Source organism: Durio zibethinus, chromosome 14, assembly GCF_047325235.1.
Source record: "Durio zibethinus cultivar Kanyao isolate XHJ-2024 chromosome 14, ASM4732523v1, whole genome shotgun sequence".
Classification (NCBI taxonomy): Eukaryota; Viridiplantae; Streptophyta; class Magnoliopsida; order Malvales; family Malvaceae; genus Durio; species Durio zibethinus.
Window position 1 is genome coordinate 19751662 of NC_143175.1, and position 122653 is coordinate 19874314.

General features: G+C 32.1%; 8 protein-coding genes, 1 long non-coding RNA gene and 1 pseudogene across 13 annotated transcripts; 8 read left to right on the forward strand and 2 right to left on the reverse strand.

Annotated features, from left to right (window-relative positions):
* The first annotated feature begins 28550 nt into the window (after window positions 1-28550).
* LOC111293967 (phenylalanine ammonia-lyase-like) lies at window positions 28551-33020 on the forward strand. Its single transcript, XM_089743701.1, has 2 exons — window positions 28551-29166; window positions 31047-33020. The coding sequence occupies exons 1-2, from the start codon at window positions 28772-28774 to the stop codon at window positions 32794-32796; spliced, it is 2145 nt and encodes a 714-aa protein (XP_089599827.1). The 5' UTR covers window positions 28551-28771; the 3' UTR covers window positions 32797-33020.
* Window positions 33021-35824: 2804 nt separating this feature from the next.
* Window positions 35825-41378, forward strand: LOC111294857 (adenosine kinase 1-like; annotated as a pseudogene). Its single transcript, XR_016327659.1, has 7 exons — window positions 35825-36323; window positions 39016-39092; window positions 39205-39305; window positions 39428-39498; window positions 39572-39638; window positions 39745-39927; window positions 40885-41378. The product of XR_016327659.1 is annotated as an adenosine kinase 1-like (transcript).
* A 3360-nt stretch (window positions 41379-44738) lies between these two features.
* LOC111293693 (lysine-specific demethylase ELF6-like) lies at window positions 44739-58306 on the forward strand. 2 transcript variants are annotated; one of them, XM_022886568.2, is made up of 8 exons: window positions 44739-44793; window positions 44880-46221; window positions 46543-46621; window positions 46926-46993; window positions 47916-48066; window positions 48690-49264; window positions 54909-55106; window positions 55484-58306. In XM_022886568.2, the coding sequence occupies exons 2-8, from the start codon at window positions 45078-45080 to the stop codon at window positions 57979-57981; spliced, it is 4713 nt and encodes a 1570-aa protein (XP_022742303.2). In that variant the 5' UTR covers window positions 44739-44793; window positions 44880-45077; the 3' UTR covers window positions 57982-58306. The 2 variants fall into 2 exon arrangements, with proteins under 2 accessions (XP_022742303.2, XP_022742302.2); XM_022886567.2 differs by having other exon boundaries at window positions 44739-46221.
* A 2574-nt stretch (window positions 58307-60880) lies between these two features.
* LOC111295485 (ATPase GET3B-like) lies at window positions 60881-65845 on the reverse strand. The gene is made up of 12 exons (XM_022888986.2): window positions 65609-65845; window positions 64552-64763; window positions 64396-64458; window positions 64102-64212; window positions 63482-63556; window positions 63325-63393; window positions 63176-63241; window positions 62349-62423; window positions 62150-62248; window positions 61832-61966; window positions 61498-61646; window positions 60881-61192 (listed from the first exon to the last, which is right to left on the reverse strand). The coding sequence occupies exons 1-11, from the start codon at window positions 65796-65798 to the stop codon at window positions 61509-61511; spliced, it is 1233 nt and encodes a 410-aa protein (XP_022744721.2). The 5' UTR covers window positions 65799-65845; the 3' UTR covers window positions 60881-61192; window positions 61498-61508.
* A 21180-nt stretch (window positions 65846-87025) lies between these two features.
* LOC149515105 (uncharacterized) lies at window positions 87026-89797 on the forward strand. The gene is made up of 3 exons (XR_016327245.1): window positions 87026-88169; window positions 88825-88975; window positions 89092-89797. It is a non-coding gene; the product is annotated as an uncharacterized LOC149515105 (long non-coding RNA).
* A 611-nt stretch (window positions 89798-90408) lies between these two features.
* LOC111294053 (serine/threonine-protein kinase PCRK1-like) lies at window positions 90409-94442 on the forward strand. Of its 2 annotated transcripts, XM_022887215.2 has the most exons (5): window positions 90409-90754; window positions 91406-91817; window positions 92587-92847; window positions 93133-93255; window positions 93784-94442. In XM_022887215.2, the coding sequence occupies exons 2-5, from the start codon at window positions 91431-91433 to the stop codon at window positions 94300-94302; spliced, it is 1290 nt and encodes a 429-aa protein (XP_022742950.2). In that variant the 5' UTR covers window positions 90409-90754; window positions 91406-91430; the 3' UTR covers window positions 94303-94442. The 2 variants fall into 2 exon arrangements, with proteins under 2 accessions (XP_022742950.2, XP_089599828.1); XM_089743702.1 differs by lacking the exon at window positions 93133-93255 and having other exon boundaries at window positions 90614-90754.
* Window positions 94443-95667: 1225 nt separating this feature from the next.
* LOC111295443 (uncharacterized) lies at window positions 95668-100441 on the forward strand. The gene is made up of 4 exons (XM_022888938.2): window positions 95668-95913; window positions 98499-98631; window positions 98713-98827; window positions 100101-100441. The coding sequence occupies exons 1-4, from the start codon at window positions 95762-95764 to the stop codon at window positions 100154-100156; spliced, it is 456 nt and encodes a 151-aa protein (XP_022744673.1). The 5' UTR covers window positions 95668-95761; the 3' UTR covers window positions 100157-100441.
* A 1445-nt stretch (window positions 100442-101886) lies between these two features.
* Window positions 101887-103297, forward strand: LOC149515106 (uncharacterized). Its single transcript, XM_089742904.1, has one exon. The coding sequence runs from the start codon at window positions 102171-102173 to the stop codon at window positions 103077-103079; it is 909 nt and encodes a 302-aa protein (XP_089599030.1). The 5' UTR covers window positions 101887-102170; the 3' UTR covers window positions 103080-103297.
* Window positions 103298-103446: 149 nt separating this feature from the next.
* LOC149515107 (OVARIAN TUMOR DOMAIN-containing deubiquitinating enzyme 11-like) lies at window positions 103447-109807 on the forward strand. The gene is made up of 7 exons (XM_089743706.1): window positions 103447-104672; window positions 105456-105529; window positions 106900-106951; window positions 107812-107886; window positions 108006-108079; window positions 108171-108219; window positions 109421-109807. The coding sequence occupies exons 1-7, from the start codon at window positions 104379-104381 to the stop codon at window positions 109649-109651; spliced, it is 849 nt and encodes a 282-aa protein (XP_089599832.1). The 5' UTR covers window positions 103447-104378; the 3' UTR covers window positions 109652-109807.
* An 8-nt stretch (window positions 109808-109815) lies between these two features.
* LOC111295748 (pumilio homolog 4-like) lies at window positions 109816-117514 on the reverse strand. Of its 2 annotated transcripts, XR_016327660.1 has the most exons (12): window positions 117460-117514; window positions 115790-116479; window positions 113915-114779; window positions 113258-113816; window positions 113030-113171; window positions 112829-112936; window positions 112114-112326; window positions 111918-112028; window positions 111580-111678; window positions 111224-111418; window positions 110342-110516; window positions 109816-110236 (listed from the first exon to the last, which is right to left on the reverse strand). XR_016327660.1 is itself a non-coding variant. In XM_022889447.2 (11 exons), exons 2-11 carry the CDS (start codon window positions 116468-116470, stop codon window positions 110199-110201), a joined length of 3087 nt encoding a protein of 1028 aa, XP_022745182.2. In that variant the 5' UTR covers window positions 116471-116479; window positions 117460-117514; the 3' UTR covers window positions 109816-110198. The 2 variants fall into 2 exon arrangements, 1 of the variants encoding a protein (XP_022745182.2); XM_022889447.2 differs by lacking the exon at window positions 111580-111678.
* Between the last annotated feature and the right edge of the window lie 5139 nt (window positions 117515-122653).

A 122653-nucleotide genomic window follows, 5' to 3' on the forward strand; every position in this document is an offset into this window, starting at 1 on the left:
TGAACTTTCCAAGGTTCCTTGCCCACCAAAAAATACATATAGAACTTTTCCACCTAAAATCATGTGTTCAACTTATTATAATTACTCTTGAAAAGCATGATTTTCATTTCTTTGAACCTTTTTTGGAACCCAATGATATCTATCCTCTCGCTTTCCTATTTGAAAATATTTTTTAAGTTCTTGTTGTTATTGTTCCTTACAAAGCCTTGGTCCATGAACCCTAATCTCCTCCAAAATTGGTATTCAATGGTCAAAATTTTTGGCACATATAGGAAATTTTCAAAATTGCCTTAATTTGAAATTTATAATATATATATATATATATATAACAACCATTAGCTTTGACAAATCCTCAATATTTTAATTTGGATTTTGTTTCTTAAAGCAATATTATTCATCAATATAGCAGTGAAATTTTGAATTTTTCATGAATAATTTTCCTTTTAGATCTATTGACTTGACTAAATCATTGGTGGTCATATTTGTATAACTACCACTAATCTTCATGCATGACTATTGAAAAGTATAAACAAGGAAATTTTCAAAATCTTGTGCTCAAATTTAACAATGAGAATTTTATGCATGAATTTTAAAACAACTTGATTTCAGACTCAAGATTATTCTTTGTTTATATATGAAAATTATTTCAACCAGAAAACGAATATTATGATTTTATAATATACTATATTATGGAATTTCATTGGAAAACACCACAAATAAAACCAAGTAATGAATGACAAGTTAAATTGCCATGTTGGTGGTAGGAGAAGATTGAAGAAGAAAAGCATTCTAGAGTATATGTCTCCAAAATTGGACCATTAAAATCATTCTTAGGTCACCAATAGAAGTCACTATGAGTTGAAGTTGGGTCCAATCCCACCCTTTTATAGTTTTCAGAATATTATTATAAGCATAAAAATATGGGTACTTGTTCTATCTATCCTCGGTGAAAATCTAATAGTAAGAGAAACCCCTACTATTGTACCATCTCTCATGCTTTATCTTTTGAAATTTAAGAGATGATAAATTTAATAGATGAAATTTCTTTTTGTGTTAATTATATATTCAATAAATAAAAAAATTTCGATTAGGTTGTAAATAATTTAATTTAATATATCTAAGGTGTATTTCTATCTGACTTTTTCAATTTAAAGGATGAAGATCACCACCAAACATGATAAATTGATTGATATATTACATGATTTTCATTTTCATTTTCTTATTATATACTAGTATGAAGGTATATTTATCTTAGTAGTAATTTCTCCACTCAACCACATAAACTATACATGAGATTTTAAAAAGAAGAGTATGATGATAAATGATAAGGGCTTTTGAGTGGAGTTCCCTATTCCCACTTACTTTTACTCCCTTCAAAAGACGACCTTTTAAAAGGAAAAATGCCCTATCTTTTTTTTTTTTTTTTTTATAAAAAATGCCCCATCTTTTTAGATTAGAAAAAGTTATTCCTCCCCGCCACTAAAGAACATCAACAAGCAACAAAGACAGTGACTTCTTTTAATTTCACCCCTCTTTTGAGAGCACACATGCCTCACACAACTAGTAATTAGGGAAAAAAACCCCCAAGAAAAGAAAGAAATTGATGTATCGAGAGGCTCCTTGCAATGAGTGGAGATCCATTAACAAAAGAATCCTTCATAAAAAGACCTTTGTGGAGGGGATAGGATTCCCCCTTCCTTTTATCACCCTCTAAATTTTCCTAACTTTCTAGGGCAAGTCAACTAAAAAGCTGTATCCTCTTTTTTCAAAATAAATAAATAAATAAATATAAAGGAATTTTCTCCTCTCATGGTGCCCCCCACTAGGGTATTGTGATTTAAGAACTATGGAATATGGACCGTCTTGCACTTAAAAAAATTGATACTCTATAATTACACTTAATTAACATAAAACCATTCCATTATTGATTATACTACTAATATAATAATCCACAAGGGTTGTCCATTATTGGTAATCTCTTTTCGGATTTAGCAAATCAAACATAATTAAGTTCCCCATATAGTGTTTATTGAATCAAACTTTATTCTTAAAACTTTAATGAAGGTATGGATTGCGTTTATGTGACTAAAGCATTAATCAAAGAAGGAGCATTATTTTTGCAAGGATTTTTATTATAAAGATTAATTTTTCTTACATAAAAAAAAAAAAAAAACTGGCCTGAGGCTTTCCTTAATCATGATGTCACATGCATTTGATCATCAATAAGTCAAAACCTAACCCATGCATTTAGTGGGGTCCAATTTTTCCTATAAAATCATATTCTCTAAAATTTGCCCTGTCTTTTTCATTACATTGTCAGCTTATGCTTTATTGTGAATGCATGTAAACGTCTAATCTTTTTTTTTTTCTTTTTAATGTATGACAGCCCATGGGAGAGGAAGCTCTATCTTATTATGTGAAAGTTAGCACAAATAACTCCTTCAATTAGGGTTTTTTTTTTTATTTGATTTCTTTTAATAAATTAGGTATTGTAAAAGGGAGATTGATTTTGTGAAGATAACAAGTGATTGGTAAAAGGCTGAATAGCTTTTGAATGATGACTGATGAGATAATTAGACAACAAAAAAGGAGAGAGCTGTGATTGAGAGAGAGAGAGAGTTCTTAAAATAAACTATATAGATGGAGTAGTTATTATGGATTTCATTGTCCATGTTTATTCATATATAAAACAAAAGCCATAAAGATTAGGGCATGCTATTTAGATTTGACTCCTTTTTGTTTTGATTCATCCATCTTGAAATTAATCGAATAAGAAAAAGCGGTAAATTAATAATGCAAGTATATATATACCACCATCCATGCGATCAGAATTTGAGATTTTAAAATAGAGGATTCAAGTTTAAATCTTTGAATGAGGTTACTTGTGATGATAATCCTTTCATTTTGACCAAGGCAAAGTGTCAATTACAGTTTACCATAAAAAAAGTGTCAATTGCATTTAGTTTAGGTATAAAAATGAAGGCAAGGTTTAAGAAAAACTCTTAAATGTCAATTCTAGAGCTACTTTCCCATATTTTAGGTTAAAAATTAGATCACTTTTTAAAATAATGATCTTATCATTCTAATAATTTAAGATTATTGGCATGTAAAATTTTTAAATTGCTATTAAACAAAGTGATATAATTAGTGAGTACAGCTTATGTAATTTTTACATGGATCACCTTATACCAAATATCCTCTAAAAGTAATGAAAAATAACGTAAACAAAAGTGCAAATCCTTTATGAGTTTTAATGTTTTAAGCTATGCGAAGATGTAGAAAGTTTTTATGGCAATGAAAAAAGTCAACAGAAAGTTTTGGACGTGATAACCCAAAAGTTTGATGTAATTGTTATTAGCATTTTTTATTATTTTTTTAATGAAATTATTAATATAAGTAAAAATTATAATTATAATCAAGTATTATATTTTATATAAAAAAAATCAATGAATTAAATCAAAAGATAAATTAATTAACTAATCCGCATACGTATAGACAAATCTTACAAAAGGATTAGATCCACAACCGATGAGATTTCAATTTAAAATCTCGAAATTTCAGAATCTTTTCTTTATCACACTTCACCACAAGGTCTCATTAATTTGTAAATAAGGAAAGTTCAAAAATTTTAAATTATAAGTAGAAAGGTTCAACAAATTGAATTTTTTTTCAAGAATGTTAAGGGATCAAGACCATACAAGCTTGAAGTTTTCTATTGATATCAAATTTTATTTTATTTTTCCTTGTACAAGGTCAAATTTTAATTTATTGGATAATTTTGTACTCTTTTCATTAAAGGCATATAAAAGGCCACATCTGTAATCGGGCTTTGGGCAGTATGACATGCAAATGGTTCCATGAATTAAAAAAGATCAAAATCCAATTGAGAATGATAGAGATGATGGCAATTTTTATTGATTGATTGATTCTTTTTTCAATTAAAGAAAAGGCAAGTTTCAAATCCAATTCCTCGAGTATAGAATATATGCATTAATCATTGTGCAAAATGTTAAACTGCTAAAACAGAAAAGAAAAAGTGGGTATTGTGTGAAGAATTGGAGTTGAGCAAGCTCAAGGTATGAACAACTCGAAGCAGGCCTTGTTTACGGGTGCCCAATCGAGTAATTATCCATTAGATTGTCCACTTGGATTATTGAATTCCGTTCCTTATGAGTTTCGACTTTCGAAATTTCTAACCTCAAAATCAGTAGCGTTGTAAGAGCTAACGGTTCCTTTGGCTGGCCGGATGACACCTTAAATTTTTTACTTGATTTTGAATATTAATATTATATTATTTTTAAATACATATTTAAATTAAAATTAAATAGAACTATTTATTTTTTAATAAACTATTTTCATGAATTTGGGCTTGAAATTTTTTGTCAAAAGCTTGATTTTGACGAAATGAAGCTTGTGTACTTGATGAACAACCCGATCAGTGAACAAATCTAGTTTACATGCATATATACTGCATTGTATTTGTTCTCCCACAAAAATACCGCATTAATTCGAGAGAAATGAAATGTGAGGCAAAATGAAACAATAAAAAATTGATTTAAAAATATTCAAAGAAAGATATTGAGGTTAAGATTATAGCTCGTCATGCGCTGTTTAAGAAAAATAGTTTTAGATTCTTATTTGTTCACAAATTTATTTTCTCCTTGTTTTGACATTTTCCTCCAGTTTAGAAGTTTCTTAATTTGACTGAGCCAAAACTCACGTTGTTTAAGTTTGGCTGACGTGGTTTAAGGAGGATCAATTCTTGAATGGCATGTTAGCATAGCCAGATACAGTGTACGTGGGATGAGGTGCTAATCTACATCAACAGCCGTAAGAGGTGTACATGTCAGATTGGTCAAAAGTCGAAAATGTCTAAATCGATGAAAAGATAAAAATGTCCCTTAATGCCAAAAGTATTATAAATTGATGAAAAGATTATTTTACCCTAAAATTCTGTTTACATTATTTTGTTCTTCCACTAATTAGTATGATAGTTTAGATTAGGTGATCTAATTTCTGAATAGGTCAAGGTCTGTTTGGGCAAAATAGGCTCAGGTTATTCTTTAACAAATATTATTTAGGTCGAATTGTCATGTTGGAATACCTAGCTTATGCTAGAAGAATAGCTTACTTATCGTATTCTATGATGAACTTTCATGATTTATGATGTTGATGTCAGTTTTTCTAATAATAGCTTTAGTAAAGTATTTTAGCTAGGTATTTTGTTTAGTGTCGTAACGATTAGATTCATAGACTTATCGTCAGACATGATTTTAAAAAGTCATTATCAATATTTTTTATTTAAGTGTGATTGATCACTTAACTGAATTTATTTTATTTTAAAGAGAAGTCTCAAGCTTGATTCAAATATCTTTAAAAGATAAATTCATATCTATGAAACTAAGATTAGGTCCGAAAGTACGTTACGTGTAGAAAACGTTATAGTACCTCTACAACGCCCATCAAAAAGATGATTCAGTTTGATTTCGTGTTAGCTAAAAGCCTTAAAATCTTATCAAATAATTTAATATTAGAAATTATCTTAAAATTACTACAATATGTTGATAATAATTTTAGAAAATTTTCTCAACTTAAGAGTATTCAAGGAGATTATTTGTTATGTTTAAGGAGGTTCTGTCATCGATTGCCCATTTTTTTTCACATCACACACAAAATTACAAATCTATTTTTATTTGTTTCTCTCATTTCCCATTTCTTTCCTTAATCTTTTTTGTTCATTCTTTTTTTTTTTTTTTTTTTGCTTCTTCTTTTTTGGTTCTTTTTCTTTGGTTAAGAATGAAAAACCTTAATATGAGTATTCCTTTTTATCCTTGAAAGAGTTTGGGTTTGTCTCTTCTTATTGATTTTAGGGTAATGTTTTAGGTGCGTTAGGCATAATGGTATTGAATGAGTATGGGTTTATTGTGTATTTTGTATCTGGTGTTAGTGAATGATGGTAGCCATTAGATTGGTTTTAGAATATCTTTGTATCAAGTGATTATTTTTGTATCAAGTGACAACTATACTATGTAATGGATTAGATTATGTAATAAACTCAGATTATTTGACTGCTTTAGCATGCTATTGTAGTAAATGAATTCAGTGCTATTATAGTGTATCTCTATTGCTTTACCCTAAACTTGATTTTAATAAACTTGTAACTTCAACAAATAAGGTATTGATAATTATAATCGATCCAGAAACATATCTTGTTTTGATAATAAATAAACCAATAAATCAGAAACTAATAAACTAGTAACAGATCCAAAAATATGATTGTATTGATAATTATAGGACATTTACACCATTTAGGTCAAATGTAGTTCCAATAAGTATGTTGGACTTGAAATAAACTCTTAAATATCAATACATTTGTATTCTCTTTACATGTATATCTTTTTTACATATATACCCTTACCAATAAAAAGAAACTCTTTATTTACAAAACGAACTCTTGCATTTATACTCTTATAAAAAAAAACTTGTTGCTAATCTAATATACCAAAAATAAGACATTTCTATTATATCAATATCCTAAATAAGTCATGTCCACAAATACCCTAACCCAGTCATATACACAAAATAAAAACTCCTTTGCAAGTTATTATTGGTTTTTCATTTCATGGTTTTTGCTTTGCTAGTCCTTTAATATCTTTCTTGTTGTGTTGAATATTGGTTGAAAGTAGCTTTCTCTTAGCAACATGCTTAATCAAGTACTTTCACTGTACTTGTATTCTTTTTTTGTTGGCTTCAGTAGTTGTAAGAGTTTCAACAGGTTCAGAAACTCCACTTGGTCCAGTAACAGAATTCTGTTACGATTGAAAATTTTGACTAGAGCCTTACATATCAATATAGTAAATGATTCAATATTTATGATTAAGGATTTTATTAGGGTGGGTTTATACTAGACAAAATAATTACTTACATTAAGTATCCATCTAATAATGGTTGGAGGTGGCTGAACATGCCATCTAGATTTTTCAGTTGTTGTGGTTTGAAGTGGCTGAAGTGATTTTCTAGATCTTTCAGTTGTATTTTAATCTTCTAGTTATGGTTTGAGGTGGTTGAGGTCGCTTCTAAATCTTTCGATTGTGGTTGAAGGTAGTTGAACACCTTAAAAAATACATTAGAAGTGTAAGGATTTAGATTAAATTATCCCAAACATTTCCATTGTATATTACCTTTTCAATGGTAGGATCCTTAGCCTTTTGGTTAATAGTTCCAGAAACTCTCATCACCTGTAAAGTGGAAATAATAAAAATAAGTTATTATATTTTATCTAGTATTATCATTAATGAATATAAATAAATAAACCAAAATATTTATAGGTAACTTTGACACATTTTTCTTACTAGTCTAACAAATCCCTATTTACATTCAACATGCTATTATCACTAATCTCTTCTCTGCATGTCCTTAGCATTATGCCCTGGTTGTTCATATTTGCTACAACTAAGTTTCCCCCATCTCTTGCAAATTTTAAATTGACTTCCACCTGTTTCATCAGTTTTCTTCTTTGTATTCTTATGTGGTATTCAATGTGGTCTTTTTAGAATAGGTGGTAGCATTGGTTCTAGGGTTTTATCACTTATCCATTGATTTACACCTCTAATAGGGCAAATGAAGTTGGAATAGATATTAACTTGTGTGGTCTTACTATTGCATACATGAACATAATTTTTAAGCTTTCTTTAGATAATAACATAACTGAAATAGCATGCATGCTTCGAATCCTAGTGAGATCCCATTTGTTGCATGAATAGGTATGCAAGTGAAGGTCCACCACGTATTGGTTGATGGCCCACATACTACTTGGTATCTTGGACCACCAGCATGTTTTGGCTAGCACTTACTTGACTATAAAATAATTTGATTCATTTTTTTTTTTGTATTTTGGGATAAAGTGGTCTCAAATACTGTTCAGTAGTTGCACTCTTCAAGACAATTCTTTGCATTAATTTTGTCCTAACAATCTCAATTATTGTTAGAATAGGTTTATCCTTTGCATCCAAAATAAACTTGTTAAAATACTCATTTAGATTATTTAAAAGCATGTCACACTTAACCATTGTTGAGGAGTGAGATTTAAACCACTAAGTTGATCTTTTCCCTCAAGTCATTTGTATGCATCAATTGACATGGCTTTTATTTCCTTCAGTGCATTTTTACACTTTTTCAAGTAGGTAGCTCTAGCAACTTTCCACAAATAGTCATTCAATACTTTTCCTTTGTTTACAAGTGTCGTAACGATTTTGGGGATTGCTAAACGAATTTGAAAATAAAAAAGAGAAGTCATCACTAATCTTTTTTGGCTAGGTGTGATTGGCCACATATTAAAACTTACATTTTTAATAAAAATTTTAAAATTAATTAAAACTTTATCAAAAAAATAATTTTTTGGGTCTACAAAAACGGTTTAGGTTCGAGAGTCAGTTATATGTAGGGAAATATTAGCACCCCACAGTGCCATTTTAAAACAGTACCAATTAAATATGTGTTATCGTTTAATTATGACTAAAATGATCTTAATTTCGATATTTAAATTTAAATTTTCTTAATTTTCTTTATTGTAAAAAAAATTGTAAAAAAAACATATTTATTTATTTTTTTAGTATTTTTTTTATTTTTGAAAAATAAATAAGAACCTTGTATATTGAAAATTTTTTGAAAATATTCCAATACTTTGACAATATTAAGATAAGTTTTTTTACCTAAGAAAATTTTAAGAATCACTACTCGAAATTCTTGAAAATCTTATTCTTGGTGGCTCATATTTATTTTCAATATTTATAAAAAAATAAAGTATAATATTTATAATTTGAAATCAAATAATATTTTCTAAAATTTATTTTTATATTAAAGTGAGAAATCATTGTCGAAAATTATTTTAAACTCTCTAATACATTGGTAGCATTTTAGATAAATTTTTTTACTTACAGATTCCTAAAGAATCACTACTCAAATTTTTTTAGGATCTTATCCTCGGAGATTTCATTTTTTCATTTTTATTTTTTTATGATTATTTTAATTATTAAAATTTTAAAATCATGTAATAATATAATTATTTATAAATAAGTTTCTTTCCTAAAAAAATGCATACTCTTATAAATATTTTGTATATATTTTATCTTTGTTTTTTCAAAAAAAAATATTCAAATTAAAAAAAATAAAAATCTTTGTATTGAAAAAAGTTTATAAAAATACTTTGATAATTTTTAGAAGTTTTTTTTTACCTAAAGAATTCTCGAGAATAACTACTTGGATTTTTCAAAATCCCTTATCGAAGATTTTGTTTACTTTTATTATTTATTATTATTTTATAACAATAGATTTATTCATAAATATTTATCCTTGTAATCTTTATTTATCATAAAATATGTGACTTTTTTTACACAAAAAATATGTATATATATTTTTGACATGGGTTAATAATATTAAACACATATACGAATAAGAAACAAAGAAATATACCGGATCTTGGATGAAGATGACCCAAAGTGGATTGGGCTAAACACTGGACTAGGTTGTAAACTTAGGCTGGTTTGAGGCTGAATAAGCTAGGTCAACTATTTCTAAGTGAACGGGTTAAAGCACAGGTTAGATTGAGTCACCGAGTCAGTGAGCTGGATTGGGTCACGGGTTGATTACAATCGAGTTGGGTTGACCTAGTCCTCTTTTACTAATTTTTTTTAACTTTAACTATAAAACCTAAAGTTTTTTCAATTTCATCTCCTTTATTCTCTTGAAAAAAAATTCTTAGGAAACAAAAAAACCTCTCTTCTTAACCCAGAGAGCCATTGCACCATCAACCACAACATCACCAGTTACCACCATCAGCTGGTACTTTTTTTTTTCTTTCTTCTTCTCTTTTTCCTCATTGTTACAACTTATTTTCCCTAGCCAACATTGATTGCACCTCAAGCTTTCCCTTACTTCTTTTTCACCAACTCTCTTTTTTTTTAAATTATTTTTTTTCCAAATTTAATCAATTTTTTACAAGGTTGCTTGGCACTTTTGGATTCCTCCATTTGGGAAGGACTATGTATTTTTTTTATTTTTTTAAAAGGTTGAAGGTGGTTTTTTTATAATATTTTTTGTGTTAATGGTGGCTACGGCGGGGATTGCCAGTTCGAAAAAAGTTGTTTGGTCGGCAGTGAGGTTGGTGTAGGTGGAACTAAGTGTCGGTGAGGGTGGCAAAGAGGGGTTAAGGGACTTGGTGCGAGGCTGGGAATGATGCAAGGCTAGGAACGGGTCTGGTACCCACTATAGGTTTTTTTAGATCATTTTTTGGTAAAGACTGGAGGTCTAGGTTAAGGTTGTTGATAGTGTTAGTGTTGATCAGGATCGGGTAAGCTAAGGACGAAGGTAGGTTGTTACACAGGTGAATGGTGCATGCAAGGTTGGGGTTTTTGCCAAGGATTGGTTATTGGTGCTGGTTTTGGGAAATACTAATGAGAGTTTGGCACCTAGGGCTTGGGTATAGTGAATGGAGGGATCGGGACATGCAAAGGCTTGAAGCTATGATTGGAGATTGTGTTGAGACTCTAAAAGGTGTAGAAAAGGGGTTGGTAAAGTCTTGGCAAGGTTTTCTCTTTGTGTATCTTTTTCTTTTTTCAAGATTAACCCTTCCCCCATTTTTTGTATGAATTGTCTTGAATTTATTAATAAATTTTGCTATCTATTCTTGTGGCCTGTGGTAATCTACAAGAGCTTTGAGGGCATTGTTGTAGGGTTTGGTTGTAGGGCAATGGTCTGTGCAATTGCTTGTTAGCCATTACTTATTGACTGTTTTTTTTATTCTATTTTTTTTGTTTTTTTGCTTTTTATTTATTTGTTATTTTTTATTTTTAATTAATAAAAATAAAAGTGAAATTAGGTTTAAATTTGAAAATTGAGTTCTATTGGACTTCGGGCCTTTTTTAAAAAATAAACTTTGAACATGGACTGTAATTAGCCCATTAATAAAAAATTTAGGCTTTTTTGAATTGGGTCTCTAAAAATAACAATAATAATAATTAATCAAAAACAAAATCTAATGAGCTTAATCTAATTGAAGCGTGTAATTTGTCCAAATTGAAACATTTAAGCCAAACGCTAAAATCCAATAAAACTTGAATCATTTCGGATAAAATTTGATGTTTACAACTATCCCTTTTTGCACATATTGAGAATAAAAAATAGGAAAAAGACATAGACAACAATTTTGTTCGGAAGACGATTTGAAGATTTTTTCCAAAAGTTTTTTTTTGTTTTTTTATTTATTTTTGTTTTGTTTTTGATTTTTTTTTGTTTTTCTTGTTTTGATTTATTTTTTTTGGATTAAAAAATTTTGACCATTCAAAAACAAATTTGAAAACTCTTTTAAATAAAAACTAAACAACTTTTGAAAATAAAATAAAAGATCATGTCCGAAGGTTTTACAAATCTCGAAACTAAAATAGAATTAGCTTGAAAGACTTACGAATCATGTCTGGAGAACGTAGAGATTATGCCCGAAGGTATTATAAATCTTAAAATCTTTGAATGCTCATCGTATTATAGGCATTGAAACTTTGAAATTTTAAAATGTTTTGTCTAGAAGTCATAAAGATTATGTCCGAAGGTCTTATAAATCTCAACATCTTTGAATGCTCCTCGTATCGGAGGCATTGAAATTTTAAATTTTAAAATATTTTACCTAGAGGTCTTACAGATTATGCCTGAAGATCTTAAAGATTATGCTTGGAGGTCTTAGAGATTATGTCTAGAGATCTTACAAATCCTAACATATTTGAATGCTCTTTCTATCAGAGGCATTGAAACTTTGAAATTTTAAAATATTTTACTGGAGGTTTTACAGATTATATCAAAGGTCATAAAGATTATGTTAGGAGGTCTTAGAGATTATGAGCGAATATCTTACAAATCTTGATATCTTTGAATGCTCATCGTATCAGAGGCATTAAAACTTTAAAAATTTAAAATGTTTTGCCCAGAGACCTTAAAAATTATGCTTGAAGGTCTTAGAGATTATGCTAAGAGGTCTTAAAGATTATGCCCAAAGGTCTTACAAATTTTAACATTTTTTAACGCTCTTCATATCAGAGGCATTGAAACTTTGAAAATTTAAAATACTTTGCCTAGAGGTATTAGAAATTACACCTAAATGTCTTGAAAATTATGCCTAGTGGTTTTATAAATTATGCCCCAAGATCTTATAAATCTCAACATCTTTGAATACTTTGAATTTCTAAGTTACCTATTCCTCATATCATATTTTTTGGTTCTTCATTGCTCATATTTCGATACTTTAAAAACATAAATTTTTCTATGTCTAAGTATTTCATATTCCACATCTCTTATTTTGATGTCTTAAAGGACTTAGAAGTTTTCCTGAGTTCAATTTCTTTAACATTGTTTACCTTTTATTCCTTTTACGAGAATGTGTGTTAAATCTTACATGATTGTTTTCCTTTATATAGTGTTGAGATAAATCTATATTGAGGTGATTTATACTGAGATGAATCTTTATCAAGCTGAACTTTTTTGAAGGAAGCTTTATTGAAATGAGCTTTTTTTTAGACAACTTTTACGGAGCTAAGCTTCTATGTCGAATGGAGCCTTTAAGAAGGCAATTTTATTGTGATAAGGTCTTTTAAAAGTAATTTTACCAAGATAAGCTTTTTTGCTAAGTTAAGCATTTAAAAAGGCAATTTTTAAGCTAATCTATTTTGTTAAGCTAAACCTTCAAAAATATAATTTTGTTGTATTGAGCCCTTTTGAAGGCAATTTTGTTGAGTTAGGTATAAAGCAATTTATTGAACTTAGCTTTTTTGTTGAGGTGATTGAGCTAAGCTATTGTGAATGTAACTTATCGAGATTAGCTCTTTAACTTAGCTGAGCCTTTATAAATGCAACTTAATAAAACCGAGCTCTTTGACCGAGTTTATCCATTTTTGTAGCTTCACATATTATCATAGTAGAGCTCATTCATTTTTGTTGCTTCAGTATTGAATCTCATCATATTTATTACTCCATGTATCAACATATAAACACAACACAAATCTAATTGATTAAAAGAATTAGAAATACCATCGTAAGTTGATCTTTTCTTTTTTTCCTTCCATAGGTCAACCATTACCTCGATCACAATTAGCTTGTTCACAGCCAGCTTAGTCGTTTTTTCCTTTTCTCTTTCTTCAGGTTGGCCATCACCTTGATCATAACTAGCTTAGTCATAACCAGCTTAGTATAGGAGATTTACTTTATTGAAGAATACTATGAATGATTTTTTTTTTACACGAGGAACCAGCGTTATTATCATGATTTATGATAGTTTTTCAAGTTTATGAAAGGTGTAGGAATAAGGTCTTTCAGTTGTAGATGTGGTGCTAAGTTATTCTAAAGTAGCTATGTTTGGTCTAGAAGCTTGCGAATTAGAGAGTCAAACCTCTCCATCGTTGGCAGAGGTTGTAGTTGATTTTGGCTAGCATTGGTTTGTGAGGTATTTGGTTACAGTAGTCGGATCTCCTTCCTCTACAATTTTCATTTTTAGTGCCATTTTGGAATAAGTAGTAACCCCTACCTAGTGCGTCAAATGTTTGTGTCAAAATTCAAAATAATTCAAATCCGTAAAAACAATAACAATGGTCAAGAGCAAACGTTGAAGGTGAGTCTAGCATTTGTGTTTTAATGCTAAAATTAATGGAACAATGAGAAAAGGAGAAAAGATAATGTAAAAAATGAAAGCAAATAAGGATAATGAGCGAACTAGAGTTACTTGTGAAAAGAGAAGCATATTTATACCTAAGCTAACATAATTGGTGAAATCTAATGTGGAATAGGTCTGGTTGACATGGTCTAAAATGGACCAATTCTTGAATAATATGTCAACATAGTCAAATAGGATGATGTGGGATAAGGTGGTCATCTTTGTTAGTAGTTGTAAGAGGTGCTCACATCAAGCCGGCCAAAAATTGAAAATGCCTTGATTGTTCAAAAGATAAAAATGCCCTTAAATGTTATAAATATTATAAATATTATAACTTAATAAAAAGATTATTTTACCCTTAAAATTTATAACATCTACATCAATAGTGAAATTTATTATATGATTGTAGTAAATTACATAATTTAATTAGATCTAAAAATTTAAGGAGATTTCAGTCTCTTTTCCATGTGGTTTTATGGTAAATCTCCAAAAATTAAGATAGATCTCATGAGAAATTGGATATGACAATGGATAGTAAATAAACGGATAGCAGTCACTATCTGATACGAATTATATTGATTCAGATAATTATAAGCAAATAATTAATGAATTCGGATAAGAGATTTATTGTGATGGATTTAGATAGAATACAAATGATATCCTTTGGATATCTAATATTCGAAACCATTTAAGTTTTATTGAATAGTAACAGATATTCGAATTTATATATGAATCTGTTGCTTGTTTATTCATATAAAATATCTAAAATTTTGTACTTGTAAAAAATTTTGAATTTAAGCAAATAACCTTTATTTGTTATTTAGTGAACCTAAAATTTAAATTTAATTCTTATTTATGTTATATTTTAACAAAAAATTTAAATAAACAAATATTTTCACAAATTCGAATATTTAAACATATATTGCTTATCTATATAAATTTGAATTTATATAATAATAATAATAATAATAAACTTAAACATTGCTTATCTAAATAAATTTGAATTTACATAATAATATTAAACTTAATCGAATATTTAAATAAATTCAAGTTACCGTGAAGAAATGTCAAACTTTGAAATTTGATTTTCAATTTCTTAAGATGTTTAAGTCACTTATCCTAATAATATTCTTGAAACCAGTGTTGCAGGCCTAAAAACAATGTAAACATGTCATCGAACCGCTGGAAAATAAACTTTTAGGTAGGCCTAAATCTCACCACCTGATCAGTCACAACAAAACATATGTTGATGCTAAGAGAAAACCATCCCATGTTACTTCAAAACCTTCCTGACCGTCGAGTTCGGTGACGCGGGCTTGTCGCCCAAGTGAGTGATAGAAGAGTAGGCTTTTACCATCATTGAGCCGGATTCCAAGGTGGCTCTGGCCAGCCCCCACCTTAAGCATGGGGTTTAACTATAATGCCCTTTTACCCTGACATGGAGTTGAACAATATGCCAACGAGTGGCTCTGGTGCCACCGAGCGCGGCGATTTCCCTCCCACCCTTGGTGTTGGCGATGGCTTGGTGGGTGATCACTTCGAATGCGCGCTACCAATAAATTAAAAATTTTTTTTTTGATAATATGTGGTCGTCCCTGCAATCTCTTAATGAGTTACGGATTTTACACTATGAATGACAGACATACTTAGCTTTTCGAAATTTTTTAATTAATCCTAATTAAATCTGTCGTGAAACAGAAAACTATGGCCTTGAAATCAGAAACTACAGCCTCTCCCATTACATGTATCGAGCTGTTGTCTGGATATACACCTATGAGCGATACAGTAAAGTTTTCTTGATCCTCGTATTATTCTAATCTTTTATAAGTTTTGCAATTATTTGGCAGTACTTTTCATATGCGGCAATTACTCAAATTGAATTAATATATTTTTTTAAACATTTGCATATTGCCCACTGCGAATATAGCGAAGAAAAATGCTAAAACATTCAAAAGAAAATATGTATAAGTTCCAATAATCTCGATGTGAAAACTCAAATTGGGTGAATCAATTATTTTAAAATTTTAAGTAAATAAAAAAATTCAATTATTATATTTAAGTAAATAAAAATTCTAACATGCCTTTTCATATATAAACCATATGAATAATTAATAGGCCTTCAAACGATCACAAATATATAAAAAAAAATTACAAACTGAAAAAAGATTAAAGTATTGTACAACCCAATAGGGAATAGATTGATTGAAGAAATATTAATTTGAAGGAAAAAAAAAAACGTTTTCTAAAATTAAAATTTGAAAGCTCTAATACCATGAAAAATTAAATGATCGATGATATAATAAAAAATTAAACTATTATACTTAAGTTCTAACAAAGGCATTATCATTTGTTTTTGTAAGGCCTTATAACACTTGTAAGTTGCAAAGAAATCCAAATAGGAGGGTTAGTGTCGTAACGGTTTTGAGACCGTTAGACGTAAATAAGTTTTAAAATCGAAGTAAATGGAAGAGTTACCATCAATCTTTGTTAGGGTATGATTGACCACCTAAAAGTTTATTTTTTTTAATAAAACTATAAAAACGAGTTTAAAGTTTATCAAAAAGATAAATTTCGGTCTATGAAAAATTAAGTTAGGCTTGGGAGTCGATTACGTGTGGAGAAGAATTAGCACATTCACAACGCCCATAAATTGGTACCACTTAATTATGCACTATTTTCGGTGTTGAATAAAAATGGTTTTGACTTGAAATTTAATAGTAATTCCCTTCATTTGAAAAAATAAAATTTTGCTAAAGCTTTTTATTTAGGAATATCGAGAAAATCTTGAAGTTAAAGAATTATTTTACAATTCTCCAACATCTAGGTAAAATTTAAAATAATTCTTTTCGCTTAAAATTTAACACGATAATCCTTAAAATGAAATAATAATCTTTATAGAAGATAAATATTAGTGACTCTCCAACATCTAAGTAGAGTACTAAGAATTATTTCCTTCGGAATGTTATTTTTATTTTATTTTATAATATCATAAAATTTTTTAAAAGTATTATTCTATTTTTATTATAAAATATTTTATCATCAAATAGTAAATGAAAATTAAAGACAAAATAATACAAATAATTACCAACGATAACATGCTGACGGATGTATGCCAATGAATGTTATGTGGAATGAGATGTAATTTTAAAGTTGGGTTCTTAAGTATAATGAGACCACCCCGACTCTTCAACATCTAGGCAGAGCTTAGGTGTGACTGTTTATATTTAGGATCCCAATTTACTATTATACTTTTTATTTATTAAAGTTATTATTAATGCGAATTAAGAGCTTGTATGAAAAACTTAATGAAATAAAGTTTCCTAAATACCTCATCATCTAGGTAGCATTCGGGAACAAATTGCTTCAAATGAAATTTTCACATGTATCCTTAAGATTTTCAGGATGTTTTGAGTAGGGACTTGAGTAGAGGTTTTAAATGTTAGGGTTTCAAGATTTTGAAGATTCGAATTTTTGGGGTTCAAAATTTTTGGATTTCAATTCTATGGTTCAGAGGGTTTAGGATTTAATTTTAAGGTTTAGAAGTTTGGGATTTCGATTTTAGGGTTTGGAAGGTTTAAGAATTAGTCTTAGGGTTTTTAAAAGGTTGAAGTTTTTATTTTAAGGTTTGAAAGGGTTTTAATTTTAGGATCTGGATATCATGAGATTTTGGATTTTAGGGGTTTTAGAAATCTAGGATTTTAAAAATTAAGAATTAGTATTTAAGGTTTCATTTTTTAAAAAATACGAACATTTCTAAAAATCTCAACATCTAGGCGGATTTTCGAAGCAAGTTCGATTTTAATGATTTTTGAAAATTAATTAAAAATTTTTTATATTTTTTTTTATGAAAATTTATTAATAATAATTCTCCAACAGCTAGACGAAAATATTTCTTTAGGAAAATATTTTTTATTCCCTCCAACATCTAGGCAGAAAAAATAATAATTATTATTCTATTATTATTATTATTATCTTAAGTATTTTTAATATATATTTTTAATTATTATCTTACTTACTTTCATTTTTATTATTATTAAAACAATTAAAAATTTATCCTAACAAATTTAAGAACTTATCATGCATAAATATATATAAAAATAACTAAAATAACAAAAATAATAATATATATAAAAAAATTAGAAAATTCAAAAAAAAAAATTTTTTTACCTGAACCGGATTGGTCAACGGTCCGGTCAACGTTGATCTAGATCGGTCTGATCGGTTCGACGATTCGGGCGATCCAGTGATTCGGATCGGTTTGACCAATTCACTGGCGGTTCGTCCAAACCGGCTGGAGGGTGGCTGAGGCGGGTTTGCGAGTCGATTTGCGTGAATCTCGGGTCGGATTTGGTCCACGTGCAGATCCTCTTATGCTTGAAACGGCGTCGTTTTGGTATTATGCTCAAAACGACGTCGTTTTGCTTTTATGTTTTCTTTCTAAAAGTCAGCCCTTTTTTTCAGCTAATTTTTCTGTTTTTAAGAAAAAAATGGAGAGAGAGAGCTATGGGAAAAGGTCCGGCGCTCTCGCCGTTCGACCACCGGAGCACCGTGCCGATCGCCGCTTGGTCCACCGTCGATTGTGGTCGTCGGTGATCGAAAAATTTAAAACTGACCAAGAGGTTCCGTTCAACCTCCTAAGCTCAGATCTGGTGCTCTTTTCACCAAAAAAGGCCTTGATTCGCATAGATCAGGTTTTAAATTTTTCGATATTTTTTTCTTTCTTTTTTTTCTTCGAAACTAATTGATACCTTTTTTTCTTGGTGCAAGTGACTCGGCGCTGGGTTCCTTCCTGCAGGGAGGACTGTGTTTTATTTTTTTAATTTTTTTTTGTATTTTCGTAGATTTTTTTGGGTATTTGAGGGGTGTTTGATTTTTTTTTTTTTTGTCTGAGAGGTTGTTGGTAAGGGTGCATTTTTTTTTTTGGTATTTTGGTAAGGGGATCTCCTAGAGTTCCAGCCAACTCTAAAATGAGGGAGATCGAGTGTTTTATATGGTTGAAAATGGTGGTAACGTGTGTTGATGGAGTGAATGGATCGGACGAGGGGGTGGTATGATGGCTGGGGTAGCTTGACAGGACGTAGGTGGCTTGGCAAGGCGCGGGTGGTCAGTGGTGTCGTTTACGGCACCCGCTGGCACCAACCATTTTCATTTTGTTTGGACTTTTTTATTTGTCTTTTTTTTTTAAATTATGATTAAACCAATATTATTATTATTATTATTATTTTAAAAAATTATTATTATTAAAAAATATATAGACCAAGACAAAATCCAACATCACTACAATAAAACTATTACTAAATGCTAATAAATTGTTATAAATATATATAATTTTTTTCTACATTGTTCCTTTTGTTTCCAATTATTTTAACCAAAACCTTCTACAATTGGAAAGTGTGGTTCAACTATTAGAACACATGCTTTCTCATATTAGAATGTTATTAATTAACGTCATGTTTTGCACACCAACACATATTCATTGGACACAACAAATGTGTATGTGCTTTTATATTTGGTAACGGCATGAGTGCACTTGAATGAAAATAATAAATAGCATTGATTAGTTATTAATTGCATAAGACAAAAGCAAAATCTTTGTTCTTTGCTTATTTAAAACAAAAGGGGGTCGGCTCATTTGAATGAATGGATCAGTCATAATTTTAGTCAATTTAAAAATGGATGTGGTTACATGTTCCAAAAAAAATGGAAGTGGTTACATTGCAGTCCGAATATTTAATTTAATAATTGATGTATGATTTTTTTATTTAAAAAGTAAATTTTAATTTTTTTAAAAAATTATAAAAAAGACTTATTTCATAACTAAGAATTTGTTTGAATAAAGGAAAAAAAACAAAAGGTTAAAAAAAAAAAACGAAACATGGATGTAGCATCTGCAATGAAAATTTGCATAAAAAAAGATAAGAAACATAGAGTGGCACAACTATCACATGTAAATGTTAAAAAAAAAAATTATAAATTTATCATTCATTTTGCATAAGACAAATTAAAATTTTTTTCTTTTTTTTATTCAAAAGCATATATATAATTAGGTCCGCTTATTTGAATAGTTAGATTTGTTTAATAATTACTTAAATAAACAAATCTAACCATTCAAATAAGCGACCTAGTTATTATATATTTTTGAATAAAAAAAATTTTTTAATTTGTTTTATGCAAATGAACGATAAATTTATAATTTTTTTTTTAACATTTACATGGGATAGTTTGTCTAATTTAATTCATTTGAGTCTTAAACCCAAATAAATGATTTTTAATTAATTAATTAATTTAGTTTATTAAGTTATTTTATTTATTTTTGAAAAAATTAATAAAAAATAAAGGAAAAAGGAAAAGAAAGTTTGAGAAAACTGAATTTATTCGAAATTAAGTTCTTTAGGATTAAAAGGCTTTTAATTAGAATAAAAGACTGAGATTAATTTAAAATGGAATTGAAACTCTAGTTCTGTTGAATTTGATACAAAATCCATATAAAGAAACATCATTGAACATAGAAAGGAAAATAATTGGCAATAAAAAATAGTTCAAGCGAATCTTGAAAGCAGAAGGAAATTGCGATAGCCAAAAGGGTTCGGCAGAAGAAAAAATTTTGGCAGTGAAGAGTTTTTGGGATTAGTTTTTTGAAGTATACTTTTGGCATTGGACATTTGTTGTTTGGATCTGGATTCGAAATAGGTGGATGAGGGGATTTTTTTTTTTTAAGCTGCACACAGTGGAAGAACGGCTGTACTTTTTTTTATTCTGGGCAAGGCTGATAACTGGTGTCCTGATGAAGCCACAAATGAGAAAGGACGGGTACTAGCAGACTTAAAGAGAGAAACAAGGTTAAGGTCAGGGTGCTTGTTCCAAAGCACAACAAATTCACGTGACAAACCCCAGCTTTTTGAATTTTGACCCAAGTAATAAACACCTTGGATTGATTTGGCATCAGGTTACTTTTATTTATTTATTTAATTTCATTCATTTATTATTTTTAATTTGAGTAAATTTAATTTTAGTATATGATTTTAATTATTTAGACAAAGATAAATATTATAACATATAGATCAATAATCTATTACTAAATATTGACTTAAAGAGTCATCATTAATTTTTTTAAGTGTAATTTGTCAGAATCTATGTCGTTTCAAAGAAAAATCTTAAATTTAACTTAAATATTTTTAAAAAGGTAGATTTAATTTTTACGATATCAAAATTAATTCTGAAAATACGGTTACATATGAAAAAAATTATAATATCCCCACAAGATCGATCAAAAGATGGTACCAATTTGATTTAGTGTTACCTATTAAACCTTCAAAAATCTTATCAAATAATTAATTATTAAAAATTATTCTTAATTGATTCAAATACTTTTAATAAAAAATTAAAAAAATTCTTTCACATCAAAAGTATATAAGAAAACTATTATTTTTCTTGTATGAGTTCTCTGGTCGAATTATTTAACAGAAAAAATTTCAAAAAAAAAAAACTTAATATTTCAACTTTTTTCTAAGATTTCTTTCCTTAAAAAAATTAATGCTTTTATTTAAGAAAAAATTAATGTTTTTAACTTTTTTTTTCAAATGCATTTTTTGAAATTAAGAAAATTTTATTTAAAGAAAATCGAGAATTTCAACTTTTCATTAAAAAATATTTCCTTTGACATATATTTTTGAAAAATTTTATTTTTTCAGAAAAATTAATACATTCAACTTCCCTTTAAAACTTTTTTTTTTAAAAAAAAATTGATACTTTCAACTTTTTCATAAAAATATTTTTTAAAATATATTTTTGAAATCTTTTTTTTAAAATTTATATTTTTAACTTTTCCTTAAAATCCTTTTTATTTTTTTTTATTTAAGGAAAATTGGTAATTTCCACTTTTCCTTAAAAATGTTTCTTTTAAGATACATTTTTTGAAAAATTTTTATTTTTTAAGAAAAATTAATACTTTCAACTTTTTTTCGAAAAAATATTTTTTTTATTTTTTTTCATTTTTAAAAAAAATTAATACTTTCAACTTTTCTTTAAAAAGATTTTTTTTGAAGTTTTTATCTTTTAAGAAAAATTTATACTTTTAAATTTTTCTTAAAAAAATACTTTTTTTAATTTTTTCATTTCTAAGAAAAATTGATAATTTCAATTTTTCTCAAAAAATATATTTTAAAATTTTTATTTTTAAGAAATATTGATACTTCAAATTTTTCTTAAATCTCTCTTTTGAAATATTCATTTCCAAAGAAAATTGATAATCTCAAGTTTTCCTCAAAAAATATATTTTTAAAAATTTTTTCTCCAAAAAAATTTGATACTTTCAACATTTCCTTAAAAAGAAAATTTTGTTTTTAATTTTTATTTTCAAGAAAAATTAAAACTTTTAACTTTTTCTCAAAAAAATATTTTTTTTGAAATTTTTATTTTTTAAGAAAAATTTATGCTTTTAACTTTTTCTCAAGACAAAAACATTTTTTAAAATTTTTTACTTTTCAGAAAAATTGATATTTCAATCCCTCCTAAGAAAATACTTTTTTTGAATTTTTATTTCCTTCATAAAGTATTATTTTTGAAATATTTTTATTATTTTTAATTTTAAAAAAATGAATACTTCATTTTTCCTCACATTTTAATTCTCTTAAAAATACTTATAGAGAAACAAAAAACTTACACATAATTGAATAAATGCTATTGATTTATGAAAAATAAAACATAAATAAATAAATAGGTAAAAGAAAAAAAAAACTTTAGCTTACCTTGGCTCAGCTCGGTTGAACTTAGGCTTGGCTTGGCTGTAGACTCAAACCACCAACTAGAGGGATATGGCTTAAACTCGACTTAATGGCTCAATCAACCTAGCACTTGTGTGGGTCGCTAGGTCAAGCGAAATGGGTCAGACTAGCAAAATGGGAAATACACAGATCTTGGTTTATTTTTAACCTAAAACGATATTGTTTTTGTGTAGTATAAAATCTCAAATTTTTAATTTTTTCTTCAGATTGCTTTTTCTTTCTTTTTCTCAACTCTTACTGCTTTTCTCTCTAGGTGATTTTTGGCAGTTGATTTTCATTAAGAACTACCAAAAAACTCATCAGTATCTGGGCTGGTCGCCAGGAACTAGTATTTGCCTTCGAATTTTGGAAATAGCTTGCTGAAAACTGAGAATTCGACCAAAAAACTCATAGAAAAATTCAAATTATATAAAAAAACTCACCAGATTCTGAAATTTCTAGAATTTTTCAAAAAAATACGCCAAAAATATCTCTAAAAAGAACTCAAAATCTATTTTCTATTTCCTTAAGATCTTTCAAAAGGAATCCAAAATATTTTTCCTAAGAAAACTAATTCAAAAACTAACCTAATTTCTTTGAAAGTAGTTTTCTTTATATTTTCTTACTACCGTCTTTTTTCTCCCTCTTATTTTATGATCATTGAAAGGTTTATATAGGGCTTGGGCACAAGATCAAATGAGGATTCAAAAATTAAAATCCCCTTTTGTTTTAAAAAACCTATCCTCTCATTTGTTTATCCTAGTTTTTTTTTTTTTTTAAATCCTTTTTATCGCAGTTTTGGAATTTAACCTCCTAATCATAGAGTTTTATTAGGACTAAAACACTATTTTTATTTATTTTTTATCCAATCTTTATTTGAAACCATAATAAGAAATGGGTTAGATGATTTATCAGATCAAAATCCAACCTGAAAAAAATGGATGTCTATAATAAAAAAAAGTTTGATTTGATAAGGGAAAATCATAAAAATATTTTATAATGTATTTTTAGGAATAAATGAAATTTCATTCAATGATAAAATTTTAAGAAAGTTATGAACGTATAATTTTCTTAAAATTTTTTAAGTAAGAGAATTTTTTAAAATTCAATGATTATCAAAACGTTGAAAAATTTAGAAATTGATCTCAATATAAGAATTTTTATTTATTTTTAATTTGCAAAAATTAAAATTAAGAATAAATTGTAGTGATTTAATTTCCTTACATGATTAATTATTAGAATATTTGTGATTATATGTATTAAATTTTGTATTTGATCATGTACATTTTCATGAATTTTTATGTATTAAATTTTATAAAATATTAAATAAACCGATAACAGAATTTTTTCAAGGAAACAAGCGTGCTACTTGGTGAGGAATATTATTTAGGGGTAAGTCTTGGAGAAAACTTAAAAATATTTTTAATATTTAAATATAAAAAATTATAATTAATTAATAAAAATAATAAAATAATAATAATAAGTTAGAACCATACTAATAAAGGCTAAAACAATCTAAGATTAGTTGGTACCAATTTATGAGTATTGTGGATATTATAACAATTGAATTTCTGAATCTAATTTTGTTTAAAAGATCAGAATTTATTTTTTTTTAAGGATCTTTATTTAAGCTTAAATTTAAGTTAACCTTAAAAAGTTTTTTTTAAAAGACCTTTATTTAAGCTTAAATTTAAGCTAACCTTAGAAAGTATAGATCCATATAGGTGACCAATCACAGTTAATTAAAAATTTTAAAATTGATGACAACTGCATATATTGTGTCTAATGATTAAGTTCTAGGATTTATACATGTTATTACACATACCAATAAAAAAATTATCAAAAATTCACAATTAAAAAAAAAAAAAAAACCTATTTCCTTGTAAACTCTAAATAGGTATCCATCCTTCAATGTTTGTCTGGATTGTTTCCTTTCCTTATTTGACTCAAAGAAAATATTTAAAGATGAAAGTACTACAATTATTCTACATTATGCTCTTCAATCGAGTATCTTTGTTTTGATAAAGTTCTATAATGTATAACCTTGTTTTTTCTTTTTGTTATTAACATTGTTTACTGTAAATTTTGTAGTAATAGATGTATAAGATGATACAAGAGAAAGCTATGTTTCCTTTTTTATTCTTGATTCTTTAGAATCTACATGAAAGGAAGATAAGCTTTTTGCTGAGGATTTAGCTTGAGTTGATTCTTGTCTAATACAATCACTAAACTTTTATAAAGTAAATGGACTTGTTTCAAAGATGTTTTGATATAAATTATACCCTTAGTAACGAGGGTGTTGCTAGAACGAGTAGAAGAGAATATCACAATCCACGCATAAGTCCTAAGCCAAGTGAGTTGAAATATGCAACTTGTTCGAGTTAGTATGGGTAAAGGACTGAAAGGATCGAGACTAATGTCCTAAAGGCACATAAAAAGCTCGAGTGTGTAGACCAGGGCCTAGGCTAAGGTGCAAAAGCATGGCGAGGTGAATAACCTAATGCTGAGAATGGGAACTGCTTGTTGGAAGGATCTAGAACCCTCCAGAAAAGTAGCACGGACAGATAGGCAAAACGCAAGTGTTTGGCATAGAGTTGAAAAAGAGGCTAACTCAAGCATATGGATGGTAGTTTTTAGCCTAAGGTTGCACGGGTGCTAGGTTTAAGCTCTTAGCCCATGATAGTTGGTATTATAGCAGATTTCGATTGAGGGGGATTAAAACTTTCATTATGACCTGTGTTGATGTCAGTTTGGGTTGCACGGGTAGCTTGCGTGCTAGTGTGCCAATTGTGCTATCAACATGCAATGAGGTTGCAGTGCGGTCATTGCTAGTTGTCGGTAACAAGAGTAGGACACAAAGATGCTTACGTGCTTCTAAAAATGTGCAGAAATCCTTAGTTCAAGCTTCGCATTTGTGGTTAAGTGCATAGGTGATGTGCATAAGGGTCACCCACCCACATGCAAGGGAAAAAAGGCTAGTTTGAAGTAGAGGGTTCGATCCTGCAATAGGAAGTGATGGTTTTGCTGAAGTAACTATAATTCAGATAATTCCTTTAACTAAATAAGCACAAGCTACCAATTATTATTTTAAAAAAATTTGACATGGCATTGAATACATTCTTTAAAGAAATTTATTTAAAATTATCCCTATTTAAAAAATACAAAATTTAAAATACCATCTTATTTATGAAAAAAAACTCTAAAAATCTCATCATGAAACATGCTTACAAATCATACTAGAAGTGGCTCAAAAAAATAGTTAGTACAATTCTAATGGAAGATTTCCATCTAAAAAGAGCAATCAAGATCAAATAGAAAAGTAACTTTATTAGGAAATAAAAAAATTTATTTTCCTTTAGTAAAGGAAAAAGCTCAATCTTTATTGATTAGTGTCTTTGTCTAACTTATTTTATTCTAAATAATGTAATCCAAATAAATTTTAGAAAAGACTTCATTTCTTTGTTTGGAGTTTGCTTGCAACATGCGTGGCATTTGTTATAGAGTTGGTTGGTGAAAAGAGTCGTCCACTCAAATAATATCTATAGAAAATAATAGTGACAATCAACTATAAAAATATATAAATAAAGAAATAAAAATAAATGATGGGTTTGCTTTAAATTTTTTATTTTGATCTCCCGGTTCTGAGATCCTTCTATGTTTTGTTTATTAAAGATCCTTCTATGTTTATTTTATTTTATTTTATTGTTTGTGTTTGCTCTTCTTCAACCCCCCTCACCTCATCTCTCTCGTGAGATCTAGTTTGATAATTTGAGTTTTTCGAATTATATATAAATGTATTCAATTCAAACAAAAGAAATGGTTGGGAACAACATTTTTTTTATTACTATAAATTTTTTATTATATATACCATTTTTATTATGATATAATATATAAACTCAAAATAAATCAAACAAAAAGAGATCAAAGCCATGTTTTTCGAATGCTATTAATTAATAGATTAAATGTTATATGTACATACATAATATATATGACATTAGTTGGCAGTATATTCAAAAAATATATTATTATTCATTTTCCTATAAATTATTACATAACAAAAAGCACAGACAAATTTGCTAAATAAGTATTTAAAAAGTTAAAAGCAAAGACAGAAATAAAGAATTTAAAAAATATTCCTTAATTTCAAGATAACGAGTATACATTAAAATTTTCCATTCAATCTTATTAACTTAATTTTAATTTGTATAGTGTAAATCAATCTTTTTCTTCGATTTGATTAATCACCTAAAATTATATATGTATACTATAACTATCATCAATTAAGTTATGAGTAATCCTTATTGTCCCTAATCCTTTAAATTTTATAGTGCCTCAAAAAGGCAATGAAATGTTAGAATTTTTCAATATTTATGATGGTATTTCTTTTTTCTTTTACAAGTAACGCCCAAACAAAACTAAAGTAATTCATTTTTAACTTAGATATACTCCTTTTTAGCAAAATATTTTAACTATACTTAATTGAATTGGATCAAGTGACCTTACGTGATGAGATTTTGCACATGCCCAAAGTGTCAATTCTCAAAAAATTTCTCATTGGTTTCACCTACCCCTTTGGGGAGAAAATTAGTGTTGGTTGGTGATGACCATAAGTTGCAAGCTTAATAACAGCTCTTAATATCATAATTATCAGAATTAGATTAGATATTAAATCATTCAAGGTTTGGGTCATCGGGTCAATAGGTCAATTGTCGGTTCAATAAAAAATATTATAAAAAATATAAATATGCTAAAAATTCAAATTTTTAATTAAAATTATAGTTTAATAATTCAACCATAAAACTATAAATTTCAAGATATATCATAAATTACATTTAAAATATAAAATTTATAAAACAATTAATTATTAAATTATTTAACATTTTATTAAAATCATATTTTATATTTTAATAGTTACAAATAATATTTATATTTTAATAAATATAATAAATAATAAGTAATAAATAACTATAAATAATTATTATTTATATTTATTAAAATATAAATATTATTTAGTAATATATAATAATTAATCTTTATGCAATAAAAAATATCTATATATAAAATTAATAAAAAAATATTTATATTTATATGAAAATTAGAGGAAGGTGGGTGAAGGCAATATAGAGGACTTCTTGACAATACCAAACCAACTACAAACCAACTAATTAACTGAAATGGGGTTGGTAGATTTTCCATTAATGCATATGATTAAGTGTATAATAAAGGGGTGGAAATTTCTTAATTGCCAAATGAAATGCAACAAACTAAGAAATTGCTGCTGCTATATATGAGATGTGTCATGTAACCCTTTTTATAGTGAAACATGTAAACTAAGAATATGTCTGGTAGATTAAATATCATTATAATATCATCATTTCTATGGTTTTATTTATTTGTTTAATTTTGTCCTGAGGAGAGATCTTGTCATTTCCATGGAAAAAGTGATTATAGGAAATTGTGTGTAATTAGATTTTAGAAAAAAAAAAATACACTCAGAATTCAAACAAACTTCTAAAAATACATTAACAAAATAAAAAAAAAAATTTAAACCTCAAATGTAAAAATATATATTTGTTTGTATTAAATAGTTATAAAAAAAAGTTTTAAACCTCGAATGTAAATATATATATATATGTTTGTATTAAATAGTTATGACAGACACAAATGTGATCCCAATTTTATTTTCTAAAATTAACTTGCGCTTCAAAAACAAAATAATTTTAATAAAAAAACAGTACTCAATTCTCACTTAATCACGAAATTGACTAATTGGTAATTTTCTTTATTCGAGAAAATTGGGGTGACGTCGCTGCTTTCGTGCCATCCGGCGTTCCCCGGTGCTCACCAACCCTCCATTCCTTTTCAATTTCGTGCGCTAGTTTTATTTTGACAAGTTCTTTTTCTTGAGAAACCTGATTGGACCTTTGGGTTTTTTTGGTTGTCACTAATAACATGATAGCCAAGTGTCATCATCCCAACCATCCAAAATCATGAAGGTCCGGCAGCCATGCGAAGTCTTCAACTAACCCATCCAACTAACACTCTATGTGCAAACCCATCACTCTATTTAATGCCTCCAAATCTTGTTGAGCGGACTCAGGAATTTCACTTGGTCCGAAAATTTCCTTTTTTTTTTTTTTTTCCATCCATTTTGTAGCGTCCGAAGGCCAATATTAAGCCAATGACCGTGTCTTTTTTCATTTTATCCTGAAATCCAAATTTATGTTGTTGGGCCACCAAGGTACTGATCAAATTTCACTGTAACATTTTTTTTTGTCTTTGCTTTCTGTTGAGTCAGAGTCACCTTGTAAAGAGCTCAATGGAACCAATGGAAATATTGACTCATTGCATTGGCAATGGTTCACCGGGATTTTGCACAAGTGACCCATTGAACTGGGGTGCAACAGCTGAGTCCTTAAAAGGCAGCCATCTTGATGAAGTGAAGCGTATGGTTGACGAGTACCGGAAGCCGGTAGTACGTCTCGGCGGCCAAACCTTAACCATAGCTCAAGTGACGGCGGTTGCTAACCGCGATGCTGCAGACGTCATGGTCGAGCTTTCGGAGGCGGCTCAGCCTGCTGTTAAGGCCAGCAGTGATTGGGTCATTGAAGGGTTGAATAAAGGTACAGATAGTTATGGGATCACCACTGGTTTTGGTTCAACCTCTCATAGGAGGACCAAACAAGGAGCTGCCCTTCAAACGGAACTCATAAGGTAACTTACTCAGGTTGTTTTTTTTTTTTTTTTTTCTTTTTAATTTACATATAAAAAGTAGAGTAAAAAACGAAATAATAACAATCATAACAGGTCCAAGTTGTTCTTGCTTAAACGTTCTTTGAAGTTAAAACATAGTTCAGACCAAGATAGACATCACAATTTATGTATTTTTATAAAATATAAAATATTAATTATCGTATCATAATTTATATTTATACATTAAAATTAAAATATAATTTTTTATTTTTTTAATTTTATATATAGTTTTTATTAAAATTTTAAATTATATTATTTTTATATTTTTATAAAATTTTATATTATATTTAAAATTATCAAATATAATCGTATTATATTTAGTTTTTCTTCCCACTATGTTTGCTAGGTGGATTCTCAGCTTTGCAATAATTGGTAAAAGGCATGCATTTAATTTTTTTTTTTTTAATATTATTTCACCTGTCCAAACCTTTTCTTCAATTTTTATGTAGTAACTTATTTAAAAATAAATTTTAATACAAAATTGTCATGAAAAGGAAATAAATATAATTCTACCGCTTTATAGGGCCGCGTTACTTTAGGAAGGGCACAAAATTTGATGGTCACTAGAAGAAATATGGCCATTTAAAACGGTGCATGAGTTAATGCTCCTCAACTAAATCAAATAATTGGAGTAGACTAAAAAATTTTTTTTTCATTATTACAATTTTTTTGAAAAAAGTTTAAATGGGGATCTCAGGATTAACAAAATATAATAAAATTGATTTGGTTGCAGACTTTTAGATTCCTAAAATGAAATAATTCTTGAAGAACGATTGAGTTGATTCTGGTCATATATAAAAACCAAAACACTCCAAATAAACACATAAACTATTAAGACATGAAAGCTTTTGATGAAATTACAAATACAAAAAAAAAATTATAATTATAGTAAAGTATTATATTTGTATATAAAAAATTGTTGAATAATTAATAAATTAATTAAAATATGATTAAATAAATTTAATATAAAATTAAATCAAATTCATTCAATGAGATTTCAATTTAAATAAAATTTTAATAAATTAAGCCTTAATTAAATTATTTGTCTTCATGTGATGGGGCCAACTGAAAGACACAAATATTTATATGGATTAAAAATTAAAAATGAGAAAAGAAATAATGAAAACAATATTTTAATTTGTTTCGTGGTGAAGTAAAATTTAAGAAACAATAGAAAAAAATTTCCAATATCCAACACTTCCATTTTGCTAGGCCAAAAATGGGAAGTTTTTTACCTGAGAAAGAAAATGGGAATTTAATTTCTCTCAATTGATTTCTTCAAATAAATATCTGATTGTCAGAGCTGAATCATTATTACGTCTCTCAGTCTTTGGATCATATACTGAATGTTTTCAGATTTTTGCAATAAATACATCCAAAAATAATAAATTTATATTTCAGATAAGTAGTTGGGAATAACCTACAAAAATGGTATAAAAAGATTTAAAATAATTGAAAAGTAATTTTGACTAAAAATAGCCAAACACCACTTAACATAAGGTAATTGCTGTAAAAATCCATATTTTCGAGTCAATTGATAGGAAAAAAAAAAGCCAAAAAAAAAATCTAGTCTTACCTGGTAAAATTCTTGTTGAAAAACGAAAGTACTACATGGGTCTGAAATCTGATGATACTATTTTCTAAGTAAAAAATCAATAACAAAACTTGTAACTTTTGGACCTATTAAACATAATTTGTTAATTACAATAGGTTAATAACTTAACTTTAATTTTCTCTCCCATTTTTTGAATGTGGACTCGGATCCTATCAGAAAGGCTATGCAGGCCTAGCTGTACCTTAGCCCATGGCTGCTTGGACTAAATATAATTTTGTTGCAACAGGTTCTTGAATGCTGGAATTTTCGGCCAAGGTACCGAGTCGTGCCATGCTTTGCCACGCACCGCTACGAGGGCAGCTATGCTTGTGAGGATCAACACTCTTTTGCAAGGATATTCTGGCATTAGATTTGAGATCCTAGAAGCCATCAGTAAACTCCTCAATGTGAACATTACTCCATGTGTGCCACTCAGGGGATCGATTTCTGCATCTGGTGACCTGGTGCCACTTTCCTACATTGCTGGGCTTTTGACTGGCAGGCCTAATTCTAAGGCTGTTGGGCCTAATGGTGATGTTTTGAACCCCACAGAAGCCTTCAGCCAAGCTGGGATCAATGGCGGATTTTTTGAGTTGCAACCTAAAGAGGGTTTTGCTCTAGTGAATAGCACAGCTGTTGGGTCTGGCTTAGCTTCCTTGGTCCTTTTTGAGGCCAACGTATTGGCAGTCCTCTCAGAAGTTTTATCAGCAATTTTTGCTGAAGTTATGCAAGGGAAACCTGAATTTACTGACCACTTGACCCACAAGCTGAAGCATCATCCAGGCCAAATTGAAGCTGCAGCAATTATGGAACACATTTTGGATGGTAGCTCTTACATTAAAGCAGCACAAAAATTGCATGAAATGGATCCTCTTCAGAAGCCAAAACAAGACAGATATGCTCTTAGAACTTCCCCTCAATGGCTTGGCCCTCAGATTGAAGTAATCAGGGCAGCAACCAAAATGATTGAAAGAGAGATCAATTCTGTGAATGATAACCCCTTGATTGATGTATCAAGAGATAAGGCTTTACATGGAGGGAATTTCCAAGGAACCCCAGTTGGTGTGTCAATGGACAACACTCGTCTGGCAGTTGCTGCAATTGGCAAACTCATGTTTGCTCAATTTTCTGAGCTTGTTAATGACTACTACAACAATGGTTTGCCTTCAAATCTGTCTGCAAGCCGCAATCCGAGCTTGGATTATGGTTTCAAGGGAGCAGAAGTTGCAATGGCTTCTTACTGCTCAGAGCTTCAATATCTTGGTAACCCTGTCACCAATCATGTCCAAAGTGCTGAGCAACACAACCAAGATGTGAACTCTTTAGGCTTAATCTCTGCTAGGAAAACAGCTGAAGCTGTTGACATATTGAAGCTCATGTCTTCAACTTTCTTGATCGCCCTATGCCAAGCCATTGACTTGAGGCATTTGGAAGAGAATTTGAAGAACGCTGTGACGAACACAGTTAGTCAAGTGGCTAAGAGAGTCCTAACCATGGGATCCAGTGGTGAACTTCATCCATCAAGATTCTGTGAAAAGGACTTGCTCAGAGTTGTCGATCGCGAATTTCTCTATGCCTACATTGATGATCCCTGCAGTGCAACTTACCCATTAATGCAGAAGCTGAGACAAGTACTAGTAGACCATGCCTTGATGAATGGTGACGGAGAAAAGAATTCAACCACTTCAATTTTCCAAAAGATTGGAGCCTTTGAAGAAGAAATAAAAACCCTTTTGCCTAAAGAAGTAGAAAGTGCTAGAATCGAATTCGAAAATGGGAATCCAGCTATTCCTAACAAGATCAAAGAATGCAGGTCCTATCCATTGTACAAGTTTGTGAGAGAAGTTCTTGGGGCTAATTTATTAACAGGTGAGAAGGAAATTTCTCCAGGAGAAGAATGTGACAAGGTTTTCTCAGCAATGTGTGCAGGGAAGTTGATTGATCCTTTGCTGGACTGCTTGAAGGAGTGGAATGGTGCGCCTTTGCCTATATGCTAAGGTGTTTTTCAAGTTTCAAACTGCAACAAGTGCCACACTGTTTTATAATTAGTTCTTTTATATGTGCCAACAAGAGATATAGTTTTTCTACGAAAATTTGTCAAAAACAAAAACTCCTGCTGTTTTAAGTTATTGGTTTTTTTTTTATTGCTTTTATTAAATGTTTCTTTTGTACCAAGAACTTCATTATACTGCAATTTAATATAGATAAGAGTGTTTTTGCACCTCTATAATTGTTGGGAATATTGATTCAAATCTCATAAGAGATTTGTTTGGGATTTGTTAGAGATTTGTTTGAGATTTGTCAGATATTGCTTGATGGACAAGAAAACTTGCAAAAGAAAAATTCTAAGAGAAAGAGGATTCTTAATAAGTAAGTTTGACTTGCAAGAAAAGAATTCTAAAAGGAAAGAGATTCTTAATAGGAAAGTTTGACTTATAGGAGAAGAATTCTAAGAGAAGAGGGATTTTTAATGGGCAAGTTTGTATGGTTATAAATAGGTGAAGTCTCTACAGGGTTAGGTATGAGAAAAAGATGTAAGAGAGTTGTAGGGTTTTGTGGGATAGACATCCTATAAGAGTATTGGGACTCTACGTCTTATGGGTGTGTATGTTTGTTTGTGAGTAGACTAGAAGAGACTGAAAGGGTCCACATAGGTGTGTATGTTTGTTTGTGAGTGGACTAGAAGAGACTGAAAGGGTCCACATAGGTATGATGTATGGGAGCATATGGATATGTGTTTGGTTATGTTGAAAGGTGCACAAGGGTTTGGGTTTGTGTTTGTTTGGGTTGAGAATACTCTATAGGACTAGAGGAGATTGAGAGTGTCTTATGAGTATTGATTGTTGAGTGAGGTTGATGATTTGATGTATGTTTGTAATTCTCTACAACTAGTGGATCTTGTTTCTCATCCATGGATGTATGTCAGTTGGACCGAACCACGTTAAATTATTGTCTCTTGTGTGTTTGATTTATTGTTTGATTTCGCTTCTACTAGTGTGATTGGATTGGAAGCTTTTAGCCCAACAATAGTATCAGAGTTGTGGTGATCCCTAACAAATAGTATCAGAGCTGTGGTGTTTCCCAACAAGTGGTATCAGAGCTGAAGGTTCGAAACGTGAGAAGAGTTAAAGATTCAAGATGTGGAAAGAATCGATGGTTCGAGACATAAGAATAGTTGACAGTTCGAGATATGAGAAGAGCTTGGTTTGAGATATGAGAAGAAGTAAGCTTAGAGGAGCTCGATTCAAGAGAAGAGTTCGAGTTTAAGATTGAAGATTGGTTTGTATGAAGCGTGAAGACACAAGAGAAGATGATTGTGAGACTTTCATTGCAGGATGTGGAAAGAACCGATGGTTCGAGACATAAGAATAGTTGACAGTTCGAGATATGAGAAGAGCTTGGTTTGAGATATGAGAAGAAGTAAGCTTAGATGAGCTCGATTCAAGAGAAGAGTTTGAGTTTAAGATTGAAGATTGGTTTGTATGAAGCATGAAGACACAAGAGAAGATGATTGTGAGACTTTCATTGCAGGATGTGGAAAGAACCGATGGTTCGAGACATAAGAATAGTTGACAGTTCGAGATATGAGAAGAGCTTGGTTTGAGATATGGGAAGAAGTAAGCTTAGAGGAGCTCGATTCAAGAGAAGAGTTCGAGTTTAAGATTGAAGATTGGTTTGTATGAAGCGTGAAAACACAAGAGAAGATGATTGTGAGACTTTCATTGCAGGTGGAGCCAAGCATGTCTAGCATGAAGACAGATGATTAATGAATGTTGGTATCAGAGCTGAAGGTTCGAAACATGAGAAGAGTTAAAGATTCAAGATGTGGAAAGAACCGATGGTTCGAGACATAAGAATAGTTGACAGTTCGAGATATGAGAAGAGCTTGGTTTGAGATATGGGAAGAAGTAAGCTTAGAGGAGCTCGATTCAAGAGAAGGGTTCGAGTTTAAGATTGAAGATTGGTTTGTATGAAGCGTGAAGACACAAGAGAAAATGATTGTGAGACTTTCATTGCAGGTGGAACCAAGCATGTCTAGCATGAAGACATATGATTAATGAAATTTGAGTCAAGGTGGAAATTGTTGGGAATATTGACTCAAATCTCATAAGAGATTTATTTGGGATTTGTTAGAGATTTGTTTGAGATTTATCAGATATTGCTTGATGGACAAGAAGACTTGCAAAAGAAAAATTCTAAGAGAAAGAGGATTCTTAATAGGTAAGTTTGACTTGCAAGAAAAGAATTCTAAAAGGAAATAAATTCTTAACAGGCAAGTTTAACTTACAAGAGAAGAATTCTAAGAGGAGAAGAATTCTTAATGGGCAAGTTTGTATGGTTATAAATAGGTGAAGTCTATACAGGGTTAGGTATGAGAAAAAGATGTAAGAAAATTATAGGGTTTTGTGGGATAGACATCCCATAGGTGCATTGGGACTCTACGTCTTATGAGTGTGTATGTTTGTTGGTGAGTGGACTAGAAGAGACTGAAAGGGTCCACATAGGTATGATGTATGAGAGCATATGTGTATGTGTTTGGTTATGTTGAAAGGATGCACAAGGGTTTGAGTTTGTGTTTGTTTGGGTTGAGAATACTCTATAGGACTAGAGTATATTGAGAGTGTCTTATGAGTATTGATTGTTGAGTGAGGTTGATGATTTGATGTATGTTTGTAATTCTCTACAATTAATGGATCTTATTTCTCATCCGTAGATATAGGTCAGTTGGATCGAACCACGTTAAATTGTTGTCTCTTATGTGTTTGATTTATTATTTGATTTTATTTCCGTTGATGTGATTGAATTGAAAGCTTTTAACTCAACAATAATAATTTATAACATCTACAATAATCTACAATATCTATAATCTATACCTATATATAAAAACAATACCCATGCTCCAATTGACTCCAATTTTTGGCCAAATCAGCATTTCTACTATTCATTTTACCCGATCACTATTCACTTCCTCTAAGCTCAATATGGATTGAACGGAGATTTATTATTTGTTGAGGATATCTGGCTGAAAAAAAAAGAGAAACGGGGAGAGTTTAGAAAGGGATAAAGTTTTGGTTGAAAACAGAGGGGGGAAGGGTCTAAAAAAGGGGTAAAGCTAAACAAAAAAAATTTTGATTAGGTGATTGAGAGAAAAAGATAATGAGGGAATGATTTTCATTTTTTAAGCTTAAGATGAGATTGAATTAGAGTGGGAAGTGAGAATTCTCCTCTGATTGACAAACAATTTCATGAAAAAAAGTTAATAGCTTTTTTTTGAAACTGATGATAAAAAAAAGGGCAAAAGGAAAGAGATAACGAAAGGAATAGAGAAGAAGAGTGATAGTTTGATGTCTAACGGGGGAAAAGAGGTATGCTGGAGAAAGAGAAAGGAAAAGAGAAAATAGAGCATGGCCATGCATTGTGTTCGACGATGCCGGAATCAACCCACTTCATGCCTTCCGTTTTGGGTGTTCTATGGGTTATTATCAAGTGCAATCCCTGTTGTTGAAGGCATTTGGATTTTCATGTAAGTTTTCAGATTCATATTGCATGTATTTGTATATTGCAGTTTTTCATATTTGTATTAGATTTGTTGAATCTGTGGTAGTCTGCAGTTACAAAATCATGAACAAATTGAGTCAAATGCAGTTTATAAAGTTTTAGATTGTAAAGGTAAATATTGTTCTAACTTGTGGAATGGAGTAATCTACTGATGTCATGGATTTACTACAAATTTTTACAAAAATTGCTGCATTATTTCGTAGTATTGACATTTTCTGTGCAGTATAAACTTTGTAGTTGCTCTTAGAGGGCTAGGGGCTGAGGTAGATTAAATTTTATCATACTGATCTATTTTTACAGGTTAGTGATCATTTCTAGCTTTTTATTATCATTATAGGTTTAATATACCAGTTTTATTAATTTGGTCATCCTACATCTACTTTTATGGTATGTAACTACAGAAACTTATTCTGACATGGTTAATTCCTTTCGCCACTACTGCATCCCTTGGGTCATCTTTCAACCAAGAACTATGCTTCAACATTAACCAAACTACTGTTTTAATCGGAGCTCTCTTTGTATGATTTTTTAATTATAACAATGTTTAAGAATTGATCCCTTAAGGTTGGTTTATGAATTACAAGGTAAGTAAAAGTTTGTTAAACAATTTTAGTTTGAGAAAATACACACAATGATACAAACAGTTTACTATAATTGTTATAACAAGGTAAGTAACTGGGAACTGCTAGGCATCATACAAATAATCTGAAGAAATTGGTAGTAATGAAACTGAGAAATGATGGTTATGAAGCTTATCTTTGCAAAACTTCATGGGTCTGCAATCTAACCATCACAAAGGTCTCTTTCTCATTCTTAAACAGTTAAATTGATAAGATGAAAAAACAAAAATTTCTTTCTTATGAGTATATACATATTTAGTATTGGTTTTTGTTTCTTTTTGTTTATACTTGACTGCCTTTTTCCTTTAAACTGTGATACTGATTACTTACTTGCATGCTAAGAAAGTTAGCCTTCCTGCATAATCAAATAGGAGGGAGGCTAATGACGCAAGAAGGAGCGTAGTGTAATTAAAGAAAGAGCTAAATAAGAGCTAAATATTTTACTATCTTTTTTCTTTAAACTGAGATACTAATTACTCACTTGCATGCTAAGAAATGGCAATAGAATCAGGCATAAAAAGTACAACTGAAAACAAAAGAAAAAGATCAAAGAAGCAATTGTTCCTCCCAATGTCTTTTTGAAACCTATACAAGCACAGACACCCTTGCCCATCCATTTTCAATTTTTTTATTTATTTTTAAAAATGTTATTTGTTGCAGAAACCTGTGAAACAAGATTCTAACAAGTCAAAGAATGACAAGGAAAATGTGGCTACCTTTGCCATGTTATTGAAGGTAATATTTGATCATAAGATCTTAGTTTTTTCTATGACATTTGTTAAAATCAGGCATAACTTTAGTGAAATTTTTTCTAGCAAGCCCCACCTTAGTGTCTACTGCAGCAAAAGGCCAAGAGTTTGGGAATAAAAAATCATTCAAAATATCGATGCAGAAGAATATATTGCTACCACTACTAGAGAACAACCTTCAAAAAAGAAAAATAAATCCAAACATACCCAAGTAAGAAACCCAAACAAGTTAATGATATGACAAAATTTGCTAAATATGTGCTGTCTTGCTCAATCCCATAGTGCAAATGTACTAATTTTTAGTAACAGGCTGATATTGGACGCTTTATGGTCTGCATGCATCAACCAGTCAGAAAACTCATATATTGAAATTTACTTCTCATTTGTTTGTATGTGAAGTAGCTTGGCTTCTTGCTTTCTCTATTTCTTTGTATTAAAGAAAAAGATGTTGAGTTTTAAGTCATATTAATAGGAATAAAATACTTTAGACACAGGCAAATAAAGATGTTGGCAACGGTGAGGATATACCCACACCTAATGTAATTTGTCAGGATGATATTAACAAGAGTGGGAGCTGTGACCAAGTATTAAGAACTGTCATAATAGGTTTGCTCATATTTTGGATTCTTATAGCTTTCATTGCATGATTATATGATGTTGAAAGCCCTTTCTTTGTCTCTCAATAAGATGAAAGTGGCACCTTCTATTACATAACATAAGAAATTTTAACCGCTTTTTTTTTTTCTTTGATTGTTTTAAATGTTATCAATGAAAAGCTTCAAAGTTGATAATTAATTAATAATTTATGATTTTCTAGAGTATTTTTTAGCTTCACCAATTGGAACATTTTTATTTCATAAATGATGGTTCATATGATAAATTTTTTTAACTTTTTTTATTGAAGTTTACTTGAAGCATACAATTTTAGATGAATGAGTTATAGGATTAAATTTATGTATTATTATTTGATAGTCAATCAAAACTTATTTTAATCTAAAAATAAAAAAGATAATTATAATATTAAAAATTTTTATTGTAATTCCCAAGAAGCCTTCTAGATTTTGGTAGGTTTTATTGCTATTCTTGACATGAATCTCAACTTTTGCATTTATTATTGGGGACCGAACGTCATGTGCATAATGTCAGCTTTTATTGGTTTGCAGGTCTGTATATATATATATACACACACACACATTAATTTATGCACGTGTGCAGCATGCATGTATATACATAATCATCTAGTTCTGAAAGTTTCTCTGTTAAATTCTTGCTATAACTGTTGTTGCAGATCACTTGTTGCCAACTTATCAGCTGCAAATTGTTACAAAGTAGAGCATTTAAAGAGACCGGAAAATTGGGCACTAGGTATCGCTACTCTTTCAAACACTTTCTTGTTGCTTAGCTTCCAGCTCTATTTCTTTTTGTTGGCTATGAGATCTTTCCCAGCTCACCTTAATAGAATTCCCTATTTGATCAGTTGAGAAGGCAAAATATTTCTACATTGCTGGGTTTTTCCTTACTGTATCCCCTGAATCCATTCAACTTTTTGCTGAACATGCTGCTGCTGCAAAGAACAAGGTAAAACTAGTGGAATTAACTTGCAAAGTACTTTCATTAGCTTTAATGACTGTTTACTTATTTATTCACAATTATTTTTTTCATATTTATTAGTTTCAACCACCTTTATTACACATTTGCAGGTTTTCATGATGAACCTTTCTGCTCCATTCATCTGTGAGTTCTTCAGGGATGCACAGGAGAAAGCTCTGCCGTAGGTTTTGTGATCCTTATTTCTTGATAACACCAATCAGCTGAACCGGAGCTGATGGGCCTTTTGGGTGCAGGTACATGGACTATGTCTTTGGCAATGAAACTGAAGCCAGAACATTCTCAAAGGTTCATGGCTGGGAGGTACTTTTCTATTAATGACTACTTTGTTGAGTAAAAGTACTCCACTTTATTTTTATTTTTTATTTCTTACAAATTGCCTTTTCTTGTATTTGTCTTTGATGACCAGACTGATAATGTTGAGGAGATTGCTGTAAAGATTTCTCAATGGCCCAAGGCTTCAGGAACACACAAGAGAATTGCTGTTATCACCCAGGGGGCAGATCCTGTTGTGGTTGCTGAGGATGGGAAAGTGAAATTATTTCCTGTTATCTTGTTACCAAAGAGAAGTTGATTGATACCAATGGAGCTGGTATATCTCTCTTCTTACGTTTTCTAAGTCAAAATGGTCACCTAACCTCGACTGCAAAATGGTATATCCCTACTCTTGAAGTCTTTTAATATGCATCCTAATGTCAAGAATTTGAGCATGACTACTTTGCACGTGGATGGATTTTGGTTAAGCATATGACATTCCAATTTATTTAAGTATTGGACCATTGGCTAACAAAAATATTTTATTAAGGGATCAATTATTAGGAAATAAAAACTGATTCTTTAGTTCACCTTTTGCTATTTTGAACCCTTTCTATATAATATATCTATAATATATATTTATATAAATGACATGTAATATATATAGTATATGTCAGATTTTTGGCGTGAGTAGACTTTTGGATTGCCAACATTTTAAAATTCAATCAAGTTTTTGTGATATTTGTCCGTTACTCTTTTGAATTTGCAAAACCCAACCCTCACCTGCTAACATGAAAAGGAGAATAAGGATGCATTAGAATTACGTTGTTATCATATTAGATATAGTTCTATTTGGTGTTTAAAATGTGCTGATAGAGTGATAGGATATTAATGTGGCCCAAGTTGAGTAAGCATTTTTCATAGTAGGAAAATGTTACTAAAATGTCCGTCATTTCTTTTTATCGAATGGCTTTCCATTTGTCACTGATTAACAGCTTATTCATCTCTGCCTATTCAACCTGCTCCTCTCTTTCTTGATAGATTCAAAATATCTGGACTATAGTAAGTTTAATATTCTAAGCTCTCAGAAGATGGTCTAATCAAGTTATTCACTATCAAACTATTGCTTCTGTTATTAGTTATCATCACTATTGCCCGGAACTCAATGAGCATTAGAATAATGAAATCAAGGAACAAATACAACTTTTGCGGCTTCTATCCTGATCATGGTTAAGTGGAAATTGGCTTTGGAAATAGCTTATCAGCTTTGATACTGCTTTTCCTTTCGTGGCAGGGGATGCATTTGTTGGTGGATTTTTGTCACAGCTAGTCCAAGAGAAGCCCATTGAAGAATGTGTAAGAGCTGGTTACTACGCAGCAAATGTTATCATCCAAAGGTTAGGCTGCACATATCCTGAAAAGCCTAACTACACTTAAAAAGACTTGTGCCCCTTGTCTCTGGCACTTATTTTCTGGAAGTTAGTGAGAGTTAAACCTTTTGGCCGAGTCATAAGAGCAACTGTGGAAATCTGCATTATTTGCTCCTGTATTCTCGTATCTGGTGCAGGAGATTATTCTTTTTCAGTTTTTTATTTTTCTTTTCTCATTCATGGTTTAATGATATTAATTCTGGAACTTGATTGAGAACTATGTGGTGTTATTTAAATACGGATTGTTCATCAGCCTTCGAGTTTTGAAATGGTGAACTAAATAGGATTCAAGTATGAGAATATTGGAAGATCTTTATGTATAAGTCAGGCCATAATTTGTTGGTCTGATTCTTATTGATGAATGCATTACTGGTCAATTCCAAAGTTGTTGTCGATAAAAAAAAATGGTGCCTCTGTAGCTATTTTTTAAGTCGGAAGTGCTCCCTTATCATCTCATGTGGGTCGTACTAATTCAAATATAGCAATTCGACATCTTTCACGTAACGCATTATTATTTACTTTTACTCAGATCGCTAACCAGAATGAGAATATGGCTGGCACTGGTTTTATTGTTGTTGGCGTCTCAGATTGTTTGACTTACACTTACAGCAGTATCATTGTTGTTGCTGAGACCCTTTGAATCCCACCCAGATCAGAGTAGTTCTCAGTGACCAATCATGTAATAAGATTTGTTTCTGCAAACTCATAATTTTCCGAAAACATTCGGTTTCTCATAGAAGGATAAAACAAAGTTATTTAATTTCATTAGGACAAAGGTTAAAACTTGGTTGTAGCTACAAATTTAGAAAGAAGTTGATAGTAGACCTGGTTGAAGCTTAAACATTTGAGGTTTCTAGTTGTCTATGAATCCCCTCATCTTGGTCCGGGTTTCTTAAGGCCGTGACAAGTTTAAAATATAAGCGTAAGGCTTCAGACATCGATAAATGACTAAATGAGCATTAAAATATGAAAACAAAATAGTTGACATAAATTAACTGTCATGAGTTTAGATTAATTCAATTCAAAGTTGACTTCTCCATGAACCAATGGAGTTAGGTTACGGATTCATCATTTTTCTGTTCATTGAATTCTTCTAATAATTTTTTACATCAATGGGAGATTCAGAATAAAAAATTAAAAAAAAAAAGAAGGAAATGATTATTACAACAAATGAGGTTTTTGTAGGGATTTTCTTTTATTAAATTAAGTGAAAGACCTTTGGAAATAAATCATTAAATTTGTATACAAATTGTATAAACACCAAAAATCCGTCTGTTGCACAATGAAAGGTGAAACAAGTCAGAACTTAAACTTTGTAAAATACTAGTAGATCAGAGAGAGCAAGCTATAATATTTTGAACTGAAGTGCATTTTCTACAAGAAACAGAATCAAAATTCGTGATTTACAACAAATTCCGTAGTAGTTTTCTTGCACTTTGGACTTTCGATAAACATCAAGGGTGAACCTTGGAAACAAAGTTGAGACCTTTGATCTTGTTGAGAGGCAGCTGCATACCTGGGGACGTCTTTCGGAATATAGTAGTCTTCCTCAAGCAAGCAAGACCACATATTCCAATCTCTAATATGGCCCTAAATTGAGCAAATTGTGCAAATTGTGTACTTTAGAACAGTTGCAACAACATTTCTGCACTTATGGAAACATTTTCTTAGACCTTTGCTTTTCGTTCTTTAACACTACGCGTATGTATGTATGCACATGTGTGTACGTGTCTCGATCTTATGAAAGAGAGATATAGGACGTCATTGGAGGTGTTTGTTGGAAGAAATTAATGGCATCTCTTCTTTAATTTACTAGTTCCATTTTTGAAACCATAGATAAAAATTTTTAATTAAGTAGAAAAGCATGAGATTTGAGGGCGACAAGAAGGATTTGTCTCTTTTCGTCATCCAGTGATTTTTTTTTTTAATGATCTATCATTGCCAAATTGTATATTTTATTTGATAAGTTAAAAGAAATAGAAAATTATATACCCCATATGGGAAAAGATATTATTAGACAGCAACGTGATAGAGTTGGTTGAGAAAATTTAACGAGTTAAAGTACGTACATGTACAAGTTGCAATTCGTGTGATATGTTCAGACAGAATTAAAGGGGTCCGACCGGTTATTCCTTTACTATATTGAATTTCTTTAAAACAAACTGCTAAGAAATCCTTATAAATACCAAATAATAGTTTTCTTAAAAAATATTTCAAATGAGAGAAGAACTCATTTGAAAAAAGAGATAAAATATGACAACCAAGAAAACCATGAGTCACACGCTGATAATTTTGGCATTGACATTATTCATGATGACTATGACAGAAACTGGGTTGAGCCAAGAGCTATCTCCATGCATGAGGAATTGCTTGCTTGCTTGCCTTAAACGGCTGCAAAGTGCTGTAGCTGCATGTGAGACAGAATGCAAAAACTTCTGCAAACAAAACTGAAGGAATTAAACCATGGCACTAATGGAGGTTGACGTTGGACTTCTGGCCAAGCCACTTGATGATTTATTACCAAGAAAATTAATATATATACGTGATAATTAACACTTCGTTTGATAGAAGTGTGAAAAAGATAAAAGAAGGAAAAAGTTTTTAATTTATTAAATAATTTTCCATCTTTTGTTCGTTTCATCCTTTCTATCAAATTAATTAGCGAAACCTTCAAATTACCATGATTTTTTTTTTCTTTTTCAAGATGGATGGATTGATCATTTATATATATATATATATATATATTGTAATTACTAATAAGAGATTTGAAAATGCCATAACTTAATGGGTGTTTTGATATGTACTGTTTTAAGTAATATCTGTTTTTCATTGTTGTTTTCTTTTTTCGGTTGGTAATTGTATGTGTAAAAGTATAAAACATTAATATTTCATTGATCAGATTGGTTAAACTTGCAATTGCTACTTGTGTTTTTTTTTTTTTTTAATAAACAAGACGACTATTCGATAAAGTAAAAGAGATTGGCCGGGTCAGCAAATGAGTTTTGAAATACTAAAAATTTCAAATTAGAGTTTTATAAAAAAGTTATAACTATTAGGAAATAATATTTAATAAAATTTCTAAATAGATATTTTTTTAAAGTAATTTTAATTTGATAATTACTATCTTTTAAAAAATCTCACTTCAAGTTTTCAACAACACATTCGTTTTTATTTTAAAAAATAATAATAATATTAATTTTATCTATATCTTCGACAAAAAATTTAATTATTTTATTTGAATGAAAATAAAAATGAATATAAATATAAATTTGGAGGATAGTTTAAAAACATTAGAAGTCAATAATGATTTTGTTCCTTTGACATCGTGGGATTATCGAATGAACAGTATAGATATGTCTACGAATAGGAAAAATTCCACCCCTATATAATATAATCTAAGAATATAAACATAATTAACTTTGGGGGTCCCATAAAAATCACCCAAGAATTACAATCTTGATCAAGAGATAAACATCCATTTACAGCCTGGGGGAGATATAAACCCTAGATGTCCCTTTCCATCAATTTTTATAAAATCTTTTCGTGCAAGTGGCCTAATATAATACGCCCAATCTTGCCTCATCAAAGCACCAAATATGGTACGGTCCACATAATTGGCATCAACTTCCCGTTCACGTTAGTCCACTTTCACTCACCCTTTCTAACTTACGCCGGATGAGATTTTCAAGACCTAGCTTTCTCTCTTGCTCTGTTCTTTGCCGCTTGTGAGGAGTAATGTCCAGATTTTCAAGCTGTTTCAAGCGGTTCCCCAGGTTTTATTTCTTTTTTCACATTTCGTTGATGATTTTTCACTAAAAAAGTTTCAATTTTTTACCTTAAAACTTGCAACTGTATGTAGTTTCAGTTGAAGAAAACAAAGAAACAAGAAAACCTACGTGGGAAAACATGTCAAAAACATCGAATCTATTGTTTTAGAGAATTGGGATTTTGTTATTTTTTTATGCTTTACTATGAAACTTCCATCAGCAATGTAAGCAAAGGGTTAATTTTTTTGATTGGTTTATATTGTTGTTGTTATTTTGAATCTTTGTTGTAAATGGGAAATGTGGAAATACCAAAATGGCTAAAAGGGTTGCCATTGGCACCTGAATTTAGACCAACAGATACTGAGTTTGCTGACCCCATTGCATATATATCAAAGATTGAGAAAGAAGCTGGTGCTTATGGTATATGTAAGATTATCCCGCCATTGCCAAAACCATCAAAGAAGTATGTTGCTAATAACTTGAATAGGTCGTTGTCCAAGTGTCCAGAATTAGGAAGTGGTGTGGATGTATCAAAGAATATTGGTTCTGTTTCGAGCTGTGGGGATAGTGGTGGGGATGGAAGGGCGGTGTTTACGACTCGGCATCAGGAATTGGGACAAAGTGGGAAGGGAATAAAAGGGTTGGTTAGTAGCCCACAATGTGGTGTTCAGAAGCAAGTGTGGCAAAGTGGGGAGATTTATACATTGGAGCAGTTTGAGTCGAAGTCGAAGACTTTTGCAAAGAGTTTATTGGGTGTGCTTAAGGAGGTGTCACCATTGGATATAGAGGCATTGTTCTGGAAGGTCGCGTCAGAGAAGCCTATATTCTTGGAGTATGCTAATGATGTCCCTGGATCAGGTTTTGGGGAACCAGAGGGTCAATTTCAGTATTTCCATAGGAGGAGGAGGAGGAGGAGGAAGAGGATGTCGTACAGGAGGGAAAGCTCTGATTGCAAGAAAGATGAGATTGATACTGTAAAGAATTCACATATTGATGAGATTAAAAATACTTCCGATAAAAGTGATCCTGATACATGTTTAGAAACACCAACATCCTCCACTCCATTGTCAACCCTGGCATCAGATGGAAATTCTCATTCTAAACGAAAGAGCGGAAATGCTAGTAATGATATGGAAGGTACTGCAGGTTGGAAGCTTTCAAATAGTCCTTGGAACCTTCAAGTGATTGCTCGCTCAGCTGGCTCTCTTACACGTTTTATGCCTGATGATATTCCTGGTGTTACTTCTCCGATGATTTATATTGGCATGTTGTTCAGCTGGTTTGCCTGGCATGTTGAAGATCACGAGCTTCACAGCATGAATTTTCTTCATATTGGCTCTTCAAAGACTTGGTATGCTGTTCCTGGAGATTATGCATTTGCTTTTGAGGAAGTTATCCGCACTGAGGCTTATGGTGGTAATATTGATCGCTTAGGTATGTGATTTTTTTATTTCATATTAAGTCATTGGGTATTATCTGGGGTTGGGATTTACAAACAGATTGCATGCTCATTTTATGGTTTAGTGGTTATAGTAGACTTTTTGTTGGACTTTCTAATTTGGAATTGCTTCAATTTGTTGCTCACTAGTTATAGAATATGTTGCAGGCTTATGAATTGTGATTTTTGCTAATTTCCTAGTATGTTTAGACTTACCTCCCTTTGAGTAAAATATTTGACAACTATGAGCACTTAGTTGATTGTTGCAACGTTTATGTCTTTCTTTTTAACTCAGTTTCAGTTACCTTTATTGCCAGCTATCCTGTCATTACTGGGTGAGAAGACAACTCTTCTATCACCTGAGTTGATTGTTGCATCTGGCATTCCTTGTTGTAGGTGAGTTATTTGTATTCTTTTTAGTAATTTTGTCTTTGATTTCCCCCCATCCCCTAATGATTTTGAAATTCATAGATGTGATAATGTTAACATCCCATACTTGGAAAATTTTTGAGGTTTGGATTTTACAGCAGAGTCTGCCATTTGTTGTGTTCTTCTGAATGTTCCAAAGTTCTACTCATGTTTATTCTGTTGTTTCTTTAGGTTAATACAGAATCCTGGTGAATTTGTTGCACAAAAGAGTCTGCCATTGGTTTTTTTCTTCTGAATGTTCTGAAGTTCTACTTATGTTTATTCTCTTTAGGTTAATACAGAATCCTGGTGAATTTGTTGTGACTTTTCCGAGAGCCTACCATGTAGGATTCAGCCACGGTAATTGCTTTGTAGTTGGATTTCACCTTTATGAGAATTTTATTGGTTGTCGAGCTCCTGACTGGGGATTGATATGTGCACATTTATGTTTTATATTGACAATTAGAACTACAAAATAGAAATTGTGCAAAAATTAAATGAATGTGTCGGTTTAATTGCTTACTTTATTTAAGAAAAAGGAAATTTTCATTTCCTTTCTGGATAGGTGCACAGCTTGGATAGTGAGGTTTAATACACATAAATGATATGAAAATGATAGGCATGACTTAATGAATATACTTACATATGAAATTTTGGGGCTCGATAAGGTTCTGATGAGTTCCACTTCCTCTGTCAGTTTTGTAAATTAATGACTGGTAATTATGAGAATAATAGTTTTCTTTTCCTTTTAAATTTCTTCGTGGGGGGCGGGGGGGGGGGGGGGGGGGCGCAAGAAGGAGGGGATGGGGTAGGACTTCATTGACAAAGTGTTTTGGATCTGGATTGGCTGGGGGATGAGCTTATTTAGTTATCATTAGTGAGCAAGGTCTTGCTGATGGTGATCTCATTAACAAGTATGTTTAAAGGCATTTAAACTGAGTTCTGGAGGAGGATTTCTTATTTGCAAATATCCTTAAAACATCTGTGATGTTACCCTGGAACTGGAATTAGGACTGACTAGAATTTATCAATATATATTTATATTACAAACACCACTGCAATGAGGAGGGGCATGTTGCATTGGTCTATGTGAATCTACGTACCAATATTGTGTAAGACCCAAACTATTACTGAAGTCTTTGATCTGCTCTGAGAACTATGCTAGGAGTCTTATTTTATTTGTTCATCTCATCTGGGAAACCATAGCAAGGAATTTACTGTAGCCTTTGTTTGCTAATTTTAATTCTCATTGATTGTCATGGTCAATTTTTTTGCTAAGCAGGTTTTAATTGTGGGGAAGCTGCAAACTTTGGAACTCCACAGTGGCTTCAAGTAGCTAAAGAAGCTGCAGTTCGTAGAGCTGCTATGAACTATCTTCCAATGCTTTCTCATCAGCAGCTGCTGTACCTTTTGACCATGTCTTTTGTGTCAAGGTCAGATTGTATTTATTTAAGCAAACTACTGACTGAAGTTATGTTATACCTGTTATTCTGAAATCTGCACTATGACGATTTATACCATCATTATTTTTAGGTCAACTGGTGTTGCCTGATTCAGGTAGCATATCAGAATAGCAACAATGGGCCTTATAGGTAGCTATTTCTGATTAGTGTGCTATTAAATTCATAATTTGTAAGGCTGGGTATTGTAATCTAAGGGTGGGTCTATAAATGCAGGGGCAGGCTTACTTGCTTGCAAGGTAGGGTTTGTTATCTAGTTTTGGTTCTGGCAAGACTAATATTGGACTCTAAACTAACTGTGCTTTTAGTTTTTAGAGCATACTAACCAAATTTATGGCATGATGTTGCTTAAACAGTTTAATCAACTGCAGTTAATCCTAAATAACTCACTAATTATGCCATCTTTTTTTTTTTTTTTTTTTTGTGAATTTCATCAAGCTTAGTACTCTTAGAATTAGTGGTGGTTCTATTGAACATAGAATTTGGCATAAATCTTTTTAGTGCTTTTCATCATTTTGAATTTTGGTTGTAATAATATCTATTGAGTTGTCTTGTTGTTTCTCAAGTTTGTTTCGCATAATTTGTACTGATTCCAGGGTGCCAAGATCCTTGCTACCTGGTGCTCGGAGTTCCCGATTGAGAGATCGCCAGAAGGAAGAAAGAGAGTTGTTAGTAAAGAAGGCTTTTATAGAAGATTTATTAACTGAAAATAAATTTTTATCTCTTCTTGAAAGAGGATCAACTTGTCGTGCAATAATATGGGCTCCTGATTTACTACCTTGTACGAGCAAGGATTCCGAATTCCCCAGTGGAAGTGCTACAGTTTCTACAGCACTGCAAGAAAATGTTTCTGATATTCATTGTGAAAATAAGACTAATCAAAATGATCTCTTAGAAGAGATGAGCTTGTACATGGAAAATCTGAACTATTTATATTTGAATGATGATGATTTGACATGTGATTTTCAAGTTGATTCGGGGACATTGGCTTGTGTGGCTTGTGGAATTCTGGGTTATCCATTTATGTCTGTGGTACAACCATCTGAGGAAGCAACAATTCAACCTCTACCTGCTGATCATCTTTTGGTTCAAGGTTGTCCAACAGTCTTGGAACCTAAGAATGCTCAATCCTGCCCTGGTCTCGATCACCCTATTGAGAGCTCGGTTTCAGGTATTGGGCCCCTTTTTAAAAATTTGTTGTTTCTCCTATTTATCATCAGTTCCTTGGGATTTCATGTTCTGCTTCACCCTAATTGTCACATACATAGTAGGATTATTTTCCTATAACTTCAATATCTGTTGCCATAAACATGGAGCATATGAAAGGATGATGATGCCAGTTATTGTTGTAAGAAAATTTGTTAAGACTGAAATTAACCACCTATTTTGCTGCTTTATATTATGACTATGTTTCTATAAATTTAAATCAATGACTCCATAGACATTGCACATGGGTATCAATAAACTGTATTGTAAAACAGTGATTGATAAATCCCGAATTAAGCTTCCATCTTGGTGTGTTGTGTTTGGATTATATTCCTATAACTTCAACTTACTCCACCAGATATGCCTTGTTTGAGGGAATAATAATACCCTCCTGATCAGCTAAACTGATAAGATAATTCTTGAAAATTGGAAACTAGCCTTGCATTATGGTGCATTTTTTTAAGATGATCTTAGAGAAGTTGCTGTGTTTGTCTCAAAGGTCCTCGAAAGCAGCTCTTTTCCTACATTATTCACTTAAGTAGAGTTGCTCGATGTATGCAGAATCACTACTGTAATTATTACAAAACAATTATGCTGATCCTTTGATATTATTTACAGTTTGCTAGTCATTTTCTGATTTATCACATGTTTTTAATAAGAAGCGTCTGTTGAAAATTGTGTTTTTCTTGCTTACTTTAGGTATGCCATTTTCTGTGTATGGTACAAAACCCTGAGTCTCATAAATTCATGCTGCATGTAGATAATGCATACCAAATATTCCGTACATTTTTTTTTTTTGTAGAAAACTTAAAGAACAATTGTCCTTATTTCTTCTTATTCTATCTAGAAGAAGCAGTATATCTAAATAAATAGGAACAGTGAAGTTCCTTATTAGGAAACAATTTACATGAAACAGAAAACAAAAAAAATAATAAAAGGAAGGAGAATTATTCTATTCTAAAATAGAAACAAATCCCTAAAAGCTTGACAATCAGAATAGTTGACTAAATCAGAAGAATAAATGAGAAATATTCCTAAAATAAATTAGGAAATCAAGCTGCACTAATGTAAGAGAATCAGATCTGCACTAATGTAGGAAAATTAGATTTCTTACTCCCCCTCAAGCTAGGTTTTGAATGTTAATCATACTCAGCTTGGATTTTAATCTGTAAAAAATGCTTCTAGAAAGAGCTTTAGTAAGAATATTTGCAATTTGTGAACTTGTACGAATATAGGTCAGTTTGACTGACCCATTTTCTATCTTTTCCTTTATGAAATGTCAGTCCAGCTCTATGTGCTTGGTCCTATAATGATGAAAAGGATTTTTGGCAATACTTATAGTAGCCTTATGGTAACAAAATGGTGTCATAGATGTCACAGTCTGAACTTTTAATTCTCCAAGTAACCTTAGTGGCCAAATTCCTTCACAAATACCATGGTACATTGCTCTAAACTTAGCCTCAGCACTGCTCCTAGCTACAGCAGCTTGCTTTTTACTTCTCCAAGTGACCAAATTGCCTCAAACATAAGTGCAATATCTAATGGACCTTCTCTCTATTACTGATCCAGCCTAATCAGCATCTGTGTACGCCTCGATTGCATTGTCCATTGACTTAAAGTATAGACCTTTACCAGGACTCTTCTTTAAGTACTGTAGGATGTGATGAACAGCCTTGAGATGCTCATTGGTTGGATTATTCATGTTTCTACTCACCATCCCTATTGCAAACCCGATATTAGGTCGTGTGTGGGAAAGGTAAAAAGCTTCCCAACTAGTCTTTGGTATCACCCTTTGTCTGTGAGAGAGCTTCTATTTTCACTTCCAATTTTATTAATTGAGTCCATGGATGTATTGGCAGGTTTGCATCCAATCATGCTGGTTTCTTTGAGTAAATCAAGTACATACTTATGTTGAGACACTGATATTCCATTCTTAGACTGAGCCACTTCCATCCCAAGGAAATATTTAAGGATCCCCAAGTCCTTTATTTCAAACTATTTTGCAAGGAGTTCCTTCAAATCATCTATTCCTTCCTTGTGGTCTTTGGTGATTGTGATTTCATCCACATAAACAATAAGAATAACTTTTTGTCCTACATTAGTGAACTTAACAAACATAGTATGGTTAGATTGACATTGAAAGAATTCATACCTTTTCAATGCCTTGGTCAACCGTTCAAACCAAGCCCGAGGAGATTGTTTAAGTCCATACAAAGATTTTCGAAGTTTGCACACTTTGCCCATGTTGTCTTGCTTTTCGAAACCAGGAGGAATTTTCATGTAGACATCCTCCTCCAAGTCACCATTTAAGAATGCATTCTTGATGTCAAGCTGGTGGAGAGGCCAATCCAAGTTGGCTGCTAGTGATGATAGAACTCTAATTGAATTGAGTTTGGCTATCGGAGCAATTCTCTCCTCATAGTCTATCCCATAGGATTGAGTGAACCCCTTTGCAACAAGTCTAGCTTTGAATCTGTTTATACTTCCATTTACATTGTGCTTTATTGTGAAGATCCGCTTATATCCAACCGGGTTTTTTCCTTTGGGCAAATCTGAAATTTCGCATCTCATTCTTCTCTAGTGCCTTAATTTCTTCAAGAACTACTATCTTCCAATCTGGTTCATTGAGGGCTTTTTGAATATTTTTGGGAATTTTCACATTGTCAAGGTTAGTAGTAAAGGCTCAAACGTTTGGATTTAACTTGTCATATGAGATGCACTTGCAGATAAGGTACCGGGAGCATGATTTCACACCTTTTCTTAATGCAATAGGAATGTCGAGGTCACCAGCTGGCACACAAGTTTTAGTTTCAAATTCAATAGGGACATTACCTGTGTTAGTTTCAAGTTCTTGGAGACTCAAATCAGGTTGATTTTTATTGCTGGGCTGTGTACAGTTGGTCCCCTTCTCCCTGCGGTTTTGCTTCCTTGAGTAGACTATCAGTTCTTTAGTTTTTTCTTGCATAACCTTAGGGTTTGAAGAGTCAAGAGTTGTCCGAACAAGTTGGGTTTCAGAATCTGCATGGCTGATAGGTCGGGTAGGTTGGGAATTTGGTTTTGAAGGGGCTAGTTGGGAAATTGGCAAGTCAACAGCTAAGAATTGATATTCCTGAGTAGTATTTTCCCGTTGAATATCATTTTTGTTGAAGTATGAAAGATTCTTAAAGAAGGTGACATCCATAGAGCTATAGAATTTTTTTGTGATGGGTGAATAACACTTATAGCCCTTTTGGTTTGGGTAATAACTACGAAGGTGCATTTTAAGGCTTTGGGATCAAGCTTGCTACGGTTTTGTTGGCTAATATGAACAAAAGCAATGTAGCCAAAGAGTTTGATGGGAATGGAAAAGATCAACTGAGTTTGTGGGTCGAAAGCTAGGAGAGTTCGACAAGGTGTTTTAAAGCCAAGAACTCGAGAAGGCATTTGGTTAACCAAATAAGTTGCACTGAGGATAGCTTCTCCCCAAAAATATTTAGGCACATTGGAAGTCAACAAGAGGGATTTGGTCACCTTTATCAAATGTCTGTTTTTGCGTTCAGCAACCTCATTTTGCTGTGGAGTGTCAACACAAGAGCTTTGATGGATAATGTCATGATTTGTGAGGTAAGGGCCAAGAATAGAGTTGAAGTATTCCCTTTCATTGTTAGTTTTAGGACTTGGATTTTGGCTTGGAATTTGGTTTGTACCATGCTATTGAAGTTTTGAAGATTTTAACTAACTTTGGATTTTTCTTTCATAAGGAATACCCAAGTGAGTCGAGTATGATCAGCGATGAATGTAACAAATTACCTAGAACCTGTGGTATTGTTAACTCTTGATGGTTCCCAAACGTCATTGTGAATCATTAAGAAATGTTGAGATTAGGGTTGGCAACGAGTTGGGTCGGGGGTGGGTTTTTGCACGCCCCGACCGGATTTTTATAACCATAAAACCCGAACCTGAATCCGACCCGAATTTTTTAAAAAATTTTTTTACATCCAAACCCGAACCGACCCAATTCGAAATTAATAAAATATATATATTTAAATATAAAATATTACTTTTTAAATATAAATATATAAATATATATTAAAAATTAAAAAATAATTAAAAAATAATTTTTTATATAATATCGGGTCGGGTTGGGTCGAGTTTGCCTAAGATCCGAACCCGATTTTTTCGTAATAATACCCAACCTGACCCAACCCGAAAACCAATTAAAAAAAAATTTGATCTTATGGGGTCGGGTTGAAACCCGCTAGTTGTAGGCTGGGCTGCCAACCCTAGCTAAGATGATTTGTAGGAAAAGCTAGGATTGGTATTTCGAGTGTGCTTGGAAAGTTGACAAATTTCACACTTAAAATCTTTAGAGATATTATTGAATAATGAGGGAAATAGCCTTTTTAGGTATGAAATATTTGGATGTTTTAATCTATAATGCCATAACATGATAAGGTCATCCTTACTAGTACTAGAGGCTAGGGTTGTACAAGAGTTTTGTGGTCTCTCAAGTGCGTCATCTTGAAGAAGGTAGAGTCTTACACACATCCTAATATTGCCAATAATCCTCCTCGAGCCCAATTCCTGAAATTCACACAAGTTGGGAAAAAATTTAGTTACACAATATCTATCCTTCGTAAGCTTATTGATGGAAAGTAGGTTACAACTTAAATTAGGGACATGGAAGACAGAGTCAAGTGTTATGTCTTTCAAAACTACAATAAAACCTATTCTTGCCACCTTTGAGAGATAGCCCTCAACAATTTTTATAGCAGAACTATCATAGCAAGGTCGTTATGTGTTGAATAAGGATACATCTCCAGTAATGTGATATGATGCTCCTGAATCAACAATCCAAGATTGTGTATTTCCTTGTTGAACACTTAAGGCGTTTAGGAAATTACCTTTTTGTGCTAGTAAACTAGTTCCAAAGGTTGCTAACTTGTTTTGAAGGGTTTGTTGGAGCATCACCTCTGCAGAAGAAGAGTTCTCACTCTTGCTAGTCATAATGGAAACTCGTGTGGCTACAGTCTAATGGTTTAGGTCAACTTGCTCTGATACAATGTAGAAAACATAGAGAACAATTGTCTTTATTTCTTCTTATTCTATCTAGAATGAAGGAGTACATCTAAATAAATAGGAACAGTGAAGTTCCTTATTAAGAAACAACTTTCATGAAACAGAAAACAAAAAATAATAGAGGAAAGAGAATTATTCTATTCTAAAATAGAAACAAATCCCTAAAAGCTTGACAATCAAAATAGTTGATTAAATAAAAAGAATAAATGAGAAATATTTCCAAAATAAATTAGGAAATCAAGCTACACTAATGTAGGAGAATCAGATCTACACTAATGTAGGATTATCATATTTCTACAGTTTTATTAATTTTTATATTTATACTATCATGATATTTTAAATAAACAAAATGGGAAAATGGGAAAATTGTTGGAAGTGCTTTGATTTTCTCATCATTCAAGTTTATGGAAGAGGGTAGGTTATTTGCTATGATGCTATAGTTTGTTTCCTGGAAGGAAATGAAAGTATTTATTGAACGGAAGCAATTGCTTCACCACCGTTTTGGGCCCACAAAGTGATGAGTCATGTAAAACTAGTGCTTTGTTCTGCAGACAATGTCAATCATGTTGCTGATCTATCTCTACCCTCTAAGGATGGCCCATCACCATCAATAACTAAGTTTTCCGAAGGATGGGATACTTCTAATAAATGTCTGAGGCCTCGGATTTTCTGCCTGGAGCATGCTGTTCAAGTTGAGGAGCTTTTGCAGTCCAAAGGTGGAGCAAAAATGCTGGTAATTTGCCATTCAGGTGAGATTGCTTTAGTTATGTCTTCACCATTATTCTATACACCAAATTAGTAGATTAGCAAGTAGATTTAGGCTACATTCCCTTTCTTATCGACAACCTTTCAAAAAGGAGAAAAAGAAAAAAAAAAGTTAAAGGAGGGGTGGAGCTATATTTTGTTGAATGATTTTAAATATTGATAAAAGTTATCGTGTGATTTGTCACAATTAATCAATATCCATCTTCTTTTATCTGTAATACTTGCTGCTATCTGCGGTTCAACCATTCAATATGTATTTGCCATGCATCATTATGTTTAGAAATAGAGCATTTAATATATTTGCATCTTTGTTGAAGTTATGAATTAGTTCTTTACATCTTCTTTCCTCTGATGTCTGTAGACTATCTGAAAATAAAGCCACATGCAATACATGTTGCAGAGGATATTGGTTTCCCTTTCAATTACACTGATATTCCATTGGATGCTGCATCCCAGGAGGATCTAAACTTGATCAGTTTTGCAATTGATAATGAAAATGATGAAATTGGAGAAGATTGGACCTCCAAACTTGGTGTTAACTTGCGATACTGTGTCAAGGTCAGAAAGAACTCTGCATTTAAGCAAGTTCAGCATGCACTGCCATTGAGTGGACTTTTCTCTGACAAATATGGCAGTTCAGAGTTATTGAACATCAGATGGAAATCGAGAAAATCTCGTTCAAAAGGCAAGTTAAACCATCCTTCACCCTCTAAACCACGTGAAAGTGTTGAAATGAAAGTGGATGAAATATTGGTGGAAAAGCTAGATGGCAACATTACTAAAAAGGAGCAGAAAATTATTCAGTATTCAAGAAAGAAAAAAAGAAAACCAGTTTATTCTACTGGAGTAGGTCAGGACCTTGAACTTTTTAAGGATGACCTGCCAAGGGAAGATTCTAGTGCTATATATGGACTTCTTGATGAACTTGGTGGAAATAAATCCAAGATAAATGTCAAAAGTGCGTCTGCTAGGTCATGCCACACACAGCTTGAGGTCCAGACTACCTCAGTTGTTGGAGTTGTACAAAAGGATCAGAGCAAAATTTTGGAGTTGTCAGATCTGGATGGTGAAGCTTGTAGTTTGACAGCCTGTGCTAGTTCTCAAAAACAATGTGAGATCAAGCTTACGGAGAGGACCAGTGAGAATAATGAGATTTCTCCTGCTGACAAGTATTCTAAATGCAGTGTCGTTGCAGCTGCTGAAAGATTTGTTGAAAATGCTGCCACTGTTAGTGATGTTTGCAATCCAGTTTCTGAAGGACAGGGTGAGGAACTGGCCGTCAGGTATGATTTGATAAATCTTGCTAACTCAGCAAGTTCACATTTTGCTCAGCCATCTGCTGGAAGATTTGATCCAGGGTTTGAGGACATAATTTTTGAGAAATCTTGTATAAATGGAGGGGTTTGTTCTCATATGACGTCTGATAACAGAGTGCAGCAAGAAACTGAAGCTATCAGCAGAAATAACAATGATGGCAATTTATGTAATAATAAACTAATAAATAAACCTATTTTGGGTTCACAGGATTTCTCCAGTGGTGTATCTTTGGGAAATGAAGTGCAGCACGAAACCAACACTAGCCGTGGAAGTCAGGTTGAGCCTTTTTTGAGTTCTCCCATCCTGACAAAGAGGCCTAGTACTGTCCCAGCGGGAAATAAATCTGAAATTCCAAAGGACCCTGCAACAGCAGATTCACGTGATGGTACAATTTCCAAGAATAAAGCACGGAATCAGGAAATCCATTCAAGCAAGGAAGGACTTCTCTCTGGTTCTACTACGCCAGTGGGAATTGATCAGCCTACTGGTCTCTTAGTGGAAAAATATTCTGTAATTTCCGAGAATCCTTGTGCCATAGAAGACCTGCATACTGATGTGACCTTAGATGTTGAAGTGTTGCAAGAAATGCAAGCTACAAACCGGACCTGTGGGGATGAAGTAATTGCTTGTTCCCATTTACCAATCAAAGAAAAGCAGCCTACTCCCACAGTGATGGAAGCTTGCTCCGAGGTTCAAAGAGAGAGCAGCCCTCAAAAGAAGTTGTGTGCTGATGCAATTGTAGATGACAGACATGAAAATGACCTGATTAGAAATGAACAAAACCAGGACGAATCTGTTTCTTGCTGTGTTACACCTATAAATCAGACCACTATCCCAATCCAAAAGTACTCTAGAGCTCGTAGAGAGAGTTGTGCTACTGTGAATGAGAACGATGGTGGGGAAGTTTGTTCATTGGTAGAGAATAGAAATCTTGAGTCTGCAGTGGCAAATTGCACATCAAGTGCCATGAATGGAATAAAGAGGAAAAGAGAAGTGGAGGAAACACCTGAAAAAAAGCTTGGTGGCAATGGCTTTATTAGAAGTCCATGTGAAGGATTGAGGCCAAGGGCTCAGAAAGATGCAACAAGTGGCATTAATGTAGGAAAAACATCCCAGGAGGTAGTGCCAACAAAAGAGACAAGGAAGCCTTCAATTCATACCCAGAGTAAGAAAATAATTAAAAAGGGTTCTCATAGGTGTGACCTGGAAGGCTGCCATATGAGTTTTGAGACGAAGGAAGAGTTGAGGTTGCACAAACACAATCGGTGCCCGTATGAGGGCTGTGGAAAGAAGTTCCGCTCCCACAAATATGCAATCCTTCATCAACGAGTCCACGAGGATGATAGGCCCCTCAAGTGCCCGTGGAAAGGTTGTTCCACGTCATTCAAGTGGGCATGGGCTAGGACCGAGCATATAAGGGTGCACACTGGAGAAAGGCCATATCAGTGCAAGGTTGAAGGCTGCGGCCTTTCTTTCAGGTTTGTGTCTGATTTTAGTCGGCATAGACGTAAAACAGGGCATTATATAGACTCTTCAGTCTGAAAGTTTGTCATTACAGTTAGGTTACATCTGTTATGTACGGGGTATGGGCAACGGAGCTCTGGGGGCGAGGTCTACAAAATCTTGTACAAACTCAGAGATTCTGATTAGGTATAGGTTAGGGCTAGACTGATCCTTCTGTAGGTGGGCATTCTCCAATCATTTGAATGCGGTTATAGTGGAAAATTCTTCCCACTATTTGTTTTGTTTGGATTGTTCTATGGCAATCCCTTTGGATAGAATCACTAATCCCCAAATAGGAATTCAATCTCCCAACTTTCATTCATTAGTATTCAAGTCTCTTCTTTCCTCATTGGTGGATTGTTTACTTGTAGATTTGCTAGTTTCTTCTTTTTCAGTTTCATTTGTTGCAGTAAACTAAGGTTTAGGTAAATCCCTTTTTCATGCAGGAGCTATAACATGGATATTTCTGCCAACTCAAATAGTCCTCTCATCATGAACAAATAACATCATTTGATTTTCGTGCTCTGTATTTAGAAATCTGGGAATGTGAAACATTCCTCCATTTATTCTTTTACAGCAAACTGGCCTGCTTTATCTGGGGCTAAATTCAAAAGCATTCGGTAACTAAAACCCAAACTACAGGATTGGATTTTATGGCTTCCAAAAAGCTCCTGAAACCAAGAATTACAATCATAGTTATCTCATAATCGGATCTACTTTAAATTGTTCAAGGTTTCAAGTTATCGGGTCAATGATTCAATTATTAGATCAATAGGTTAATTGTTAGTTTAATAAAAAATATTATAAAAATATAAATATTTTAAAAATTTAAAATTCAAACTTTTAATTAAAGTTACAATTTAATAATTCAATTATAAAACTATAAATTTTAAGGTATATTATAAACTACAACATTTAAAATATAAATTTCATATAACAATTAATTACTAGTTAGAAATGAAATTACTTAACATTTTATTAAAATCATATTTTATATTTTAATAGTTAGAGATAATATTTATATTTTAATAAATATAATAAATAATTATATTATATTTATTAAAATATAAATATTATTTATTAATATATAATAATTAATCTTTATGTAATAAAAAAAAAATCTATATATAAAATTAATAAAAAGGAAGCATTTGTATTTATATGAAAATTAGTAAAATGAAAATTAAAACTATTTATATATTTTTTATATGACTGTATATTTTTTTATTAATTTTACAAATATATATATTTATTAATTATTTTTATCATGATCAAATAATTAATTATTTTTATTAACATTTTATTTTTTATTAATTTTATATATTATTAATTTTATAATTATTTTTAATTATAATATCAATTAATAAAAGTTTTTGTTAAAATTTTTTTTTTAAATTACTTATTTTTATACATATATAAATTTTTTTACAATATTATTATTCACGTGTTAAAATATATCAACATATCATTAATATAAAAATGCAAGGGCTTTAATAGTAAAAAAATAGAATTGAAAGTTTATTTAGATGAAATAATAGTATAAAAGTTTAATTAGATTATTTTGAACACTTAAAAGAATTTTTTTTTTTTTTTCATATTTTACTTAAATTTATTAGTAGATGTTGAATAAATCGGATTCGAAAAAAAATCATCTAATTTATTAGTTTATTATATAAACATCTGATTCCTAACAATTTAAAATGATTAATTATAAAATTGATCTAATTATAAAATCAAATCAAATTTAACATCAATTTATCGATTTACTTGATCGAACCAATAATCTAATCCAATCTTGATACTATGATTACGAACTCTAAACTCTCAATTTACGGCCTTGTTTTGATAGCAAGCAACAGCAATAGCAAACCCTTAGAAAAGAAGAAGAACAAAAAAAACCTCCAAATCCATAATAACGTAGAAATTTAACATCAGAACTTCCGAGACTGAAAGTTTTCGTCTCTAAACAAGGAATACAACTAGTAAAATAAAACATAAAGAAAAAACCAAAAACTTGGAACTTCTGAAGCTAATATTTCCATATTTGGCCAACTGGGAATACATACAACTAAAAACCCAGGACGACACCCTTCATATCTTTATCATAAAACTGAAAAAAAAGGCTAAACATAGGCATTTTGATAAGCTTGACGAGCATCACCAGTCAGCCTACAAATCCTCCGTTCACGCTAAACGTTAGCACCCATTTGTTCGTATAACTTAATGGCATCAATACTCCAATCCAAAGCCTCCTATTCCACACTCTCATACCCGAATTTCACTGCTTGTTTCGCCTACGCCGGCAGCAACATCTTCCCAAACCCTTTTATCCTATAGCCTTCCCTAACAAACAAGTCCAAAAGCGTGGAGTAGTTTCGAAAAACAAAGTCATATAGCTCGTGTTTTCACTGTATACTCAACTAGAGATGATAATCGTTGTTGGGGTTCAAATTGAGTCAGAGTACTCGAGTTCAAATAATTTCAAATTAACTGAGTTTTAATCAGCTTTTCGACTTTTAATATGGGTAAAACTTTTTATAAAGATCTTATCTTTGAGTTTAGATTATTTTTGCCAATTCAAATTTCTAGCTTGGACAATAGCTAAAAAATGGTTGAGATTGAAAGATTATTGCAGCTCAAGTAATTTAGCTTCTGCACTCTAACCTACAAAATGTAATGACACATTCCATGGTATTTTCTTTTTTAATTTTAATTCAATGGCAAAGTATTTCATATTTCATAAATCATATTCCACCTAACCTGCTAACCGTTTGACATTGGGATTCGGTGTTGGACTCGAGATAAGGTATCGAACAACATTTTTGACAATTTTTTATATTAATTTTGAAGATTAAAGTTTCATACTCGAATAAATAATTAAGTGTCCAAGAAATGTCAGACAACCATGTTAAGACAAGAAACGTCAGAAACGACTATGTTAAGGTAAAGTGAAGAATTCATGACATAGATCAATATTGCACGTCCGGAAACAATAATAAGAAAGATTATGTATGTCATCTTTGCTATCTTATAGAGCTATATCAAAGTTTCAAAGGTACAATACTTTTGGCTCTAAGAGAGTTCAGGGCTGAAGTTCTTCCGTCATCCTATTTCATGCTTTCTGGCACTTTGTTATCAAAATCTCTGGTTTCTCAAATGCTGGATTACTAGGAGTGCTGGCTAATGCTGCTTATTAACTGTTGTCTTCATGTCTCCAGTTAATTCCTGATCATCCAGTATTAAGATGAACCTACCAAGTCAAATTGACAGGCACAGATTAGCACAAGGGTGACATCCACAATATTATGGTGACCAAGTGATGGTGGGGACTGATTCAAATTCCAAGTTTTCAGGAAGTATAACTTTCATTCCATAGATGGAAGCCCCCATACATCAGGAAGGTTTTTTTTTTTTTTTTTTTGGGTACAAGGCAAACATAATGATTGAATGGATGAGTTTCTTCTTAGTTTTTGGAAGTATAACTTGGTTATAAGAGGAATGCCATTTATATTTTGGTTTTATAACCGTAACATAGAAAGTCAAAGAGAAGATTACCTAGTGGTTGCTTATTTCCATACTATGTCCCCCATAAATTTAAGTGCTGGAACACCCCTAATCTCCATGTCAACTAGGGGTGATTGGATTAACTTCAAACTGGATAGCTCTGGGTCATTGCTAATCATTTCAAGAGCACGCATTTGATCCTGAAGTATTTAATTAAAAAAGGGAATTAGGAGAAGAGTAAGTTGAAAAGGAAGATGTAGATGCTAATGTTCCATCTTTCAGTTAAAATATTCTAGCATTCAAAAAGTTATAAAACGTTGGTCACCGTTTGTCACAATATTACCCAAGGTTTATAATCTTTCCATGAAAGTATACAGATTAATACCTTCCTTTTCACTGCACAAAACTTGCAGTCAGAGGCAGTTGGAGGAAGAATCTGATTAACAATAAGTCTCCTCACAGGAACATTTTCTTTCTTCAAGGAGGCACGTAGCCTGGATGACTCACTGACAGCCATCACCTAGGTAAAAGTACATAAAATGGAGGCAATTGTTTAGAAGCAATAAACAATCACTATTAATGGTCCTAGGACACTTGGAAGACCTATATTCACAGCCTATTGTGATGGAAGGAAAAGTCCAAGTTAACAACAGTAAACAGTTCAATATTGAAATTGAGTGCTGAATACAATAAAATGCACTACCGTGGGGATTGTGACAATGACAAACTCTGTAGAATCTGTGTCACGGAAAAGGTCTCTCACTTTTATCATCCTCTCTCTCAGTCGCTCCAACTTGCCAGCCTGCACAAACAACACAAGGAAAAATAGTATTAAAAATAAAATAAACTGACTTTAAAAAAAAAAAATACAAGATGCCAACTCTCATATATATCAGGCTTACAGCATTCTGACGGGTTTCTTCTTGCCCAAAAACAGATTTGATGGCTGAGGTGGCTGAAGCTATCTTCTCTCTAAGCTGTATAAGGCAAGGGCAGTGAAAGAAATTAAATCATAGCAAGAAAATAATTCCCCCAGCACTAGATAAGAAAAAATTAATACTACAAAATCGATGGAGTTAGTTCTGGATTCTTAATAATGCTCGATTTCACTAATGCTAAATTAACTTACATGGCATATATATATATATATATATATATATATATATAAAACTATGCTAAACAAGTGCAAACTTTTGCTTATGTTGTCAACCAACTCAACCAAATTATTCTTGAGGAATTGAAGGCTTTATGTGCAAAATTTCTTAGACAAGCCATCTCTGTAAGTGAGTCATGGTCACGTAAAACATCAACTGACCATCTAAATTAAAAAGCATCCCTAAAAAAAATAAGAATTAAGCAACATAGTACATTAAGCCCATTTTTTATGAGGTTTTATAGTGTGTGCGTTCAAGCATGTATTATTCTCTAAACTCTGCCTCATTCTTAACATCATATGCTGCTCTTCACAGATATGTTACTTATCTGTCATTTTTCCTCATGGTTTTTGCTATTTTATTCAAGCATTGAGTGATTTCCAGTATGTGATCAACAAATAAGTAAGGGATGCTAGAATCGTGCATAAAAATGTTGTACAAATCAGTCATTGGGTCACTTAATGGTTCACCGTTACATATGATAGCCATAATATGTGTTTAAAAAGAGCTGAACAACACAATTAGAAAGAGACAGCACATCTACAGGTTTTAATAATTAAAGTTGGCATTCCAACCTTCAATATTTTGCCTATTGATGCATCCAAGAAGTCTGGCAATGATAAAAGTCGCAATGTATGTCCCTGAAAAGAACTCCTACCGATTAGAGTTCATTGGGTTGATTTCAAATATTAAGTGCCACAAACAGAAAGAAACGCTCACTCACCGTTGGTGCAGTGTCAAAAACTATTCGAGTAAACATACTATATTGTGGTGATTCAAGAAATTGCATCACCTAGCAAGAGCTTCTGCAGTCAGTATATGGCCCAAAGATCTGTAAGCTGCAATAAGAAAAGGAAATAAGCAGAGCACATAGTGCCTACCTTTGAAATTGCAATAGCTTCATCCAAACCGGGAGGTGGCGTGTCAAGCAATTCTCCTAATTTCAGCTCTCCTAACTTCATAAGTCAAAAGAAGCAGAAGACATAAAAAGAATCATCAGAAGCAGAAATCACGATTTTAGAAATCAGAAAATCTCAAAAGAATTAATAAGGGAGACCTGTATGGGGAAAAGGGTACACAGCAAAAGAGAAAGGATTAGGATCCACAATTCCACATACAATGAGGAAATTCATGTGGCAAAATTTCTCATTTCTCCATGGCTTAGCATCTTAAACTTGCCATGTTACTATGGTTTTGTGTGTCTGCGTATGCATTAGCACATGAGCATGCGCACATACATGTATGCATGCTCTTATGCATATTTGCCACATCACCAATTGTCATCAAATGAGCAATTGAGAGAGGCATGAAACACACAAAGCATGCAACTCCAACCAAATAAAAGTTATGGGGTCATTTAGAAGAAACTTTGCTTAAAACAAAGATTAACAGCCAAAATGCAACCAGTGATGCCATCCATGGCATTACATAGTGCAAATTTGACCAAAGGACGATTAAGTATCTGAAGTTGCTGTGCTCGTACACATCAATAAAGCTTCACCTGGTCCACAAGCATCCCAAGGCCCATGCCATTCATGAATTCTTTGACCCCAGTTCCATCATTGTTCTTAGTTGCATCTCGAAATTCTTCCCTAGCCTTCTCTGGGTTTATCTGTGTTAAAGCTATAAATTTAACTTTCTGAGTATACAGGCAAAGAAAACCATCAAAACAATATCTAGCAGATAGTCATCTCTTATAGAATACATGATCTCAAGGAGTACATGCAACAAACAGAAAAGAATCTTCAAAAGAAAAAACTATGGGAAACTTGATTAGGAAGTTTATTCCACATACCTCAAGAGCAAACAAGGGAAAGTCAGGTCCTTCAACTGGTACTAGTGTCCCTCCAGTCAAATCCTATATAAAAAATAAACACATAGACTAAGCCCAAACAAAGACAAATGCAGGAGGAAAAGCATTGGAATTAAAAACAAGGGAGTGGATTTAAACCTGAGCAAAAGAATCACTCAAGGAATGGGCTGGATCAGTTGAAACCACCAGAGTGTGATGTCCATTATTTGCAAATTTAACAGCTAGTGAAGCAGCGCAACTAGTCTTTCCTACACCTCCCTTGCCACCTAGCATGTAATACTTACGTTCGGTCCCAGAAACCATTTCATCAAACCCTGCAACATCCTCTGCAGGAGCAGCCACAGATCTCACTGCCACAAAAATATACAGATGATATATTTAGTAGCAATATGCTTGGCTTTCATCCAAGGAAAATTGCCGAAATGGCATATAGTTCTACTTGTCCATTGAACATAATTCTCTAAAAACACTAAGCATTATGTCATAAAATAAACTTCAATTATGTCATCTTATTGCCTCATTTAAAAATGCATATAAGAAAGGCCTGTTAAATACAAAAATTGCTTCACAAATTTATTCCAGCAAGAATGAACTTTCACTTTCTTTTGTCACTGCTGAATGAGTACATTATTTGGCAGGAAGAAAAAAAGAAAGAAAGACAAAACCTATCCCCATCTTCCAATTTCCAGTAACTTTCTCCTCTCATCCATTAAAATTATCATTTCCTTTGCCTTTTTCATTTTAACAAACTTTTCACTTTTTATATCTACTTGCATCCTCAACAGATTATTAGATTACAAATTTTATACTTATATAACAGTCTCGTTGCTTCGGAATTAAACTACCCAATGGAGAATCAGAAACAATTTGATGTTAGATTGCACAAAAGAGTCAAATTTAAAAACTAAAATTAAATAAAACAAAATTTTCTCTTGTATTTTTACAAAGTTTAGATTTTTATTTTCTTTGCACCCTCAACAAGTAATTAAATTTATATCACTTAACATGCTCATTAATTCTAAATTGAAACTACCCAATTTAGCATCCATTACAATAAACACAGAAAATGAATCAATTCATGAAAAAAAGCACACATTACAAAAATTCAATTCTTTTCCTAATAAATAAGAAAAACAAAGTGATACCCAAGAAAGATACAATCTAGGGAAAAAGTAAAACAAATTAAAGGAATCACCTTGAAAAGAGTTTTTGGGTCGTTTTGGTTTGATGGAAAATGAAGGAAACGCTGAAGACAGAGTGTGAATTCTGGGTGACAAAGAAGGCAAAAAACCAACTGCTACCGTGGGATTTCTTGGAGTAAAAAATTTGTGATAAGAAGAAGAATATGATGTAAAAGAAGCTTGCCAAACTGTTGCTTTCGCCATTTTTTCTTCTAGCTGTTCTAAGAAGGTAATGAACAGAGTTTTTTACATGGAAACGGTGAAAACTTGGATAGAATATTATAATCAACAGGTGGCCCAATTCGTCTACCCGTTTACCCATTTGGCTTTTTCGGGTTTGAATTTCGCCAATCTTAATAACACTAAAAACATTCAAATATTTGACTCGTGATTGTTTTTTTCAAAAAAAAAAAGTGAATTCTTTTTATCCAAATCAATATATATATATATATATATATATATATATATACACACACACACAACAAAAAACATTGTTATATTTTTTTCTAATTACTAATAATATTATTTTAAGGGAAAACAAAATGATACTATATATAATTATAATAGTATGGTTTTAAGGGAAAAATAAAATGATATTAGAATTGAGCATACCCATTGAGTGGTGAAAAATATTTTTTGAAAAAAAAAATTGTGTTTTGAAAGAGAATAACACATAAAAAAATAGATAATTTTTTAGTGAAAATTTATTTTTTATAATAAAAAGATGTATATATCTTTAATTTTATATTTTTTATAATTACTTTGGATTGAAAATACCAAATTCAATTAAAAATTTTGTAATAATATAAATATTACTTACAAAGAAAGAAAGCGCCAAAGACCATAATTCTAAATTAAATTATTTGAATGTGACAAAGTGATGGCAAAATTAAAAAAATAGAAAGTATAAAATTTTTTTTTTAAATAATACTTTATTTAAAACTGGTAAAAACTATATATGTAAATTAATAATTTTCTATTAAGTACATTTACTTTACTTGTCTCCTTTCATGTATAAAACGAAAGAAAATCCTACTATTTCTCTCTTTCCATAATCTGTAGTCAGTTAGTCATGACCAGCAAATGGTTCCTCAACAATGGGAATTGATTCCTATTGCACCTTATTCTTCTTGTACAACTAAAAATGAAAAAAAGAATACACTAAAAGGTAATGCAAGTAGACCACATAAATTAAGAGGTGAAAAAAACTGTCCATATCTGCATGAAGCAGAGGACACTTCACATGTTAAGAGACTCTGTGTGGATTTAAAACTCGTATAGTTAAAAAAAGGCAAGGAGTTGATGTCCTTGTCATTCACCTAGTTTACCAAAAATTTAGGAATTAAGATCATCCTCTTTGTCACTTTGACAAACCCAAATTTGAAATGAAGCATACCGAACTTGCGGCTGAAAAATTCAATATCTAGCATTAGTCGGTGGTAGACCATTTGAATTTTTATGTAATTGGTGCCTATATCTCGAACAAAGCAAAATTCTTCCTTAGCTCTGGAACAAGGTAAATTTGGATGCAGAAAGAACTGAACTAAATGACAATAATCAACTTAAATTTGTAACAGAATTTCAGAAGCAACAGGATGCAAGTGATTAGGCTTTCCTCAAATAGTACCTGGCAAGCAAGAGTACCAAAGACCTGCAACTTGAGCTGGAGGAAGATTCTCAAACCGAGAGATACAGAAAAAGCAATGCTACTTATCCCATCAGATGGTAGAACAGATGGCATTGTATGGATGGTCTCAAAATCAGGGAATTTTAATATCGTTGATACATGGAAGCATCTAAGGCATGAACGGATCACAGTGTCTCGGCAACAGCTGGTGTGATTTCCAGTTCATGTAGCAAAGTTTTATGTGATCAGCTGGTTGGCAATTGTGGACAGGTTTGAGCACGGATTGTCTTGCAGTCCACAATTATCTTTTATGTGAGCATGGCATTAGGATTTGTGTCAGGTTTCTAGGGTGTGTCAGGTCCTGTTCTGTTCAGAAGGACTTGGAGAATCATGTACTTTTAGCTGTTAGATTGCATTAGCTACAAATCGGAATAAAGTGTTGCAAGACTTTAATCATTTCAGGATATGTTACTTTTACTTGCATATGGCAATACATATCACCAAAAAGTTTCTGAATCTGATAATGTTCCTATGCATTTATGGATCAAATGAATGTTAGCCTTTAGGTTCCGTCTAATACCAAGATATATACACAAATCGTAACGAGTGCCAAAGAACTCTTGCATGTCAAATACTAAAACCATGGAAAATAAAACAGGAGTACAAACATAACAAAAAAAGCCTCTCAGGTGATAGAACATAAATATTAGCCAATCATAAGCAAAATTTTACACTGCAGGATATCAGTTTTCAATGTCAGGAAAGTTAGAACAATGCTGTTAAGTGTTAAGTTCCAGCGTGAGCAAACTCCAATGTTTGCAAGTGATTTTTTTTTTTTTTGTTCATTAATGTATTCATTTAAGTTAAAGATATATCTCTTAAAAAAAAAAGACAATTTCAAATGCAGGTTTTTATATGCGAGTAAAAATTAAATTTTTAAGATTACATACTAAGATAATTATGTATAATTTTTTTTGTTAGATGAAGTTTTCATTTTAATTTAAGTTAAATTTGCACAAAAAGAAAATTTGTTGGTAAAAATATATATTATGCAAAATTACTCTTTATCGCATACGGCATACGTTTAAAAAAATCTTATCGTTAGGACCAAATTTTCTGTTCAAGCAAAGTAGAGAAATCTATGACCAATTGTAAACAGTTTATCCTAACTTGTTACTCAAGTTACAATTTCCCTTTCATTAAGTATACAACTGTAAATTTATTGTTAGATCTGACTTGAAAAGTTACTACCAATATTTTTTATCTATATATGATTAATCACCTAATTAAATCTGTTTCATTTTAAAAAAATATCTCAAATTTGACTCGGGTATTTTTAAAAGTAAATTCTCATCTATGAAACCATAATTAGGTCTGAAAATCAGGTTATACGTAAAAAAAGTTATAGCACCCTCATAATATCCATTGAAAGATAGTACCAGTTTGATTTCGTGTTATTCAAATCTTAACATATTTTTATAATTTATCAAATAATTTAATTATTAAAAATTAGTCTTAAAACTACTCTAATCGTTTGATAGTAATTTAAAATAATTTTCTCACATCAAAAGTATTCATGGAGATTCGTGTCCCACTTTAAAAAAGCTTCGTCGTCAGATTTATTAACATATTTTTCGAGAAGTTATTTTTGAAATCAATCAATAAAATACTCTAATAATTTTGGTAGGATTTTATATTGATGTATATGCCACAATCGTTTGGTAGAATTTTTATTTGAAAACCTTTTTTTATGAAAATTAAAAAAAAATAAAGGTTATTAAATTTTTCAATAGTTTGGTAAATTTTAACTCAAAAATTTAAATCATTCAATCATTTAGTAAAATTGAAAAACAAATTATTTAAAAAAAAGTTCATTATAAATTCTTAAACATTTGTTACAATTCATAATTTAAAATTAAAATCTTCCAATAATTTAATAGGATCTCATGGATTAATTTTATAAAAGACTTATTATTATTTTTTTTTTTACATTTTTTAAAATATCCATAATCAAATAATAAAAAATAGCATAAAATAAATAAAAGCAAAAAATAGAAAAATTATACCAATTATTGGACCAAGTCTAAGTCGAAGTCCAAGACCAATTGAGCTTGTAATAGATCAATCTAAATTCTAATCTAAGCTTTTTTTTAAAAAATGGCATGGCTAACTTGTGCTTACAAATGGGCCCAAGCTTATTCAAGATGGCACGCGGACCAGGGTACTATTGAGATTAGCTTGGACCCAAATTGCATCACCAATGTTGGGTTGAAGAAACTTGATTCTTCTTAATATAAAAACAATGTCGTTTGCCATAAAACTCTCTTTTTTCAATTCTTTTTTTCATTTCCCGTTTTTCTTCTCTCTAAGCATTCTGTTCTTTTTTTTAAAAAAAAAGTTGCTAAAAGCTCAATCCTTTTTCTAGAATCTGGTGCATCAATGTTGCTGTCACCGCAGGTCGCTAACGCCACACCTTCTTTGTTTTTTTCTTTTTCTCTAACCCTTATTCTATAAATTTTTGTTCTTCATTTTTGTGTCATTATTGATTTTTCCTTCTATGTATTCTGGTTTTGCCTTGTTTTTTTCTGCTTAGATTTTGTTGATGTTCTTTACTAGGTGACCCAAAACCTCATCAAAGTGGGTTAAACTAAAACCCAAAAAAAAAAGAAACCTTTTTTTTGGTGTTTTTCTCATTTTTTTTAATTTTTTCCCATTTTTGCTTCTTTATTGATAGATGATGATTGATGGGGAGTGGTTTTTGGTAGTTTGGGTCTCATTGTGTAGGGCTTGATTCTTGTGATGGTAATAATGGGTGGGTTTGGTTTTATTGGCCTAATGTGTGTTGAGTTGCTGGTGATGTTGGCTTGAAATTAGGTTTAGTTTAGAATTTTGCTTGTACTAATTAGATGGAGGTGAATTGGGCAGATTTATGAGTGATTTAAGCTAATATTGTGGATGTGCCTCGGTTGAAATTCTTTTTTTGGGCTTTGTGTTCCACAGGATGAAGGTGTGGTTGTAGCAATAAATAACGACAGAGATGGATGGCAATGGGCAGTTGTTTGATTCAACTGTTGGTGACAATGATGATGTGTGATTGCTAAAGACTAAAGATGGATTTGGTGAGTTTTAGGCTAGGTAATTGAGATAGTGGGCTATCGAACCAAAAACTAAAGCCTATGTGCTTCTAGGTTTTTGATGATTAGATTTTTTTTGGAACTTGGTTTTCTAGGATTGGGAACTAAATTGATGGATTTTCTTGTTATCAAACATCTCCCTATGTTTTCTTTGTATTTTTTTTGTTGTGTTAGTTTTTGGTGGCTGGGTGAATGTAATGATAGAATCAGTTTAGGTGGAACTGTGGTGGCAAGAAAGCTGTTAAGGTAGTGGTATGAAGAGGTTGATGATTTTGGAATTGATTAGTACCTTGTCCCCATCAATTTTTATATGTTTATATAAGGAATTCAATTGCAAGTGTGATAGGGCATTCTATCAAACTAAGATTTATCTTTAATAAACTTTTAAATTAATCCCAATGTTATCTTTAAAAGAGTTTTATCTCAATCTAAGATTTCAAAATCATTGTTTATCCAAACTTTCCTTTAATTTTTTTTTGAAAAAACACTAAATTAAGAGATAAAAATTCTTTGGTCCAAACTAAACCCAATCAGGCCCAATTAAAACCCAAAACTTTCTTAACAGGCTAAAAAAAAACTTATGAGTTAATGGACGAAAAATGAATTACAAAACTCGTAAGTGACTTGAAAGACCTCAGACAAAATGATGTGTCTATAGTTGCCTTTCTTTAGGTATTTTTTATGCAACAAGAATTGCATAAAGATATAGACATCCATTACGTCTGGGTTCGAAGATGAAATTATTTTAACCTAAAAAAGGTCAAAATTGAATGAATCAAGTAGGGTCAAAAGTAAAAAATGATTATTTGGGCGAGATGAAAAGTTGAATTATGATGACTTGGATTTCACTATAATAAACAAATGAGATGACTTAGTCTTAGTCGAAGTCAACAAATAAAATGACTTGGTTTCAACCAAAATCAATATATATATATATATATATATAATTTGAACTAAGCCAAAAGTTGAATGATGAAGGTAATCGAACCGAACCAAAGTAAAAAATAAGGATGATTGAATTAAACCAAGGTCGAAAATAAAAATGATCAGACTAAACCACAAGTCAGAAAGTTAAATGAGTTGGATTGAACCGAGGTTGAAAATAAGTGATTAAGACTAAACTACGAGTCAAAAAATTAAATGACTTGGATTAAACCGAGGTAAAAAATAAGTGATTGGAACTGAACTGTGAGTTAAAAAATTAAAAGACCTACACTGAACCAAGGTAAAAAATAAATGATTGGGACTGAATCACGAGTCAAAAAATTAAATGACCTGGACTGAACTGAGGTCGAAAATAACCAAGCTTGAGCCTAAGTCAAAATATGAGATCAAAAAATCTTAAAAATAACAACCACAAGTTTTAATAATCATGCTCAAAGGGTCTACAAATCCAACTCATTCTTTAAAAATATGCTCATTAAAATAGAGGAATATTTCATGAAACTTTTCATTCAAGAGTTAAAGTTTTATTTTTTTCTCAATCAAAGATTATTTTTTGAAAAAATTTTCTCAATCAAAGATTTATTGGATTCAAATTATTTAGAAAATTTTTATGCTTTCGCTAATTCATACTTCTTGTTTGTAATGAATGTAATGAATGTAATGAATGTCATGAATGCAATGCATGAAATGCAATAAATGCATCCATAATTATGGTAAAAAAGGTTCTCATGACTCTTTTTTTCATCTTCAAAACTGTTTATCTTCATAACTTCTATCAACCTCTCTATGAACCAAAATATCCTTTCACCAAATCTGAACTTTTTTCAATATGCTTCTTGAAAATTTTATGAATCAACATTTACACAAGCTCACATGATTTTAATTCTATCCTTGTCACTATTGATTTTCTTTTCGAAGTAATGTAGGGATCTTGTATATGTTTTCTTATTTATTTCTCATTATTCCAATTTCATGAAAAATTTAATTCATCACATATTTTCTCATTATGGGAAGTAAGAAAAAAATGATGAATAATAAGGTGATTTAAAAAACAATGATATTTGATGGAAGAACAAGTCTAATGAAGGATAATAGGCAAATGGATAATGTTAAAGCAAATTGACAAGATAAATGTTTGGATGGGATTTAAACATCTACAATAATAAATATTTAGATAATTTTTTACACAAATCCAAAATTCTTTCTTAAAAACTTATTTTATTACCACCTTTGACCTTTTCAAGCATGACTTAGCTCATTGGACTCATGTTTTTTCATGTTTTCAGTTAATATATCTTTTTTTACTTAAATCATCCTTTTGGGTTTTCGATTTAAGTCTTCATTTTCTCTAATTTTCATTTTTCATTTATTTTCTCATTTTTATTATTATTATTTTTGCTTCATTCTCTATAGGCATTCTCACTGAATTCCATATGAATCCCTAAAACATAAGACCTTATTGCCTTCAATGTCATTTAATCATATGTTAAGCATACCCCAATTTAATATATGATTCTTTTAATTTTAGTATTTCTATTTGATCGAAATAGACTTTTAAGACACGTAATTTAGGCTATGGTGAAGGGTCATGAAAAAATGGATAAAGTATGCTCAAATATATGTGTTTAAAGAATAAATCAAAGAATAATCTAAAGCACCTTAGCATTTTGCCCTACTCTTTAACAAGTGCCTTCATTTTTTTTTTTCATTTTTCCTTTCATCTTATTTTTTTCCTTTTTAAAAAGGATTCATGGACAAGAGATTTTTCTTTTCTTCTTTTTTTTGCCCTAGCAATATTTGTAAATTGCACATTTTTTTTTTTTACAAATAGATCATTTTCTTAAACTTTGCCCATCTAATGTAGAGGGTGATCTTTGGTGAATTTTTTTTTTCAAAAAAATCATAATAGACTCAAAAGGGATAGCAAATAGATGATTTTACTTTTTTGTGAAAGTAAAAAAGAAACAGTCATTTCTCATCTCAAATTTGATTTTTTTTTTTGAAAAACCTATACTAAATGAAAACGAGCTTGTGGATATAAAGGACTATATTCTCCTATCATGGATTTATTTTTGCCTTTTATCGAATAAGGAAAGCATATAAGTTTTTTTCATTCACCTAATATATTAAAGGTTTAAATCTTCAATCTCATCAGTATGAATGAAATTTTCAAGATTAAATCCTAAATTATTATCACAATTGTTTGAACATTCATTACTAGGAATAAAAATTGAGTGAAACATGAAAGGGATGTACACATCGATTTTGTCTAGGTCTACTATTTTCAGTTCTTGTTTATTAATAATAATAATATTGGTTTAATTAAAATTAAAAATTTATAAAATATAAAATATAGAAAAAACAAAAAAAAGAGGGTCTAAGTTGGCAGTGATGCCTTGCACAGCACCACTGGCCACGCACCCCACTACCAACACTATACCCTTATCCCTACCATACTCTGACTACCCAGAACCACCACCCATACATTGTCAGGCGCACGCTCAACCTATTACCACCATCCCAGCCTTATAAAGCACCAGATCTCCTTCCTTTCAGTCTTTTTGAAAGCACTCAAACCAATAGCCACTACAAAAGAAGCCTATATAGACACACTGTTATTCCTAACCTCAATCAACCTCTCGTCTATCAGAAACTCCTCTCCCAATAGAAACAAAAAAAATAAAAACAAACAGTCCTCCCCGTAGGGAGGAACCTCAGCACCAGAAAGCCTTGTAAACAAGCAAAAAAATCATTAGTGTCTTTTAAAAAAAAAAAGAAAGAAAAGAATATAAAAAATTTCAAAACTTGAAATACGTGAATCAAGGTCATTTTCGGTGAAAAGAGCACTAGATCTGAGCTCAGGAGGTTGAACGGAACCTCTTCGTTAGTTTTGAAGTTTTCGGCCACCGACGACCACCATTGGCGGTGAACTAGGCAACGGTAAGCGCGGCACTCTGATGACTGAATGGCGAGAGCTCTGGAGCTCTCCCCTCTTTTTTTTTTGAAACAGTCAAATAATGAAATTTTTTTTTTCGTTATATATAAAAGCCTAAAGCTCAAAACGACGCCGTTTAAGCCATGTAGGATCTGCGCATGGATCAAGACCCGACTCGGGGTTCATGCAACCGATCCGCTATCCCGACTTTTCAGTAGCTTTGAACCGGTTTGATCAGACTGGATTGAACCACTCCCTAAATCGGCTTGAATCGTGCCTCAGCTGGCTCAACCGAACTACGCGTTGAACCGAACCTTTTTCGGTCCAACCAAACCGCCGTTGATTGGACCGTTGATCAATCTGATTCAGGTAAAAAAATTTTTTTTTTGAATTTTCTATTTTTTTATATATTATTATTTTTGTTATTTTAAATATTTTTTTATATATTTATGTATAATAAGTTTTAAATTTGTTAAGATAAGTTTTTTAATTGTTTTAATAATAATAAAAATGAAAATAAGTAAGATAATAATTAAGAATATATATATTAAAAATGCTTTAAAAAATAATAATAGAATAATTATTATTATTTTCCCTGCCTAGATGTTGGAGGGAATAAAAAAATATTTTTTTAAAGAAATAATTTGGCCTAGATGTTGAGAAATTATTAGTAATAAATTTTTATAAAAAGAAATATATATGAATTTTTTTATTAATTTTTAAAAATCATTAAAATCAAACTTGCTTCGAAAATTCACTTAGATGTTGGAGATTTTTATAAATGTTCGTATTTTCTTAAAAACGAAACCTTAAACACTAACTCAAAAAATCTAAAATTCATTAATTCCAAACCTCTAAAATCCAAAACTCCTAAAATCCAAAGCCCCCTAAAATTCAAAATCCCAAAAATTTAAACTCTTAAATCCAAAATCCCTTAAATCCAAACCTCTAAAATCAAAACCCTAACCTTTAAAACCTCAACGCAAGCCCTTACTCAAAACATTCGGAAAATCTTAAGGACACGTGTGAGAATCTCATTTGAAATGATTTGTTCTCGAATGCTGCCTAGATAATGGGTTATTTAGGAAACTTTATTTCATTAAGTTTTTCATACAAGTTCTTAATTCGCATTAATAATAACTTTAATAAATAAAAGGTATAATAGTGAATTAGGATCTTAAATATAAACAGTCGTATCTAAGCTCTGCCTAGATATTGGAGAGTCAGAGTGGTCTAATTATACTTAAGAATCTAACTTTTAAATTGTATTTCATTTTACATGACATTCATTAGCATACATACATTAGCAGATTATCATCGATAATTGTCTGCATTATTCTCTCTTTAATTTTTATTTACTATTTGATGATAAAATATTTTATAATAAAAAAAATAACACATTTAAAATTTTTTTTATGATATTATAAAATAAAATAAAAATAACATTTCGAAAGAAATAATTCTTGGTACTCTGCTTAGATGTTGGAAAGTCACTAACATTTATCTTTTATAAATATTGTTATTTCATTTTAAGGATTATCGTGTTAAATCTTAAGCGAAAAGAGTTATTTTAAATTCTGCCTAGATATTGGAGAATTTTAAAATAATTCTTTAACTTCAAGATTTTTTCGATATTCCTAAAGAAAGAGCTTTAGCAAAATTTTATTTTTTTGAAATTAAGGGAATTATTATTAAATTTGAAGTCAAAACCATTTTTATCCAACATAAAAAATAGCCCATAATTAAATGGTACCAATTTATGGGCGTTGTGGGGTTGCTAACCCTTCCTCACACGTAACCGACTCCCGAGCTTAACCTGATTTTTCATAGATTGAAATTTATCTTTTTGATAAACTTTAAACTCGTTTTTATAGTTTTATTAAAAAGATAAATTTTTGGGTGACCAATCACACCTTAATAAAGATTGGTGCCGACTCCACCATTTACTTCGATTTTAAAACTCTTTTACGTCTGGCGGTCCTAAAACCATTATGACAAGGGATATATCAAAGTAAAGATAATAGTAGAATAAAAAGAAAAATATGTAATGAAATGCAATTGTCGTTTTATTGAAATGCTGGATAAATACAAAATAAACACATAAAAGATCATCCTAAGAAGCTTTAAAAACATCTTCTCAAAATCATGTCCCTGTATCATTAGACAAAAAAATTTCATTGATCATTGGCCCTTAATTATCATCCAACTTGATCAACCCATCATTGATAAGGCTTTGTATTTTTTGCTTCAAGGCAACACAACTTTTTGTTGAGTGACTTGTGATCCCATAATGGTAGCCACATTAAGCATTGGCATCATACCATTTCGGGTAGGGAGGTTTCATTAGCTCAATACAAACTGGGACCAACAAATGATTTTCCACTAGTTGTGGTAGCAAGTATGCGTATATCATAGGAATGGGATCAAAAGAAACCTTTTTTCTATTTTTTCATGAACGCCTTGAATTGTTAGTTTGAATATAAGATTTTGGAGCAGACTTTATGATAGATGCAGTGGTGGGGTTGTAAGTATGAGTTGACAAAAAAATATGTGGATAAGTAGATGGTGGGATATGTTGATAGAGGTAAAGTGCTACATTATTCATGGATGGATAATGAATTGGATATCTTGTTAGTAGGTATTGGGGAAAACTTTTGAATTGTTAATTATCATAGCTCATTGCTTGAGCTTCATTCTCTTTCTGCTTTAGCATTTCACTTTTTTTCATGTTGAATGACTCTCATCTACCTAGCTTGTCATTTTTTATGGTATTTTTTATTATCTCACCAAAGATTATCATGTCAGTAAAGTTTTTAGTAACGTTTCCTATTATTTTCTTATAGTAAGGTGCTTTAAGGGTACCAATGAATAGGATGATAATTTTTTCTCAGTAAGAAATGGTTAAACCTGAATAGCCATATCTCTCTAGCTCTTGGCATATTCTTTAAAAGATTTTATGGCCTTTTTTTTCATGCTCCATAAAAAGAGGCGGTATGAAGCCATGTCTATAATCTGCTGGTACTAGGTGATGAAAGGCTTTGCTAATTCCTTTTATAAAGTAATACGAGTTTTGTCTAATTAGATGTACCATCTAGCAACAGACTTAGTAAGGCTATTTTGGGACACAAGCATTATTAGCTTCCCATCGCTTGTGTAAATAGCCATTTTATGATAGTATATGGTAACATAAGGCTATTTTAGGATCTTGAATTTTGGCAAAATTATTACATCTAGGACTAAGCATAAATTAGCTGTATCCATTGAACTATAAAAATTTATCTCCTCAATTACTCGTAATCTCTCTTCCAATAAGTTTATCTTCTGTTTAACTTTTGAGCCCTCTAAAGTCTCAACTACTTTCAACTTTAGCTTTTCTTTCTTTTTTGGATCATCTGGGTTAGCGACTTTACTGATTTTATTTCTTTTTTCGTAAAAACAAGATTGGCATAACTCTAAAAATGCCTCTGAGTTGATGCGAAAGACATTTCGAGGTAAGTATATCTTGCTGGACATGAGAATTGCTACGAAAAAATGTCTTAAGTAGACTGGGCCTGATATGGGCCATAATAAGAAGGATAAAGATGATCAACAACATCTTATAATAGATGGTCTTATGGACATACATATTTTTCTATAGCCTTCCTTTTATTCAATTTGTTTAAGGCTTTTAAAATTTTACTCAACTCCCATTGAGTTTTTCTTAGACCTTCTATATTTTTTTCTAAAAAAATTGCATTTTTTTATTCTATTTGTCTAGCTCATATTCTAGTGTTATATTGATGGTGGGATGTTTGAATAGGGTTCTTTGATGGTTGAGCTATCCTTGAATCTTATATACCATAATTAAGGATTAGAATGATGTCTAGCTACAAATTTATGCAAAGAGAAATTATAAATGAATGAATTGATGCATGCTTACATAATTAGAGAGAAAAAAATCCTTAATTAAAAAATTAAAAATTATTTTGACAAGAATAACAAAAACATTCCTAAAGAAAGTCCTAAAATCTATTGCCTAGTCATATGCTTTAGCTTCAAGATCCTAGTGCTACTGTGAATAAATTCTTCAACGATTATGATTGGATAATGATCTTTCAACAATCTTGGGCTTTTCATTTTCCTCAAAACTCAACAAGCTTATTTTGATCAAACTTTGCACTTTGTGTTTGAAGACACGGTAATTTTCTACCGAATGGCCCTTATTCCTATAATGATAATCACACCAAGCCTCAACATCATACCACTTAAGATATGGAAGCTTTAATGGTTTTAAGAAAACTGATGCAATCAAATGGTTTTGAAGAAGTAGTGGGAACCACTCATTGTAGGTCACACGGATTGGATCAATAATGATTTATTGGGTTGAGTCATGGGAGAACTTACATATGAGGGTCTTGAAGTAGGGTTGGGTATATAAGGCCAAGGGTTCATTAGGAAATTTGATTGCAGGATGGGCTGATAACCACCAAGATTTTGGAAAACATTATTCACAATTGAGAAGTTGTATGGGTGTGGGCCAACTTGTGGGGATTGAATAGGAGCAGATCTTATTTGAGATGCCAAAAAAGGTTGTTAAGGCACAAACAGGTAGGGATATGGATTTTGGTATGAACCTATCTATGGAGTCTAGGCAAAGTTGGAAGCTCCTATATTTTATGTTTCTTTTTTGTCTTGATCTTTTCTTAGGTCATAAGATGCATTGGCATGACTTGGAAGAGTATTAGTATTATAAGAGGCTTTTTAATCCTGATGAAGGGGTTGTAAATGAGTTGATAAGAATACTTAAGAATTGCTTGCTTTGAGTTTTCCAAGTAATTTGGTAAGTTGCATTTTTATCTCTCATAGGTCATGCCTTATTTCCTCTTGGATGAGTTTCAAGGCTTAGATTCATGCTTCTAATTAATCTCTCATTTTTTCTAAATTACTACCCTAGATAAAACAACAGATTTCTATAGTATGCAGTGTTATGATGGACATATTACATAAATGATGATGCTTTATGAGATGCATGAAATGAATGAAAATAAATAATCAAACAAACAAACAAACAAATAAATAAATAAAATAATTACGAACCTAAATATGACCCTTACAAACAAGAAGTAACAAACAAGAACAGAATAAGCATCCAATATGAAAAAAAATGACAAAATAGGGTACTGCACAACTTACGTATAACACAAGATATATGACCTAATTTTGGATCATTTTTACAAAAAAGAAAGACATGGCTCTACCTATGGATTAAGTCTGTTACGACTCACTATATATGATTTGGCATTGACTCTATAGGTTCCCAAATTGTTTCTTACATCATTATCCATCACAAATTAGTAAGGCATCACAATCATCACCCATTATAGGCTACAAGCAAAAAAGGTTAAATTTAAGGAAAAGTATTTCGCTAACCTATACGGAAACATGAAATCTCACAAAAGCATAAGTACTTTACTCCCTCATAAGAGAGGAAACCTAGGTATAGAATTCATGTTATACATATACAAATGAATGGAAAGTTTTAAAAAAATAAATAAATCAAATAAAATAAATCAAAAGAAGAAAAAAAGATTTTTTTTTTTTTATAAAAAATTAGGCTTGGACAACACAAATTCATTTATTGGCCTGACTTTCAGCTATCCCCAATAGAGTCGCCAAACTGTCATAATATATAGATCCATAAATTTATCATTAGATTTAACTTAAGGAGTTGCTACCAATCTTTATCTAGGTATAATTGGTCATCTAATTAAATTTGTCTCATTTTAAAGAGATATCCCAAATTTGACTCGAGTACCCTTAAAAGGTGGATTCTCATCTACAAAACCAGAACTAGGTCCAAGAGTATGGTTACCTATGAGAAAGATTATAACACCCTTATAACACCTATTAAAAGTTGATATCGGTTTAATTTTGTGTTATCTAAGCTTCAAAATATTTTTATAATTTATCAAATAAATTAATTCTTAAAAATTAATCTTAAAGTTACTCCAATCTTTGCTACCAATTTAAGATAATTTTCTTACCTTATGAGTATTTATAGAGACTTATGTCCCATTCTGAAGAGGCTTATCGTTGGATTCATTAATATATTTTTCAAGAAGTTATTTTTGAAATTAATTAATAAAATCCTCCAATCATTTGGCAAGATTTTATAGCGATGCATATCCCCTAATCGTTTGATCAAATTTTATTTGAAAACTTTTTTTTATGAAAATTAAAAAAAATAAAAGTCATTATGTCTTCTAATAGTTTAGTAAGATTTAACTCAGAAATTTAAAATTTTCAATTATTTGGTAGGATTGAAAAACAAATTATTCTTTTTAAAGAAAATTCATTAAGTGCTCCAATTGTTTAGTAATACTTAATTCAAAATTTAAATCCTTCTATCATTTAGTATGATTGAAAATAATTTATTTTACAAAAAATTCATTATGAAAATCTCCAATCATTTGGTAAAATTCATAATTTAAAATTAAAATCCTTGAATAATTTAGTAGGATCTCATGGATTAATTTTCTAAAAAAACATATTATTTTTTTTTACATTTCTTAAAATATCTATAATCAAAATAATAAACAAAAGCATAAAATAAATAAAACCAAAAAATAGAAAACTTATAACAATTATTGGACCAAGTCCAAGACCAATTGAGCTTGTAATGGACCAATCTAAATTCTGATCCAAGCTTTTTTAAAAAAATGGCCTTGCTAACTTAGGCTTACAAATGGGCCCAAGCTTATCCAAGATGGCATGTAGGCTGGGTGTCACGGGCTAAGTTTTTTCTCAATAAGCAATAGACCATACGACACTTGAATGGACACTTCCACACAAGTTAACCAAAGATAGTTCAGTATCTGAACAAGTAATCAATAAGCCACAAGTTAATCTGAAGCATACATAATGATATATCGAGACAAAATGGGAGCACACCAAGGTGATCTCTAATGTTCTCGTATAAAAAAATATTTTATTAATATTAAAAATAGTACATTGAGTCTTCCCACCATTGTCAGGGCCATAAAGACAACCCTAGATGGATGGTTTAGCATATACTTTAGCTAGTGAGGCAACCCAACAATAAGCCAATTGCTCATCCCTTGTAAAGAGCTAATGAGATTTTATAGCTATGTTACTAAGAACTATTACAATTTTTGAAATGAGGATACTTTTTCCTACCATATAATATCTACCTTTCCTTTCTCGATCATGGCCCTATAGAAGGTTGGTTCATGACATCTTTCCCCACCTATTTCATCGACACCCTTGTCGACTTGTTGGCCTGAAATTTTTCAATCTTTAGCTTGAATGCTCGTAGGTCATGATCTTTCTCTCAGCTAGTTTCTTATGGTCCTAAGCCCTCTTACTTTACTAAATATTCTTGAACTCTTTTTCGAGATACTCTGGATTAGGGGTGTAATCGAATCGATACAGTGAGAAGTTCGAGCTCAACTCCTAACTCGCGACTCGATACTCGGCTCGAACTCGATCGAGTTTTATTTTCACAGCTCGAGCTCAATTCATGATCGAAATCAAGCTACTTGAACTTGCTCGATTAAGCTAGATTAATATGTAAAAATAAATTCGATTCTTATACTCGATAAGAGCTCGATTATTTATGCTGGAGCTTGAGCTCTAATTCAAGATATTTTAATAATTAAAATAATAAAAAATAGTTAAATATAAAAGCTTGATTAGGCTCGTGAGCTACTCGAGCTGGATATAAGAATACTCGAACTCGACTCAATTGATGAGTTGAGCTGCTTGAGCTCGAGCTTAACTCAATAATAATCGAACCAAATTTGAGTTTTATTCGAATCGGACTTGAGTAACTTACGAGTACTAATGTATTATTTACACCCCTACTCTGGATACCCTGTCAGCTAAAATCTCTTCGACTTGATGTTTTAATGGTGATTTCATGGAGATAGTTCCCTGGTTGATTTACCACGACTTGCATTTATGGGATCTACATAGAAAAGCTTTAAGTTACTCACATAGAATATTGGATGCATCTTCATCCATGTTGGCAGGTAAATTTTGTAAGAGACATTTCCCACTTTGGAAAGGATCTTCACTGGACCCTCATCTTTATACACCAACCTATGATCTCACTTTTTTAGGAACCTAGTTTGTTCGGGCACTGTCTGACAAGACAAGATCACTAATTTTGGATTATTGTACCTTTCGACCTTTATCTACCCATTTTTTCATGCACTTTGATGCCTTCTCTAAGTATGTTTACATAATTTTTGTATTTTATCTCTATTCTTTGCTAAGGTTAAAGGCTCATGGATTCTTCCCTCTATACGGCTCAAGAGATGTATGTGGTAATCTTTGTAGTTGTCTAGTGACCACTTCAAACGAACTCTTGTTTGTGGAATAACATTTGTTGGAATTAAAAAAAGCTGAGCTACATCCAACAATAAAGACCAATTCTTCTAATTAGCTTGAACAAAGTATCTTCAATACTCTTTTAACAACCCATTAAATCATTCAGTTTAACCATCGAATTATGGGTGATAACTTAAAGAGATGTTGAATTGAAATTCCAAGATCTTGAAAAGTTCTCTTCAAAATGACCCAGTGAATTTTAGATCCCTGCCACTGATAATGTTTTGAAGAAGGCTTCAATACTTGATTACATGTTTAAACATTAGTCGGGCCATGTTTTTCGTAATGCAATACTTTTGGACGAAAATGAATGTAGCATATTTCGAGAAATAATCAATCACCACTAAAATAGACCTGAGATTGCTAACTTTTGGAAGACCCAATATAAAGTCAAAGGATATACTTTTTTATGGTCTTGTAAGCACAAATAGTAGTTCAAGCATGCATACTAGTTTTTTTTTTCAACTTTATCTAGTTGACAAACGAGGTAAGTCTTCATATAGTCCATCATATCTTTCACATATAAGGCCAATAATAGCCTTGTTTCAGTAAAGCCAAAGTACATTGCCAACTAAGATAACCCGCCCATCATGTGTCGTAGCATTCCTTCATTAGCATCTATCTTAGACCTCTTATTTTTGGCATAAACAACCAAAGACCTTTTGTCAACAAGACCTTATTATCTTCAATTAGCTTGAGAACATCTGTTGTGACTTTACTAGCCGCTATTAAGGCAATTCTCCTAAGGACAGCCAACTCTGCTAACTACTCAATGCATCTGCCACTTGATTGGTTTTTCTAGTTGTGTGTTTAAAATAAAATTCAAATTTGGCTAGAAATTCTTGCCACCTAGCTTGCTTAGCCATGAGCTTCGATTAAGTGAGAAAATGACTAACCACCCTATTATTTATCTTTATGATGAATTGTGAACCCAACAAATAATGCCGCCATGCTCTCAAATAATGAGTTACTACCAAGAGTTCTTTCTCTTGAACCGTGTATCTCCTTTTAGCTTCGCTCAACTTTCAACTTTCAAATGCTATTAGGTGCTGTTATCATAGAAGTACTCTCCTAATAATGAAATTAGATGCATTTGTTTGAACTTCAAAAGGTTTTTTAATGTAAAAAAGAGCCAAGACAGGGTCATTCATCATAACTTCCTTCAATCCCTTAAAAGCCTTTTAACATTCACTTGTCCATGAAGGATGTGATTCTACGAGAGTACGCTTCCACAAATCTCCTATAATAATTAGCCAATCCCAAAAATAAGCTAAGTTCACTAACATTTTTTGGCGTTGCCCACTCTTTGATAGCCTTAACTTTTTCTATGTCTATTCAAATGTGACTTTGTTTAATAATGTGGCTTAAGAAGTGGATTCGTGTCTGAACAAATGCACATTTCTCTCTTTTAACATATAACTGATGGTCTTGTAGTCTTTGAAACACAAGACACATGTGCTCTTGGTGCTTTTCCAAGGTAAAACTATAAACCAATATGTCATCTAAATAAATGACCATAAACTTATTAAGATAGTCATAGAACACCTAATTCATCAAGGTACAAAACATGATAGAGGCATTAGTCAATCCAAAATGCATAACAAGAAATTTAAATGTACCATATCACGTTACACAAGTGGTATTTGGCTTATCTTTATCAATAACTTTGACCTGATGATAGCCAAATTTTAAGTCTAATTTGGATAAGTACTTGGCCTGGCTTAGTTGATCAAATAAATTCACAATAAGTGAAATAGGATATTTATTTCTTATAGTGACTTTGTTCAGGGCCCTATAGTCTACACATAATTGTAAACTTTCATCATGTTTTCTTTAAAATAGCACGAGTGCTTCAAATGGTGCTTTCAATGATCTAATGAACTTGGCTTGTAAAAGGTCATCTAATTATTTTCTTAATTCAACCAACTCTAATGGAGCAAAGCAATATGAGGCTTTAATTAGTGGCTTAACTCCGAAAAAAGCTCAATCTTATGGTTCACCAATCTTCGAAGAGGTAGGACCTTTGGCAATTGCTCCAGCATTATATTCTTAAACTTTTTAATACCTTTTTCATCTCATCAGGTATCGATTCCAACTTTATCCCCCTTTTGTAAATCAATATTGCCACATAATAAGGCTCTCATTTATTTACCTCTTTCTTGAATTGTAAGGTTGAAATCATTTTCTTTTTATTTTTAGGAAAGATCGTGGCTGGCACAACACATAAGCATTCCCCTAAGAATAATAGACAACTAATAGTGGTGATTAGGATTGCCTGAGCCATCATCATAAAGTTTATTCCTATGACAACATCAAAGTTATCCAAAGGGGAAACCATGAAGTCTACATTTCTTTTTCCTGACCCTAACTTGGTCATCACATTCTTGGAGCTTTCACTAATCGCAAAGGCTGGTGAATTAATCGCTTTCATTTTTTCACAGTCTTTATTAACCTCGAGACCACACCTTTTTACTTTCTTTGTTGTGATGAAGGTAGTAGTTGCACCCATATCTACCATGGCCTTTGTGTTCCCACTGAGTACGAGGTCCATATATATTAAACTTCTCATAGGTTCTTTTTTTATCATGTTTAGTTGGGTACGAAGGTACTAAAAAATTGTATTAAGCCTATCATGGCTTGCTCATCTTCAACTTCTTCAACTATCTCAAGTGCTTTAATAGACTTTTAAGATGAGGGTCTCAAAGCATTAAGGGCATATCTATGTGGGCATTCAGTTACCCTATACAATCTTTAACATAAAAAGCAAGCTAACAATTGCTTCAATTTGAAATTTGATGTATTGTTTACCTTGGGTTGGGTATTGTCTCAACCAGAAAGCCTCTTATTTGATATCTCACTGAAGGGTCAATCCATTATGGCCATCTTTCCCTCATTCTCAAAGTTGGAGTTACTGTCACCTAATGAAGGATTTTTTTCATTTTAAGAGACCATCATTATAATCATGAAGACGTTCGGTAGCAGCCATGGCCGTGGCCACATCTTGCACCTTCTATCTTTGTAATTTTATCCTGGCCTAAGGTTTGAGGCCATCAAAAAAATAAAACATTTTATCTTTTTCGAACATGTCTCTAATGTCCAACACTAAAGTAGAAAAGCAATTCACAAACTCCTGCACTGTTCCCATTTACACCAATTCTCGAAGCTTTCTTTAGGCCATATACTTCACATTTTCAAGGAAGAACTGGTTCTTTAATTCTTGCATAAGATCTGCCCAAGTTTTAATAAAGCATTCATCATTTATAAATTTTGAATGCTACCACAGCTTGGCATCCCAAGCAAGATACATTGAAGCCATTGCAACTTTATCCTTCTTTGATTCTGTGTGTGCAACTCGAAAGTATTATTTCATGTCAAATAGGAAGTTTTCAAGTTCTTTGGCATCTTTTGCACCCTCATAACATCAAGGCCCGGACACTTTGGCCCTTTTCACTTTTTTTATTGAGCTAGAACTCGACTTGGCCATAGCCATTTGTAGAACACTCATTTAGGCCTTAAGCTCTTTAAACTTTCTCTAGAGGACATTTAAGGCATCTTTAGTCTCCTTACCCAAGCTATGTAGAGTATTGGAGAACTTTCGCTAGGTTATCTCAATCTTTCTCAATCGATCATGAGTTATCATATGAGCTTTTAGGATAGTCACCAAGGCCTCAAGCTCCTCAATCGTCTGTTGGTCACTAAATCCACCACTCATAGTCATTTTATCAATTCTTCAACACTTTTTAACTGTGCTCTGATACCATATGTCACTGGTTAAGCTTTCTCTCAATGAAGCAATAAACCATACGATACTTGAATGGACGCTTTCACATAAGTCAACCAAGGATAGTTCGGTATTTGAACAAGCAACCAATAAGTCACAAGTTAATCTCAAGCATACATAATGATATATCGAGACAAAATAAGAGCACATCAAGATGACCCATGACATTCTTGTATAAAAAATGTTTTGTTAATATTGAAAATAGTACATTGAGTCTTTCCACTATCATCAAAGCCAGAGGGACAACCCTAGATGGATGGTTTAGCATATACCTTAGCTAGTAAAACAACCTAATAATACACTGATTGTTCACCCCTTCTAAAGAGCTAATGAAATTTTATAGCTATGATATCAAGAACTATTATAATGTTTGAAATGAGGATATTTTTTCCTTACATATGAGATCTACCTTCCCTTTTGGCGCTTCTACCCAATCATAATCTTATACAAAAGTAGCTCATGATAACCTATATCTGATCATGACCCTATACAAGATTAGCTCATGACATTAGGGCACCGTTGAAATTGGCCTAAACCTAAATCGGGTCACCAGGCTCGGGTTGAATAAACCTTATTCTTTTTATACAAAAATGACATCGTTTGCTATAAAATTCCCTTTTCAATTCGTTTTTCTATTTCTTATTTTACTTTTTTTTCTAAGCATACCATTTTTCTTCTTCTCTCTAAAGAGTTGCCAAAAGCTCAATCTTTTTCTAGAATTTGGTGCATCAACGCTGTTGTCACCACCATAGGTCGCCACCACCACCCCTCTTTTATTTTTTGCGTTTTCATCGATCTTTTCTTCACAAATTTTTGTTTCTCACTTTTGTGTCGTTGCTGATTTTCCTTTTTGTGTATTGTGGTTTTGCCTTGTCTCTTTTGGCTTGGATTTTGATGATGTTCCTTACTGGCAATGGGTGACTCGAAACCTCATCGATGTACGTTAAACCAAAACCCAAAAAAAAACTTTTTTTCTTTTCTGGTGTTTTCTTGTTTCTATTTTTTTTTTTTTTACTTCCTTTTTTAGCTTATTGATAAGGGATGATTGGTGAAGAGTGGTTCTTGGTAGTTTATGTCTCTTTGTGTAGGGCTTGATTCTTGCAGTGGTAACAGTGGGTGGGTTTGGTTTTGCTGGGTTAATGTATGCTGAGTTGCTAGTGATGTTAGGTTGAAATTGGGTTCGGTTTGGAAATTTGCTTATACTGATTGGGTAGAGGTGAATTGGATGGATTTGTGAGTGATTTAAGCTAGTATTCTGGATGTGCCTCGGTTGAAATTTTTTTCTTTAGCTTTGCATTCTACAAGATGAAAATGTGGTTAAAGTAATAAATGGCGGTGGAATAAATGGCGGTGGGGGTAGGTGGCAATGGGCAGCTGCTTAATTCAACTGATGGTGGCAATAATGATGTGTGATTGCTGAAGACCAAGGATGAATTCGGTGAGTTTCAGGCTAGATAATTGAAACAGTGGGCTATCAAACCAGAAACTGAAGCCCCTGTGCTTCTGGGTTTTTGAAGATTGGATTTTTTTGGAACTTGGATTTCTATGATTGGGAACTAGATTGAAGGGTTTTCTTGTTATCAAACATCTCTCTAAGTTTTCTCTTTGTTTTTTTTTTTGCCATGTTGGTTTGTGGTAGCTAAGTGAATGTAATGATAGAATCAGCTTCGATGGAATCGTGGTGGCAAGAAAGCTACTGAGGTGGTGGTATGAAGAGGCTGATGATTTTGGAATTGATCACTGGTTCTCCCTGTCAATTCTGGTGTGTTTATATAAGGAATTCAATCCCAAGTGTGATAAGGGATTCGATTGAACTAAGATTTATCTTAAATAAACTTTGAAATTAATCCTAATGTTATCTTCAAAAGTGTTCTATCTCAATCTAAAATTTCAAAATCACTGTTCATCTAAACTCTCCTCTAATTTTTTGAAATAACATTTAAATTAAGAGATAAAAGCTCTTTGGTTCAAACCAAACCCAATAAAAACCCAAAACTTTCTTAATAGGCCAAAATAAAAAAAAATATGAGTTAATGCGTTAAAAATGAATTTCGAAACTCGTAAGTGACTCAAAAAATTTTGAATAAAATGTCTGCAAAAAGAATATATAAAACTCAAGTTTGATTTACGTGCCTCTTTTTTCTTGTCAGTATAAGTGAGAAAACCTTGCTAATTCTTTCGTTTTCTTTTCCTTCTTTCATCCATTGTTTTTTAATCTCTCGTTTCTTTTTTTGTCATTCAATCGAAAAGATCATCGATGGAAGTTAAATTTTTTCTGGTTCCATTTTCGTTTTCTCTTATTGTCTGGCAATGTGGAAAGCTTGAAAGATTTTATGTTGAAGTTGAAGTTTCCTTCTTCTAAGAGCATATAATCAATTCCTACGTTACAATCTTTTAATTTTGGTCAAAAACGTCAGATAAGCAGTTCTTTTGAAGGAAACAAAAAGTTATCTGCTACTGGAAATTTCAATGAGACTTCAGATGGTTGTAAGCATGGTAGAACAAAGGTGATGGTGGGCCGTCCATAAGTGAAAGGCGGAAGGTGGATCTTTTTTGTTATTCATGGATGTAAGTCAATTAATTTGAATCATGTTAAATTTGTATCTCTTATGTGATTAATTAATCATTTAATTTCACTTTCATCATTATGAATGTTCAATTGATTAGACGCTTTTGCCTAACAGAAACATCCAGTTAGAGTTTTCAATCAACCCTTAGATCCTAAAACATTAAAGCCATTTGAGGAGAAGTTGAATTGAAAAGGAAATGAGAAAGAGAAAGAGAAGCTGCCAGAATTGCATTACAAAAGATGAAAAAAAACAATTGGGATTGAATTGAATTTGGAGATTTTTAATGTACTTGATATTCTGAGTGGATGCCCTCTTTCTCATAGGTTTCCGTTACAACGGCTTGAATTGTTCATCAAACACGAGTATTTGGAAGGCGACGATGAGGAAGAGTAAGTTGAAGCTGCAGCAAAAATGAAGGCAGAGGCTGAGTTGAAAAAGCAAGGGCCAAGAGAAAGAGAAACTGCCAGGATAAAATTAGATGAAAAGTTTGTGAAAGAGCCTTTGAATGCAAAAGCACCAGAGAATAGTGTGAGGTTGACATCACAAATAAACAAGTCTGGTGTTCGACATTCTGATAGGTCTGTAAGTGTTTTGGATGTTAAGAATGCTATTAAGAGCAATGTTCTTGCAAATTGTCTTGTTCATTTATGTTACCAGCTTCATGACAAGGATAAAAGGATGCGTCCTTGTATTAAAATATTCACCATATTACATTATTTGATGTTATCTAAAGCTCACAATTAGATCAATTGAATTGTTTTAGATTCTAGTAATCTGTAGATCTACCTGATCAGTTTTTTAAATAATATTGGATTAAATAACAAAAAAAAACTTTGGGTGTATGCTGTTTTAGGATGAAAATGATTTTTGATTTGAATCAAGATTGAACTCAAGTTCTTATTCTATTTTCATAATTTTGAGTGGAATCGAGTTGGATTTTATATCAAGTTTTTTCCTCCCTAATGTTTCTTGATACATCTATACTTTGGAAATTTTTTGTTCATGATCAATACTCATACTAAAAGGACTTCCATTGATTTGTTGTCTAAATCATATTAAAGGCAAATTTAAAGGTTGGTGGAACGTGTACATGAAATAATTCATAATGTCATGGAATTCAAAACAGTGGTAACAATTCTAATGAATGACCCATTGACTTTTCTCCTCCTAAAATGATTGAATACAAATTCTTATGCTGACACAACAAGTTTCACATGATTTTTTTCGTCTTCGCTATGAATTCTGGTAAAAAAAATCCCATGGTTACAACTGGCAAGCTATCTAAATGGTTTACGACTGCCAACATATCTTTTTTTATTTTTATTTTTTAAAAACAACAAATACTATACTTTTTGTATAGATGTGCTATACCAATGACTCATTCTCCGAGATTTTTACACCTTCAAATCCTATTAAAGAAAGTGACAACCGAATCTTTTCCTTTTCACACACTTACACTCTTTTGTTGTTCCAGTCCTAATCGTAATACTCTAATCCCATTTGGGTTTTCAGCTTTTTTTTTTTTGGGGGATTGTTGTTTACTGACTCAAAGATTTTTTTTCCTCCTCGTTTTATCTAATGGGGTCTTGGTTGGCGAGTTAGAATACAGTTGCCTTGTGTTGACTTGTTGCTGTAGATCATGGAGAGCTCGTTGCTATGTCCTTGGATCCTCTCAGTTTACCTTTTTGGCTTTCTGAGTTTCTCTTAAATATGAGAACCTGTAAATTCTAGTACTTTGTTATTGCTTTTTTGGGTTAGAAACAGAACATTAACAAAGGTCAGTGCTTTCTTGAAATTGTTAACTTTCTGTTAGAAAGTGTTTTGAATTTTTTTTTTTTTTTTGGTCTTTCACAATTCAAAACGTTGTTGAATCTCTTTGTAGCAGATGTGAGAGTTTACATTTTTTTCAAGATTTCTTGACGGTTCAGTCAAAGAATTTCTTTGACTTAAATTCTAGTCTCCCCTCTCCCTCTCTCTTATGTCTGACATATTTATTGAGTGTTTGGGAACTTATTACACTGAAGTTCCTTTTGAGGAATATCATAGCGTTGTTTAGGGTGTAATAGATGACATTTAAGGCTATGGTACAATTTAAGTTTGGATTTGGCATTGTTCAAGAATAAATGTTTTGATTTAAGCCCTCGATAGAAATGCAGACAAATAATATTGGCATCTTGATGTCATGTGGTACTTTGTCTCATATATTAAAATTTTGCTGGAAGTTGTAGTTTGCATTGATTTTATGCTACTTGAACATGTGAAATTGCAGAATAGATATGTTAATACTTTATCAATATTCTTGGTTTCTATAGTTTTATTTTATTTTTTTACCATCAATTTCTGTTAAGGATTAAGCTTTGGGTTACAATTAGGTTCATCTCAAAATCATTTTTGGTTGATCCATACATATGTAATTGTTAATATGCAGTGAGGTTGTCTGTTTCTTTGGGGCTATGAAGTGTTTTTATTTCTCTGGTAAAGAGAAGAATGATGAATCAAAAACTACAAAGTCTATTTCGGTTCGGTCCTCCACATCTGTTTCCATTTCAACAGATCATGATATGAGGAGATCTGGGTCTGAGTTTAATTCCGAGAATGTTTCAGACTTTAGCACAGAATCCTCCACGAAGAACACATTTGCTGCTTTGTCTCAAAGACAAAGTAATCTAAGAGAGTTCACATTCTTGGAGTTGAAGACAGCAACAAAGAATTTCAGCCGCTCTCTGATGATTGGAGAAGGTGGATTTGGTGGTGTATATAAGGGTGTAATCCGAAGCACAGAAGATCCCCACAAGAAAATTGATATTGCTGTTAAACAGCTCAGCAGAAGAGGGTTGCAGGTAGCTTTCTGCTTTTGTAACCATTGGTATAAAAAAGGTTTATGAAGTTTCAAACTATTCTCTAGTTTGGGATTTGATTCTTTTTGGTTAACATGCCAGCAAATTTGTCTTTATTTCTGTGCATTATCATCATATCTGTCTAATCTGTACCGAGAAGCCAACAACTCCAGGGAGCTCTTTTCTGGTAAAGTTTTAAAAATAGCTTATATGAAGGGAATATTGGTAGTTTGTTCTATACTGCTGAATTTGGATACTTCATATGTTTCTTAAGAGCATAGTTTCATTGAACGAGGAAAAGGTAATCCTGTTACCCAAAGGAAATTATTTTCTTTCAAACAAACCATGTGTATGAAATATTCCAGGAATGCCTGGTTAGGTACTTAACGGTCATCTCCTCAGCACACACTTCCATCTCCTGCAAATACTCTTAGTTATCCATTAAATCATATAGTTTAGACCTTCCATTGTTGACACTTTAAAGCATTTTAACTAGTTTAAAGGCCTCCATCTACCAGCGCAGCCCTGCACGTGCCTTCTTTCTAGACATTATTAAACTGTTTTAGCATAAACTGTAATGAATCTCGACTCCTATGGCTTAAGATTGCATAACCTATTTTGCCTTTTAATGAGAATTTATTTTAAAAAAGGAAAGCTCTGGTGGCTAAGTTGATTTCTGTAATATTTTCTTTTGTGTAACATGTAGTTGTCACAATTATCACAATTAATCCTTTTAAAGTATGTCATATTTGTTTTCACTTTTTGTTCACAGGGGCACAAAGAATGGGTGACAGAAGTGAATGTTTTAGGGGTAGTTGAACACCAAAATCTTGTCAAATTAGTGGGTTACTGTGCTGAGGATGATGAAAGAGGAATGCAGAGGCTACTGATATATGAATACCTGCCTAACAGGAGTGTGCAAGATCACTTGTCAAGTCGATCTCAAACAACTCTTCCGTGGGACACCAGAATGAAAATTGCCCAGGATGCCGCCCGAGGCTTAGCATACCTCCATGAAGGAATGGATTTTCAGGTACCATTTAATACTTGCTGGATATGATTGAAATTTGATAGAGCAATTTTCTTCTTTTGGCATATATATATGAATGAGGTTGGAAACATAAAGAAAAAATAAAGTTGCAAAACTAGTATAAAGATTTCATCAAAAAGTTTAGATAGGACTAAAATGAGCTAGGCATTTCAAAATCTTAAACACTCAAGAACATTGGATTCTTTAGCCTCTCTAGAAGTTTAAATCCTTTCCATGAACGATATTCTTTCTCATTTCCGAAGAACATTTGCTTTATGATTGGCACAGATTATTTTTAGAGATTTCAAGTCATCAAATATACTTTTGGATGAGCATTGGAATGCAAAGCTGTCAGACTTTGGGTTGGCCAGACTGGGGCCTTCAGATGGATTAAGTCATGTCTCAACTGCGGTACATTTTTAAGTTGCGGCAGATAATCTTAAACTACATTTGTTTTCTTAATATGCACATTGCACTTTAGCTCATTTGTTTAGAAATGCAAAAATTATCCCACAAGTCATAGTTACTTGAAGCTGCTAATACACCATTTATTGAATTTCATCGTTTTTGTTGCAACGCAGATTCAAGATTTTTTCTGAAAGTATCCATTTATAATACATAAAAAATTATTGACAAATTTATTAATTTTATTGACGAAAAATGTGTCAAAAGAAATTTTTTCTTTCAAATTTTCTTGTTTTCTCATACTTGAGGAGTCCGCCTCTCCTTGGTTGACTACTAAAACTACTAAAACTGCTTTTCTGCTACTTATCTGAAGGGCCTCTGCTTACTTGTAAGATCCCCATATATAGCAGCAGTCAGTTTCCCCCTTTTCCTCTCTTTTTGGCCCCTTTTTTTTCCATATTCATTGTGCAGAATTTTGAAAAGTATTGTTCATTTTATAGAAATACCTCACCAATTTATCGACCTTCTGAGCAGGTTGTAGGAACCATTGGATATGCAGCTCCTGAATATATTCAGACCGGGCACCTCACAGCTAAAAGTGATGTGTGGAGCTATGGAGTTTTCATTTTTGAACTCATAACTGGTAGGCGTCCTTCGGATCGGAATCGCCCCAAGGGTGAGCAAAATCTGTTGAAATGGGTCAGGCCTCATATTTCGGATATAAAGAAATTCAGGTTGATTTTGGACGCTAGGTTAGAAGGGAAGTATTCCCTCCAGTCTGCTTATAATCTTGCAGAAGTAGCCAACAAGTGCTTGGTGCGGAAGGCCAAATTACGCCCCAAAATGAGTGAAGTTCTAGAAATGGTGAATCGAATTGTGGAAGCAGTAGATATGGTAAGCCCCCAACTCACTATGAATAGTTCAACTCCAAAAGATGATTCTGAACTATCAGGAAGTGAACGTTTGAAAAGAAGGTTTGCTGATCTGATAACCGGGGACAAAGGGTGTTTGATTTGGCGAACTTGGAGACCAAAGATGGTGACGACTCGTTAAGAAACTATAGTTGAATTTGGTTGAATTCAGTAAATTGCTTTTATCTACATATCGTGTAAAAACAATTTAAAGGTTTTGTTGAGATAATCAACTGCATATATATCATGTAGGAAGTTTTGGAACTACCATATTTGAGCTGATATTTTGTGCTCAGAGCTTAATTGCTTGAAAGGGTAATATAATATCTAGTGAATGCTTATGCTTCATCTGAATGCCCCTGGTTTTATTACCGGATCCTTACTCAAAACGTCATGATCATGGCACGATGGAAAGGATTATCACCTATCGTTTAAATTAAACCTTAATCTCTTCTTATAACTCGGTTTTAAATTTCATTGATAATTAGATTAATCAGAAGCGTAAACAAAGATATGCTTGGCTTCATGTACGTTGTCATCAAAGCTTAATTGGTTACTTGATAAGAGTATTTACCGACTTTTCTGCCTTGATTTACAAATTCCTTTGAAGATTAGTTCAATAAAGATGTTAATTGAAAGATATTATTATAGTAATGAGTCCTTAAAGTTGTTAAAACACAAGTAGAAGGTAGCTGTGGTGGATTCATGCTAATTTGAGAGTAATGATATATTTAAGAAAAGGAAGTAACAAGCTGAGTTTGTGTTTATTTTCTAAGAATTTGGATGTCATGGCTAAAACTTCATTGGGCAAAAGGGCTGAAGTTAGAACTAGCTGACATGATCTATAAGACCCTTTCAATCACATGAAAATCCAACTTGAATTATTGGAAAAATTCAATCAAGTACAAAAACAGGTTGAATCCAAACCCAAACCAGACTTTATCTCAAAATAAAATGTGGTAGACATGGACTTATACATTAAAGATCCACCCAACTTTGATTTTTTTTTTATTATTTTTTTAAAATTTAAATCTACCCAAACTTCATTTTCATACTACTTACCTAACTGATTATATTAAGCACATAAATTCTTTCAAACTCGTAACCTTTAAGTATTAATTCTAATAACATATTAACTGATTAAAATGATAAACGGTAATTTTAAATTATTATTTAATGTTAATATAAAAAAATAAATAAATGTACAATTTAAAATTGTAAATAACTTAAAAAGTTTAAAAATTGTAAATAACTTAAAAAGTTTAAATCTTAAATTTCTTATTCAACTAAAAAATATGTTCATCATCTTCTCATTATATTTTTTTTCCTTTAATTTTTGAGACTCAATATGTGAAATTTAAAAGTTCATTTTAAATTTACAAAATCTAAGAATACTTTTTTAGGTTAAATGGCACATTATATCTTTTGTTCTTGGGCTTGTTTAAAAGCCCAATAAAGCCCAACTCATTTGGAAGTTAAAATAGTAGTATATATGATAATAACAATATAATGAAAGAGAGAAAACCCCACTCAATTCAACGGCAAAGGACACAGCCTCTTTTTTTCTTCTTTTTAAAACTAAAGCAAGCGAGCTTTCTTTCATGGCTACTGAAGAGGAAACGATAGAACAAGCAGCTGCGTCACGCCGAGAGAGGCTTAAAGCTCTTAAGGCAGCTCAGGAACTGTTGAATGCCCCAGATGAAGATTCTGTTCAACCTGCTGAGGACAAAACAGATGAAACTAACGAAGAAAAGTAAGTTATAAAGCTTAGATTGTTTGTTTAATTTCCAACCCAATTTTTTTACCATAAGAGTAATATGCATTCAGTTTTAATAATTGGGTTCATCATGGGTGTTGTTTATCTTGTGAAGATATGGCTGTTTTAGACTATGGTTATTTACCCATAATATGAATCATGGTTAAAATTGGCTGATGTACCTAGGGTTTAAACGACTCTGAGCTGAGTGGAAACAGGATGCTTGAAACTCGAGAACGAAGGTTGGCTCAAGTTCAATTTTATTAGGCTTGATTTTATTATATTGTTATTATACATGTAATGGAGTATTAAATAGAATATTTTTATATTTTTAACGAATAGAAAACTCGACTAGACGTGTGAGCTGCTTGTTTCAAGTATTAAGATACCGAAATTCGGTTCAATCACCTGCTTCAGTCTGTACTCAACTCAACAAAGAACAAGGTGATGTCAAGTACTCTCTAAGTTAAGCCCTAGAAGCTTGCAAATCAGCATGACTTGCTTACACCACCAAATAGGATTTAGTGTGAAAATAAGTTCCATAGAAACATCTGCTTGCTGGTTTGGGTGTCCTTTTGAGAAACTAGAAGGGCAAGGAGAGGCGAAGGTTTCCTTTGTTTAGATAATTTGCAAAAAGAGGAAGGGAATGAAAGGATTTCCTAAAGAAATTTTTTGGTTATTGGGTGGAAAGGATTGGCCGTTGTGTCCATTTCTAAGAGGCTTTGTTTGTTAAGAAGGATGAGAAGCTGGGAGGATAGAAGATATTTTAATCCAATGACTATACATTGTAGTAGGAATGAGGCTGTGTAACTAAACATTTTGATCTGAAAACTTTTCTATCCTTCCACTTTCATTCATTCGCAACCAATCACAGTCTTAAAAGTAGATAGGAGAATAGAGGATGAAGGTAATGATCCTATCCCTCCAAATCATCTCAATTTGTGGAAATTGAACAAATGTGGAAGTCTAGGGTATTGATGGGACAGGCAACCCTTGTAATCCATTCCATTCCTTAAAAATTCTTGAAACTAGGTAGAGAACCGTTCTTCCTTGATTCTATTCCCTTTCCAACCTTTGCATAGATCCAAATAAATCGTAGGATTTTTGTAGTTTACCTATTCGAAAATGGATGTCCATTTGCTGCACTTGCACTGAAAGTTTCTATCATTAACACGTGTAGGTAATGTTTGGTTCATAAGATGGTGAATAGACCCATGTTCGGTTTGCATGTAAAGGGAGCGATTGGATTGCAAAGAGGATTAATTATCCTCTCGGAATAGGATGATTCAATACTCTCAAAATGGAGAGGATTATTTTTAATCTATGAGATTAAACTTACATGTCCTATTATTCCCTTAAAGATTACATCAATAAATTTAAATCATTTAAACTTTGAGGAAGGATAATTTTGACCAATAAGTAAAATTATCCTATCCTAATCCTTTTATACATCAAAGATAAGATAAAATGACATTATTTAATCAAATCCTATTAATAACATTATCCTATCATAATCTTGTGCACCAAATATGCCAATGATTTCTGTGCTTGTCATTTTGTTTCACAGAATTTCCAGCATGAACTTTCCATGTCAATTTCCATCCCAATATTTCATTTTCTTTAGCGCAAAAATAATTTGTTACAGAATAACAATTGGTTCATTGTGTGTTTTCAGTTTCTCTTGAAATATGGATGTTTTAGATTATGGGAAGGGGACAGTGTGAAAATGTAGTTAAAATTGATGGAAATTACTTTCTTAAAATAGAAAGCTACCTAGCACTTAGTAAGAAAATGATTGCCATTGGAAGGTTTTACTTGCTTGTTTTGGGTGCCCTTTTGGGCAAAATAATCATTAACTCTAAATCTGGGAATTAGAAGGGAGAATGGATGAGAGTTAAAGGAGGAAAAGTGGGAAGAGGGGAAAAAAGAAGCCAAGGTTTCCCATATTTGGATTATCTGAAAACAGGAAGGGGATGAAAAGAAGGATGTGCTGCCTTTGCTCGGTTAAGAGTGGAAAGGGAATGGAGGAACTATATCTTGTTATGCCCTTTACATCTATATCCTTTTCTAAGGTTTGCATGTAGAAAGGATGGAAAGATTGAAGTATAGAAAATTTTTTAGTCCTATGGGTTGAATGTTGCACAACTCAATCTTTGGATTGTAAACTTTTGTATCCTTTCACCTTCCCATATTTCCCTATCATGGACAACCTTCAGAATTAAAATGAAAAAGAAAGGAAAAGGGCAATGATCTTTTCCCTCCAATGCTCTCAATTTGGTGGAAAATTGAACAAATTGGGGTTTGCAGGGTTTTAGTGGAATAAATGTAACCCTTGTTATCCATTCCCCTCCATTATAAATTCTCAGAACAAGGTAAAGCACCATTCCTCCTTCGTTTTCTGTCTTTTTCTTCTCTTCCCCTGAATCCAACAAAGGTAGGGATCTTTTTTCTGGCTTACTGGTTTGAAAATGAGTTGCAACTACAAAATTTATGTTTGGATGGATGTTTTCTAGTGGCTCTTTCATTGACAATTTCAATCATTAACATATATACTTTCCTTGCTTGTCTTTTTTGTTCCACAGTAATCCCAGCATGAAATTTCGAAATTATGTACCTCATGATAAACAGCTTCAGGAGGGTAAGGTTGCTCCCCCAGTGCTGCCAAAATTCGAAGATCCTGTTGCAGCAGCACCTCCACCATCAGAAGACCAAGAGGTGCTTGTTCATCCTCAGTATCATGTTTAACTGAGCAACATTTTTTCTTTCTGTTTGTTCTAATTGTATCAAATGGTTTAGGATCCATTTGTCAACATTGCTCCCAAGAAACCAAACTGGGATCTGCGAAGGGATGTGCAGAAGAAGCTTGATAAGCTTGAAAGACGCACACAGAAGTCACTATACAAACTTATGGGTAAGTAATATTGTGTCAACCTTTTTCTGTTAAATATGCTGATGAGTTACATTCACTCTAATTTTTCATGTGAACCTTAGATTTTAGCCATAAAAATTAGTTACAGGTTCCCAATCTGCTTTAAAATGTAACCTCAGTGCACATTTGCCATACACTTTGTATTAACTACAGAATTGGAGAAGTCATATTAGTTATCAGGTTTGATCTGATTTGAAGAATATTAGCTGACTTCAGGTTAGCAACACAAATTTTGAATCTGAACTAGATTTGTAAGTCAAAATACCTAGATTATTCTACTCTGATGGAATTATAAAAGCTAAAACTATAGCTTATCTGGTGATTAGGGTTTTCATGAATTTCATAGAAGCAGCTTAGAGCAAGTTAAAGCACAAGAAGGTGCATAAGAATGTGACAATCAAACCCCATTAAAATAAGATAAGAGATAAATAAAGTAGGGGAGAAGGATCCGGAAGTAAACAGATGCCCTTTAATGAGAGACACAGTAAATTTAGCTGCTTTATAGTAGCTTGTAGGTCTCCCAATACAAGCTGCTGATTGTTATGTGAGTGAAACTTATCTGTGGAATCAAAACCAGCTATCTAAGACTTTTTTAAAGGATCTGTATGTATTTGTTATAATCCTTGATCCTTACCGATGATGCAATGATTGTTGCATTCATTTAGCACTAGACATGATTATAACTATTTTTAAGCTGACCCCAGAGTTATGGGATATAAGACTTAGTTTGTTGTTGTTTTCTTGCATCTTCATCTTGCTGGGACTCATAATTTATCATAATGTTTGGCTTCAGCTGGAAGCTCCTTCTCTCTCTCTCTGATGTGTTTTAAGTTATCATAGATTATGTAACCTTACTGTGTTTTGACTTTTAAGTGCCAATCACTTTAAGGTCATATAGTTAAAACATTGTATTGTGCTTGATGTGAACATGTATGTAGCTTGTCCATGTTTATGAAGTTTAAAGTTCATATCTATATTCTTCAAAAAAAAAAAAAAGCATATTTATATATCTTTATATATTTATATATATAAATGTATATAAAAGGAGAGTTTCCATCCAAAAGAAAAGGAAAGTTGGTGTTTTTGCTTTCTTTTTTCTTTTTTCTTTTTTGAGAGGTTTATTAGTTTTCACATGTAATGTTGACTCTGTGCAATGGATGCTCGGATAAATGCCTCTGTATATTTAGGGGTGCGAATGATTGTGGTTCATATTGAAATCTGTTTAACTGATGTCAATTTCTTTTTGGTCTTGCAGAGCAACAAGAACAACAAAAACAGTTGGATGAAGGAGGAAATGCCATTGAAGATTAGACAGACTTGTTGAACCACTCTGATCATTAACTGACTAAAAATGGCTGTCGCTGGAAGCAGCCCCATGAAACAGTTGTGGGGATACAATATGTTATTCAACAGTTTAAACATTCTGAGATTGAAATATGATTCTGTTGTCTATACCCAAGATGCTACATTTATAACCTAGTTGCATGATTTTATGTTGCCAAATCTCTTGCGTTCACCAGAATTTCTGAAATGTCATCGGAATTCAACCTCCAGTTGGTGTTTGAGTTACCTTTTCAATTATTACAATTGCCAAAATCTGTCTCTGCTGTGTCGAGTGTTCTATCTTATAGTAAAATTAACAGCTTGTTTCATGCATTAATGATGACCCCAGTCTACAGTAGAATATTGATTTGCATTCCTCGGCAGTTAAAACTCTAACGTACCCATCAAAGATTTGTTTCCTTTTTTCTTTCAAATGCTTCGTTATTCCTTCCATTGACAAATGGGAAAAGAATTGTACGGATTAACTGTGTATGAAACCATTGATCTTTCATAGGATAGTGGTTTTCTAGTAAAAGACTAAATTCCTTTCCTGGGCAAGGAACCTTGGACTGCTCTAATTAAACTAAAACCAACGAAAAATAACAGTCTTTCATCAAATATTACATCTGTTCATAAATCGGGTTGTTTGTTACTTCTTTGGATGGATTTTGACATGATTCATGTTTTATACATGGTAAATATAATATGCTAATATGTTTATTGTTTATTTAAACATATTTTATAAAAATATTTTATTTGATATTATTATTTTTTTAACTTTCAAAAAGAAAAACAAAAATGAAAGTAGAAAATGTGTTACGTAAAAAAAATATTATATTTGAATGAATAAATTAAGATTAAATAATACTTATCTTTCAAGAAGTGATATAATGCATAAAAATCTTATACATAATTATAATTTTTGAGAGAGGATTCAAAAGCACTTTGGTATTAAACAAATCGTTTAAGTGTTTAATTGCATTTTATACTATCATTTTCTTAGGTATATATAGAATCTCTTGAAAACTTAATTATATCAACAATAATATGACTTATATGAATAAAAAATTTAATTAATTTTTTTATGAAAAAATTAATTAATATATAAATTGTGTGAATGATTTCAGGTTATATTTATATATTAATTATTCAAAAGTATGAATATTTCCTATAATTAAATATTGATTAAATCAAACTTTTGATCTCGATTCAATGCATGGATAAATATTTATTTTTAGACATTTAATTTAATAGAATTTAAATTTTGATTATTAAAATTAAAAATTCAACACATACCACTCTTAACCAATTATTTGTTCTTTAAACAATATAATTTAAAATCATTTGCATATATATTAATGTTTGTTATTTAAAAACATTTAAAAAATAAAGGAAGAGACATATCCTAATCGTCCAGGGAAATAAGTAATTATATTTTTCCAAGTTTAACCATAGCTTTTTGGGTGAAGTCCAAATTTACCATTCTACACTTTGAATGAATGTAATTTTATCATTATATTTTAAATTTGTTTTAAAAAATATAAACAGTTAGAATGTTTTGAAAAAAATTCTTTGTTTTATTTGGTTTTACTTTTCATTAGCTAGATTAACTGCATTCATCCAATATGACAGACAATTTGTATGTTAACAAAATAACCACAAGTCTATAAACAATAATAGCAAAGAAATAATTTATAATTTTTCTTTTTTTCTTATTCAATTAAGCCAGTCGGTCAATTCATATTATATATATTTCTATAGTAAAAAATAATAAGAAAAAAAAACAGACCAATCCCAAAGTAGAAAAAGAAAAGAGATTACTAATACTAGTACAAATAGGAAATTTTTTTTAAAAAAAAAAACTATTCATGAAGGAAATCGTAATCCTACTTTAAAAGGGAAATTAGTATAGAATCATTATAAAAGGACGGGGCTACCAACCCTTGTTTACACATAAATCAATCTGCCCATATTTCCCTTCCTTCTATCCCAAGTTATAGGAATGGCGCTCTCCAACTCAAATCATCTATACAAGATTTACGTTTCTACACAACCAAACAACGTTTACAAGGATGATCAATCCTTGGAATCTCCTCTGATCTCGTTTAAGTGCAACGTCAAGGTGAGTTTCGTACCTGACAAACCTGATAAATCCATCAAAAGTTATATTCCAGACCATGATTCATGGCACGAATTTGAGCATCATCTAACAGATGAGCAGTTGACAAAGAATTTTATATCCAATATGTTCGCCGACACCAGAATAATCCCATTCTCATTGGAAAATTTACATTGGAAAAAAAGGATTTATGACAAAGAATCAATACACTTAATGTCAACAGATGATGTTGTAACCTCGATGTTGGATGTGTGTCATGACATGGTCAGTGATTCAGGACGCAAGAAACTGTTCCTGCTTGTGTTTATCAAGAAAGAAGTGATTGTGCCCCATGATGAGTATCTAGCAATGCTCAAGGCAAAGCAAGCACAAGAAACTCTTCAATTGGTTGAAGATATGGTTCGGTTGCGTGCTCAAGGTTGGAATTTCCACCGATCAGATTGGGAAAACATGGTTAATGAAATAAGAAAAGCGGGACTTGGTAATTCGATGAGGGATGCTTTGGATTTAGTGAGGGAACGTGCTACAAGGGAGTCGACAGAACAAGCAATGAAAGATAGGGTGGTGCCAGCAGCTGAAACATCGATTCGAGCCTTGGAGAAGGTGACTTGTTCGAATGGTTCTAAATCTTCAGAAGAGAAGTGTTCAGTTTGTATGGAAGAGTTGTTACTTGGTTCTCAAGTAATAACTCGAATGCCTTGCTCTCATCTGTTCCATGGAAATTGCATTGTTCAATGGCTGAAGACAAATCATACGTGCCCGGTCTGCCGGTTCAATTTGCCAACAGCATAATTTTTACCTTTTATCATAACCCGTTTGCCATGTATTATTGGATTTGGTTTAAACTAGTTTGTTTATTGTTTTTCTGACATGAGTTGAGTTGATTTGCTTGGAATGTATAAAAATTTATTTCAATCTTAAACATTAGAATGGTGATTTTCCTGATATTACTATCAAACTTTGATAAGTATGATGCAGAATTTTAAGCTTTTGTCTTATTCTTTTTCTGCTTTTTTCTCTGTTCTACTTCGCTTTCTTCGCTCGCTGTTCTCATTTATTTCAGGTACCTTTTTTTTTTTTAACTATTTACCTTTTTGAGATAAAATTGTATTTCCATTTTTATTTAAAGATTCTAATTTTTATCCCTAATGTCACTTCTCTTATATATAAACAATAATTAGATTTTCTCTAAAATTTTTTGTTCATCAAATGTTGAATTCTATTTTTTTTCCTTTTTTTTTATCCTGAAAATTTTCCGATTTTGGTTATATTCGTAAATTTCCATGGAAACCTAGAAAATTAAGCAAATTTTTGTAGTAATGAGAAAAGAATTGCATTAGGAACCTTCGGAACCTGTTGTAATAAACTTATTGTTACAATTATAGTTACAATTACTATCTCAGGCAAATCAGAAACTTTTTTTTTTTTTTTTATGAATTTGGAGTTGGAATTTTGTGGTTTTTAGGGTTTTGTTTCGCGGAGTTTTGGGTTCTTACATGCAATGATTGATTTCTCTTTTTTTTTTTCTTTCTAGGTCTTGGGTTTTGTGTGCTTGTTGAATCTATGTTAAGAAATTTCCTTGGTAGTTTCTTGGGAATTTTATATGTATATTTTCCTGTATTGTGATGATTGATAATATCATGTGCTGTTTTGTTTTATGCTCTTGTCCTCAGAATTTCATTTGGGGGGAGTAAACAAATTAAGGCAGAAACGTGGACAGTGTTCTCTTATAAATTTTACCAACGATTACATGTGATGTAGATCCTGATGTTCTTCGATGGGGTCTCCAAGATCTACAAGTTTGTGTATTTAGCCATTCTGGCGCCAGTGGTAGTGTCACTCAGTATGACAAAGACAATAGTCAAACTGTGTATATTAGAGGTTTATTATGAACCGGAACATGTAAATGTTGAGAATGATGCGGTTATTGCATATGCCTTTCAAGAGGAACTCTCACGAGTTGCTGTTGCAGAGGCATCTGGATTTACTAATCCTAGCCAAGATTCAATTCTTGCCGAAGATTGGTTTGGCCTTCCAGGAAGATAACACAGTTCTGGTTGTGGGAACTTCTGAAGTTTCCGTTCTGACTCAATGATTATATTGACTTTTATTAATGTAATAATGTTGCCTATGTGTATTGATTATGAAGATAATTGGAAAATCATAGAAGTTCGCAACCAAAATGAAAGACACACAAATGAAGTTAATCATGGGAAGAGGGATTTAAATGATTCTATCATAAGTAGATGTGAACAAGGTGGTGACTTTGGCATGGAAGACAAAGTTTCTCTTGGTGAAGACATGCTGCTTATAGATATAATTGACCAGTTATCTGCTCTTGATGGCGAAGTAGGAAAGAGGTTGAATGACATGGTTGCTATTCCTGTAAGTACAAGTCTTGGAAAGTTGCGTTATTTATTAGGCTTTGAAGGATTTTCTTCTTAGATTTTAACTGAAGTTCCTCCGCAGCGCAGTGGAAGCATCACTTGCCACATTATTTGCTTTAAATTTTTAGTTGATTTTATTTTTATTACAATTTTGATGAAGTCTTTGTGTTTTCTGTGTTTTTTACCGAGGAGTGAAATTTGACAAATTAATCATGGTGGCCCAATCAAGTGTTTTGCATCATTTGCAATCTTAGACAAGCTGTTCTTTGAATAAAACAATGCCTGTTCTGACTTCATTCCTTTTGTTTTGTGGAAGTATGTCCAATTGTTAAGTTCTTGTTTATAATTTTTCTAATAGCTTTTCTGTTATAAGAGGAATTCTTCAGCAATGAAGGCTTTAAGATTTATATATGTTTCTCTTCTCCCCCTATTTAAAAATGTAGTGCTCAATGTATTTAAAATTAATGACAATTATAATTTTGCTAATTGGTTACAAAATTTTCTAATGAATGTTACGAAACTTGGTTGAGTTGGTGTATGTTCTATTTTTGCACAATGTTTTTTGGAATGGAATGCGTACTGTTCATCACATGTTGAAACTAATTCATTTGTTATATTTTCTTCATATAAAGTTCAATAGTTAGAGTTTAGTAGGTTGGCACTGCTCAAAATGTCTCAAGGTTCGCCACTCTTTGCATATGGATGTGATTTCTTGACCTTTTTTATAACACTGTGTTGGATCAGAATTGACATTGCTAATTTTGAGATTTGCATTATGCAGCATATACCTAAAATTAAAGGAGAAATACCATCAGCTGATGAAGAGATATCAGACCATCACAGGCTGCTTGATAGGTTGGGCTCGAAATTTTCCTTTATATTGCTAATGCCATCTTGGTCTATTTTCTGATTCTCTTATGGATTTGAGGCAAATAAACTTCGTCACCCTAAATTTTGGGGTTGGTTTCATTTCATATCCTTAATTTCATATTACGAGAATTAACATCCCAAACTATGATCAAATTCCAAGGTCAGCAATTTTTAAAAAAATGCATCTGCATATCAGGCAAGTAGGATAGTATCACAAATTTCATATTATTATGTGGTCTAGCAAATTATTTAGAACCTTATGTATCTCTAGACACTTCTTAGTTCAAATCTATTCTCCCTTGCCTTCTCTCCTTTGCCTCTTCTCTTTGAATGTTATAGCCTTAACCTTTTTTTTTTTCTTGCGAGAACTCAACTTCTTGACTCCATGATTGAAATTGCAGGTGGTTCTGACCAAGGGTCATAAAATTCCTTAAGGAAGCTTCTTATTGAAGTTTGATAACACATTAAAACATATGTTACTCAAATGTACATAGTGCTAGAATTTAAAAACTGAAACACATTGCAAATTCCCGAACTAACTGCTATGGGTCAAAATAAGAATCATTTGAGTTTAGCCTTCCACTCTGTCCCTTCAAATGATATTCCTTTTGTATTACATTATAAGAAAAGAAACTAACAAAGTCCGTTGAGAGAAATCTCACCTATAAATGGTTACCTGAACTCATTGGCTCCAAATTGGACTCGCTATAATGATATCAATTGCTTTAAATTTTCATTCTTGAGGTATTAAGGTATGAAAAAAGAGAAAAAAAATGTTTGATTTTAAATATATTTTTAACAGGGATTGAAGATGATTGAAGCCATTTAACCAACACTTTTGGCATTTTCCTTGTTGTATGATTGTATGATGAGATTGCCCACATTTGGATCCATTATCCATATTGGTAAATAGTTCAGCTCCTTTTTGGGAGGGTTCTTTGCACCTAATTCTTTTTCTTTTTCAAAGATAGTTAGGTGCATTTGAGCATGTGTATTTTGCTTACAATGAGAAATTTACTTGTTTAGTTTTTTTTTTTTTTTTTCTCTTGTAATTCTATAAAATATTTTAACTATTGTATTGGGGTCCATTTTGGTAAAGTAATTGCTCCTTTGTCATGGAATTCCCTTTCTCCAATAATTTTTTTTTTCTAATTGTTTGCTATAGACTTGCCATTCAATTTTGCAATCTAGGGAGTTCTTGCTTTACCATTTCGTTTTTCTTCTCCATTTTCTAAGAAAAATTTATTTTGCAATTAAGTTATTTCGTTAAGTTGGTTTTAGTCATATACTGATACTTATGAATGCTTGGTTTTAATAGCATATTCAATTAAAGAATTCATTATTTGATCTTGCAGGCTGCAGTTGTATGGTCTGGTTGAGTATACGCTTCAAGATGGTAACTGTCAGGTTGGTTTTTACTTAATTCTCTAATAAAAAGATAGATTATATGACATATTAATATGCACAAGCGTTTTCTCTGCTGAGTTGTAGTGAGATATAGATCCAAGCACCTGTGGTTGAAAGGGGTCTTAATTAGGCATAAACATGTTGGATGAAGATACAACTGAAAAATTTTAATGCTAATGTCATGAGTTTATTGTGGCACTTCACTATGTATAATCTTTATGGTAGTTCTATAGTGTTTGCATACAATAATTTTTGGATAGTGCAAATCATATCTTCTAGCAATCACGTAAATTAGACTGAAACTTTCTGTTATTTATCTGTTAGTGGATATTATGAATTTTCATTTGCCATTGTCGTATTGCGTTGTCTATATCTAAATAACTTCAGAGCTTAATGGATGTCGTAAAAATGCACAGAATTCATATGCCAATAGTCTGATGCCGAGTTTGTATAGACTTCTAAGGAAGGCAATGAAAATGAAAAATGTTCATTTCAATTTGTCTTCCTCTATGATTCTTTTCTACTTGGAAGAAAGGCTGTTTATGATCTGGAATCCTTGCACGATTGGTAGGGTGGTTCTTCTGGTTGTTAGTTCCTTCTATTATGCATCCAACAGAAACTCTTGACACATGGAAACTTGCATATGTACAGGTACCTACTGGAATTAATTTGCAGTTCTTGGTTCCTTTCAATTTGGATGTAATTTTCAAATGAATTGATATGCCTGGTACATTATTTAGAACTTAATTTCTCACAAATATCATCAGTGAGTGATGCTTAACTATTGATTTATTAATAAAACTTGAGGACCATAGTGCGTCAATTGTAACTAGTGATTTCTCTTATTTTATGTGTTCCAGCTTCGTTCTTTATCAGATCAACTTTATCGATCTCAAGATCACCACAGGTTTGTGAGACAGCAAGTTGTTTTCCAGGTTCGTTGGTTTTTTTGTAAGTTCTGTTTTATCTGTCAATTTAGTTCCTTAGGTGGCATATGTAGTTCAACCTGTTAGTCATACGCTTCTTTTTTCTCATGATATGTTGATTTCATTAGCTTAAATCAAATCCGGAGATGTATGAGGGTTATGTCCCAATGGCTTATGGTGGCTATTTGAAGAAAATGAACAAGTAAAAATATTCATTTGCTAGCTATTTTATTGCTAAAAACTTTCTAAGAACACTTTCATACTTATTATAGTTATTTACGTTGATGAAGCAGGAACGGTGAATCGGATGATCATGTTACATTGCAAGCAGCTGCAGATTTGGTATGTCAACTGCCAAACCTTTTTATTTCTAACCTGATTGAACATTAGTTCTTTTTCCAACTGGCAGTTGAACGCAAGAATTTGAATGTAGAGCATAAACTTGGTACCATCTTAAGGCTTAAACTTTGGTAATATATGAAACTGATTTTTGTTTACACTATTTTTTTTGAAATGTTCGCCATTTAAGTTCTATATGCATACTTTTCTTAAGGAAGTATGTTGTTTGCATGAAGCTTTACCCGTGCTGGTCAAATTTGTCACCACAATAAGTTTGTGGTTTTCTATGATTGGAAATTATGTGAGAGCAATATTTTGTTTATCACAAATTTGTAGTTGAGGTATGGCAAAAAAATAGATGATTTGTAACTACTCATGTAATACTCATTCCTATTCATTATGATTTTAAGCCTTTCATCAGTGGGTAATAAAATATGTTTCATTGCATAATAATACTTTTTTTATCAAGCAATTTCAAGTTCCTTTTTAGAAAATAATGGAGGACTTTAATTTGTATTTCTTTTAATTTGCATTAATATTTGATCATGGTTCTTATATATGAGATGTTCAGATTTATCATCAGGTTTTAAATTTTCAAGGCCTGTCTCAAGTTACAATACTTGTTGCTTGCACATCACAACATTTTCTGGGATAAAACAGAAAAACCACAAATTTAAATATGTAAGAAATGTAAGTCTGTATGTTCTTTAAGTTTGTGAAATGGTTTAGGTTGTTGAATTCATGGATCCTCCATTCTTCCTGAACTTTGTATAAATTATATTTGTACTGCAGTTTATATTTCCCAATATTTGAGAAGTGGATGGACCTGTAGTGTGGGCAGAGTTTTGCAAGATTTTGTTTTTCATATCACAGTCCAAATTGATCATCAATTTGCAATTTCTTACCATATAGTCTTAGAGATTTCTGTCTTGCAGTAGCTAAGACCACGAATTGCATGGTCAAGGAAGAATTGGATTACTCTAATGCTATACTTTTCTAATGTGGCTGTTATGGATGTCTGGTTTTATGTACTTCACTTGATACTCACTTCCATGTTGCTTGTCTATGATTTGTGACTTGTGCTGTTAGGATGCCTGGAGTACTTCCATGTTGCTTGCTTTTATTTCTCCAAATAGATTTATGGAATGATAATTAATATTTCTTTTCAAAAACGTTGTTTTACATTCACAACCGCCCATGTTAGAGAGTAAGAAAAAGAGGAAACGGTGGATGCTTTGAAGATAGACAATGGTTGCATAAATTTAGCGCTAACCTTCCCACAGATGCAAACGATAGCATACCTTTTATATGGCTTGGCTTCCTTTGGGTCCCTTGGGTTGCTTTTCTAAGTATCTTGGAGAAAAGTACAACTCATCTTTCTTTCTTTCCTTGTACATGCTATTTCATTTTTGTATTAAACAGAGTTTTTTTGTAACTTACAATCTGATTGTTAAGTTTGTAGTGATTCCTTCTATTGATTGATTGATTTCTTCCTTTATTTTTACAAGCATTTATAGTGTAGGCTTCTTGATTTTTGTACGTGTTATATTATTTTTACAGCATTAGATTTACATACATGCAAGCAAAAATACTTATCAATTGAAAAAGAATCTACCTTTTATTAAGCATTTACATCCAAACTTCTTCTTTACAATCTATCCCTTCTATATCTACTTCCAGAATGGATAAGGAAAAATATAAGCCATCCTTTGCTCTTCATTCATCCGAAACAATCTTCAGCAGTCTTCTTTTCAAAATTATTAGAGCGCGGCATATATACAATTAAGATATTCACATCGATCATCATCTTATTCTCCAACCTAATAGACTTGTGTTATCTACAATATTTTTGCAGTGAATAAGAGACTAAAGATGATGAATCGCATATTCACCATCCATGTCAGCTGTACAAATTGCATCAATTTGCAATCCTCTCGTGGCAGCAGAGAAAAAAGTGCCATATATGGTTATATATGGATTATTCAGGAGGCCAATGAGGATAGTAATCCTATGCGCCTTTCTGCAGTCGAGAAATTTGGGTTTATAAGTTGGAATGGGTGAAAAATGAGGCTGGCCAAAAAAAAAAATGTAGGTCAAAATTCAAGAGAAATAAAGGGATACTTACCTCCAGTCGCAATAAGCTTCTCGACACGAGAAACAATATGTTTGCCGTAAGTGTACCTCTTCAGGGCATTTAAATGAACTTTGATTCGAGAAAGAATCAACTCAAGATTCTGATCATCACAAGTTTCAAGAACCTTTTGCACAACATAATTTCCAAATTGATCCTTCATCATGGCCTGTAGTTATCCATTCAACAACTTCTAGGATTACACAAGAGCAAATAAAGAATTGAAACAGAAGCTCTGACCAAAAAATAAGAAAGAAAAACATTCATGGAAATTAACAATCATGAAATTGATATTTGCTGATCATTCAAATGAAGGACATATATGCCATTGATTTGCAATAATATCAAGAATGTATGAGGTCTAGGCTAGGGACACCCAAAATTTTATGCGCACATTCATGCAAGTGCACGATTATACAGACTTTCAAAAGCATCCCACTGACATCTAGAAATTTACAGCAACATAAAATATAATGGAAAAAATTAGGCGTGCAGAAAATGATAAAATACAAAAACAACAAAGAAAAAGCAGCATAAAATGGACTTTGCTAGGTCTCAGGAGATGCTAAGAATTCTACATACGCAGCATCTTATCTAGGATGATAGTCATATTTCAACATTTTTCACAGAATTTCACGTCTCTTACTAAGATACTCATTTTGATTTGATTAAAAGACACAGAGAGAAGATGCTTCACCATTGAAACATAAATTTTTATCATGGTCACACAAAAATAATTTGAGCTTCTGATTTGTTTCCAAAAGTAAGCTTTTTTTTTTTTTTACAATACTTGATGTAAAAAAAAAAACTAATATTATATATACATATATATATCACTATTTGCATGTTCTAAAGGAAATTATTATTGCAACAGACCTGCAATGGCTCATTTTCATCAGTAGAACCAAGCATCTCATTGACCAAAATTTGACGTTCCTCAGGTCCACCAAATGTCAAGCACTTCTCAACAACATTAGAAGCGAATTTCTGCTGACTCATCTTCACAATTTGTCCTGCAAGCTTGCTGATAATAGCAGATCGCTCATGTGGTTTACCATGTTCAAGAACATGCTACCACACAGACACATAATTAATACAATCACATGGATGGTCAAAATAGGACATATATTGGCAAAAGGCGGCTAGAGCAACAAGCAACAGGAAAAAAATGGAAGAAATAACTTGTGCCAAAAGCACAATAAAAAGTGATTTTAGCATGAAACAGAGCACACATTAGCTTCCTTACGAGACCAGGTTCATGGCACTGTTTCAAGATAATCCAAGGAGAAGAAAAAGACTGATCTGGGAAGAAGGAATAGATGATATCTGATCTGGAAACCAAGACAAAGGACTATAATGTGTAAAAACATTCAAAGAATGAAAGTCTGCTAATTACAAACTGTTTCCCAAAGCACACAACAATGAGCAATATATAGGCAAAAGAAAGATAAAGCAATTAACTTGGGACAAAAACAGGGTAAACTCCATTTCTCTGATGGTAGATAAAGTAGATTACATTTCCCAAGTGAAAAGTAAATAATAGACTACATTCAAAAGGTAGTTTAGATACCTGAATAACATAATTCCCGTATTGATCTTGTGCGAGAGTGCATACAGATTGGATGATCTCATCCATAATGATTTCTTGGGTTTTTATATCATTGCAATGTTCCAGCACCCTCTATCAGCATTAATAGTGAGTAAAAATCAATAAAAATAAATGTTAAATCTCCAGCAATGAAAGGGTATGATCAATTAATTTAAACCTGAATGACACGACAACCATAAGGGTGGGAAGAAAGCACCACAACTTGGCCATAGAAAGCTGAAATGATAAACTGAATCCGATCCTGAGGGACACACTCTATACACTTCTGAATAACATGATTACCATTCTGATCACGAACACATTTCATGATTGAACCATCAAGCTCTGCCACCATTCCAGCCTGCTGATCCACATCAACCACTTCCAAAGCCTGTGGTCATCAGATTTGTAGCAATAAGAGGCCTTCATAACCCCATAAGCCCAAAAGATATACAAGCAATTCACTTTAACTTTGTGCACCATCATGATAAAACAGGACTTCATCCAATACCATTATCAAAGCAAATTTTCTAGTCATTAAATAGCCATAAATAAGTAAAAAGGTTTCACACAGTAACTTGCATTACAAGCTCTCCCTACATATATTACCATCCCTAAATCAGAATTCGTTGGCAACATGCTAATTCATTTGGTAACTCAAGGATTCTGGTGTGTAATCAAGTGCTCCAAACAACAAAACAGTCATATCTATTATAATTTGGATGATTAAAATGGCTTCATGCAGCATGTTAACGTATACTAAGCCAGGGAATTTAAGAGAAAATGACTCCAGATAAGATGGACGCTAACGATACTCAAAAAATGACTCCAATAAAGCATGGGGATTTTTTTAGAAAGAATGAAAGAAAGGTAGGAAAATACAGTGCATGCACCTTCTGAATCACTCTGCAACCATACATTTGAAGACTGAGAGGTAACACGTGACCAGTAAGCTGACTGGCTAACTCTGCTCTTTGACTCTCTGTACCATGCTCAAAAAACTGCAAATCCAGCTCAACAATTAGACTAACCAATTATAACTATATAAACAGGATGATTAGCTGATTTTAATAAGTACATCATGAAGCATATACTTTCTGTATGACATAATTTCCAAAGACATCAGTCATCAAAGCGCATGCATGGGGAATAATCTCAGGAAATATTTTGTTCTTCTCTTCCTCCGTGGCAGTTTCTAATTTCTGCTGAATAAAGCGACTACCGTACTGATCCGTACTGCATCACACAATAGGAATGAGACTTAGTACATTACACGCATCAGGGCATTATAACATATAATAAGAAGGAACCATGACATGTACCTGAATTCAACAACATGGTCAACAATATCTAAGAGTTCAAAAGACCTAGTCTTGTTGTTCTTAAATTCATCTAATAAAGATGATACGTATCTTCTATCCACATTATTACTGATATCTGAGTGCCATGCTCCTGTTGAGTTTCTCATCATTGAATTAAAACGTGCATTTCTGTCATTCTGTATACTTCCAGAACCAATGGACCGGAGAACAGAATTTTCCAGTGGATTTCCAGCATATGGCATGCCAAGTCCGTACGAGGGATTTCCATAACAGCCATGATTCAGACCACCAGCTTTACCTAAAAGTGGCAGCTCATACTGCTTCTGTTGAGCAAATATTGCCTCAAGATATGTTTTTTGAAGGCTATCCAAATCCCCATGCAAAGTACCCAAATAGTTCCCAGCAAAATCAGGACTAGCTGCAGCATGTGTCCCATACTGAGAAGTTCTTTGCAAGTACTGGATATATCGAGGATCCAAAAGTGGAGAAAGGAGATCAGACTCTTGATTTCCAGCTCTATTTAAACTTTGCCTATCACCAATACCAGTCAAAGAGAAACCTAAAACAAAAAACACAATGAAATATGTTAAATGAGAAAATGTATAAAATGATAAATGCTAATAAAAAAAAAATACAAGTTTCCAGTAGATACAATACCTGCATTTAAATGGTTCCTAATTTCTGAATTCAACTTCTGGTTAACAGAATATGCACCAGGAAGATGGTCAATGAAATCCGTGGTTGCAAGATTCACATTGGTATAGCCAACATCAGATCTTTCCAAACTTCCAAGTCCTGAAGGATGCACTTTTCCATAAAGATCTGCAGATGAGGAAGTTCTTTTGGGAATGCTGACTTGCCCATTGGAACTAATTTTAGAAGCATTAATATTTGGGGCAAACCCCTTTTTCCTTGCCAAGTCAATATAGTTTGTTGAATAAGAGAGCTTTTCTGCACTGGACTTGCCAATGAATTGCTGCTGCACACTCTGATTATGATAATTGGAAATGTTGAATGAAAAATCCAGCTGATTATCCAGACCAGCCTGAAGATGAGATCGCATATGACTATTCTCATCTGCATGTCTAGTTTTTGATAAGGTCAACCCAGATAATGTGGCTGCAATTTCAGCAAGTTCAGGCATCGCAGAAGAATGCCCATTTTGGACATTAGATCCAATGATATTCTTTTTTTCAGTATGGCTGACCTTGCTCCCAACAGGAGGAAGTCCAGAACCAGGAGACCTCCCAACCAAATGTTGTTCAGGAGTTGTGCTCCTCGATAATGATGAACCCACAGCAGATGCAAAAGAGTGAGAAGTGGTTTTACCATGGCTTTGAACTCCTCCCATACCTGAATGAGCTACTCCAGCAGGCAAGCCCTCCATTGACTCTGGTCCACTACAGAAACCAGGTGGGCTGGGATCAGAAATGCTAGCTGCATCCAACATATCACTGAAAGCATTACGACTTGCTGGCTGTGACAGGTAACCTGATAAGGTGGCGGGTCGATCAAGTCCATCCTACAAGAGATTATCGCGTCAGTTGCACTACAGAACACATTAAATTAAATAAATGGTATTTCACTTAATCAGTGGTCCATTTTCAATTGAGTTAGATCAGATTGTTTAATGTTAAGCAATGTCAAGATGTTTCAAGCATAAAAATAAAAAGAATGCAGATATTTAAAAAAAAAAAAAAAAAAAAAAGTGCATCATTGCAAAACAAACATGAGAAATTCAAGGCCAAAAATAAATATACATGATTATCCAAAACTTAAAAATAACTGAATACACCAACATAAATGTTGCAGAAGAATTATTCTGAAAGGCAAAAGAAATAATCTAGGATCTAGAAACAGAAATTTGATACCCTTCTCTTCTTTGAACCACTTGTTTTGATCATCATATGAAGGTTACAAGTATGTTATTACATTGTTGTATTACACAGTTTTCATGAAAATCCTTATAGCATGAAAGACATGAAAAGAAGCAGAGAAGAGCATCCCAACTGATACACTATGCAAAAGAAATATATACTAAAGTACCCATGAATTCTGGGAATCTTGAAAATTGTTTGCTCTAGAAAGTGAGTTGAGTAAATACTTTACTAAACAAAAGATTGGTCCAACCAAAAATAAAAGAATTAAAAGATAGGGAAAGGAAAAGTAAATTGGTAGATGCTGGATGGAAACTGTAAACAATCTGAGAAAAAGGTAGGAAAGTCTTCAACCTAATTATAAACCATATGAGATATTTAGAGAACTTGACCCAATGATTCAGTGGCAAATTGACAATCAAAATAAAAATCTTGCTTCACCACAACCACAAAGACAAAATGTAAGAAAAAATACATTAAAAAAAGAAAAAGAGGGAAAATAAATTGGAAATCCCCTAATGGGAAATCCATCATGGCAAGAATATCACAAAAAGAAAAAAAGAAAAAACAAGCATATTGGTACAGAAACATTAAAACGAAGGTTAAAAAATCACAAAACCTACAAACTCATCAGTAGAATTGGGGGCTACATCACCTGAAGAATGTCAGCAAAACTCTTCCTCCTTGCACCAAGCCCAGTACCAACCAGCCCAACCAAACCATCTGAGCCTCTATCAAGCCACTCAGCTGACATCTTCCTGGACGTATTCCTTGCATTGGCATTCCTCAGTTCCATCAAATCATTTTGTCCTTGTTGTAAAGAAAGACCAGGCTGCATTCTAAATAGCGATGAACTATCACCACCATCAACCAACTTCTTTCGCCAGTCCCCAACGCTCCCAAGGGAAGACCCACTAGACTGAAACCTTTGTGCAACACGCCAATCCTCTTTCGATAGCAATGGTGGAGGTAGCCTCGGATTTATGTTTTCATGAGAGTAATAATATGAAAGATATGCAGGATGCGAGCGTATCTCATCTTCAGACAGCATTTCATTATTGCTACTACTACTGCCGACATTAGTGATACCATTAATGTCTCCAAAATCAGGATTAGCAAAAAGACTACCAACAGCACTCAAGGATCCCTCAACCGTGGGCGGAGCACTACCACTCCTATATATATTAAGATCCCTTTCACGACCCATAAATTGTTGATTATGATGAGCTCGCAAAATCAATTCTAGCTCAGTCAAACTATCTTCCAAATTCCCGTTTGATCTCTCTAAATCATTATACATAGTCGGTAGCATAACTATGTTACTGCCAGTAACCATCCCAAAACCCTACATCCAAAACACATTAAATAAATAAAATATAAACTAAATCAATTGACAAAATCAATAAGCCCAGATAATAACAACTCATCATTCAAAGTTTCAAGTTTTATGTAGTTCTTCTCCATTTACTTAGGCATTTTAATAATGGATTTGTGTTTAAAGGTACCAGATATCACAAAATAATAGTGTTTCGTACTGAGAAATAAGTTTTTTTCTATTGTATTCCAGTATTCTGTCAGCAATCAAACAGAGCATAATTCAAAATCAGAATTCAATACAAAAAGAAACAACTTTACAACTTTATCTAAAAAAAGTCGAAAAACCGAAAAGAAATATTTTTTTTTAAATCCCAATCTCAGCAATCGAACAAAGCATAATTGAATACTAATATTCAATATAAGAGAAACATTTTTTTTTTTCTAACAAGGTCCCATCTTCAGCAACCAAACAGAGCATAATTGAACATTACAGTTATAAAAACAAAAACTAGCAAATTTTTTTTAAAAATTCCCATAGTATTTTCTCAGCAACTTACCAAAAGACTGAAAGTTAAATTCAACAATTTTTTTTTTAAAATTCCCATGGCCTTTTCTCATCAACCACATAGCTTATTAACATTAAAATTCAATAAAAATTTTAAATTTTCCAAAAAAAAAAAAACCCTTCACGCAAATTCTCGCATCAATTAATAACAAAGTACCAAATCAATCACCCTGAAGGGCAAAAGCCCAAGAACGCCTTGTCGCTAAAAAAAAAAAAAAATCAAACAGCCTGAAACTCAACCAAAAAAAAAAAGCAAAAATATTTATTTCAATTATTGAATTGCGGTCGTAATTAAAAAATTAACGTTCTTGAAGATCAAAACTCTATTTTTCTGTTCATGTAAGAGAAATTCAAATTTAAAAGAAAAAAATTAGGGATCATAAATATAGCCAGAAACAACAATTATTTAAAAATTGTAAGAGAAAAAAAGGAAAAAAGTTTACAGAGGGAGTCGAGGCAAGGAGGAGTTCGCGTAATGTCTTCTCTCAGATTCTTTCCAAACGGCCGTTTTTTCTCTTTTTCAATTTATTAGGGGTTTTTTAAATAAAATATTAAAAAAAGAAGAGAGAGAGAGAGAGAGGGGGGGAAGTGGGACCCAGAAAAAGGAGACGAGAGACATTGAATTAAGAAGCGACGGTGATGACTGTGATGGACGGTGATTACGTGCATGGACGTTAAATCCTATGAGTAAGGAGTAGTTGATTTTATTTTATTTTTGTCGCTAGGGCAGAGGTTGAAAGCAGAAATTAGGGCATATGTGAAATATTTCTAGATTTTAACAGTATTTGCATTTTTTTTTTCATATAAAATAATAAAATTGATTTGTAAATTATTTCAATTGTGTTACTCCCTGTTCAAAAATCAATTAAATTAAAAGTGAAATTACAATTTTTTTATTTGCACTAACAATTTATTTCATAAAATATTTTAATTTTATTATTTTTTTAAAAATCATTAAAATTGAAAATATTGACAAAATTCAATAAAATTGAAGCATAGAAGGCAAAATTTAATATTAAATTATAATATTACAGTACTCTCTTTGTTTCATTTTCTTTGTCTCTTTATTTTAGGATGTCCCCAAATCATGTCTTATTTTTTAAAAACATTTAAAACATTTTTATCTTTTAAAATTTTTTTATGATTTTTTTAATTTTATAAAAAAATTTTAAACTTTTAATATTAAATATATTAAAGTCATTTTTTTTCTAATTTGATAAAAATCAACTCATGACAAATATTTTGAGACGAAAAGATTAACAGAGTTCATCTTAGTTTTTATTTTATTTTTTAATTTATTTTATCAACACTATTTTAGGGTCATATTATGAGTGTTTTTTTTATTTATATTTTCAATCAATAAGCTTTTGTTTATTTATCTTGGTACCAAATAAGCTTTTAGTATTTACTTAGTACAAGGATAAATAATCTTTTTATTTGATTTATTTGGTAGGTATGTATAGGAGTGTAATCGAGTCGATACAGTGAGAAATTCGAACTCGACTCACAACTCAATATTTGATATTCGATTCGAACTCGATCGAATTTTATTTTTTAAGTTCGAGCTCGATTCGTGATTGAATTCGAGCTACTCGAGTTCGCTCGATTAATATGTAAAAATAAGCTCAATTCGTATATTAGACAAAAGTTCGATTATTTATGCTTGAACTCGAACTCGGACTCGGACTCGAAATATTTTATTAATTAAAATAATAAAAATATATTTAAATAAAAAAGCTCAATTAAGCTCGAAAGCTATTCGAATCGGATATAAGAATACTCGAATTCGGCTCGATCAATAAGTCGAGTTACTCGAGCTCGAGCTTGACTCGATAATAATCGAACCGAATTCAAATTTTCTTCGAATCGAATTCGAGTAACTTACGAGTACTAATGTATCATTTACACCTCTATATATGTACATTGATAAACCATGAAAAATTACTATTTGAACACGAGAATTTACTCACCAACTGCCTTCCTTGCCAATTACCATCACTAAAGAATATGCATAATCTGATTAAATGATTATCATTATATGATATGTGATAATCCTGTAACCCTTTCGTGGATTTTAAATCCTCTTCTGACAGTATAAAATGATTATACATATATTGTCATACTAAGCCATGTGACAATCCTGTAATCCCTTTGTAAATTTTAAAAACTCTTACAATGAATGAAATAATTCTTCATATATATTTATATGTGTGTGTATGTCTAATGTGCTGTGCAATGGAAGATAACCTATGTACTTGCTTGTTCTTTCTAAAAAAAAAAAAAAAAAAAAAAATTACCTGTCTCTCTCCCAAATTAGTAAATTACACTGAAAAATGTTGCAATGGCATTGATAAAGGTAGAAATCTGCAGATTTTAACTCTCTGAGAGAATATACATGTTAGAAAAGTTACAGCAGAATGCGTCAGTGGCATTGCATTCTTATATGACAGCAGAACAAAGAGCATTGCCAAGCAATTCATATTTGAAGACATAAGAGAAATAAATTGAAGTTTCTGATCAAAATTTTTTCAAAAGCAACAGTTTGTATAGAACAGCATAGCTAGGGAAACAACATGCCGGTTTTTTTTTTTTTTCAGAAATGATTTTTTGCCATTCTAATTTATCAGAAAAAAATTACAAATTTAATTTCCTTGTAAAGAAGTGATATTTAGAAACAAAAAATAATAATAAGAAAGAAAAGTTGTCCGCTGTGCTATATCACTCATTTTCAATCATTTCGAGTACTTCATTAACAACCAAATATGCTTTGTGGCCACCAATTACCTCAGCCTGTTTCTTGCTATCTCTCCATAGCTGAAACGCAAACACCATTATTATTAAGTTAAAAAAGAAAGTACCCAGGACTGTAAACAAACCCAACCATCAAAGTTCAGCTTAAGGTCGGCTTGCTTGAAGAGTTGCAGTAAGTTGACAATGCCCAGCTTGATTGGCCATAGACAACTCAACTTGGATTGGTTAAAACACTCAGAAATCATGTTTCTCAAAGAAATGGAACAAACCTGTATAGTTGGCATTTTTTGCAGAGTTGAAGTCCACGGCATTGAAACATGTAAAAAAGATATAATTAATTAAAACAATCATAATTGCATGACTATAGTAATAAAGAAAGTCAAGCAGGGATCAACAAAAGATCCTATGAACTCACAGTGGCAAAGTGTAAAAACAAAGTGAGGAAATGTCTAGCACATTCAAGGATATGATGATCATTGTATTTGCAATATACATACAGTAGGAGGGAAAAACTAGATTGGGTCCTGTCAAGAGTTTTTTCAGAACTTCATACTATTAGTATACTACCCCTTGTTTAGAAATTGGTTGTTGCCCCAGCCTGACAGAAGAATTTGAAGAGAGAGAGAAAGCAAGAAAGTAAGCTGTTATACACGGAAGTTCAGTTTTGTTATTTCAAACATTCACATTCTTTAGAGAAGCTGCAAAAGCAGATTTTTTTTTCTAAAGATTTGGAACACTGCAAAGTGGTGAATCTGGCATTATATGAAAATTGAAACTAGAAATTGCAGATTTACATTCAGTATATAAAGGTTTATAAGTTAGGTTAATGTACCCAAAGGACTGAAGCACAAGTTTGGCAAGCATGTTTAAAAGATTACAGGCGATTGCTATTCTATACTCTTACATTATGCAAAAGATTGAATGATTAGCTGCCATTTAAGTACAAAAAGGTAGTTGTATTTACTATTGGCAGCTCAAGCAAAACTACTAAGCTGACAAATTGCTTAAGCAATTGTATTTTGAAGTGTTATGGACATTTACAGTGACTCCAGCACGAGCAATAAGGTTGTGTGAAACACTGTTTACATCTATGCAGCAAAATGGTAATCTATGCAAAACATTGAAAAGAGATTAATAACATTAATCACCAAGTCTGCTTCCTCAACATCATACGCCAACAATTTTACACAAGAACCAAATCTACAAGGTACAAACTCTTTTGTTACACACGCAAACACAATGGCAGCAATCTGACATAGCCATTGGATTATCTCTGGATGCAGGACCAACAGATAAAGGGTAAATCAATCACAAAGTAGGAGAAGGAAGCTATCAATTGAAGCATTTCTGTAGCCTAAGGAGAAAATACTGCAAAATCAAAGACTGAGCATGCAACAAATTAGTATACGGATGCAAAAGTTTAAAACATCCAAGTTAGATGCTTGGAGATTCCGACTCTGCTCCTAATACTTTAATGGGAAAGATATCTCCAGATTCATCAGTCAGCCACAAAGAAACATGCTAAAAGTGCTATTCGCAAGCTTTTGGCTCCATCTAAGGAGGAAGAGCATTGGTTCATAGTCTGATGTCATTTGCATAAGATGAAGGAAACAATTGACAGATGTGCTAAATAAATCAAAAGCTCCATGTCAATACCCTTATTTTACTACAGAAGAATTGATGTGAGACTGGAAAAGATGTTGCTCAACTGCATCCACTATCATGTCAAGATTTTAGCATTGTGGCAACAAAGATTAGTAGAAAAGTGCCAAGATTATGAACGTCATGAGATGTCCAATTCTTCCAAACTAGCTGCAAATTAATGATAATTTTTCAGTTTGCTACTTCAGAGGAATGATCCAAATGCAACTTTTTTCACTAAATGAGCAAAGAGAGGCCTGGTCTTAATGAATGGGAGGAAAAGATTCACGCATTCCCCTAATTAATTTCAAATTAAGGCCACACCTGGGAGATTTGAAGTTTTTTATCTAATATTGCTTATGCATTTTGCATTGAGATGCATGAAGTTGATCTAACTATGAACTTATGCAAAAAATCTGCAAGTACACTCCTTTTTGATAGGTTAGTAAGTTAATAGCAACAAAAAAGGTAATACATCCAAACACATTTGGAGGAAAGATGTCGTAACTATGGCAGAATGATTTGAGAAACAAGGAAGTTACCCTAGTTTCATTGTGATGACAGGTTTAATAGTGTCAGAGATTTACAAAAGAAACTTAGCTAACCTTGGATAGTAATCAGCTGCCAACTTTTTCAATTTTGGTTTCAAATATATAAATTTTCTGCACCAGCTTGCATCCTACAAGTTCAAATAACTTTGTTTTACAATCAAACTCGACATAAGCATTAACTAGGAAATTAAAACAAAACTTCATACTCTGCATTTATTCCCATATCCACAAGAAAATGAAATATTAAAACATGTTGATCTGCATTCTGCAAAAAGGATAAGCTTTTTGCACATTAAATCAACCAAACACACCACACACACACACACACAAATAGATAAATATATATTAATATATTTGTGTCTGCGTTGTGTACTGGTAGTTTCTAAGATAACAATTATGCTTTGCAACAATAATACCTTCATCTAAGTTCGCCAACATCGCAGACAAGAACTAAAGATTGAATATAGCAGGCTCAATGCAATTTGAATCAATTGCAAACAACCAAAAACCCAAAAGTTCGACTTGTTTTCAGTGTCATCTAAGCTAGGCCAGATAACCGGATCTTCAAAGGCAGGATATCTCCCACTTATAATCTATTTCCCCCCTTTCCTTCACTTTCTTTGGAACCAAAGCACACAATGTTAATTGATCTCATTAAATGTAAAAAGACGTCTCAAAAGCTACACCTCCACGT

Coding starts and splice junctions, on each gene's coding strand:
- LOC111295485 (XM_022888986.2), bottom strand. CDS start 65,798: ATGGCGAAAGCAACAGTTTGGCAAGCTTCTTTTACATCATATTCTTCT. Junction 64,459..64,551: donor TGAGTGATTCTTTTGCTCAG/GTTTAAATCCAC, acceptor TTTTTTATATAG/GATTTGACTGGAGGGACACT. Junction 63,242..63,324: donor TTTTTGACACTGCACCAACG/GTGAGTGAGCGT, acceptor AGTTCTTTTCAG/GGACATACATTGCGACTTTT.
- LOC111295748 (XM_022889447.2), bottom strand. CDS start 116,470: ATGGTTACTGGCAGTAACATAGTTATGCTACCGACTATGTATAATGAT. Junction 113,817..113,914: donor TAGGAACCATTTAAATGCAG/GTATTGTATCTA, acceptor TTTTTGTTTTAG/GTTTCTCTTTGACTGGTATT. Junction 112,029..112,113: donor ATGGTTGTCGTGTCATTCAG/GTTTAAATTAAT, acceptor TAATGCTGATAG/AGGGTGCTGGAACATTGCAA.
- LOC111294053 (XM_022887215.2), top strand. CDS start 91,431: ATGAAGTGTTTTTATTTCTCTGGTAAAGAGAAGAATGATGAATCAAAA. Junction 91,818..92,586: donor TCAGCAGAAGAGGGTTGCAG/GTAGCTTTCTGC, acceptor TTTTGTTCACAG/GGGCACAAAGAATGGGTGAC. Junction 92,848..93,132: donor ATGAAGGAATGGATTTTCAG/GTACCATTTAAT, acceptor TGATTGGCACAG/ATTATTTTTAGAGATTTCAA.
- LOC149515106 (XM_089742904.1), top strand. CDS start 102,171: ATGGCGCTCTCCAACTCAAATCATCTATACAAGATTTACGTTTCTACA.
- LOC149515107 (XM_089743706.1), top strand. CDS start 104,379: ATGATTATATTGACTTTTATTAATGTAATAATGTTGCCTATGTGTATT. Junction 104,673..105,455: donor ATGACATGGTTGCTATTCCT/GTAAGTACAAGT, acceptor TGCATTATGCAG/CATATACCTAAAATTAAAGG. Junction 105,530..106,899: donor CATCACAGGCTGCTTGATAG/GTTGGGCTCGAA, acceptor TTGATCTTGCAG/GCTGCAGTTGTATGGTCTGG.
- LOC111293693 (XM_022886567.2), top strand. CDS start 45,078: ATGGGAAATGTGGAAATACCAAAATGGCTAAAAGGGTTGCCATTGGCA. Junction 49,265..54,908: donor TATTGAGAGCTCGGTTTCAG/GTATTGGGCCCC, acceptor TTTGTTCTGCAG/ACAATGTCAATCATGTTGCT. Junction 55,107..55,483: donor GCTGGTAATTTGCCATTCAG/GTGAGATTGCTT, acceptor TGATGTCTGTAG/ACTATCTGAAAATAAAGCCA.
- LOC111295443 (XM_022888938.2), top strand. CDS start 95,762: ATGGCTACTGAAGAGGAAACGATAGAACAAGCAGCTGCGTCACGCCGA. Junction 98,632..98,712: donor CACCATCAGAAGACCAAGAG/GTGCTTGTTCAT, acceptor CAAATGGTTTAG/GATCCATTTGTCAACATTGC. Junction 98,828..100,100: donor GTCACTATACAAACTTATGG/GTAAGTAATATT, acceptor TTGGTCTTGCAG/AGCAACAAGAACAACAAAAA.
- LOC111293967 (XM_089743701.1), top strand. CDS start 28,772: ATGGAACCAATGGAAATATTGACTCATTGCATTGGCAATGGTTCACCG. Junction 29,167..31,046: donor CTTCAAACGGAACTCATAAG/GTAACTTACTCA, acceptor TTGTTGCAACAG/GTTCTTGAATGCTGGAATTT.